Source organism: Pogona vitticeps, chromosome 3 (assembly GCF_051106095.1).
Source record: "Pogona vitticeps strain Pit_001003342236 chromosome 3, PviZW2.1, whole genome shotgun sequence".
In the NCBI taxonomy this organism is placed as follows: Eukaryota; Metazoa; Chordata; class Lepidosauria; order Squamata; family Agamidae; genus Pogona; species Pogona vitticeps.
The window spans coordinates 265655695-265788803 of NC_135785.1; the positions used below are offsets into that span (position 1 = coordinate 265655695).

Sequence of the window (133109 nt, forward strand, 5' to 3'; positions counted from 1 at the left end):
CTTTGATTTCTTGATCTTCTGGAAGGGATTGGTTGTTTTCCTTTTGTTTTGTTTTTCTTCTGTTTCTTTGAACTGCCCATTGTGATAGTTCTCTTTGTCTCTAGGTGATAGTCATTGAGAAGTTGTGTTCAGGATTATGACCCTATTTCTGTCACCTTTTACTTCTTGCCTGGCAAACGTTTAACAATTTAAATTATTTATTCCTGCATCTATCTATCTATCTATCTATCTATCTATCTATCTATCTATCTATCTATCTATCTATCTATCTATCTATCTATCTATCTATCTATCTATCTATCTATCTATCTATCTATCTATCTATCTATCTATCTATCTATCTATCTATCTATCTATCTATCTATCTATCTATCTATCTATCTATCTATCTATCTGTCTGTCTGTCTGTCTGTCTGTCTGTCTGTCTATCTATCTGTTTAAATAACCACGTTTTTAATTGGCTTTTGAAAATACCCAGCGAGGGTGCCAGCCGGATTTCAGTAGGGAAGGTGTTCCACAGCCAAGGGTCCCATTTCCTGAAGGTGGAAATTGTCTTACTATGGTCTGAGGGAGAAGGAAGCCCATGTCGAATGCTCTCCTATGCAAAGCAAGCTACGAAGATATCAGATTTGTGTCCTCCAGATTTGTGTCCTCCACCACCACTATGCCCCTCACCTTTGGAACCGTCTGCCCCCAGAGATCCGTCCGGCTCCCTTGCTGGGTGTTTTTAAGAGCAAACTTAAGAGCTGGCTCTTTAGGCAGGCTTTCCCTCCCGTCACCACTTGAATATTTTTCCCCATCTTGAACAATACTACTGTTGTTGTTGTTGTTGTTGTTGTTGTTGTTGTTGTTGTTGTTGTTGTTGTTGTTGTTGTTGTTGTTGTTGTTGTTGTTGTTGTTGTTGTTGTTGATATGTTTTTTATTATATCCATTATTTTTAGCCACCCAAAGTAGACTTTGGTCTAGATGGGTGGGGTATAAATTTAATAAATTAATTAATAAAATAGGACCAGCAAATGACCACTGAGGGCACCTCAAAATCTAGGTACCTCTTCTAAGAGACTGCCGCCTTGAAAAAAAGGACACGGGGGGGGGTCACAGCACAGGTTGTCCCTCCCTCAGGTCAGGCGATCCAGGCTGAGAGAGGAGACCCTCATTACCTGAACAATCCAGTGTTTCAAATTGGTTGACTCTTATGCATCATGGGTTGAATCCAGGTTGAAATAGCTGAATCGCAGGAACCCTCATGTCCCATTGACCTCAGTAGGGTCTAAGCAGATCTGACACAGGCTGGTTCCAGCCGAGTCTACGACCACACCAGTCCCTCTACCCGGCCCCGGCTTGTTCCCTGAACTGTAGGATCAGGGCTCTTCCTGGAACAGCCTCCTCCACCCGTCAACCTTCCTGGTTTCTCCGCCTTCGTCTTTTTCCCCCTCCCTCATGTGGCTATTTTGTCACCAACGTCAGGGGTCAGGGCAACAGGACCCTGCCCACAGCACGGCGTGCCAAGCACAAGCTCACCCACGGACCCACTAGCCAGGAGAGGGGCAGAAACCGGAACCCCGGGACCGGAACCAGGCCGCGGGAGTGGGAGCCCTGAGCCAGAGAAGGGAGCAGAAAGGCCGGGTCAGGAAGGCGGGAGTTCGGAGCAGGAATGGGAGCGGGCGCACCAGGGCTTCAGAGCAAGCAAGGAAGGACAGGAACACCAGAGGATGGCCAAAGAGGGATGTGGCGGAGGCAGCTTCTGGGAGGGAGAGTCCTTTCCGAAGTAGGCCTTTCCTCAGGGGGGACTCCCAGGGGCAGCTGCTGCCCCAGCAGGGCTTGATCCTGCAAACACTGGGGTTTGCCTGGGACCAAGCTGGCCCCGATCCTGCAGCTGCCAGGGCGGTGGTGCAGGGGAAGCCCTGCCGCTGCCCAGATCCTGACACACAGGGCCCTCTGACCTTGCCGGGTGTGCGCGTTTTGGTCAGTTCCCTGCCTAAAAGAGCCCATAGACTGGAACCAATCCCAACCTGTTATACCATTTAGTCTGAAGGGGGATGGGGAGGGGAGGGACCCCTGAGGACCAGTGGCTAGATCTGTGCCTCTGAGGATCGTGGCCCAGTTCCATGGGCTTCCCCAGATTCCCCGCTTCCCCACGACACCCTCGTTTGATGGGCTCCAAGCCTGGATACTGATGGCCCCCTCCTTGGAAAACGAAACTTTGAAGCACTCCTCGGGGGGGGGGTGATGGGTGACCAGCAGGAACAGCTTCAAGCCAGAGGCATCGAATCCTAACCGAGGGCAGCTTCTTGCTCCCTCCTTCACATCTTTCCTTCTGGCACCAAGGGGTAGCTCAGCCCCAGGCATAGGGCCGTTCTCTGCGTTGTTCTCCCACTCCTCCGCCCAGAATGTAAAAGGGGCTTCCAGTCGTTTGGCTTGATCTCCATAGGAGGAGGATCAAGGAACTGACAGGAGAGAATGGGGTTTCGAAGGGACAGAGAGCCCACTTGCCCCCTCATGACTGGAATGACCTGCTCAGGTAACTGCTGTCTTGCTTCCCCCAAGTTGGCCATGACGCAGGGTGGGGTGGGTGCCAATTGAAAGGAAGGGAGCTTTGACAAAGATGAAGCCTGTTTGGAAAGTGGCAAAGAGGGAGACCCCATAATATCCCTGCCTCCCAGGTTCATAAGTAATGCTTCTGTTGCCATCTCAAATGGGATGGTCGTCCTCCCCTGAGAAAGGACCTGCCTGCCTGGCTGGACTGCGGGAGGAAGCCACAGAGCGAGCTACCTGGCAGCGGTGGCAGCGGCGGGATCAGGGCCCTGCCCAGCATCTCGCCGGCACAGGGAGGGGCAGAGCAGAGAAGGGAGGCAGGCACAAAGTCTCTGCCCTTCATTCGAGGGAACGGACACGAAATGAGCCAATCTCCAAAGCTGACGGTCAGGAGGCGCTCCTGACACAGAGAAGCAGCAGCAGCTCGCTCACTCCACCCGCCCCCCTTCACTCTTTGGTGAAAATCATCCCCAAAACTGCCCGTGGTTACCCCAGGGTCTCAAAACCCACAGACAGGTGGGAGAGGAAAAGGATGCTCTCCCCTAGAGTCCAGGAGGAGACCAAGGCTGCAATCCAACAGGGGAAAAGCTCGCAGGCTTTTAGCCAAAAGCCAAAGGAGGTGGGCTCCTTACCCCTCCCCACTTCCTTTGGTTAGAGGCCAAGGGAAGGACATGGAGCCCTGCACTCTTGCCCCTGAAAGGAAGACCGAGGCAGTGCCAAGGACCCACCCAGGAGGAGGGGGACGCAGAAGTCCCCTCCCTCCCTCCCTCCTGGTATCCAGGCAGTGGTTGGAGCTTGGGGTGGTCTGCTATGCAGGGCATCTGAGGGCTCAAAGCAGAGGCCTTCCTGGCTTGAGTAAAGGAGCACTGAGGCCTCGATAATATCCACCATGCTGACTTTAGTGTGTCAGGTGACCCTACAAGAGGCAAAGGTAAATCTGTGGCTAGGAAGCCCGAGAGTTTGTTAGCTTTTCAACAGCAGCCGCGATATCTCCGTCTGTGTCAATTAACGCCTGCAAATTCTGCTCTGGGTCGTGGTGGCCCATGGCCTGGAGCTGCTCCAGCTGCGCCTGGTAGAGGACAGCCGGGCTCTGCTGCTCCATGGCTTCGTCGTCGTCTCCTTCGGTGTCTCCCTCGTCTGCTTGGGACCTGTCGCTCTCCAGCTCCAAGCTCTCGTTGGCCGAGAGGAGGCTCTCTGTCTCCGAGGACAAGCTGTTGTCGCCCTCGTCCGAGTCTTCCATGCTCTCGGGCTCCACGTCTGGGTCGGTCAAGGCCTGGAGGAAATCAGGCACCTCCCGGGTCAGTGTCAGAAGGCTCGTCTGCATCTGGAGAAGAGCCTGGACAGCCCGTGGGTTGGTCAGCAGCGCGGCGGCCTCTGACTTTGCCAACGGCGGGGGGAGTTGCGGCTCCCACCTGTGTGGCGGAGGAGCCCCATTGCTTGTGGGGAAGGTTTGGTGGCTGAGGAAGGTCTGTGTGGGGCCCTCGGGCTCGGCAAGCGCGCTCGTCATGTTCTGCATGAACTCCAGGTTGTCCGTCAGCTGATGGATCATGTTCTGGATGCTTTCAGACTTGCTCAGTCCCGGCCGAACTCCGGGAGCCAAAGCAAGCAGGATATATCCGGGCTGCCCCGGAGCGTTGCTGGGGTCGTTCCCTTCGGTGGCGTTGTTGAGGCTGTCCCCACTGCTGTTGGGCTGGGGGGCCCACGGGTTCGGCAAGGGCTCTCTGTTTTCCACCTGGGCCAGGGGCCTGATCCCCCCTGAAGAAGGGGGCTTGCTCTCCGAGGGGGCAAACGGGTCCCCCTGGAACTGGGCCTGCACGGCGTTCAGCATAGGGGCCTCGATGTCGTGGTAGAGCTGCTGCAAGGCGCTGTACCCCCCAGGGATGCTCTCCAGGTTGCTCAGGGCCCGGTCGTGGTTGCGGATGATCTCGTCCATCACGGCCGGGCTGGTGGCCACGTCGATCATTTCCCTCAGGAACTCCGAGTTGTTGAGGATGTGGCTGATCTCGGGGTTCTGCTCCGCCAGCTGCTGCATCTGGGGGACAGACATGATCAGCTGCCTCACCTGCTCTGTGTCGCCAAACAGGTTCTGCACCAAGGGGTGCTGCATCACGTCGCTGATCAGCTCCTGCCGGGTCACGTCCTGCTCCTGGCCCTCGCTCACGAGGTCGGACACGTCCGTGGCGTTCAGGCCCAGGACGCTCATGCCCGTGACGCCGACGAGGAAACCCAGGAGGAGGGGGTTGTCGTTCAAGGTGGAGGCGTCCAGCTTCAGAGAGACCGTCTGGAGCAGGAGGTTCTCCAGAGTCTGGGCCACGAGCTCGTGGCAGGAGGCCACCATTTCCTCGGGCTGGCCATTCCACTCGGCCAGGTCCAAGCCGTGCAGCCCGTCTGCCGTCGGCACAGGCAGGAACGTGGCGGGGCCGCACCCCCTTGGGGCGGGGTTCCCCGGAGTTCTCCTTGGGGACTTGATGAAGAGGTGGACTTTGGAACCATCGCCCACCTTATGCTGCGCCAGCGTGTCCTGGTCTTTCAGGATCTCCCCAGCAAAGATGAGCGACAGCTGCTCCGGCGGGGTCTGGAAGCGCTCCGAGATCAGCCTCTTGAAGTCCTGGACCACGGTGCTCTCGGCCACCTCAAAGCGTTCCTTGCGCTTGAGGGTCTTCACGATGACTCTGACGACCCGAAAGGCGGGGGCCACCGCCCTGGGGGGCTTCTTGCTCTCGGACATGGCTGCCCAGAGCCGGCCTGCTGCGATGGGCCCTGGGGACAGGAGAGGAGGAGGCGGCGAGTGCAAATCCTCTTTCCTGGGTGGGCGGCGGTGGTGCTCGCCAGGCGGGAAGGGGCCAGTGCTCTGTCCCTGCTGCCCCCCGTCGTCTCCACCCTAGCCAAGGCCAGAGCGTACATACCAGCGAGATGTTGCCCTTCTCTTGCGCTTGCTCACAGCCCGGCTGGATCCCTCATTTTCCTCTTCTCCCCCCCCCTCCTCCAGGCAGCTGCCCCCCCTGGGCTCTTCCTCCCGGTGGGCCCAGCTGGACTATGACCTCACGGCTGAGCTCACAGAGCAAGGAGAGCCAGACCCCAGGCAGGCAGGCAGGCAGGCAGGCAGGCCGGCTGCTGCCCAGCCCTCCCCACAGCCATTGGCACCCACCCTCCTCCACCCACTGCCCCTTGCGGAAGGCCCTGCCATGCGCCGGGCAGGTCCCTGGGGGAGAGCTCCCCCCCCTCCCCGTGAGGGTGTGCCTTTGGCATCCTTTGGCTCTGGGCCGAGCGGAAGGTTGCAGAGATCACCCGTCACGAGTGTTTCCAGCAGATGTTTGTCCCTGAGAAACCCAACTGGCAAAGACCACCCGGGCAGCCCCCAGAATGGCGGCAGTGGGTGAGCCAAGGAGGAGGCGGGGTGGGGAGATGCAGCCCTCCCTGCCGTGACCATCAGATGTTTTCAGCTGCTAAACACGTTTATTCATAATATTTTTACTGTGCCTCTCTGCCAACTTACACCATTCAAAGGCCATATTTAAAGCAAAAAACAGTATACAAATATTTAAAAGGATCAAACAAATTTTACACTGAAAAAAAGTAAACAAAAACACTACCAAAAACACATTCAAAGCAATAATGCATAACAATCAATGTAAAAAACCACGCACAGGTAGCTAGTTACTGAGGGAAAGCTTGCATGAACAGGAAGTCCTCTCCTGACGATCTTTTTGGCCAGGCTGGATCATCATGGGAGATGCAGTCCTCGAGACAGCTTGGGTCCAGGCCGTTTAGGGCTTTATAGGTTGGACCCAGAACTTTGAATTGTGGCTGGAAATAGATCAGCAATGAAAGGAGCTGCTGTAACAGGTGTGTGTGTTGCGGGGGGGGGGGTGTTATGTGATCCCTGTAACCAGCACCAGTCAGCAATCCAGCTGCCCCATTTTGGACCCATTGACATTTTCAAGCACATTTCAAAGCAAGCCCCCCATGGACCACTTTATAGTAATCATTACCATCTCCACGCAAGAAATGGAGGTTGTTCATGATTTTGTATACCTTGGCTCAATGATCTTGTCTTGTTCTTGCTTATGAAATGCATGCGGGACTTCCTGTTCGCCGATGATGCAGCCATTGTTGCCCACTCTGCTGAAGACCTCCAACAACTCATGAATCGTTTCAGCAAGGCCTGCCAAGACTAACAATCAGCCTGAAGAAAACACAAGTCATGGGCCAGGGTGTGGACTCACCTCCCTCTATTACCATCACCACACAGGAAATGGAGGTTGTTCATGACTTTGTGTACCTTGGCTCAACGATCTCTGACACTCTGTCTCTCTAGATGTCGAGCTGGATAAACGCATTGGCAAAGTAGTTACCATGTTCTCTAGACTCACGAAGAGAGTATGGCTTAATAAGAAGCTGACGACATAGACCAAGATCAAAGTCTATACAGCCTGTGTCCTGAGCACACTCCTGTCCTGCAGCGAGTCCTGGAGCCTTTGTGCACGGCAGGAGAGGAAGCTGAACACGTTCCATAGGCGTTGCCTCCGACGGATTTTTGGTATCACCTGGCAGGACAAAGTCCCAAACAGAGTAGTCCTAGAACGAGCTGGGATTTTTAGCATGAATACATTACTGAAACAGTGGCGTCTACGTTGGCTCAGGCATGTCATGAGAATGGCTGATGATTGGGGGCCGTCCTGAAAGCAGCAAAAACAGGGAGTTGGACAGGGGACAGATTGGATTTGTCTTCAGTGTGGAAGGGATGGTCTCTCTCGAATCAGCCTCCTCAGCCACACTAGACGCTGTTCCAAGTCCTCCATACAGAGCACGTTCCCATAGTCTCTCAAGACTGAAGGATGCCTAATGAATCAAAGCAAGCCCCCCATGGACCACTTTATAGTAATCCCCACATAGAGGGCATTACAGTAATCCAGCTGGGACGTGACTAAGGCATGGGTCACTGTGGCCAGATCAGAATGGATCTCTCCAGGAATGGATGCAGCCGGCAGAACACTTTCCAAAGACAGCCCCACGTAGATAGAGTGTGTTGCGGTAATCCAGCCAGGATGTCACCCTGGCCAGATCAGGCCTCTCAATAAACAGGTGCAGCTGGCACACTAGTTTTAGCTGTTCAAAGGCACTCTTGGGCGCTGCCGAAACTTGGACATCCAGGCTCAGAGATCAATCTGGGAGCACCCCGAAACTGTGGACCTGTGTTTTTTTGGGGGGGAGTGTAACCCCCGTCTACAACAGGCAGCATCCCACTTGTTGGATCTGCACTTTGACTGACCAGGAGCCTCTCTGTCTTGTGTGCATTAAGTTTCAGTTCATTCACCCCCGTCCATGACTGACATCAGGCACTGATCTGGAACCGAGACAGCTTCCTCGGATTAAGAGGGCAAGGGGGGAGAGCGAGAGCTGCATTCGGGTCATCTGCATTCGGGTGACACTGAACTCCAAAACCGCAGGCAGCCTCTCTCAGCGGCTTCATGCAGATGCTGAATAGCATAAGGGACAGAAGAGAACTTGGAGGGGCTCCCCAGTCAAGCAGGAGCCCCCCAGCACCACCTAGAAAGGACTGGGGCGACCACAAAACAGGGCCTCCAAGACCTACCTCAGAGATAAGGCCAAGGGGGTTAGCGCGGTGGATGGTGCTGAAAGCCGCCGAGAGGCCCGGCAGAAGCAACAGGGACACCCTCCCCCTGACTGTGACATGGTGTGTCGGTCATCTGCCCAGGGGCTGCTTCTTGGGGCTGCCACATAGAAAGGGCAAAGCCCCCACCCCCACCCCCAGTCCAAGGAGCAAGCACAGCTTCAGGGAGCTTCCTTCCTTCCTGCCGGCCCGCTGCCTCTTGCTGCTTTGATGCTGCAGCCGACCTTTCAGGACCACCGGGAGGAGGGGGCTCTGGGGGACACAGCGCAGAGGAGAGGCTGGGACTGGCAGGAAAATTGGGGGGGCAAGGTAGCTTCTCTCCACCAAAATCCCCATCTCCGGTATCCCACAAAACCCTGATCCGTGTGACGACGTGTGTGCCCCTCCCAACCCCTGCCACTGCCATCTGACACAGGTGTGGTGGCTCCACATTTTGGGAGGGGGAGTCAAGCACAGAGTCCTTGGGGGGGCACCTGCCAGGACAGACCTCTGCCCCCCTCCCCGCGGCTGGTCTGCCTTCGGCACAAAGGCCCAGATTGTGGAGGCCAAGCCCCTGCTTCCCATCCGCCTTCCAGTTTTGGGGGTGGGCAGGAGGGGAGGCAGAAGCCGGCCGGCCAGAGGGCGCATCATTGTCGAGGAGGGGAGTGTGGCCGTGGGCGTTGGCAGGCACCAGGCCGTGCCAACCAGGGCCAAGGTGGTCGCCTTCTTCTTCTTCTTCAGAGAGGCCTTTGGCATTGAAGAAGAACTGCTGCTGGGCTGGGATGCTGCGCACCGGCTTGTTTCTTCCATTTTTATTTTTAAAAACATGTCTGTTTGTTTGTATACATTTGCAATAAATTGGCCTTCACAAATGCAGAGCTGGGGAAAGTTTCCTCTCCAACGGGCAGCTCCCAGAACCGCTTCAGCCGCCCCGCAGAAGACTTTCCCCCCAACTCTGCTTGAATGCCGCTACGGTGCGTGGCCCCTCGTGCCCATTTTTGTCTTCAGAGGTGGCACCTGCGTGACAAAATGTGGACTGGCAGGACACGTGGGAAGAGTTTGCTCCTTGGGGCTAAGGCTGGGGGGGGGGAGAGGAGGGAGCCGTCCACTGACGCAGCCGGGCACCTGGGGCAAATCTTGCGGATGGTGGGCAGCTGAGGGCCACAGGGAGAGGCCAGGAAGGGGCTGGTGGGACACCCGCCTTCCTCCTTCCGCCACCAGGCCCCCGCCTCCCCCTCCCCCCCAAAGGTGGCCATCACAGCAACGAGGTGAGCTTTTGGCACCCCTGAGTTCTTTCAGTCCAAGATCTCCCTCGGAGGAAGGAGCCGGCGTGGACAAAGAGAGGCAGGCAGGACGCCAAGGGTGGGTTTGCATTTCCTTTATAAAGCTGGAGCCGCGATTCAGGTCCACAGGTGACAGGCGTGCCAGCAGTGCCCCCCCTCCCAGCAGAGCCCCCTGCTTCACCCAGGGGGTCGCTGGGGCTGCCTTGTGCAAGCCCGCCCATCCAGCCAAGTCAGCGAGGGGGGGGGGCTCCTCCATCACTGCCGGTGGCTCCCAGGGTTTCTGGCGGAGCGGAGGGGGGCAACCAAAAGACACCCCCACCCCTCGCCCCAAGAAGAGCAAGGGGCGGGGGGCCCTTACTCCGTAGCAGCGGATCCTCCTTGGCAGGGAGGCTCTCGGGGCCCCGGGGTCCCCCCAGCGGAGTTCCCCAGCCCCCTCAGGCGCAGCATAAACCAGGGGATGAGGACAGGGGCCTCGGCGGCCAGCCCCTGCAGGCCCTGCTCCATCTGCACCCAGGCCTGGATGGCCCGGGGGTTGGCGAGGGCGGCCACCATCTCGGGGCTCTGCATCTGCTCGGAGAAGTGCAGCACCTGCCGGCGGACATGCTCGGGCTGGGCGGCCAGAGCCCCGTCCGAGTCCAGGAGCGCATTCTGCATGAGGGAGAACATCATGCGCTTGGTGTAGGCGTTGCAGAGGTTGACGATCAGCATGGGGATCTCGGCCGCTTCCGGAGCCTGGAGCCCCCCCGCGTTGAAGAGCTCTGTCCCCGGGGCGGGCGCGAGGTCGAGGGCGGACGAGCTTTTGCCAAGAGGACCGGCGAGAGTGTGGAAGGGCCGCCCCTCGTCGTCTCGGCCGTGGGTCCAAATGCTGGTGGAGCTGGGGGTGAGGGGGAGGGCCCCCCTGCCCTCTTGGGTTTCCATGGGGAGGCCTTGGCTGCTCAGGCCAGGGGGCTCCGGGCACGGGCTCCTCGCCAGGGTGGCGAACGGGCTGGAGGGGCCCAAAAGGTCCTGGCCCGCCGGCTCCTGAGCGTCGCTGCTGCTCAGTTGACTCAAAGGGTTGTCCCCGCCGGGGATGTTGCTCTGGAGGCTGATCAAGGACTGGTCGCAGCCCTTCGGCTCCGGCGCCGCCATCTCCGGGTTCTTGGCGAGCTCCATGATCTCCCTCATTTTGTCTAGGATCACCCTCATGATGCCCATGTGGTTCAGGAGCTGGCTGAGGGCGGGGACCTGCTGGGCCAGCCGCTGGACCTCCGGGTTGGCCAGGATCACCCGCCGGACCTTCTGGAGGATCCTCTCCGAGGCGGGCCCCAGCGGCCGCTCGGCACTGGAGGGGCTCCTTTCTTGGGGGGCCCACAAGCCCCGGCTAGTCCTTGGGGAGGCCAGGCTGCCCTCGGACGCGGCGGGGGCACCGGCCGCTTCCCCGGGCCCGTAGGGAGGCCGGGGCGGCTGCTCCTCCTCCTCCTCTCTCTTCAGGGACCGGATCATCAGGTGGACGGTCGTCCCGTCGCCGACGCCGCACTGCCGGAGGGTGTCCGGCTCCTTCAGGATCCGGCCGAAGAACACCAGGACCAGCTGGTGGGGCTCGCAGTGGAAGCGCTTGGAAATCTCCTCTTTGAGCTGGAGGATCGTGCTGGCCTCGGGCAGCACAAACTGGGCACACCCGGTGGGAGACTTGGCCGTGACGCGGATGAAGCTGGGGCTGGAGGCGACGAGGGCTGGAGGGGCCAGCGGGGGGGCCTCCTGGTCGTGGCCCATCACTTCCTCCATGGCGGGCCCTTCGGGAAGACCCTTCAGGGCAGCGCGGGCCCGGCCGGGCCTGACAGGGCAGAGACGGTGGAGGAGGTGGTGGAGGAGGAGGAGGTGGGCGCGGCGAAGGGAAAGAGGTTGGGGGTCACGTCTGTCGGGTCCAGGTTCTTCTCTACCACTGCAGCGTCGGGCCTTTGGGAGAGCCGCCCCCCACGCCCATGCTGGAGTGAAGGGATGGCAGAAGTGCAGGTCGGAGCCCCTTCTTCCCCCTTTCCTTTCCTGTCTTCCCTCCCTCCCTCCCTCCCTCCCTCCCGCTTTTCCCTTTCTGGGCCTGGGCGATGCGCTTCCCAGGGCAAAACCTGGGCAGAGTGGGTGTCACTGTGACGTCACCAGAGATGTCACTGCCAGCAGCACAGTGGGCAGAACTCTGTGTGTGTGTGTGTGTGTGTGTGTGTGTGTGTGTGTGTGTGTGTGTGTGTGTGTGTGTGTGTGTGTGTGTGTGTGTGTGTGTGAGAGAGAGAGAGAGAGAGAGAGAGAGAGAGAGAGAGAGAGAGAATTGTAATTTAGCACACTAGAAGGACAAGACGTTGAAACTGGAGCAGAAGGCAGTACTAAGCTTTGGGGCTGCTCTAAATGGTGTGATTGAAGGGGTACCCCACACAGATGTCCCAGTCAGTCAGCTGATGCTCATGGGATGTAGTGGTGGAGGCAGCGATGTGCTGTTAAGTTGCTTCTGGCTTATGCTGACTCTATGAACGAGTAACCTGCAAAATGCCCTAGCATTAATTGTCTAGCTCTTGCAAACTCAAGGCTGTGACTTGCTTTAGGGAGTCAGCTCATCCTGAAGGAGTCAAATCAGCATATCTATCTATCTATCTATCTATCTATCTATCTATCTATCTATCTATCTATCTATCTATCTATCTATCTATCTGTCTGTCTGTCTGTCTGTCTGTCTGTCTGTCTGTCTGTCTGTCTGTCTGTCTGTCTGTCTGTCTAAATAACTCAGCCTAACTGCTAAATTATAGAAGCAACCCATCTTGCTTCTATAATTTGCTTCGCTACATGAATGTGTAAACCTATTGTGTCAGGGTTTCTGCTTAGCGGAGAAGAAGAGACAAAGGAGGGAGGCTGCCTGAATTGCTTTTACTTGCAACTCACTAGTCTAACTGGCCACATGTCCTTGGTGAGTGGTAAGAGACCAGGGAATCTAACCTCAGGGAACTGGGAGGGACGAGCTCAAACAGCTGCAAACCCTCCTTCTTCTCCTCCTTCTCTCCCCCCCCCCGGCATCCCTTGCCTCCCTCTTCATACAAAAGTATACAATATTCTGCAATGAGTGCAGCCTGCTCTTCTCCGCATGTTTGGCGGGTGAGGTTGCATCTATTATCTTTGCTTCGTTTCAGCTGAAAATAAATATATATATAGGACCTGCTTGTCCCTGGTTAATTGAACATTGTATATCAGAGACAGGTTAATGCCCAGAAATAAGTTCTGGCCCCGTTCAGTCTTGGTCGCGGCCTTCCTCTTTTCCTGCTCGCTCCCACTTCCCCCAGCATCACTGTCTTTTCCAGCGAACCTGGCTTTGGATGGCTGTGCCCTCTGACCCGCTTGGAGGGTGAGCCCCTGCACCCCACAGCTGCTGCCCACCAGGTGATTGTATGAAGCTTGGAAGCAATGGGGGGCCCGATCCAGAGTCTGGTCCTAGGCAGGGAGTGGGGACTGCCCCTGGAGGTGGAGGTTTGATAGCGACCCCCACCTACCCAGAGGGTTGGTAACTGGCGAGCACTCCCGCCACACGCACTGGCACAAAGACACCTCCGGTCCCCTTTCTCCCCCTCGGCATCTGTGTCCCGCCTGGTGGTGATGGCGCCTCTCCTTCCCCGGACGCAAGAGATGGAGGCCTCCAGGGCAGGCAGCCGCCCAGCGTGCAAAGGGATGTGGCCACAAGCCCCCCCTCCCCAGTCCACCCTTCTCCCCACCCATGGTTCCTCCCTGTGGCAGAAGGAGACCCCTCTGGCTGGCAGATCCCCCCCCACTCCGGCAAAACCTCCCCCCCAACTGCCGCCCTTCTGCCTTCCATGGGCTTGGAAGAGAAGGCCGGCAGCATTTGACCTTCCTCCTGCTTTGGGGAGCAGGCAGGGGCCCCAATTCGTGTGGGGAACCCTATAGGCGCAGAGCTGCCCCTTGGCTTCAGGTCTTCCACCCCACAAACCCTGCCATGCAAAGGGGGGGTGGGGGGTGAAGGGTAAAGGACAGAACCCTACCCCACAGGTCCTGGTTGGCACCTTCGCCAGGCTGCCTTTGGCTCAAACTCAAACAAACCCCCCTGGTGCTCACCAGACGCCCAAGAGCAAGGGGGAAGAGGCAGCGGGGAGGGGGGGCAGGCTTTCATTCACAGCGTGGAAGAGGCGTTCTCCTCCTCTTTGTTTTAGAGAACATCATCAGGGGATAAAGCAAAACAAACCTCCTGCCTTTCCAATGCATGTGATGCGACAGGCCTCAAAGCACACACACACACACACACAGAGAGAGAGAGAGACTCGCACCCAAAGCATACAATTGCGAACAGGAGCCTTGGCAGCTGCTCAGTCCAGTCCCAGCTTCTTCCTTCAGCCCCCGAGGGCTCAGAGGTTTCACTTGGAAGAGCCAGTCCCTTTTCTCTCTCAAAAGGTTTCACCTCCCTGCTCGACAATATTGAGGGTCCAGATGTTGTCATCCAGCATTGGATGCCCCCGTTAAATGGGATTTGGAAACTGTACTTCTGTTAATGCAGCCTAAAATACCATTTGGCTTTTTTCTAGCCACATCCAGTGTTGGCCCATATTTAGCTTATGATCTACAACAATTCCAAGCTCCTTCTCGCTCGTACTTTTGCTGAGCCAGGTACCCCCCCCCCCCATCTTGTAACTGTGCAACTGGTTTCTTTTTTCCGAGGTGTAGTCCTTTGCACTTATCCCTGTTGAATTTCATTCTGTTGCTTTCAGCCCGGTGCTCCATCCTATCAAGGTTATTTTGAATTTTGTTTCTGTTTTCTGGGTATTTGCTATTCTGCCCAATTTTCTGTCATCTGCAAATTTGACAAGTATTCCCTGCCCTCCCTCATCCAAGTCATTAAGCAAAATGTAGAAGAGCACCAGGCCCAGGACTGAGCCTTGGGGTACCCCACTTGTTACCTCCTCCCAGATGGAGAAGGAACCATTAATCATCACCCTCTGAGTACAATTCTACTGCCAATTGTGCATAATCTGGACACTTGATCTGGGAGACTATACTTCTGCTAATGTAGCTTAAAACAGCACTTGTCTTTGCTGCAGCCACATCACACAGTTGGCTCAAGGGGCACCTTGTCAAAGGCTTTGCTGAAGTCAAGATGTATTATGTCTACAGCATTCCGACTGTCTACCAGGGAGGTGACCTGATCCAAAAATTAGATAGGATACATCTGGCAGGATTTGTTCTTGACAAATCCATGTTGGCTTCTAGTTATTGCTGCATTATTTTCTAGGTGCTTGCAGGGTGACCTCTTTATAATGTGTTCCAGAATTTTCCCTGGAATTGATGTCAGGCTGGCCAGTCTGTCGTTCCCTAGTACTCCCTTTTTGCCCTTTTCCAAGACAGGGACAGTCTTAGCCCTCCTCCAATCCTCTGGCCCTCCACTCAGGAAGATGATGGAGTGTGGTTCTGCAATCTCTTCGACCAGTTCCTTCCATATCCTTGGATGCAGTTCATCCAGTTCTGGAGATCTTGTTCGAGGTAATAAAGCATCCCTTGACTATTTGTTCATCGGTCTCCAGCTGCAATCCTGCCCCTTCCCTTTGTACTTCACATTTGCCAGGAGGGATCATAGATCATTTCTGATAATGAAGCTCAGAACATTAACTTCTGTGCCATTGGCCAGAATCCTGTTCCATTTTGGCACACATGCCCGGGACCCTCGGCAGCTGCTGCCACCAGGAGCCAACCAGCCGCACACATTCCAGCCACGTAACTGTCGCACAGCACCCTGGCCCTTGTCTTGCCTATCAAACGGAGTGTGTTTGCCCCATGAGGAGACTGACTAGGAGGCGGGAAAAGTCCTGAAAGGCTTCGTCTTTGCCTGGGGGGGGGGATCTCAGTGGACCTTGGTGAATCATCCTCTAAAACGGACTTTCTGGGGAGGAAAGGGCTGCTGTCGCCCTGCCTTTACTTGCAAGGTGACCTCCGGAGAGCCTGCCGTCTCTGTTTCCAGAAGGAGAGCCAACAGAAGGCAAGGAGGCAGACTTTGAAAGATTTAAAGACTTTTATTCAGAAACCACGACCGCCACTCCGTCCGCCTGCTCCCACGTCCACCCCGCAGCCGTAGTGGCAGCAGCAGCGGCAGCAAAAGAGCCGCCCTCCCAGCAGGGGCACCCTGGTCAGACGCCTGCAGTTCACAGCTTATACATCCGCTTCTGCTCCGCTGACGGCTGTGCGGAAGAGCCACGGGGACGGTTGGCGGTTTTGGCCCCAGCCAAGAAGCTGGGGCTGATCAAGGTCTGCAAGGTCTGCAAGACCTGTGGGGCAGAACCCTCCTGGGGCCCTCCGCCCGGGGCTGGGGGGACAGGGTCGCAGAGAGAGGTGATGGAGTGGGCTCTCCGGGCGGGCCGCTCGGATCGGCCTCGCCTCTCTGCCGACGGTGCGTCGGCTGCCAGGGCCTGCAGCCGGTACTGGATCTCCAGCAGCCCCTGGATCTCTTTGGGGCTCCAGCTGGCCAGGAGGAGGTCCGCGCTTTGGAACTGCTGCAGGAGGGCCAGGACGGGAAGGGCCACCGCGTGCTCTCGGGAGGTCCTGGACCCAGTCAGGCTCCTCCAGGTCGTCACTGGGACCCCCGTCTCCGGGGCGGGGCTGGGTCGCTGCCCAGAGGAGTTCCGAGACGGGCTGCCGGCCATGTTCTGCACCAGGTGCTTGATGATCTGGTGGAGGAGGCTCTTGACGGCTGCGGAGGCCAGCTGCCCGGCCTCTCCTCGGAAGGCCGCCTGGCTTCCTTCCTTGCTGGGCTCGTGGCCACCGGCAGCCAGGTTCTGGGGCCCAGGCTTTGGAGACCAGCCTCTGGGAGAAGGCAGGCGCTCTCTGACCCAGCCGGGCTTCTCATCACCGTCCAAGGGGGCCTGGGGGCCACCTGAGGAACTGGACCACAGCGGGGTCCTCGTCCGTTTGGCAACGGCTTTCTCCCCCAGCCCAGGCATCCCTGTGAGAGAATCGGGCAGGGCCCCATTGTTGTCCCCGCTGGGCGCCCTTCCCGGGCATCTGAGGGCCTGGGGTGGGCATCGGATGATTTCTCGCACCGCCGCCGGGTTCTTGGCGAGCTCGACCACCAGCTTCACACCTTCGGGAGAGCTGAAGAAATGGCTGATCTCGGGGGCCCTCTGCATCACCTGGCGCACCTGGGGGTTGTCGGTGACCAGCTCCTTCATCAGGCCAGGGCGTGAGAGCTTGCTCTGAATGAAAGGGTCCTCCAGCAGCTGGAGCATCACCTCCGGGTTGGACATGAGCTGGCTCTGGAACTCCCCAAAGTTGGTCGTGTTGAGGCCCAGGCTGGCCGTCAGCTCCCGGAGCCGGTCGCGGGCAAAAGTGCCGTCCCGGGGAAACGTCTGTTCCGAGCCGGCAGGAGCGGCAGAGGCCTGCTGGGGCCGAGCGTCCCGTGGAGGCCGGATGACCACGTGGACGGTGGCGTCCCTGTCCAGATGGAGCCCGTGCTGGCTGAGGGTCCGGCGGTCCTTCAAGATCCTTCCAGCATACACCAGCTCCACTTGGTCTGGAGAAGAGGAGGAGGAGGAGGAGGAGAAATGGCGGGCGACGTGTTCCTTGAGCTCTCGGACTGAGGTGTCCTTGTGAAGCAGAAACTCTTCTTTCTGCCAGGGGCTCTTCACCAGGATCCGGACCACCTGAGGCTCGGAGGGGGCTCCCAGGTCAACTCCTGGGATCCTCCGGCTTTCCACCATGATGCAGGCCAAGCAGCTTCTTTCTTTGGCGAGGGGGGACCCCAACGGCCCTCCGATGAGAGTTGGCAGAGGCAGGCTGCTCCCTCGCTGTCCCTACGGCCCAGTCGGTCCAGCCTTAAGCGGCCCTGGTTGCCCTACGCCGTCCCCTCAGGAGCCCTGTGGGCTTCCTCTCCTCACCACCCCCTCGCCACCGCCTCCTGATACAGAATCCCTGGTTTGTGACGTCACTGCCGAGGTCACAGCGCCAGCTGCCTTTGCAGCATCCCACTCCATCTGGTCCCCCCCCGCCCCAGCCTAATGGGGGTGGGTCCCATGTGGTAGAAGAGGAAGAACTCAGCAAGCCAATGGGGTTGGGGGGAGCTGCGGGGTGGTGGTGGTGGTGGTGGTGGTCCCCCCCATCAGAGGGCCTTGGATCTCCTTCGCATGTTACTCAGCAGCCCATGAGCCTGGCTTTGCCCCTCGATGGGTGGCCCTCTTTTGTCGCGTAGCCCTCCCACCAGGTGGACGTCTGAGAGGATCCAGATCTTTCCCCTTCTGGGGCGCTCAGAGGCCTTCTGCAAAGCCCCGTCCACACCCCAACGTCAAAAACGCACCCACCTTCCTGCCCTTGTGTGTCGAGGTGCGGCTCAAGCCTCTCCCTCACCCGAAGGCCTCTCCGTGGGAAAGACCCCAGTGCTCAGGGCCAGTCTTTGTGCTTTGAGTAGTTCGGCGCACGCACGCATGTGCGCACGCGCGCACACACACGTGCGCATGCGCATACACACACACGTGCGCGCGCACACACACACACACGTGTGTCACTTCCATCCACCCTGGCCCATAAACATCTCATAGTTCTGCAGATGCTAAATCGGCCAGCTGGTTGCACCTCTGGGGTCCAGGTGACGGGGGTTGCTGGGGCTTGGGCAGCACCCAGAAATATGACTGCTTGACTCACACCCGCCCTCGTCTTGGAGAGGCAAAACGATGCCAGCCAGACGGGCCCCTGCCAGGGTGGAAGTGACCCAGCCGCAGGCGGCAGGAGACCCGAGGCAGCCTGCCCTCAGACGCACCCTGGGTCAGGCCGCCTATGGCGTGCAGGCAGAATAAGCCATCTGGCCGCACCAACTCTGAACCCTGGTAGATCCCCCTGCCAGTCCCAAGAAGGCAGAAGAGCCCAATCCACCCAGCAGGCCTTCACAGAGCTGGAGGGAGAGTTGGGCCCCTGGCGTCGTTCACGTACGAGCAACAGAAATGTCAGCCTGGAGACCCGGCTAGCCCATGTGCCCCAACGTCTGCTCACCCCTGAGGGGTTCTGCTTCCTTGGGGTTCCCGTCAGAAGAAGGGCTTCACCCCCACAGGCAGCCACCCATCAAGGCTCTGGGAGAGCAAGGCAGCCGGGCATTCATTTAAAGCAGCAGGTTCTCCTCGTCTGCAAAAACACGTGGAGGACTCGCTCCCGGATCTGCTTCGTTCTGACGCCGTAGACGATGGGGTTGAGGGCGGGGGGCATGATCACGTAGAGGTTGGCCAGCAGGATGTGGATGCAGCTGGGGATGTTCTGGCCAAAGCGGTGGGTGAGGAAGGAGAAGAAGGCTGGCGCGTAGAAGAGCAGGATGACGCAGAGGTGGGAGCCACAAGTGCGCAGGGCCTTGAGGCGGGCTTCCGTGGACGGCAGCCGGAAGATGGCCCGGAGGATCATGGCGTAGGAGAAAGCGATCAGCACGATGTCTATGCCTGAGGAGAGGAGGTTTGTGGTGAAGCCATACCAGATGTTGACCGTGATGTCCGCGCACGCCAGCCGGGCGATGCCCATGTGCTCGCAGTAGGTGTGGGGCATGGTGCTGTGGCCACAGTAGGGGAGCCTCTTGAGCAGGAAGATGGGTGGGAGCATGATGCAGAGCCCCCGTGCAACGGCTGCCACCACCACCTTCCCGATCACCGAGGGAGTCAGGATGGTCATGTAGCGCAGAGGGTCACAAACGGCAACGTACCGGTCAAACGCCATGGCCAGCAGGATGGTTGACTCTGCAATGAAGCTGAAGTGGGTGAAGAACATCTGGGCGATGCAGCCATCAAAGGAGATCCTCCTGGAACCAAACCAGAAGATGGACAGCATTTTGGGCACCGTAGCTGTGGACAGGATGAGATCGGCTACCGACAGCATGGCCAGGAAGAGACACATGGGTTGGTGGAGGCTGCGGTCTGTCAGGATGAGAAGCAAGAGGAAGGAGTTCCCAAGGAGCGCAATCACGTACATCACGCAAAAGGGGACGGAAATCCAGATGTGCGATTCTTCCATGCCTGGGATGCCCGTCAGGACAAACGTGATGGGATCAAAGCTGCTTTGGTTCAAAGCTGTCATGATGGGAAGACTGATTATCTCAATCAGAGTCTGCTACTCCTGAAGAAGAAGAAAAAGAGAGGGGGGGGAGAGAAAAGAAACCATGAAAATGGAGCCCCCTGGAATGGTCCCAGGCAACCCCTCTGCTGGGATAAGAGAAACCACCTCTGGCTTTGACCATCCCTTGTGGGGGGGGGCAACACAAGTGGAAGAAGGCAAAGTGGCCTGTGGGGGACCGAGGTTGCAGGATCTTCCCTCTGGTCCCCTGTGGTTTCAGCTTCAGTTCTGTGGCCTCCACCCAGCCCTCGACTGCAGCTGAGCCTGCCTCCTTCCCTCCCTCCAATAAGAAGACCAAAGAGGGGTCAGCCTGGGCACAGACCAAGGTCAGGCTCACTCACAACCTCCTGCGCACTGTGGCCCCAGCGAGTACCCCAAGCGGCCCCAAATGCAAGCCATTTCCCTGCCTGATCACCCCCTCCGACCTTGTTTCCTACCACCATGCCCAAAGTAAGGTAAAGGTAAGGTTCCTCTTGACATTTGGTCCAGTTGTGTCCAACTCTAGGGCTCAGTGCTCATCCCCGTTTCTAATCCGTAGAGCCAGTGTTTGTCCATAGACAGTTTCTGTGGTCACATGGCCAGCGCGACTAGACACAGAACGCCATGACCTTCCCACTGAGGTGGTACCTATTTATCTACCCGTATTTGCATGCTTTCGAACTGCTAGGTTGGCAGGAGCTGGGACAAAGTGATGGGAGCTCACTCCATCGCGTGGATTCAATCTTCCCATGGCTGGTCTTCCAACCGTGCAGCACAGAGGCTTCGGCAGTTTAACCCGCAGCGCCACCCACGTCCCTATGTGCCCAAAGAGGACACCGAGAGGACAAGCCAAACAGGAGCCAAGCATCTGATGTGGTAAGCATCAACAGCTGCAGCAAGCGGCGAAAGGGGGTATGCAATGCCAGGCTGCCTCGCTCGGAGACCAGCGTCCCTCTAGACCAAGGGAAGAGAGGGCACCACCCTGCCTTGGCCTTCCTCCGACCACCCCTGGACTCCTCGGCCAGTTCTGGGCAGCGGCGTATCCATGCAGGTGGAGGAAAGCGAGGAGGGAGAGGAGAGACAAGCCCGTGGTCCCTCCAAGCGTGTCTGAGCACAGCCTTGCCGACTTTCCCTCTAAACGGGGGCCTCACCGCTGGGCCTCCGATTGTCCTGCCTTTTCCCGGACCTGGAGATGTTGCCTCCCCCTTTCTTTCTCCACCCCACCCCACCCTTTTTGGAGGGGAGGACTTTCCCCAAGCAAAAAGGCTGGCCAGCAGGCACCAGCATCCGGCTAGCAGCTGCCTCATAACCATGGGGGGAAATTCCTCTCTACCCCAGCCGCTTGGGGGGGGGGCACAGACCCTCCCCGGTTCTTCTTTGCCCCCCCTGACACCAGGGGGCTGCAGCTTCCCCCCCACCTGAGGCCCCTGACGCCTCCTGCCCCCCCCCCCGGAAAGGTCGCCTCCAAGGGCGTCTCCTTGCGGGAGAGAAGGTAGGAGGTCGTCCCCAGGGACTCCTGGCGAAGGCAGAGCTGAACTCCGTTTAAAAATGATTAACGAAAGAAGGAATGGGGCGCCCCAGGCGGTCCTCAGCGCACGTCCCGGAAACGTGTCGCAGGTGCAGGTCCTGAGCTCCCGGGTTACGGAGGAGAAACGCACAGAAGAAAACCCACCAGGAGCACCATCAGCCCGGCCAGCAGGTGGAGGGGGGAGTTGGGGGGAGACCTCAGGCAGTAGCGCCCCCCAACACACACACACCCCACCCTGGAGGCCAAGCCTGCTTTCTGGGGGAAGCCCCCAGATGGCCAGCCACCTCTCGGGCCGGGAAAGCACCGTTCGCGGTCGTATCGCGCATCCTGCATTGGGCCCCAGGGCTGTACCACTGGGTGGTCCCCACGTGAATGCAAGGGGCTCCAAAGTGCAGTGCGGGGTCCCTGGTGTGAACGGGGGGTGGCATGGCAGTGGCCTTTTCTTGGACAGAGGCCGCCTGGGGGATTCCGTTTGGGATCTGAGTCGATAAAGGTAACGTTGCGCTTCAAGTCCTTGTTTAAGGGCTTCCCGAGAGCAGCAAAAAGGTTTTGATGCCTAGAGGTCTCTGTCTTTCTCCCGGCCCTTCTTTCTGTCCCCTCAGCTCCTTCCACGGGAGGGTGGAGGACTTTTCTCCTAGATGCCGCCCCCCAAATTCAGCAGACCGGGAGTCTCCATAAGTCAAGAAGACGCAAAGGGTTTGTTGGGCTGCGCCCAGCCGCCCACGCTGGCTGCCGGCCATCCCAATCCAGGAAGGCTAGGCGGTCAGGCGGCGGCGGCGGCGGCGGCGCGGGGGGGGGGTCTTTCTGTGCTCTCCCCGTCTCCAAGCTGGAGGGAGCGAGCGAGCCAGCGGGCTAGCGGGATTTGAGCCCCACGCCCACCCCGGACTTTTCCCAGCCAGAAGAACAAGGGAGATCTTCCCTGTGTGTCAGAGAAATCACCACTCGGAACGGGGTGGGGGGCACTTTGCCTGGGGGAGGAAAGAGAGGGGAGAGAGTTCTCTTGTGACTCAACATACACCCATTAAAAAGTTCCATTACAGGCATGTCCTCGTGCGGCGGGGCTAGGGAAGCGCCCAACCGTTTCAAGAACTTTTAAAAGTGCCATTTAAAGATGGTTGTTTGTGGGTTTTTCGGGCTCTTTGGCGATATTCTGAAGGTTGTTCTTCCTAACGTTTCGCCATGCCGGCCACAGAGACTAGCGAAACCTTAGGAAGAACAACCTTCAGAACACGGCCAAAGAGCCCACCCACAAACAACCATCTTTGTATTCTTCTTATTTCTTGGCTGCAGTTTGCCTTTGGATTAAAGAATCATGAAATCATGGAATTAAAAAGTCTTTCACCATTTCAGTTGTATAGCTCTTCTGTAGTGATGATTTTAGTCGACTTCATGTTCAGGTACAGTCCTGCTTTGGCACTTTCTTCTTTCACTTTCACTGTCTAAACTGAGAGGGACTCCCAGGGGCGCGGAAGTTCGGGGACCCAGGAGAAGGATCTCCGCTGAGCCAGCTCCCCAGGCCCAGTTCAATGTTTATGATGGTGGTTGTGGGTTTTTCGGGCTCTTTGGCCGTGTTCTGAAGGCTGTTCTTCCTGACGATTCGCCAGCCTCTGCGGCCGGCATCTTCTGAGGACAGGAGTAGGAACTCTGTCCATGCTCTGTTGCTGTTTGTTGGATAGTTGGATAGCATGGACAGAGTTCCTATTCCAGTCCTCAGACGATGCCCATGGCCACAGAGGCTGGCGAAACGTCAGGAAGAACAACCTTCCAGAACACGGCCAAAGAGCCCGAAAAACCCACCATCAGATCCCGCCCGTGAAAGCCTTCGAGAAGACATTGCCATTAAAAAGTTTGAAACAAGGTCCCCGGGCATTTAAAGTAGGATTTCGTGTGGAGGAAGAAGGGAGGAGATGGACTGAGCACGAAGACCCTTCTTTCTCTCCCCCCCCGCCCCCAACTTTTGCGAACTTTCTTTAATTGGGAGTTTATAAAACGAGCAAGCGAACTCACCAGCAGGTCGAACTGGGGGGGGGGGCAAGTCGCCTTCCGGTCACTTTCCAGCCTCGGGCGCAGCCTAATTGGAGTAGCCATTCATTCGTAAAAACAAACCCTCCTCCCTCTGCGTTTGTAAGAGGTGCCTGCGACTGAGAGGCACACCCTCTGTCTTGCACACAAACACACACACACACAGAGGGACAGACGGACAGACACAGAGAGACGCGGGGGGGGGGGCGCGCCTGTCTCGGCCAAGACGAGGCTTCTCGCAGCCTCTCCTGTCACCGGGGTGGTGGTGGTGGTGGTGGTGGTGGGGATGATGCTGAGGGATCGCCGCCCCGGCGGCTCTGTACCTTCCAGGCGGGCACTTAGAGGAGGTGCCGCCCGGGGCCCGACCGCAGAACGAGAGCCTTGCTCAGGATCAGGATCAGGAGGTGCCGGGCGGACCGCCTGGGAGGGCCGGGGAACACTTACCGGGCTGCTGGTAGGTGGCAGGGCTGAGGCGGCAGCTGTGGGATGCCACGAGGCGCCACCTGCTGCAGGCGAGGTCGTCCTGGGGTGTGTGTGTGTGTGTGGCGGGGCGGAGACCCCACCCGGTTCACCTGGTGCGAGAGCAGCCTCAGGGGCAAGGGCGGTCTCTGCTTGAGAGGAGGGGCAGAGGCTTTCCTCCTTGTTGGGGGGGGGGGAGAGAAAGAGCGAGCGAGCGAAGCAGGGAGGGAGGGACTTTGAGGGAACGTGAGCCCTTCCTCCTGGACCTTCCACCGGGGCTCGCTCAGAGGATGCAGGGGCCTCCAGCCCGCAACCTCCTCCACCCACCAAGGGCAACCCGGAGTGGCCAAGGAGCCTGTTAAAGGTTAACCGGCGCCGCTCGGCTCGGCTCGGCTCGGCTGAGCAGCTTCCTTCCTCCTCGCTGGCAGGCCATGGGATGGCTTCTTCCCGTCACCCTAGGAAACCTCGACCCCTTGGCCCTCTGGCGCCGCAGACCGATCCTCGGGGGCCAGCAGGGCGCCCTCAGGGCGGAGGGAAGGACGAGGCGGTCCCCACCGTCAGGGCAAAGCTCCGGCAGGTGAGGGGACCCCAAAGAGGGAGGCAGGTCCTCTTCAGGTCCACAGCGTGGAGACTTCGTGAAGGGAGAACGAGACCAATCCGTGCAAAAGCTGGAGAGGGAGGGTGACGTAGGAGGGGGAAAATATGGGCTTGGAAAAAGGAAGAAGAAAAAAAAAAGAAAGGGAAGGACGAAAGTTTGTGATGCTTTAAAGACGAATGAATAAAAGGATCTCAGCGTCCGCTCCGATGGATCAAACGCCTTGCCTTCTTCAGATACTGTACTCAAACGGTGCCCTCTGCGTATTTCTACTGTGGAGGGAATCATGGAAGTAGGCACCCTTAACTCGCGAAAGGCACTCAACCAGCCGTGGTCCGGGAGGTGGCAGATCTTGGCCACTCGGCCACCTGCGGCAGGCGAGGTCAGTTTGGCTGCCACTGATGGGCTAAGGCCGGAATTCTTCCCAGGATTTGGGGGGTGGGGGTGGCGGGCGGCAGGCTTTGTCAAAGGAGGCAACGGTTTCATACCCATCACAAAGAAACCACCCCCACCACCTCCAGCACCAGCTGTCTGAAAGGAAGGGGCCCCTCCCCTCCGTGGGCTTCAGTCCATTTGCGGGCGGGGGGGGGGGTGTTGGAAGGAGGAGGTTGCCAAGGGCAGGCCACCCTGGGAGAGCGGGCAGGAGTCGGGCTTCTCCTCCTCTTGGCTTCTTCCTAGACGCCGCCGGGAAGGATGCTGCCTCCATCCTCCAGGCTTGGCTTGGCTTGCTCGGGGGAAGGAGGGGAGAGCAGCTCACCCACCCCCATCCCCGTTTTAGAACCGCCCGGCATGAGAGGAAAGGGGGCACGTGGCAAGACAGGGAGGGGCCCGAGCTGGAAACCCCCCCCCCACGGAAGGGGGTCCACCCTTGACGGGGGAGCCCTAGGAGAGTGTCCGGGGCGGGCGCAGGGGGCTTTCTGGGGTCCTGCGAGGGGCCCCTTCCCTTGCGGGCGGGCCCCTTTGAGTTGGCCTTGAGGAGGGGCTGCCTGGGAGGGAAGGATCGGGGGGGCGACCGGAGGGGGGGCTCAGGACCCCCTGGGGACCCCTCGCCAAAGGCAAGCGCGGGAGGAGGGAGCCGGGCTCCGGGCAGACCCTGCGGGAAGGAGGAAAGGGAGGGAGGGACGGACGGACGGGAAGCCCCGGAGCAACTTCGCTCCCCGCGCCGGAGGGGCCGAAAAGGGGGTCCGCCCGGGTCCGAGCTTGCAGCGCTTTGCAAGCGGGGGGGGGTCGTGCCCGTTGGGGCTCTAACTGCCCGGCCGGTGGAGGAGCGGCTCCCCCCGGGGCGAACCACGTCCTGCGCTCAGCCCCGCCGCCCCTCCGGGGGAATCCCCATCGCCGGTCCCGCGCCGTCCCGCTCGCCCGGGACTGGCCCTGCACCTCCGCCCGCCACCGCCGGGGGCGCACGACCACTGCAGTCACCCGAAAGCTCCAGCCTTCGCGGGCGAGGGACTTCCGGCTGCGCCCGGGTTCTCCTGGGAGCTGTAGTTTCCCCGCTGCGCCTCGCCCTCGGGCTCTTCCGCCCCAGCGCGTCTTCTCGCCGTTACTCCCTCGCACCGTCCCCTGATTGGCCGAGCTCGAGCCGGCGTCGGCGCTGATTGGTCGAGCGCTCGGGGCGCCGAGTTTGAAAGCAGCGCCCGCCGCGCCTCGGAGATCCCCTTGCGCGGAGGGGGTGTTGCCGGTAACCGGGGAGGGGGGGAGGGGAGAGGGGGAGGGGGAGGGGCGAGGGCGAGGGGAACGGGGGGAGAGGAGAGGAGGAGGGGGGCAGGGCTCGAAGGCCCTAGTGCCTCTGCCCATGTGCAGAGGGCGCACCCGCCGCGCCGGTCTCCGCGCAAAGGGCGCCTCGAGGGGGAGGGGGGGAGGGGGGAGAGGGGGAGGGGAGCCCCACCACCACACACACACACACACACACACACACACACACACACACACACACACACACACACACACACACACACCCCCTCTCTCCGAGTGGGGGCCGCGGGCAGGCCGACACCGCACCGGTGCAGCAGGGCGGGTGACGGCGGCCTTGCGCCCCTCGGGCTCCTTCCCTTCAGGATCGGGCTGCGCGCCATGGCGCCTTCGCGGAGGAAAGCGTCGAGGATCGGGGCCGGCAAGGGCGCCCTGCGGAGCCAGCTCAGGGGGGAGGCCCTCCTGCGGGACTTCGACCGGGAAGGTGAGGGTCTGGGAGCCCCCCCCCCCGCCTGCCCCGTGAAGGGTGGGGGTGGGGAGGGCTTTTCTGGAGGGAGGGGGCGAAGGGGGCGCTTCCTGGAACCTTTGGGGATCGGGGCCTTCCCCGAGAGGGACCCCCAGCCTAGCCTGTCCTGGGCCAGAAAAGCAGCCCAGCAAGGGGGGGGGGAAGGAGGGAGGGAGGGAGGTTGACCGACTCACCCCCCCCAGAGAGCAATTCTGGGGGAGGGGGCTTGAGGGGATGCGCCCCCTTTCCCCAGCTGGGCTGCCCTGGGGGGTGGGGGGGCTGGTTTATCTATCCCACAGGGAAGGTGAGACCCCCCCAATCGGGATCCCCATCTCCCCCCCCCCCGTCTCCACCTGAACACCCCTCTGCTCCCCTCCCACTCTTGCCATGCCCCCCCATTTCCAAACCCACCCCTTCTGCACAGCCCTGATGCCCCCACCCCACCCCCGGCGGAGGAGGGCAGAGGCCGGCCCAGGGGAGCTGGTCCTGGGCGTCCCCCCTCTTGCCCTCCTTGCCCAGCATGAAGGGCAACCCCCGTCTCAGGGGCACTTTGGGCCCGGCTTGCCCCAAGAGCCTGAAGGAGCTCGGAAGGGACTGGGGGGGGGGAGCCTTCCTCCCTCAGGGGGGCCAAAGGGGAATCTCCCTGAGGAGGCTCAGCCAGGATCCTCCGGGGGGGGCTCTGACTAGGCATTTTTGGGGGGGGGAAGCTGTTCAGCCCACCCAGCTGCCCCCCAGCGGCCTCTGGGCATCGCTTCTAATAAGGTCACCCCTTCCTACGTCAAGCCCCACAAGGGGCGACTAATTGCAGAAATAGTGCGGAAAAGGGCGGGGGGCAGAACCCGCACCATCCTCGGGCCCGTCCGGCTTCCGTGCCAGCCGGCAGCCAGGCTCCTGCCAGGCCCAAAGGGGAGACTCTCGGCGGACACCCCCTCCAAGGGCCTGCCTGCAGAGCATTCAGGAGGGGGAGCAGGGTGTTGGGGGGGGTCAGCCAAGAGAGGGAGCCCGGTGGAGATCGTTCCCCCCTTCACGGCCTATCCCGCACATTTCCTTCTTCACTCCAGGCGGGGGGACCTCGGACGGCTCCCCGGGCCTGCCCGGCCAGCACAGGCGGGGATATCCAGCGGGGTCCTTGGCCGGGCGCTCGGCCTCTGGGGGGGGGCATCGCCTGGGCACCTCCGGCCGAGCCTCTCAGGAGCTTCCTCTTCTCCGCTTGCCTTTCAGTCAAGAAGCGGCTGGAGGAGGTCCGAGTGTCCGGCGAGAACCTCCAGAAGGAGGTCAGCAACCTCTACGACGTGGCGCTCCTCCGCCTGCCGGTGGCCGTGCGGGAGATGAACTGGCTCAGCTACCTGGGTACCCCCCCCCCTTCGGCTTCCCCTCCTCTCTGGGCTCCCCTGGAGGCGCCCCTCCTGCAGACTTTTGGGGCGCCCCTTCGGGGGGGGCGTCTGGCTAATATGTGGCTGGTGTGCTCATTGTGGAGTCCCCGAGCGGGGTCCCTGGGGCAAGGGGGGGGGACTTTCTGAGCTGCCTGGTGTCAGGCACTTCTCGCATAGCCCCCCCTCCGGCTGTCCCCTTGTGCAGAGACTTTTCGTTCAGCCTCCTCTCCCCGATGGAAAGAGGCCTTCCATCTTGTCTTCACCGGCACGCGCTGCTCTGGGGTGGCCCGATTTTCTTATTGTGCGCCGGACGAGAGTAAGAGGCTTGGACTCTTGTGAAAGGGGAGAGGTTGTCTGCTGTCTCCCCGTTGGTTCGGCCGACGGGGTTCGCATCCGGCTCCTCTCCCGTGGCTTTGCGTTGTGCCTTTTCTGATCCGGGCCCTTCGTCTCCCCAGCTCTAGGAGGAAGCGAGAAGGCCCTGGAGAAGGTCGCCTTGGTAGGTCCCCTTCCTTCCTCCCTCTCGGCTCAGGCTGCCCGGCGGGAGGGGAAGGGGGCGGCGGTCCAGCCCTTGGTGGGGGGGAGGCCGCGGCCGGACGGGGCCCGAGGGAGCCTCCCCTCGCTCTCCCACCGGAGCAGGGCCCTCCTCTCATGGGCTCTCCTTCCCTCTCGGTCCCAGGGAGGCTTGGACATTGCGGAGATCACCCAGCTGGCTTCGGCAGCCATCCAGACCCCCATCAAGACGGTCAAGAAAGGTGAGCGGGGGGCCCTGGCGGCACCTCGGGGGGAGCAACGCGTGCTTTCCCCTCCTCCTGAGGCTCTTCTTTGTCTCTCCCAGCCAAGAAGCTCAAGCAGCCGGTGGAGACCATCGAGGAAGAGCCGGAGGGGCCCATCCTGCCCGCAGGGAAGCGGTCCAGGCAGGGGAAGGAGGCGGCGACGACGGCGGCCTCAGAGCCCGACCCAGAGGCATCGCACCAGAAACTGGGCAAGGCAAGGCCTCTGTTGGGCGAAGGGGGGTGGATCGGGGGTTGCCCGCGGGCAGACGTGGCCGGCTCTGCTCCCGGTGGGTGAAGAGGCCTGGCTGAGCACCGGCTCGTCCCCCACCAGCCCCTTACCCTCCGTCAGTGGCCCCTCTGCGAAAGGAGCCCCCCTCGGCTCTCCCGGACGGGCGGGGCATCGAGGCGTCCAGGCGTTGGGGCTGAGGAGCTCCCCTCAACCCGGGCCTTTGGCCTCCGGTTGTTCCTCACCACATGGGGGTCATAGAGGGCAGCCGGAGGACTCCGGGCTGCCTCCCCTCTGGGCGCGGCCGGGTGCCCCTTGCCGAGAAGGGATGCTGCCTCTCCCGCCTGCGGAAGCGGGCAGCCAGCCGGGCAGGCTCTTTGGGCTACTTGGGGAAGGATCCAGCCAACCAAGGCAAGGCGGCCTAAGTGGGTGTGGGTGTCTTCCAGGTGAAGCGATCGAGCAGGCCGCCCCCCTCTTCGAAGAGGACCAGGCCCCCTTCCGCCAGGTCTGCCCGTCTCAGTAAAAGGTAAAGGGGGCTGGGAGGGGGGGAAAGGAGGCGCTTTGGACCCCAGTCCTTGGAGCCACTGCTTCCTGTCTGACGGGCAGACCCCCCCTCGAGAGGACTGTCCGAGCAAAAGGAAGAGAGGTTGCTGGGGGAGCCCTTCCTCGGAGAGAGAGGCCCCCCAACCTGAGTGCCAGAGGTCGGGGGGGTGCCCAGGCTGGCTGGAGGGGATGGGGATCCGGGACGCGTCCGGCCCCGGTGTGGGGCATCCAGCCCAGTCGCTGTCTGGGGGGTCTCCCGGGGGGGGCGAGCTGCCCGTGGAAAAGGCTTCTGCCCTTTGTGTTTCGGCAGGCCCAGCAAAGCCGCCTTCCTCACTCCCGCCGGCCAGGGGGGCCAGGGTCCGGCTACCACGAGGGGCACCACCCCGCTGCTCACTCCCAAGTTTGACTCCAGGTGAGCCCCATCCTCTCCCTGTGCATTCAAAGCCTGTCTGTCCCCGTTGGCGTTGGGCGGGAAGAGGTCCCAGGTTCGAGGCAGGAGCCCATCCGCCCCCCCTTGGGCCATGGCTTGGAGGATGATGGGTCCCCGGGGGCCCCCTTGCCAGCCTCAGGACCCTCCTGCGTCACTGTGGAGGGACAGGGCTCCCCGCTCTGGCCCGAGGCTGAAAGTCTCCCGGGTGGGGTGCAGGAAAGGTCCGACTCACTCACAGGGGGGTGCCCTCCTGCCTTTGTGCCCCCAGCATTTTCAAGACGCCCGGCCTGCGGGCCCCTGCGGCCCACGAGCGCGTGTTCAGCATCTCTGCCAACGGCAGCCCCTTGGCGGAGAGCCGGGAGATTTTCATCACCCTGCCCGTCGGCGGAGGAGAGGTGAGGTGGGGGGGGCAGACCCTCTGGGGCAGCCGCAGACGGGTGCCGAAAGCACCATCGGGGTTTAGTGGGAAGCGAGACCAGGCTGGGGTGGTGATGATGGCGCTGGTGGGCCCCTAATGGGTGGAGAGAGGCCAGAGGACCCTCTCCAAACGGGGTGGCAGAGCCAGCAGGCTGGGGGAAGGGGGGTCGCAGACAAGGCCTGCTTCTGGACACCCCCTCCTTGGGAAAGCCTTGTTTTTTTGCACGTGGGGCTCTGGGGGTCCCTGCGGTGAGCCAGCCGGGGGTGCTCGGGGCGTAACGGCCCCTCCTCTGCTCCCTGCCCTCCAGAGCCTCCGGGTGAGAGCCAGCCAGCTCAAGAGAGAGGACCTCCTGCGCTTGAACCTGGACACCCTTGGGAGCGTGGAGAAGCTGTCCGTAAGTCTCTGCTCGGCCACCCCGGCGGCCGTGTGGCTTTGCTCTTTGGGAAAGCTGGCCTTCCCCCTTCCCTTCCTGGCTTGGCGTGTGTGTGTGTGTCTTTTTGGCCTCATCCTTTGGAGGGGGGCGATTTGGCATCTGGGGTGGGGGCAGCAGAGAGGGACCACCTTCCTCACCAGAGAGGGACTTTCTCAGCCGAAGGGCAACCGGCTTAGAGGGGCAAGTGGCCCCAATGTTGCATTGGCCCAAGCTGGTGCCAGCCATGCCTGGGCTGTCTTTCAGGAGGGAGGGCTGGCTGCTTAGCCCTGCCTTCAGGGGCTTGGAGGGGGGAAGCTGCACAGGGGAGAAGCCCCCCCTTCCACTCCACAGTCACTTCTGGGGAGAAGGTGTGCTGCTTTCCTGAACCGGCTTTCCTCCCTCCCTCCCTCCCTCCCTCTTCCTCTCTTTCTCCAGTCTGAGCTTCTCCATCTCTGCAACAGCGTGAGGGGCCAGGGTGGCCGTGCTGGGCCCTCCCCCCTGGAGCTCCTGCCTTGAGACCCTCTTCTTGCATGGACCCCGAGGCCTCCGCGAAGCTGCCTTCAGATCGAACTGGAAGAGACAGGCAGGGGATTCCGGGGTCAGGGGATGTTTTCAAGAAGCGACGGGGGATCCGGACTGGGGCCTCTTGGCGCCTCTTTCGCTTTGGGCCTCCTTGGGCGCCTCCAAATCCTAGAACCCGCTCGGCAGGAGCGCATTGGAGGGTGGACCGTCCTCAGCGTCTCCGCTCTCTCTCTCTATGGGTGCGCCTGGAGTTCACCTCGTCTGGCTCACTGCGGTTCCTCGTATTGGTTTGCAAGACGTTCAGGCGAGGGTTCCTTGAATGGTATGGCAGCTCCCTGGGGGAGGATGGCCCGTCCTTCCACGCAGAGGGGTGGGAGGGTGGAAGGGGGCATTCCTCCAGCAGGGGGCAGCCGGGTTGCCCAGAGTGGCCGGTGGAGCTGATGTGGGCAGGAGGGATCCGCTCGTGGGGCAGAGGTGTGAAGGCCGGCCAGCAGCTTCCTGGCCAAGCTCCCGGGGGCGGGGGTCGTGTCTCTGGGCAGGTGCCGGGGCTGCTCCGGAAGCCCAAAGCCATTGCCCACCTCCAGCTGGGGGGCCCAGAGCGTCCTTAGGCGGTGTCCGCACCCGGAGCTTGGCTCCCTGGCCTTCGGGGTCCCGGTTTTTTGGACAGACCCAACCCTGAGGCTGCAGCCGTGGACAACCGCCCTGCCCTGCCCAGCCCTGCCGTTCCGGCTTCTCTTCTCGGCCAGACTCCTGCCTGCCTGCCTCGATTCTTCGGTTTGGCCCCTTCTCAATGTTTCCCTGCTCCTGCGTGTAAATATACTTGATTTGGGGGTGCTGTGTTTCACTGTGTTTCGGATATGCTATTCATTAAAAGTTGTGACGTGTTTTGTTTTTCAAAGGTGGATGTGCAGAGAAAAGTGTTGCTGCCTTTATTCCAGTTGGGAGGGGAGGAGAGAGCGTCGGCCCCATGAGAGGCGGAGGGGCCGCTGCTTCCTTTCCCGGGGAGGCCAGCGCCTCCGGGCGGGAGGGATCAACCCCTTCCCGGACCCTTTCCGTGCCTCTGTGGGGCTGAGGGCTCTGCTTTTACTGGGACCTCTGAGGCTGAGGGAGGGGCGGTTAGGTTACGGCGTGGAAGGGCCTGGAGGCTCTGGCTCGTTAGTGAAGGTTAATTTGCGCTTGCTCTGTGCCTTCTGGTCCCGTCCGGCTGATGACGGGCCTACCCATTAAGGGCCCCCGGAAAGACTTGCTCTGGGCCGCCCGGGTCCGTTCTTGCAAGATCAGGGCCCTGGCCTTCCTTCATGGAGTGGGTCCATGTCATGTTTGGCCTTCCTCTTTCCCCGCTGCCTTCCACTCTGTCTCATGTTTGAAAAGGCTAATTCCGTGATGAAAATTGATAGGTTCTTTGTTTGCATCAGCCGCTTTTGCAAAGCGTTTGCGTTGAATTAAAGAAATGTGCGGAGAAGACTTCCTGGATTGTCAGAGAAGTCCTGCGTGTCACAACTGCCTGAATGTTCTTCTGTAAGGGTGAAACTGGAAAAGAGTCGAAGAGCCAAAGCGCAAGAAATCCTGGCGGTTCTCTGGGGGAGAGGAATCGTACCTGAGGGAGGCTGCAGGGCCCACAACCCTCCCTCCCTCTCTCTTGAGGCTTTGAAGGAGCCCCTCCGTGGCTATGCGCAGGTAGCATCCATGCCGAGCAGCGTCATCTGGGCACGTGTGGAGCGCACGTCCCCTACAGCGAAGCGGCCACCTCCTGGTACTCTTGTCGGGCCGGACTCTGCTGGATGCCAAGGCGCTGTGGGGCTGTGCCACGGGTTGAGGGTTTGGCTATTGCCATCCTGCCAGGGGTGGGGTGGGGTGGGGTCCTTGGGGTGGGCGACCTGCCAGGCAGGCCTGGACTTCTGCCTGAGCTTTCTTCTCAGCCCCCGCCCTGGACGACCGCTGAGCAGCTGACACGAGGCTTGCCAGAACCTGCCGCCCCGGGTTTCCTTCCTGCCATCCAAAAGGAGATCTGGACTGCCAGGAGGGACCTGGAGGAAGAGGAGGAGGAGGAGGAGGGGACTTCGGTGTGTGTGTGTTGTGATGGTTCTGTTTTGTTTTGCATACACTCAGGACATGCTTTTAGAGACAGGTCGTGGCAAGGCAGAGGGAGCACAAGAGTGTGAAGCTCCCAATTCCCGCCGGCGGTGCAGCCGCTGCTTTCCTGGGGAGGGTTGCTTCCTGCTGCTTTCCTGGGTCCACGGGGGGGGGGGGGGGGGGAGAGGAAAGCATCTCCTCCTGCCGGCCCTTCCCTTGCCATCCAAGCCGAGAGGCCCAGGAGGACTTTGCTGGAGCTGATGGTTGGTCTGTGGGGAGAACCTCCCTGGCAGTTGAAGAAAGACTTGAGTCCTCGTCGCCCTTGAGCCTGAAGGGCCACGTCCAGCCTCTTCTGACTTGTGGCTAGAGGAGGAGGAGGTGGCAAAGGGGCCTCTGGGAGCTCCATGAAAGCGTGCTCTCTCTGCGTCACTTGACCCTCTTCCCTCACCAGACAGTTGCTTCTGTTTCGGACACAGGCAACTCCCTCCTTCCACTTCTGGCTAGGTCGCTTAAAAGTTTGCAGTCCTCCTCTCTCCCTCTTCCAAGGAAATGGCCTCCGGCACCTGCCTGGGCCAGAGGGTCTTCACCCACACCAGCTTCATAGCAGAGTCCACCATCCTGGTGGCCGTGGCCTTCGACAGGGACGTCGCTGTTTGCCACCCCCTGCGCGATGCCGCAGTGCTCACGCACGTGGCTGCAGGCGAAGGTTGGCTTGGCGGCTCTTGAGGCTCCTGACCGTTTTCCTTCTCAAGCGGCCACCCTCCTGTGGCCTGAGGGTGATGCCTCACTCCAACCGCCGAACACATGGGCATCACCCAGATGGCTTGGGGGGAGGTACAGAGTTGTGCCCCCCCTTGTCTCCCGGCATAGCCTCATTGCCTCCTCCTCCAGGCCGTGTTCAGCCACTCCTCCAAGGAGGCTCACCTCAAGGCACTTGGGACCTGCGGCTCTCACCTCAGCATCATCCTCCTGTTTTACACCCCGGCCTTCCTCTCCTCCTTTGCCCACCGCTTTGGCCAGGACCTCCCCCCATGGCGGGCTCTCCTCCTCCTCCTGGCCAACCTCTACCAGCTTCTTCCGCTGATGCTCAACCCCCTGGTCGATGCAGGGAGGACCAAAGAAATCCGGCAAAGAGGGGCCCAGGCCTTGGGGCATACCCAGGCGTGGTGCTGAGCTCCAGGTGCCCACTTTTTGAAAACAAAAGGAAACAGGGCGGCCTGACAGTGAGCATGAAGGAACACCATGACTTCTTGGCCAGCCGCAGGGAATGTGGGGCGTTCTCGTGGGCTTTGGAACACAGAGGATGCAGGAGCCCAGGCGCTTTCGAAACTGTTCCCCTTGCAGGCTCTGTTTCCCTCCCCTTCCTTCTGTAGGAGGACGGATTGCTCCCCGTGGTTTGGGTCAGTGTTTACCCCTCTGGCTCTGCATGGATGGGTTTAGAAAGGAAAATGTGGACGGGAGGAGAAATGTGGGCAAATGGTAGAAATCAAAGGGAAGGGGGGGGAGCAACTTCCTCAGGTCTGATTTCCTTCAAAGATGCAGGTCAGATATTTTATTATAACTATATGTTTATTTTTTTTAAGTGTATGTTGTAAGCCGCCTAGAATGGTCACAATTGACTAGATAGGCGGGGTATAAATTAAATAAATAAATACAGTAAATAAAACTAGAAAATATCATAGCATAACTAACTGACCCATATTTGACTTTTCACCATTGCATTATATAAATATTTATCTGTACAAACATTTACATTTTTGGAGTGATTGTTTCCTTGTATGTGAAATTTAGGCGAAACAGAAGCCTTTTAAATAGGATCATCTTGGCTGATTCCACTTTCTACTCAGAAATTGTAGCATTACAAGACAGAAGCCTGAGAGAGAGAGAGAGAACTACTTCACTATTAGTTTTAAACCCAGGCAAACACACCTCCTTCTCATCCCTGAGCCTTCGCATGTCAGCCGCCTGCGTGGAAGAGCTCAGGGAGGGGTTAAAGGTGAGTTGGGAGCCTACAGCCTGCCTGACACAGAGGTGAAGAAGGAAATCATCAAGCGGAAGGCATTTGAGGGATGGATGATTAAAGGTTCTGGAAATCAAGTCCCATAGGAAACGGCTGAGAGGTCCAAATATGTTCGGCCTGGAGAAGAGAAGACCTGAGAGGGGAGGCGGCTGCCATCTTGCCAGGTCTGAAGGGCTCTTGCTCTTCGTCTTGAAGATGAAGACAACTTGTCTCCCGGAGTTCCAGAGGGTGGGACCCCAAATGACAGATCGAAAATTGCAAGAAAGGTGTTTTGACTAACTAGGAGGAAGAGGTGTTTGAGAGAAGTTTCCTTGCAGAGCGGTGGCTCTTCACTGGAGGCCAGACGGACGCCTATCTGGGATGCTTTGGCTGGGGGTTTCCCCCCTGAGCAGTGGGGCAGGGCAGTGGTGGGGGGAGGCTGGACTCAAAGAACCCTTAGGACAACTGGCCAAAGCTGCTTGGATCCCCAGGGTGGGGTGGGGTGGGGGTGGGGGAACAACTTCTGAGAGGTTCCTCAGAAATGCCAGCCTCAGAGGACTCCAGAGGGTTTATAGTCCTCTGCCACCACTGATGCCACCCCCAGCAGCAGCTGCAATGACGGACAGACGGACAGACAGGAAGGAAGGAAGGACTGAGAAGAGTCATGGGAGTGGGGGGGCAGGGGGTGCTGTACTTAACATCCCTGCACCAGGCACCAATAAGCCTGGCCAAAGACCAGGAGACGATGTGGGGAGAGGAAAGAGGGGGCAGCTCAGAGACCACTGGAAGAGGTGGTAGGGGGAAGGCAAGCCATGGATCTCTGCTGCCCTTCCCACCCCCAACGCCACCCTCCAGCTATGGGATGGCAGGACATATTTCCAGGCAAGGAGGTGAGGAAGGAAGAGATGTGGACTGGGCACCACAGACGGGCCAAAGCAAAAGCAACCAAGCAAACAAAGAAAATAAGGAAGAAAAAAGCCTTGTGGCACCTTAAAGATCAGCTGTTATTAAGGTGAGCTTTGGTGGACAAGACCACTTATTCTGGACCTCACCGGCTTCTCCTTGGCTGATGGGAGAAGTGCCCGGTTGGTTGGTTGTTTGGTTGGTTGGTTGTTTGGTTGGTTGGTTGTTTGGTTGGTTGGTTGGTTGGTTGGTTGGTTGGTTGGTTGGTTGGTTGGTTGGTTGGTTGGTTTACTGCCCTATTAGTGCAAAAGTACTACAGTATTCTGGTTGCTACAGTGAACTGGTTGGAAAGTGCCTGGCCCGTTTAAATCAGCGGGGTGGTCGTGCTCAACTCCTTTCCCCCTCCCCCCCTTGCGGTCACAGATCAACCTCTCCCTCCCCCCCCCCACAACTACTATGTCTGTACTTCTTCAAAAGAAAAGAAAATACAGTATCCCCCCCCCCGCGCGCGCATCCTCCCGGAGCTCTTACAAAGAAGGGCGGTGCATAAAGGAAATCGAAGGTACTACTGGGTCGTGAATAATAACTGCTCACGCAAGCCGAATCTCTGCCTTCCTTGGCTACCCGCCAAGGAGGGTAAACCGGAAAATCTTGCCCTACTTGATAGGAAATTGTGCAAAGTTTTTATTGAGAAAACCTGGGTGTCCTAATCGCCTGCTGAGCCCCGGAGGGCTCCCCTCCCCCGCGCCCGCCTGCCCGGGGCGCTTGCCTCTGTCCTCGCCCATCCCTCCCTTTACCTGGCAGGAGCGGGACTGGACGCCAGCTTGCCTTGAGGTGGGGACTTTAAAGATTTTGGTCAGTGGCAAACCGACCTAATCGGATGGGGTCCCTTGGCTTTTCCCCCTCCTGTGTTGAGAAGGGGGTGATCCTACCCCCGCCCCACCCTCACACCCGCATCGCCTGCAAAACCCTCCAGCCGCCCTGCCGCGGACAGACCAAGAGGCACCGGGCGTGTTGCACCGGGCAGGGATGCGCAATGGGCAGAGCTCTCCCACGCGCGACGACAGGGTGCCTGGCATCGCCCCACACAAGAAGCAAGAGGCGGCGCCCGTTTCGGAAGGAACAAGGTGTCGGGCCCCCTCCCCGCCGGGCAGCTTTCAGACTCGCCTCTCCAAGGAAAAGTGGGCAGCCATGAGCGTCGGAGGACTGACCCCCGAAAGAAAGGCCACCCCTGAAATCCAGGCAATCGCGGACCAGGTGAGATTCCCCCCCCGCGCGCGGGCGCCCTCCTGCCAGGCCCCCAAATATGTGGGCAAAGGTTCTTCGGCCCCGCCGCCCGCCCGGCTCTCCAGGGCTCTCTCGGGTCCGCCCGGTCCAGTCGAGGCTGCGGGTCCCTCTGTAGTGGGTATGTGGGTGTGTTTGTGTGCGTGCCTGGGAAGGGGCCTGAAGGATTCCCTAGGGTCAGGCTGAAAGGGAGCGGACAGGAGGGTGTCTCCCAGGCCGGGGACCTCTTGCTCCCTCCTTCCCTTCCTGATGGCGGCGGAGGGCTCCCCTCACTGCCTTGACCTTCTCTCTCGCCCCCCCCCCAGATGAAGTCCCAGCTGGAAGGCGAGGTCAACGAGAACTTTGCCATCTTCCAGGCCATCTGCTACCGTTCGCAGGTCGTCGCGGGAGCCAACTTCTTCATCAAGGTCAGGGTCAGGGACCAAGGAGGAGGGAGGTGTCTGGGGGGGGGGAGAGAAGCCTCCTTTTCCGCTCTCGGAAAGCCCGCCCCATCCACAAGGGAGCAGAGCGCCTTCTTGCTCTGCTTGCGCCCACTGAAGTAGCAGCAGCTGAAGAGCGGGAGGGCCTCCCCCCCCCCCGTGTGCTGGGAATGACCCACCTTCTGTCCACCCCACCCGGGAGGAACAGAGGAAGGAGGAATGAAATGCAAGTCCTATTGAGGAGCCCGCCTGTGGAAAAGGCCCCCGGAGCTATCTGCGATCCCTGTGGGATTGCTCCGAGCGAAGGGAAGCGAAGCGAAGCAAAAGGTGAACGGCTCCGCTTTGGCTTGCCTGTCGGCCCTGACCAGCAGGCGACGGGGCTACGCCAAGGGGTCGTTCTGGCCCGCCAGACGGACCTCTCGCTCTCTCTGGCTGGCGGTGCAATTCTGGAGGTCTCTGGGTTTCCTGGGAAGGAGGTTTCCTCTGCTTCCCCCGACCACTGCTACCAGGTCCTGGGGGTAACTCTTCTCTCTCCCACTTGGCCCCCTCCCCCTTGCAGGTCCAGACTGGGCATGGGGTGACTGACTACGTCCACCTGCGCATCTTCCAGGCCCTGCCGGTTTACGGGGGCCAGTGCAAGCTCTCCGGCTACCAAATGCACAAGACCCGGGACGACCCCATCATCTACTTCTAGTCGAGCAGGGGGACTGCCATGGCCAGCCGGCCAGAGGTACCCCCCCCCCAGAGCTTTTCTCTGAGGATATGGCTGCGCCTTTGGTGAAGCAGGCGGCGCTCCGCTGATGCCACAGCGCCACAATTAAAGACTAAACGGTGCACCAAGACTTGTGGTTTTTGCTGCCTAGCATTAGATCTTGAGCTGGTAGAGCTGATCACTAGGCTTTTCCCATAACGGCTGTTCTAAGGAGAGCCTTCGGAAGTCAGGGGATTGACAAAGGTCCAACTGCAGGATTAGTAAGTAAGAGCCACAATTTTTTTAAATTGCCTAAAAGCCCAGCCCAGCCCAGATTGAGCTTCCCCCTTTGGATGTTTGCAGGAGCTGACCCAGCCACGACATCATTGGCCATATGTATTCCTCGCCCAGTCCCTCGCTCCCTTAGGGGGATCCACCTGGAGATCTTCACAGCCTGTTCACCTTCTCACTCTAAGAGATGGTTTGAAGTCATCTGAAAATCTGCCACCAAACATCTCGTTCTTAATTAAAAGCCCCTTATGAGCATCTTTAAAAGGATCAAGCCTAGGGCAGATCTCTGATGACTCCCCCACACACAGAGAGAGAGCTCACACTCCCACCCTGCCAAAGAACTCTTAGCATTTTCTCCATTTTGCTTCGTGCTCTTCTGTTGATCCGTAAAAGCACCTGCCCTCTTATCTGATGACTAGGTAGTTTGCTCAGGAGCCTTTCTGTGGTGAGGGACTTTTCTTACTGCAATGCTGCAGAAAATCTGGATCCCGCCATAGGGCTGAGCACAGGCTCTTTCAGTTGCTGCTAAGAACAGCGATGCAAGTGGGCCGCCTCTGGATTTAGGGTGAGCCCCTGGCATGATCTCCTCTCCCCCCTGTTCTCTCCCACTCCCACCACAAGACTGGGCCTGGAAAGTCCCCATTCTGGCTCCTCAAATCCTTCTTCTGCAGCCCTTATTGTCTGCTTGCATCTCTTTTGGGCAAGGCCCGGGTCACCTTGGTTTTCCTGCTTTTCTAAATGAGGCCTTCTGTTCCCTCACAGCCTTCCAGCTGATGCTTGTAGGCACAAATACTTAAAATACATCCTTCTAACTAATGAAAAGTTACAGGTATTACTGCCATCAAAAAATCTTGCAACTATGAGAAGTTGCAGACATTAGAATAAAAAACTTAAAGTATAAGCAGAAATTAAATCAGGTCAAAATAAAGAAGCTTGTAGCCTAAAAGAGGCAAATATAAAACAAAAGACACAGAATACATCTCTTAAAACATTCAAGTTCTTAAAAGTAAGAATATATAAATTAAAAAGCATTTTGTTGTTTAGTTGTTAAGTCGTGTCCGACTCTTCGTCACCCCATGAAACAGAGCACACCAAGACCCTCATGTCTTCTAATGCCTCCCAGTATCCTTACTTAAAAAGCATGGAAAATATATAAGTTGTGGAAAGTAAAAATATATAAAGTAAAATGCATTACTTAGTCTTAAGAATGTTATGAACATACACAGAAAAATAATACATTTTCTACATTGCTCAACCAACCGTACTAATTAAAGTCTATGGAGGAAAATCCATGTTGATTGTTGTTCTCTGATATCTGGCGTCGAAAGTGGCACAGTGTTGTGACAATGCATTATGTGTCCTTTCTCCAGATACGGCTGGCTAACTGTTTTGAAAAAGGGCAAATTGTTTTGAAAACAGCAAAGTTCAAGCCACACTTTTAATAGTGGACTCAAAAGCAACCCACCCTTACTGCATCTGTGGTCCAACACAAACTGTGCCCAGCATTGTTTCTCCATTTTATTCAGAGACCAGAATTTCTTCTTCTTCTTCTTTACTCGGAACCACCCCCAGCCCAACCCAGAGCTTTGGCCTTCCTGCTACTTCCCTCCAGTCTTGAAGAGAACAAGGGAAGTTTACTTCCTTGGTGAAGGAATTCCTCTCCCTGGGACAGGACAGCTTCCAGAGGCAGGTATTCAGACAGACTCAAAGGATAGGGGCAGGTGACTGCCTGCCTGCACTTCCTACCTGCCCCGCCTGAGTCACCCAAGGGAGCCGAAAGGGAGGACCTATCCTGGCATGCAGAGAAATGTAGGCAATGTCAATGTTTCCCGCAGCCTGACTTGCCCAGGCACATTCTTTGCTCAGAGACAATTCTCAGAAATCCAAGGTGTGTGTGTGTGTGTTGGGGGTGGGAAGTGCATCTGATCAAGATAGCTAACCAGGACTTTATGGGAATGCAAAAGGGGGGGGCAAGCACCCTGAAGCTGGCTGTCTTCCTTTCATTTATTTACTTTATTGTGTAAAAACACATTGAGAACAGAAAAGAAAAGATACCAACAGCCACCAGGGATGACTCCACGCCATGAACTCTATAAGATATAGCTTCCCAATGTCCTGGACAATCGGAAGCAGGCGCTTATCTTTTCATTGTTTTGGCTACAGCAAGGCCATGCAAAAGCCTTCTCCGCAGACCAGAGATTCATGTCCAGGAAATGGGTGAATAGTTTTAAAGTGCGTCAAGTTTCAGAAAATTCACAGATGGCTCCAGTGCAGAAACGGATGTGACTAACAACCAGAAACTGGTTTTGGAAGACCTGTAACATCCAGAACTCCATCAGCAGAGAGGCTCCAGGGGAGATCCTTCACTCCCGAAAGTGCAAGCCAGCTCTATTATGGGGTGGAAGGCAGACAGGCAGAGTTTTGACTTGTTGTTCATCAGAAACCAAACCCCTCTTCCTCCCAGGAATTCCAGAGGGTGTCCATGGTCTCCCCTACTTCCACAACCACAGCAACTCCATTAGGTGCGGCTAGGCTGAGAGATAATAATACTGTAACTCCAGTTTCCTTCATGGCAGAACAGAGACTCTGACCCGACTCTCTGGTCTGACGCTCGGATCATCCATCCTATGCCTCCATCTGTGCAAATTTGTGCCCTGACAGTGGCCAGCCAGGAAGCCCACAAGCCGGAGATGCGACTACATTCCGCCTCTCAGGGTGGAGTGACAACTCATGGAAAAATCATAGCCTCACTGGGCATTGCCATCAAGGGTACAGCAAGACCGAGAAATCTGGGTGGAGGCGCAAAGGAAAGCATAGGGTTCCCCAGCCCTGCCACAGCCATGCCTTAAGTCATCATAGAAATACATACAGGTTCTATGGTATTGACCCAAATCCTGCTGTGTGCTGCCCACCAGTGCAAATGGGGATGTTCTAATCATCAGTGAATTGCCACGGATTAATGACTCGTGGATGCCTGTGACTGCATCGCATTGTCTGCAAACTGTACACACACCAAAACTGCAAAAAGAAGTGTTTAATCAGAAGTCATCTGCTGCTGAGCATGAAAGTATTCCCACTGCACAGGAAGGCAGGGCTGTGCAACAGGATTTTGGCTACCGCTGACGATTATGGGCCTTGTTAAAATAGGGCACTTCTCACATCCATTTTAGAAAGGAATCTAGAAATAAAAGAAAGCAAGCTAGATAATCTGGTAGCTGGAAAGTGGTAGTGAAATTATATTCTCTAAGCATTTTTCTTGTTTTCTGGTGTGGGTGTATGGATGATGTACTATCATCCAGTATGGTTTCCAACGTCCTTGAGACATTTAAGGAGTGGTTTTATCAATGATCATCCCCACCCCACCCCTGTAAGTATCAATGGCTGAGCAGGGATTTGAACACAGGTCTTCTGAATGAATCCTAATCCAGCTCTCTATCCCCTCCATTCCACTCCACTCGGGGAGATCTCCTTGCAGAGTCTACCACTGAACCAGAAGCTCCCTTCAAAGCAGAGGTAGCCAAACAGCATTCTTCTCCCCCACCCCCACCCCAAGGCTCAGCCAAGTGGGAGAGATGGTGCTGTGCACAGAAATGTCTGCTCTGGCCAGGCTGGGCCACTGGAGGGCCAAAAACTGCTGTGGTTTTGTGAGCATCCCTGGTCCCCTGACCAAGGTTGTGGGAGGTCCCTTTCTCAACCGAGATGCAGCCAGACCAACAAAGGGGGGGGCAGCTAGCCACTGCAAGGAGTGGGTCACCACCAGCCCTGGTTTATAGGCAAAATGTGTAGGCAACCTTCAGTCTTGAGAAACGATGCTAACGTGCTTTGAATGGAGGACTTGGAACAGCGTCTAGTGTGGCTGAGAAGGGCCAATTCGAGAGGGACCATCCCTTCCCCACTGCGGACAAATACAATACTGTCCCCTGTCCAGCTCCCTGATTTTCCTGGTTTCGTGACTGCCTTTTTGCCTTGGCCTGCTGGACAAGCAGCTCAGAATGCCAAACCAGTCAAGCAAAGCAGAAAGTACTACCCCTTGAGATACCAATAAACTATATCACTAGCATCACAGCCAGCCCTGGCCTAGGGTGCACACGTAGTAGGTCTCCTTCAGTCTCGAGAGTCTATGGTCACGTGCTCTGAACAGAGGTCTTGGAACAACATCTAGTGTGGCTGAGAAGGCCAATTTGAGAGTGACAATCTCTTCCACACTGGAGACAAATCCAATCTGTCCCCTGTCCGGCTCCCTGGTTTTGTTGCTTTTGTGACTTCCTCTTTGCCTCGGCCTGCTGGACAAGGGTCTCTTCTTCAAATTGGGAGAGGCCGTGATGCACCACCTGCCTCCAGGCTGAACGCTCAGAGGTCCAGATTTCCCATCAGTTGAGGTCCATTCCTAAGGCCTTCGGATCCCACTTGCAGATCTCTTTGTATCGCAGCTGTGGTCTCCCTCTGGGGCGATTTCCCTGCACTGATTCTCCATGTAAAATGAAAACAACAATAAATCAAAAAGACAAAAACATGGTGGCACCTTAAAGATTAACTTCTATATTTTTAAATGTGAGCTTATGTGGAAAACTCCACTTCATTAGACCTAAAGGGTCCTGGTTCAGGCCCTGGGGGGACCCAAGAAAGGGTGGAGCGTCTATCACGGGAGGGCTTCTCTCCCCGAGAGTCTTGGCATTTTAGAGCCATTTCATAATTTGTGTGTCTTTCTTTGTTGTTCACTGCCCAGAGTAGCAATTTTCTAGATGGGCGGTATATACACTGACTAATAAATACATAAAATAAATATTCTTCTCCAAAAGCAATTGGATGAGCCACCTGAAGGGAAGGCAAGCAGGCAGAGACCTCCGTGTAGTTTTGACAAAAGATCAGGAGGATTTCTGCACTCACTCTGCTTCTCTGTCTTTGACACACGCACAAATCAAAAGTCAGTGTTTTCAAACACATAAAGGGTAATATAATAATAATTGCATGTCATCAACTCTGACATACGGTGACGTTTCCCAGGGGTTTTCTAGGCACGAGAGGGCCCAGGGGTGGCTTTCTCTTCCCTTCCTCGAGGGGAGGGGGGCGTCCTGGGACTGTGCGGCTTGCCCAGGGCCAAGATACACTTGGCGAACGCTTTGTTTAAGGCCTTTACGTGCCCATGAATTAATGGATGTACCCCCCCCCCCCTTTTTCTGTGACAGACACATTGGGATCCATAACTAGAGTGTCTGGGAGGCTGAAATGTTCTGAAACCGGCTTCTGTTTTGTGTGCTGCCATTTCTGGTGTCGTGTTTGTGACCTTTTAGTCTCCTGTTCCGAGAATGTCCCGATTAGCATATGCAGAACGAAGGGGGGTGGAGGGGGGGCTGCTGCTTGCCAAGGGTGCGCCAGACCACATTCTCAGCTGAACAAGTGCATAACACCTCAGGCATCGTGGGAGAGGTGATGGGCAGAGGAGACACAGGGATCCAGCTGGCATCTAGGGTGGCAACCAGGCCTCTTTCCTGTCCCTCTGCCCACACGGTAGGCCGGTCATGTGTCTGGCCTTCTTCAGGTGGGGGGGGGACGTACAAACAGGCAGGGAATGGCCAGTGGTGCTTTGATCCAACAAGGTGCCTCTCCCCCCCCCCCCCGGCACAGCTACACGCCTGTTGCATAGATTCCTCGAGGCCCAGGCTCGGTCCGAAAGGACCCACCAGTGCCAGAGGGAAGGGAGTTGCACGTGTGAGGGCAGAGGGGGGGGGGGCAGAGCCTGGGGGCGAGAGATGCCAGAGCCTCTCCAGGGGCCTGCGGTGGCGGGGGGAGGGGGAGACGTTCCCCTCACCTCCCCGAGCAGGTCCCCATGTGACACAGGTGAAATACCTGACAGGCGGCTCCAGGTGACTGACTGACCGGGGTGGTGGGCTCCGATCGGCCCTTGCTCTGCCTCCCACAAAGCGGTTATTAAGGTGCCCCACGGGAGCAGCAATTGCCTGGCAGCTCCCCCAGAACAGAGTGATCAGTGGTCAGGGGTCACTTGGCTCCCCAGGAGGGGGGCTAGCATCCGTTTTGGGGGGGGGCAGCTGCTCAGTTCTGTGAGTTTCCTGAGCCTGCCGTGAGAAGCTAAATGAAGGGGCCTTTGAAAACTTCTCAGCTCCCACAGCCTGGCACCTTCTGGCAGCCGGGGGGGGGGGTCCCACTCTTCCCCTGGAAATGCCCACCTGTCTGGGCAGAGAGGGATGGAGGCAGCTGGCCACCCAAAGGTCCAGCCTGGGCCTTCCCCCCCCCACACCTGAGCCCACCCCACCCCCAAAGCCATCGAACAGGCAAGGGGAGCTTCCCGGGGTCACCAGGCACGCAAGGCAGCCCTGCGCTGGGGCACCGTCCTCCCTCCCCCCCCCCTTTTCCATGCCAGGGACTCCAGGGAGAGGCCACAGAGGGAACCCGAGCAGGTTCCAGCAGGTCTGCAAAAGGGGGGGGGGGGAAGAGAGTGCCAGGCAAACAGGCAGGCCGGGGGAAGTGAGCCATGACAGCCTGGCACCCTCTCAGCGGGAAGGAGTTTCCCAAAGGGAGGGAGACCGAAGGACAGCAAGGTGCCCCCCCCCCCCACACACTGGTCAGTTGGGTCACAGAAGCCGAGGGGGGTGCTAAGAGAGCCCAGAAAAATACAGGGCTCCCCCACAAACAGACACTGCCTTCCTGTGCCGCCCCCCCCTCCCTGTTTTGCCCCGCTGCTCTTCTGGAAGACCCCCTCCCCGCCCGCGAGAGCAGCGCGATGCCCCCTTCCGGATTTCTCTCTGCAGCGGCTCTTTCCTTCCAAGCCCCCCCCCCCGACCCTTTCCATTGTTTTACTCCAGGAGGCCGGCGGAGGGGGGCGGGGGGCTTCCTTCCTTCCTTCCCGCCGCCCCCCCCCGTTCGTGGCAAGGACCACCGAGGACACGGGTTGAGGGACTGAAAGAACTCCCACCCACCACCCCAGCTCGCGTGGAGGGAGTTGGGGAGGGGAGACGGACCCCAGCCCCCCCCCCCAATTTAGCCCGGACCGGGGCAAGGGCTGAGGCCAGAAGCGGTGCCTCGGGAACTCCCTGCCACTGGCCCCCGTCCCACTGCCCACAGCCTTTTCCCGCGAGTTCCGTTCATGCCGGGCGGGGGGCCGGTCGCTGCAACGGAGGGACCCTCTGTCGGGGGGGGGGGGCGGGAAACGAGCGCCTCTTCGCCGGCTTGGGCCTCCCGGGCTCGGCGGAGCTGCCCGCCTGGAGGAGGGCCGAATCCGGTCGCCCCCCCTCCCCGCCGGGCGAACGCCGGCTGCGGGTGGGGTTGGGGGGGTGAGGGCTGCAGGAGGGGGCCCTGCGAGGCGTCTCGGGAGGCGGCGGGGGGGCGCGCACCCGGGTCCCCTCGCGGGGCGGCGCTCGGCACGTGCTCAAGGGCGCCCGGGACCGAGGCAGGCAGGGAGGGAGGCGGGGAGGGAGGGAGGCAGGGAGGAGGGACGGGTCGCCCTGCCCGCCCGCCGCCGCCGCCGCCACCGCTTCCTGTCTGGCCGGAGCGAGCGGAAGTTTGGCGGCCGCGGGGCGCCCCTGCCCTGCCCTGCCCTGGCCGGACCGGACCGGACCCTCGGGGGAAGCAGCCCGCCCGGCGAGCAGAGGAGAAAGCGCAGGTGGGCAGCCGCCGGGAGGGGGGGGGAACGGGCGGGAGGGAGGGGGGGCAAGGAAGGAGGCCCCCGTCTTGCAAACCTCGCCCCTCCTCCGCCGGCGGGCCGGCCGGCCGGTTGCAGCCCACGTGCCGCGCCGGGACCCCCGAGCCCATCCGAGCCCCCACCCCACCCTCGCGTCCTCCCGGGGACGGAACCCGGCGGGGGCGGCCTTGCTTCCCCTCCCCCGAACACGGCTGAGCCTTGGGTGTGTGTGTGTGTGTATGTGTGGGGGGGCCGCGACTCTCCAGACCCCCCCTCCACGGCCGGGGGTGGCCTCCCTGCCTGCCCTGCCCTGCCCCCCCGTGCCCTTCCTCGGCTTGGCGCGTGGGGGGGCGGGGGAGGGGGCAACGGTCGCCCGGGGGGGGGGGTTTCCTTCGGCCACGGGGTGGGGGTGGGGCGGTCCACCGGGCGGCCTGCCTGGCGGGGTCGGGGCGGTGCTGCTCCTGCCCAGGGCTGCTGGGGGAGTCCTCAGGGCTTCCCCCCAGCCGGGGAGGGGGGAGAGAGGGTGACCCTCCCGGACACGGGTTGCCCCGGCCGGGCGCGACCCCCCCCCTTTGCGGGCCCGGGCCCGTCCCCTCTTCGGCTCCCAGCTGCAGGAAGAGGGGGCTCAAGGGGTTGGGGGTCCCGGGGGGGAGGGGAGGGGAGGGGTCCCCGGCCAACCCTGCGAGGAGGCATCCCTCCCCCGCCCCTCTGGCTTGCTCCCCCCGCCCCAAGACTGGAGCCCCCCCCGTCCCGGGGGCCCCCTCCTCCTCCTCTTCCTTCCCTCCCCGACTCCGGCCGTTTCTCGGGTGGGGGGGGGCGGGGGAGGATCCCTACCGGCGCTGCCTGCCCGGGCCAGGAGGGAGGGAGGGGCAGGGCGGGGAGCCGGTGAATCAGCATCCGCGGCGGCGGGGGGGGGGCCGGGAAGAGTCGCTGCCTGCCTCTGCCTGGCAGGTTTCTTGCAGGCGAGGGAGGGAGGAAGGGAGGGAGGGAAGCGGGCTGGTAAGGGGAGGCGAGAGGGTCCGGTCGGAGAGGGTGGGGTGGGGGGGGTGCGCGCGCGGGGCTGGCGGTGTCTTCCTTTTGCCTGCCGGCAGGCGAGGACACCGGGGCTGCAACCTCATTGCGGGCTGGGGGGTCTCATGCACGCTCCCCCCCTCTTTGCTCCAGGTCACCTGCCTTCCTCAAGAGAAGACCCGCCTTGGCCTTCCTGGGGCACCCCCGCCCCTCCTGGCGCGGCTGCCCTCGGATCCAGCCCCGCCGCCTGCTTGGGCATCTCTGCAGCCACCACACCTCCGCCATGCCCCCGGGCCTGGCATGGAGCCCGCCAGCAGCCTCCTGCGGGGCAAGGCCTTCTACTGCCGGGAGTGGGCGCTGGGCCGACTGGCACTCAGCTTGGAGGGGGGCGGGGGCGTCCTGATCACAGGGGGGCCGGGCAGCGGCAAGACGGCCCTCTGCACTGAAGCCCTCTGGCCCACCTCCGAAGTGGGCCGCCGGGTGGAGCTGGGCGAGGCCGCCCTGGCCTGGCACTTCTGCCAGTCCCACGATGCCACCACCTGCTCCCCGTGCGGCTTCCTGCTGCGGCTGGTGGCGCAGATCGAGCACTGCCCGCTGCTGCCCGGGTACCGCGAGCGCCTGAGTCGGTCGGATGCCCGGCGTGCCCTGGAGACGTCCGACTGCAAGAAGGACCCCGACGAAGCGTTCCGGAGGTAAGAAGGGGGGGGCAGACCCTTCCCTCCCCCCCCCCCCGGTTAATTGGCACTCCGTTTCACTCCACTTCCCCCTTCGGAGGAAGTCCTTCTGATTGCTGCCACTCATTGGGCCGGATCCTGCTCAGCCTGAGCCATTGGGGATCGGGCTCACATTTTTCCAACTGTGCGACCAACAACACGGTGCAAACGGCCTGCCCATTAAGAGATCAAGGGGTGGGCACAGCCAGGATCCGAGCCACCGGCCAGATCCCGGGTGGGAAACAAACCCCCAAGAGGGAGAAAAGCCGGAGCTGGGCAAGGAAAGTGGAGTTGGAAGGGGGTGCCTCTTACCCAAAGTCCACCCCCAGCCCCCCCCCAAGGATGCAGGATACTTCAAAGAAAGAGGTCCCTTGCCCAGTATGTCGTTGAACTATGGAACTCACTGCCACAAAATGTAGCTCCACCCACCAATCAACGTGGCTTATAAACAAAGTTGGGAGGAGGAGGAAAGGGGGGGCGCTGACAGTCTTGACAGTACCCCGGGTGGGGTCCTTCTGAGGACCAGCTGGGTGGGTGGGTGACCTGGAGGGGGGAGCGTACTTTTGTGTGCTCACATCTTTGGTGCTTAATTTTGTTTGGGCATCCGGTTGGCCAGCGAGACCCAGCATCAGGCCCCCTCTCGTCGTTTGGGAGGGGGCTCCGAAGAGCAGCCCGGCAGGTTCCCTGCAGGGGGGGCTCAGTTTGTAAGCGATGTCCTGCCCCACCTTCTTCATCAAGCACCTGGGAGTGTCTCAGCCGGAGTTCCTGCCCTCCTGGAGGCCTGCAGCCAGAAAGAGAGGACTCTGGAGGAAAACGAGGTTGGGAGGGAGGAGGAAAAAAGCAGCCTCGATGGGCCCTGGATCCCTCCGTCCGGTGCTCTGCAGACAGACCGTCAGCCGGGTGGCCGGGCCACTGCGACTACCTGGGGGGGTGGGGAGGCCATGGCTTTCTGGGATGGCAGTTGGTCCTTCTGGGGGGAGAGGGGGCTCTCTCTCTGGGAGTGCCGAGGAGGGGGCTCGAGAGGCCAATTCACCTTGTCTCCATCTCCCTCCCTCCCCACCCCACCCCCCAGAGCGGTGCTGCTTCCTTTGCTGGACCTGCCCCCTCCTCCCAAGCCCCTGCTGATGGTGGTGGACGCGCTGGACGCGGGCAAGAGCAACCGTGGAGAGGATCGGGCCCCTCCGCCTGGGCCCAGCCAGACCATCGCCCAGCTCCTGGGGAGCCACCTCCAGCTGTTGCCCCCCTGGCTGCTCCTGGTCTGCACCGCCCGCTCCCACAGCAAGGGGGTGCTGGGCCTCTTTCCTGGTGAGGAGGAGGAGGATGAAGAGGCCCCCTGGGGTGGAGGGTGGGTGGGGGGTCGCGAGCCTGGAGGCACCAAGGGTGGGATTGCAAGGGGGTCTCTCTCCATTCCTCAGCATGCTCTGGTGGGCGGGGCGGGCCCCTTGGCCGAGCGAGCCTTCGGGTTGCTGGGTGGGCGAGGACCGCCCGCCTCGGGCCAGGGGCACGCCTGGGGATTGCGCAGCCCCGTTCCCAAAAGGCGGTTTCATGGGCCTTGGTGGCACATCGGCTCGCATCCTCAGAGCCAAACCCTAATTGCCAAACCCTCTACCTGGATAGCCCAGGCTTCCTCTTGCTGGGATGTCAGGGCACACTTTGGGGGCGGGGGGGCGGGGCAGGCGGAGGACCCTAATTCTTTCCCTGTTTCTGTCGAGGGGTGGCCTGTTCAAACTTCTCCACCCTTCCTCTTCTCCCTCCCTCCCTCCCTCCCCCTTTGCAGGATTCCAGCGACTGTGTCTGGACGATCTTCGTCGGGAGCCAGTGGTGTGCGATGTGCAGCAGTACATTTTGGCGCGGCTGGATCGTGAGGAGGCGCTCCGGCGGCACCTGACCCGCGACACGGCGGAGGCCTTGAGCCAGCTGCACATCAAGAGCAATGGCTGCCTGCTGTACCTGGAGCGGGTGCTGGACGGCGTGGCGGGGGAGCTGGTCACCCTGCGCGAGGTGCGCCACATCCCGGGCACGCTTTACGGCCTCTACCTCTGGCTGTGCCAGCGCCTCTTCCCCGGGCGCGAGTTTGACCGTGTCCGGCCCCTGCTGGAGGCCCTCCTGGCGGCCCCCCGCCCGCTGCCTCCGGAGCAGCTCCACGCCGCGCTCTGGACCCGCCAGCCGGTCTCGTGGGCGGCCTTTGAGGACCTGCTGTCTGCCTTGGGGGCCCTGCTCCAGAAGGGCCCCGGGGGCGCCTGCCTCCTCTTCCACGCCAGCTTTGCCGAATGGCTCTGTGACGTCAAGCACTGCACCCAGAAGTACCTCTGCCGCCCGTCCCGCGGGCACGCCTTGCTCGCCATGAGTGCCTCTTGCCGGGCCCCCAGCTTGAGCCCCGAGGAGGTTCACGAGCTGGCCCGCCACCTCCTCTCGGCCGAGCTGGGCATGGAGCCGTGGCAGCTGGCCCTGTGGCTGGTCTGGTGCGGGGCGCCCGTCGAGCGCTGCCTGGAGTCCGACGAGACGCCGCTGCCGGTGGAGCCGCCGGTGCTGGAGCTGCTGCTGCTGGCGGGGGCCCGCATCGGCCACCAGGGGCCCGGGCCTTCCTTGCGCCACGCCCTGGAGCACGAGGACTCCGTCCGGCTGCTGCTGGAGAACGGGGCCAGCGTCAACCAGCGGGACACAAACGGGAGGACTTTGCTGGCCAGCGCCGCCCACAGCGGCAACCACGAGGTGGTGGCCTTGCTGCTGGCCCGCAGGGCCAAAACGGAGCTTCCTGATCGCCACGGACAGACGCCCCTGACGCTGGCTGCCCGCCAGGGTCACACCAAGGTCCTCCTGTGCCTGCTGGCCCACGGGGCCAACGTGGACCGCCCGGATCGTGAGGGCTGGACAGGGTTGCGCGCTGCTGCCTGGGGGGGCCACAGTGAAGCCGTGGGTGTCCTGCTGCGAGCTGGCGCCAACGTGGACGGTGCTGATGCGGAGGGGAGGACGGCGCTGAGAGCGGCTGCCTGGGGCGGCCACGAGGACATTGTCGCCACGCTGCTGGAGCACGGGGCAGATGTCAACCGGGCTGACACAGAGGGGCGCACGGCACTCATTGCTGCTGCTTACATGGGGCATCGCGAAATCGTGGCCCTGCTTTTAGCCCACGGGGCTCACGTGGACCACACTGACGTGGATGGACGCACTGCCCTTTCGGTGGCTGCCTTGTGCGTCCCCGCTAGCCGTGGCTATGCCAAAGTGGTGGAGTTGCTCTTGGACTATGGAGCCTCCCCGGGACACGCTGACCGGGACGGCATGACCCCCTTGCTCGTTGCGGCCTACGAAGGCCACGTGGACGTGGTTGAACTGCTGCTGGACGCCGGCGCCGACGTGGATGAGGCTGACGGCACTGGATGCACCTCCCTTTTGGCCGCCGCCTCCATGGGCCACCGGGCAGTGGTGGACACGCTGCTGCTCTGGGGGGCGTCCATCGACGTGCTGGACAGCGAAGGGCGGACGGCTCTTGGGGTGGCCGCCGGGCAGGGCAGCGAAGCCGTAGTCAGGGCCTTGCTGGAGCGGGGCCTGGACGAGAACCACCGGGACGGGTTGGGCTGGACCCCCCTGCACCTGGCGGCCTGGCAGGGCCACACAAGGACCTGTGCCACACTTCTTGAGGCGGGGGCCCGCGTGGTTGAGACCAACCGTGACGGGCGGGTCCCAATGATGTTGGCAGCCCAGGAAGGGCACACGGACGTGGTGCGGCTCCTATGCGAGCGGGGCTCCCCCCTCGACCACCAGGGCTACGACGGGCTCTCGGCCCTCTCCTTGGCCACGCTGGGCAACCACCGGCCCACGGCGGAGCTGCTTCTGCGCCAGGGGGCGGAGGTGAACCTGTGCGACGCAGAGGGCCGCCCGCTGCTCTACCTGCTGCTGCTAGAAGGACGCACAGAGATGGCGGAGCTGCTGCTGGAGGCGGGGGCCAGCCTGGAAGGGCGGGACTCCCAAGGCCGGACGGCACTCCACGTCACCTGCTGGCAGGGCCAGGTGGAGGCCACGCGGCTGCTCTTGAGCTACGGGGCCGATGTGGACAGTCCGGACCGGGAGGGCCGCTCGCCCTTGCACTTGGCCGCCTGGCAGGGTGACCCCCGGATCGCCAACCTCTTGCTGGAGAGGGGGGCCCGCTCGGACCACACCTGCCACCAGGGGGCCACCGCCCTGGCTGTGGCCGCCCAGGAGGGCCAGACCGAGGTGGTGAGGGTTTTGCTGGAGCATGGGGCCAACCCCAACGTGTTGGACCGGGCGGGGCGCACCCCCATGCGCATGGCGGCCAGGCAGGGCCACCAGGCCGTGCTGAGGCTGCTGGAGGGTTTTGGAGCCCCCTCGCCCGCCTCCCCGCCGCGGGGCTCGGCCAGCAGCTCGGCCAGCAGCCCGGTGACCCCTGGCAAGCAGGGCAGCTCCCCCTCGGCCTCCCTGGACTCGGTCGGGGGTGAGCGCTGCAAATCCCAGGTGTCGTCCCACTGCTCCTCCTCGGGCGCCACCTCTTCCACGTTCCACTCGCTGGCCACGGCCCAGACGGTGCCCATCGACAGCCTCAGCTTTGCCCAGCAAATCCAGCAGCACTCACTGCCCCGCCGGCGCCAGGCCGCCCTGGCCACCGGCCACCCCTCGGCCGCTCAGGAGAAGCTCTGCGCCGGACCGGGCCCCCCACCAGCCCCCTCCCTCGACCTGCTGGACCCCCACCTGCACCTCAAGGCCGCCATCAAGCTGCAGTTCGAAGGCCCGACCTGTGGCTACGAGTATAAGCAGGAGACGCCCCTCTGAGAAGCTTCCCTGGGGCAGGCGGGTACCTTGGCCCGGGCTCCTGTGGGCCCACCCTGGATGTGTGTCCCCCCTGCCACTGCCGCCGGCACAGCAAGGGTGCTCATGTCTCCTCTTTGCCTGGAGTGCCTGCAGGCCGGGCGGTCTCCATCCATCTCGTCAGCCATGGAGGATGGGGGGGGGGGGCTCGGCTGCAGCCGGAGAGGCTGCCCGTCGGGTGGGGCCCTGATTCGTGGGGCATCCAAAGCTTCCCCCACCGAGGCTAGTCTGGGACTGCCCTGCGCTTGGCTAAGACTTGAATTCCCAGGAGGTCTGAGTGGGGGGGAAGGAGCCAGGGGCCTGCCGGCCTGCCTGCCTGAGTGGGGGCCCCTCCATCCAAGAACTGGGGCCGGCGGGGGGCAAGGGGGAGAGAGACGGTCTGGCCTGGGCTCTGTCGAGGGTCCTCGGCCAGGGTTCGCCTGCCCACAGGGTGCTGAGTTAGCTTTAGGCACGCCCGGCACCCACGCCTAGTCTCTCCCTCTCTCCAAGCCCCCTGCCAGACCGGGGGGTGGGGGGGGCAGCGGCTGCTCTGGAAGCCCATCTTTCCCTGTGGGGCAGCTGGTGCCCACTTGGCTCCTTGCAAGGAGCTCCAGATTCTTACCCTTCTGGCGGCTGCTGCTGCAGTTGCTTTTTGCCCATGGCCGGGGTGGGGTGGGGTGGGGTGGGGAGCGGAGGGAGGGAGGGAGGGAAGGAGTGTGCCTGTGCTCATGGTTCAAGCCCTGCCTCGTGGGGAGCCTGGAGGGCTTGGGGCTGACCAGCTGGCCCCCACCCGCACCCCGGTGCTGTGACCACTGACCATGGCTGCCTTGCTTCCTTTGTGTCTTAATCGCAGGCTGAGTCGCTGCAAGGGCTTTGGGAAACTCTTGATACCAAAAATGGCAAGTGGGGCAGGACAGGGGGCCCTTCTCCCTCCTCGGAGAGGGGCTCCTGCCCCACACGCCTGCCTCACTGCTCCCTTCCCCGGTCATTCCACATTGGGGCCACCCGGCTTCCCTGGCCGTCATGGCTGCTGGAGAGGAGGGAGGGGGAGGGCTATGGATGATGATGATGATGATGATGCCGTGGGGCTGTGAGGGGTTTGCAAAGTTTCTGTCCTCAATAAAGGTCCAACTTGCACTCAGCTCTTCTCCTGGCATCTCTTGGGCATGGGTGGGGAGCATGCCAAACAATGGGGGGGAGCAAGGAGGAGCCTCGTGGGGTCTCAGAAAGCCCCTCCCCCACCCTTTTCTTTCCTCAGGACCAAGCTGTGAACAGGATCCCTAGAAGGATGTCCCCTCGGAAGTTGAATCTGTGCCCCCTCCCTCCACGCATGCACACGCATGCATGCAGTGCTCGAGAGACCCTCCTCGCCCTCTGCAGCCTCTTTTTTTGGGGGGGGGGAGGAGGAGGCACTGCTGGAGAGCCCCATGGTTGAGGAGGTCTCCAGGCTGCAGAGCCAGAGGTTCGGAGTTCGGTTCCCGGCTGCGCTTGCTTGACAAGGTCCGGGCAGAATGATCCAGGGAAGTCCCCTCCCGGCTCTGCAGTTCTCAAGCGTCTTGGCCCCCTCGAGGTGCCTGGGCCTTCCTCTCAAGGAACGGCACGTGGACCAAGAGGTTCTGTGGGCAGTCGAGGTGGTGGGCCCCTGGGGGGGGGGCTCTGTGGCACATGCAGCCACCTCTCCCTCCCCCCCCCGAAACGAGGCAGGGGCAGAGGAGCTGCTCCCCAAAGATGCCCTGGTGGAGGGCAGGGTGCCGGGGGTGGGGTGGGGAGGAGAAGGGAGGGCAGGTGAATGGGGCAGGTGAGTGGATGTGGGTGGGTGGGTGCGTTCATGGTCCTGCATGGATAGGTGCCTACGCAGGCGTCAAAGAGAAAAGGCTCCCCCCAGAGATTGATCTAAAGAGAGACACAAAAAAAAATAGGAGCGTTTTGTTACCTGCTTGTAGGCCAGGAGTGGATTTGAGATTTGGGGCTGAGATCCAGCCTCTTCCTTGTATTTTACTAACATGGGCCAGTTATTACGCCTTCCACAGCACCCACTTTTGAATGGTGACCGAATAGCCCTGGCAGAGGTGCCTCCCTCCCAGCCTGCCTCTGATCATGGGGTGCTGGTGCAGAAGAGCTCCCCGGGGTGGGCTGGTCTGGTCTGGTCTGGTCTGGCTGGACCCTTGCCCTGTCTCCTGCCATGCAGCTAAGACACTGCCCTATAGCAGGCTCACTACATCCCCCCACACACACACACACACCGGAGGCAATCCGTGCGTGTCCTTTCTGGTCCAGCAGTGGGGCACTTAGGTGACTGTTGGGGGGGGGGAGAGAAGCTTCACACCCCCTGCTACCCTGGTGCTTTGGGGCCATCTGGAACTGATCCTGTGGGGTCACACAAGAGGGTTCGCTGTCTGGGAGTCCCAGGAACAGGGCAGGAAGGAGGCCCCAATCACCTCCACGTTCTCTCCTCCTCCACGGAGGCAAACTTTGCTCTCTCCCCCCTCCTCTCCCCCCCCCCCCCCGCCCAGGACCATGTCTTCCTAGTCAGGTTAGCATCCTCATTTTATCCTCTCCCAATCAGAGACGCTTCCAACAATTGGAAGGGATCAACCAGGCATCAAGTGTCTCAGAAAAGCCAGGATTTTATTGTTGTTGTTGTTTTGGTGTTGTTTCTTTTTTCTTTTCTTTTTGAGCCCAACATGTTCTGGTCCTGTGCTCCTTTCATCGCCTTCATTGGAGGCCAAAATGAAATAACTAAAACACATTTAACATGTAGCTAAAACATCAAGCCACCTTAAAATACATTGTTTTGGGGGGTAAAGCCATAAACATAAAGAGTAATTGAAAGATAAAGTACTTAAACACACAGAGAAAAAGTACAGTATGTTTGTGTATGTGTACACATACACACACACACACACACATGTGCGCGCACGCACATGTGCACACAAACCCAGAGTAGCTGACAGGCAGAGGTTCCTCTTCCCTGGCAAACTCGTGCTGGCCCTGGCGTTTCTTCCTCCATCCGTGGAGAAGCTGCCTCGTCAAAGTCTCCTCGTTGGTTCAGATGCTATTATTACCTTATGGGCAAAAATAGTGTCCCCTGCGTCATGAGAACTGGCGTTATTTTTAACTGGTGCAGCCCTCCCCACCCCACCCCCACCCCGCATGCTCTGGGCCAGAAGGGTAAACACTTTTAGCGGTTCCCTTTCTTGTGAGCACTGGTGGCCACCCAAAAGCAGAAAGGGGCCCAGGCCACCGTGTGTGCCCGGAGCACTCTGACCGTCCCCCACAGGGCAGAGGTGAGGGGTGGGCTGCCGGGGACAGGGTCGGCAGCACATTGCCGTGGGCCTCAGAAGGGGGGGGGGGTCAGGTCTCCCGTTCAAATTCTGGCTTGGCTTGAGGATCCTTCGCATGGCACACCCACTCTGCCATCCTTCCAGTTTTGTTCAGGAAGGTAAAATCATCTGCCCTGCACAGAAGTGGGGGCAAGGGGGCCTTCCGAGGCTGAGAATAGAATTTCTGCCCCGCCCCCCCCCAGTGTGCTTGCACAGAGTTGTGCACGTTCCGACCAACCCTGTCAAAGATCCCGTGCATGCAAACTAGCGCTCTGGTTTCAGGTCAGTTGCCCAGAACTGGGGAGGGCTGTGCCCGTCCCCACCTCTCACCTCTGCTCCGCATGGAATAGGAGGAAGAAAGGAAAGAGACAGGCAGCTCCACACTGCGCCCGGAAGGAAGGAAGGAAGGAAGGAAGGAAGGAAGGAAGGAAGGAAGGAAGGAAGGAAGGAAGGAAGGAAGGAAGGAAGGAAGGAAGGAAGGAGGGAGGGAGGGAGGGAGGGAGGGAGGGAGGGAGGGAGGAAGGAAGGAAGGAAGGAAGGAAGGAAGGAAGGAAGGAAGGAAGGAAGGAAGGAAGGAAGGAAGGAAGGAAGGAAGGAAGGAAGGAAGGAGGAAGGAAGGAAGGAAGGAAGGAAGGAAGGAAGGAAGGAGGAAGGAAGGAAGGAAGGAAGGAAGGAAGGAAGTGTGACAAACCCAGACCTACTGGGATCTGCCACACGTTAACTAAGCTGCCACCAACCATTCCCTGTAAGAAGTCACACAGACCAGGGATGGATTTTCAACAAATAAAAGAATAAGGTTTATTTAAAACAACACACAGGGAAAATAAAATGATCAGGTGAATAAGATATAGTAACGTGGCTTAGTCTCATTCATACATGCATACAGTTTGGTTCACACAGAACCCTTAACTTGAAGCACAGACCCTGAACCTATCAGTTCTGGCTAACCATTCAGACACCTGAACCTATCAGGTTGGTACTCTGACACACAGTAGTACCCTGTCTGACACACAGACTCCCACACCAGCTTCTTCTTCCCAGCTGCTGCTTCTTCACATCCCAGCGTCTCCACTTCTCCACACACGCATCACATATATATACAGTACAGCCCCTCCTCCTGATGTCCCGCCTTCCACTCTCCATAGGATGGAACTTTCCCTCCAAACCCATGACAGACAGGTAACATCAGTGCTGTATGTAACACCTCCCCTCTTTATAAGTTGTTTTGTAGGGGGAAAGCTAAGGTGCTTTTTCCCAAAAAACAACCTGGATAAAACACACAACAACAGTTATACATACCATATCATACTTACTTATACTTACATTCTAAGTTAACCATAGCAATTAGGCATTTAAACATTTACCATATACATTACATCAATTTACCTTTATTCATACAAACCAAGTTCAAAAAACAGGTACATTTAACTTTTTGTCATCAATATATATACATAGTCCATGTTCTTTCGCCGTCTTCATTCTTCAGGTCTTCTTGACAAGGCGTCAGCAACACAGTTCACTGACCCTCTGACCACTTTCACTTCAAAGTCATAGTCCTGTAGGTTTAAAGCCCACCTCATAAGTTTGCTATTGTGGGGTTTTCATTGTCTTTAACCATTGCAGTGGTGAATGGTCAGTGCACAGAACAAAATGTCTTCCCCAGATGTAAGGCTTGGCCTTCTGGATCGCGTAGACTATGGCCAAACACTCCTTCTCCACGGTTGCCAAATGTCTCTCACCTTTTTGAAGTTTCCTACTCAGGTAGGACACTGGATGCTGGTCACCATTCTCATCCTCCTGGCACAGAACTGCTCCTACCCCGCTGTTAGACGCATCGGTGTAGATGATGAACTCCCGGTCGAAGTCTGGAGCACGCAGCACTGGATAGTTGATGAGCGCCTGCTTCAACCTCTGGAACGCCTCCTCACAGTCGCTGGTCCACGGGATGCGGTCATCAGCCGTCTTCCTCGTCAGATCGGTCAGCGGAGCCGCAATCTCGCTAAACCTCGGGATGAACTTTCTGTAGTAGCCCACCAACCCAAGAAATGATTTGACCTTTTTCTTGGTGTTGGGTCTGGGCCAATCACGAACAGCTTCTATTTTGGCCTCCAGGGGTTTTATCACTCCTCCCCCTACCATGTGACCCAAATAGTTTATTTCTGGGCTACCCAGCTGCAGTTTGTTCTCTTTGCAGAGCCTAGGCCAAAGCACTCCCTCCCCTGGGTTAAAGTGCCTCTCCCTGCCTTCCTGGTCATCCCAATCTTTCTTTCTGACCTTTTGAGCTTGCAGGGTCTCTGCTGCTAGCTCTAGGTTTCTCTTTAGGTCTTTCCTTAAAGAGTCTATATATGTCACAACGTCTTGTGGGTCATCCTGGGTGATCTGCTCCCAATTTTGTTTGATCAAATCAAGGGGCCCTTTCACCCTTCTCCCAAATAAAAGTTCAAATGGACTGAACCCGGTACTGGCTTGTGGCACTGATCGATAAGCAAACAAAAGGGAATTGCAGCTTCTGGTCCCAATTGTTTGGATTCTCTGCCAAGTAAGCCCTAATCATGCGCATTAGAGTCCCATTGAACTTCTCAGTTAACCCATTACTTTCAGGATGATAGGCAGTGGTTTCCTTGTGCTTAATTCCACAGATTTGCCATAAGCGTTTCATGAGCTTTGATGTGAACGATGCGCCCAAATCTGTGATTATTTCTGAGGCAAATCCCATCTTGGACATATACCCCACCAAGGCATCTGCCACTGTGTTAGTTTCAATGTTAGTCAAGGGAATGGCTTCAGGGTACCTCGTGGCATGGTCCACAATGGTGAGAATGAACCTGTTCCCCCTCTTTGTGGCCTTGGGCAAAGGTCCCACAATATCCACCCCTATGCATTTGAACGGAGTGTCAATCACAGGCAAAGGGCACAACTTTGCTTTTGTCCTGTCGCGGCTATTCCCCTGCCTTTGACACACATCACATTGTTTACAGAACTCCCTGATCTGCTTCCCTATGTCAGGCCAGTAAAAATTCTGTGTGATTCTCTGCTGTGTTTTGTTCACCCCTAAGTGTGCAGCAAACATGTCAGAGTGCCCCCTTTGTAAGATCATGGGGCGATACTTTTCAGGTACCACCAGCTGACTTCTGATCCCATCTCCCCCTTTTGAGATATTCCTCAGGGTCTCTCTATACAAAATCCCCTTTTTCTCCAGAAATCTCACTGGGGTTTCAGGTGTTAGCTGGGCGTCAGTCACCTGTTCAAAACACTTCTGGAGAGTGGCGTCTGCCTTTTGCTCTTGTCCAAATCTGCTGTCTGTGGTTAAGGTTTCCACCACAGCTTCTGAACTCCCCTCTGCTTCCGTCTCTGGCTCATCATTACCCCCTTGAACTGTCCCCGTGGTGGCTTGTGAACGTGTAATCACTAGCACCCGTTTCACATGTTCAGCCAGGTCATTTCCCACGAGCACGGCTGCTGGCAGAGTCGATGAAATTGCTAGCCGCCAAACTCCCCTCCAGCCTTGAAAGTTGACAGGTACTTCCGCGACTGGCAGTGAGATTACCTGCCCCTCAATCCCTGCCACCTTCATGCTCTCATTTGGGATTACATATTCCCTAGGAATAATATCTGGATGGCACAGGGTCACCTGGGAACAAGTGTCCCGCAGCCCCCGATACTGACGGTCAAGTATTCCTACGTCCACCCCTGCTGTCTCAAACAACTGAGAATCTGTTCTCACCAGTAGGCAGCGCCTGACCTCTACAAGAGGACCATTTTCCTCAGCCTGATCAGCAGATGTAGCTGTTCCAGATTGAGTAGCCATGGCAACAGGCTCCCTCAGTGACAATGAGCCTTGCTCTTTCTGGACACAGAACACAGCTTTTGGCTTGGTTCCACTCGAATCCTGAGGCACCATTCCTTTTAGCTGCTTTAATTTCTCACACTCTGAGATTAGATGGCCCTTTCCCTGACAGAAATAACATTTTCTGGTGTATTTTGAGTCTTTCTCCTCTTGTTTTGGTTTTCCCTCCAAAATCTGAGGTCTTGGTTTTATGTCTGAGGGCTTCCCTTCACCATGGGCCCCTCCCCCTTGCTGGCTTTTCCCTGGTCCCTGAGAGTACTTGCTGTAGGTTTCTTTAGGTTTCCTACAGATTTCTCCTCACCTAAGGGCTTTCTTATCTGGTAAATAAAATCTGCGATCTCTGCTGCTTCGGCCACAGATCTAGGTTTCCTTTCCCTCACCTGGAATTTCAGTTCCCCATGCAGGACTGAATAGAACTGTTCCAGCGCTATCAAATCTTTAAGCTGCTGAAAGGTCTCTGTCCCCTCCTGAGATAGCCATTTCTCTAGCAGCCTCACCAATTGAGCCCCCACTTGGGTAAAAGTCTGCTCTGGTTTCTTTGTGAGGGACCTGAATCTTTGCCTCAGCTGTTCCGCATTTATCCCATGTCTTGCAAACACCAGTTTTTTAAACTCTGCAAAATCTCTCATCAGTTCCTGTGGCATCTCTGAATAAACCTCAGCCAGGCTACCACTGATTAAAGATCGCATGATGGTCATCTTCTCAGTTTCCCTCACTGAGAAGTCCACAAACGCTCTTTCCACTAAGGAAAAGAACACCTCAGGACAATCTCCCTTGTGGTACACAGGGAATTTCTTCAGGTCAGCCTTAGACAATTGGCCTCCCTCAGAATCCCTATTGTTATTATTGTTCTGGTTCATCATTTCCAATTTTTTTAATTCAAACGCCATTTTCTCTCTCTGCAATTCCAATTCAATTCTCTGTCTCTCTATTTCAAATTGCCTTTGTTTCTCTCTTTCCCTTCCTCCCTTCTTTCTCTCTCTAATCTTTCCTCCACTTCAAATTGCCTCATCCTCAGTTCATGCTGTTGGGCTATGAGCAATTTTCTGAGTTCTGGGTTCTGTTCTCCCGTGCTGTCACCTTGCACTGAGCCAAATTCATCCTCAGAACCTTGGTCTACCTGGGGGTCTTTCACTTCACCCATTTCTGCCATTTGGCTTCGAGTCAAGGGCATAATCCCCCCCCCCCAGAACAGGCTGCTTTAAAAAGTCAAGCCTCAAAATAAAACGACCACTTTTTTTTTCCCTTTTGCCTCAGAACCAGCTTTCCCTATAGATTGCTGCTGTCCTTCAGCACTACTTGCAACTGTAGCGAGTTAGAGTCTACCCCCCTCTGCTGGGCCTCTCAGCAGGCAGGCTAGATCACTGCTGTTTCACAGTTTTGCCTCAGCTTTTTCCCGCCAAAACAGGCTGCCTCAGAGCACCCTAATCTAGTCTCCCCAGTTGGCACGTTCTTCTACTAGCGCACCTCCCCGTGAGGTACACCTAGAAGATTACCTACGCGCCTCAGATTGTCCCTGACTAGACCCCCCTTGCTCTGGGCACACTTGCCAAGGCTTTGCTGGACCACTGGACAACTGGACCAGTCGTATCCCACACGCTGGACACCAATCAATGTGACAAACCCAGACCTACTGGGATCTGCCACACGTTACACTAAGCTGCCACCAACCATTCCCTGTAAGATGTCACACAGACCAGGGATGGATTTTCAACAAATAAAAGAATAAGGTTTATTTAAAACAACACACAGGGAAAATAAAATGATCAGGTGAATAAGATATAGTAACGTGGCTTAGTCTCATTCATACATGCATACAGTTTGGTTCACACAGAACCCTTAACTTGAAGCACAGACCCTGAACCTATCAGTTCTGGCTAACCATTCAGACACCTGAACCTATCAGGTTGGTACTCTGACACACAGTAGTACCCTGTCTGACACACAGACTCCCACACCAGCTTCTTCTTCCCAGCTGCTGCTTCTTCACATCCCAGCGTCTCCACTTCTCCACACACGCATCACATATATATACAGTACAGCCCCTCCTCCTGATGTCCCGCCTTCCACTCTCCATAGGATGGAACTTTCCCTCCAAACCCATGACAGACAGGTAACATCAGTGCTGTATGTAACAGGAAGGAAGGAAGGAAGGAAGGAAGGAAGGAAGGAAGGAAGGAAGGAAGGAAGGAAGGAAGGAAGGAAGGAAGGAAGGAAGGAAGGAAGGAAGGAAGGAAGGAAGGAAGGAGGGAGGGAGGGAGGAAGGAAGGAAGGAAGGAAGGAAGGAAGGAGGGAGGAAGGGAGGAAGGGAGGAAGGAAGGAAGGAAGGAAGGAAGGAAGGAGGGAGGGAGGAAGGAAGGAAGGAAGGAAGGAAGGAAGGAAGGAAGGAAGGAAGGAAGGAAGGAAGGAGGGAGGGAGGGAGGGAAGGAGGGAAGGAAGGAAGGAAGGAAGGAAGGAAGGAAGGAAGGAAGGAAGGAAGGAAGGAAGGAAGGAAGGAAGGAAGGAAGGAAGGAAGGAAGGAAGGAAGGAAGGAGGGAGGGAGGGAGGAAGGAAGGAAGGAAGGAAGGAAGGAAGGAAGGAGGGAGGAAGGGAGGAAGGGAGGAAGGAAGGAAGGAAGGAAGGAAGGAAGGAGGGAGGGAGGAAGGAAGGAAGGAAGGAAGGAAGGAAGGAAGGAAGGAAGGAAGGAAGGAAGGAAGGAAGGAAGGAGGGAGGGAGGGAGGGAAGGAGGGAAGGAAGGAAGGAAGGAAGGAAGGAAGGAAGGAGGGAGGGAGGGAAGGAGGGAGGGAGGAAGGAAGGAAGGAAGGAAGGAAGGAAGGAAGGAAGGAAGGAAGGAAGGAAGGAAGGAAGGAAGGAAGGAAGGAAGGAAGGAAGGAAGGAAGGAAGGAAGGAGGGAGGGAGGGAGGGAAGGAGGGAAGGAAGGAAGGAAGGAAGGAAGGAAGGAAGGAAGGAAGGAAGGAAGGAAGGAAGGAAGGAAGGAGGGAGGGAGGGAGGGAGGAAGGAAGGAAGGAAGGAAGGAAGGAAGGAAGGAAGGAGGGAGGAAGGGAGGAAGGAAGGAAGGAAGGAAGGAGGGAGGGAGGGAGGGAGGGAGGAAGGAAGGAAGGAAGGAAGGAAGGAAGGAAGGAAGGAAGGAAGGAAGGAAGGAAGGAAGGAAGGAAGGAAGGAAGGAAGGAAGGCTGGCTGGCTGCTGCTTCTTCCACTGTGACACTGAAGAGACCCAGAAGACAGCCATGGCTGGAGGAGGAGGAGGAGGAGAGCCGTATGGGGGGGGGCGGGCTGGGGGGGGAAGAGGCCTTGGTGCTCCAGCCGGCTTCCTCTGGGGCTGGAAGGGCAGCCGGTCGCCTGGGTCAGGGGGAGCTGCCCTTTGTGACCTCACAGCCCAGCTCTTGACCCTCCCCCTGCTGTGGCTGCTGCTGCTGCTGCTGTTGTGGCGACGGCCCCCCAAGACAGGGGGGAGATGGGAGAGCTTCTGCCCCCACTTGCTGTCTCTGCCTCCACCCACGCCCATGCCTGCCCCCGGCACCCACCCTCCGGGACCCCTGAAGGCCATAAGTGCGGGGCTGCACTTAAGATGGAGGGAGGCAGGACCCCAGTGCTGGCGATCGGGGAGGCTGACGCCAACTGGGAGCTGATCCGAGACAAGGCAAGTGGGGAGCCCAGGGCCCCCCTCCCCCCTCCCCTCCCCTCCCCTCCCCACGTGGCAGCTCTTGCAGGAGGGGGTGGCTACACCATGGCCCGGAGGGAACCCCAGACCAAGTCCAGTTCCTCCCATTTACACTTTTCTAGGCTGATATTGGGCAGAGAAGCCGCAACCCCTCCCCCTCCCCCCTCCCCCCCCCCCCCCCAATACAGCCTCTCTGCTCCAGCTTGATTTGCACCCAGAAAGGTCCAAAGGAACTCCCCAGGATGATTCAGGAAAGACTCCTCTGAGGTGTCCTGTCCATCGGTTACGGAGAGAGTCCATGGCTCTCCCCCCCCCACCCCAGTCCTTGGAGGAATAGGAGACCAAACAGGGGTGTGGGACCAGGCAGCGGCCCACGCTCTGCAGCACGTGGTGGCTCTAGCACGTGGCCATCAGCCACAGCCGGGCCCTCCCCGAGGGGGAAAGGGGAAGGCCTACAGGAATGCCCCCCACCCCAGCCCCAGTCTTGACTGTCTGAGGCCTGCAGGGCAGCCAATGGGGTGGACAAAGGGCACCCAAGCCCTAGAGACCTGAAAAGGGGGGGGGGGAGGAAGTGGCTTTCTCTGACTGGACAGCTTTGGTGTGTGGCGACCAGCAAATGGCGCGCCCTCGGCCTGGACATTGCCGTCCCTCGGCTTCTGCCCTTCCTCGCTCGCCTTGATTCCAGCACAGCCGCTGGGGTTCTGGCCGGCCTTCCTGTCTCAGGAACCAGGCGGGAGTGACCCTGGAAATCATGGCTACAACCCCTCCTCCTGCCGGACAGCAGCGGGAGCCCCAGGCGAGCCGGTCTTGGGGCTCCAGACGCTGATGGGTCTTCTCACACTGCTTGACCTTCAGCAGCCCAGCCGCTCTGCCCTTGAGACCCCTGCCCGCTGGCACCGGTGGCTGGGGAAGCAGGAGCGTGGAGGGGGAGGGCCTTGCACACAGACCGTGATGCCTCCTTCCTTCCTTCCTCCCCCACGGGGGGGGGGTGTTCTGTTCCATCAGGTCATTGAGGAGCGCTTTGGGCCCACGGTGGTGCCCGTGCCCTTCCTGGAGGACGCCTCCTCCTACGACCTGCTGACCGTTCTGATCAAGAAGCCACAACTGGGGCAACACCTCCTGCGGCGGCCACGCTGCCTGGTGCCCGTTGGGCCGCTGGAAAGCCTCCTGCCAGGGGGGGCGCCCGCCCGGGAAGTGGGCCACTCCACGCGTGAGTACCATGCCCGGGTGCGCGGAGAGTCGCGCTACGAGGAGACCCGGCTGGTGGACGGCAACCTGCGGAGCATCCGCCTGGCCATGGGCGGGGTCCACAAGAAAGTGGCCTTCCTGGCGCTGCGGCCGGGCACGGTGGCCCTGCGCCCAGACCTGCCGTGGCTGCATGCCCAGAGCAGCATCTACGTGGTCTACGAGGTCTTCTACTGCAGCAGCCTGGTGCTGAGCGTCACCCAGGGGGACCAGCACCGCAGCTTCCACCAGGACCAGCCCATCCCCGTGGCCTTCTCCTGCCTGAAGTTTGCCCTCAGCAGCAAGGGGGTGCTGGGCTCTCAGAAGCCCATGGGCCACCGCCTGCCGGCAAAAGCCGCCTGGGTGAGGATGGCTGTGCTCGAGCCCCCTCCTCCAAAGATGCCGCCGGAGCCCCCTCTGCCCGCCGAGAGAGCCGCGACCCGGCGGAAGCGGTGGAGATCCCTGGGCAGGCCTTCCCGGGCCCTGGCAGGTGAGGAGGTTGGAACCCGTGGCCAGAGGAAGACCAGCCACTGCCATCTGCAGACCCTTCCCCATCCAGAGGGGTGGGTGAGGGTCCCTCGGGGCCACCCGCAGGCCGGCAGGGCAGCACGAGCGCTGGGGGGGGGGTCCTGCCTTCCTTTGTGCCGGTGATGAGACCTGGCAGGCGTCTCCCTCTCAAACAAGGGGCCTTGGGAAGTCCTTGGGAGGGGGGCAAGCCTGCAGAGGGCCAGGGTGTGTGTGGGGGGGTTGGCCTTGTGAGAGGAGCCCCATCACAGGCCAGTCCCCTCAAGCCCTTTCTCAGAGGAGACCCTTGCCGGTGCCCTCACAAGCCCAGAAAGAGCTGCGGCTTTCATTCCCTGAGGCCTGAAGGCAACTGAGAGCCGACAAGGCAGGGGTGCCCATGGAGGGAGGGAGGAAGGGCGGTGGGCTTCCAGGCCCTTTACTGCTGCACACACACACCTGGCTGGCAAACCTACCCCGCCCCGAGGGAGCCTCTTTGGGGAGGTGCCATTTATTCCCCCCCCCCCAAGGGCCACACAGCTCCGCTCCGGCCACGTGCAGCCCTTCCCTGGGCAGGGTTCCTCTCTGTTCTGTGGGTGCCTCACACGGGACCCCCTGGAGGGGGGTCTGGCCCGGCGCAAGAAGGGGGTCCCAGCCCATCTGCCCTTTGCTTGTAGGAGGGGGGGCAGCCAAGCCAGGCCTCCCCTTCCTAGGGGAGGAGGTCTCCCCAATGGCTCTGGGTGGGGGCATGGAGTAGTGGGGGAGCAGAGGAAGGGGGGGCAGGCTCCTCAAACAGGACTTGGCTTGCTCACTACGTTCCTCCCTCCACATGTGCCTGTTTCCCCCCCCCCCCCGCCCCAAACACACACGTTCCTGGGAGGACAGCTCTGGGCTTTGAACCCGGGGTTTGGTCTCTTTCCCACGCTGCAGCCCCACAAGAACCTCTGTGGGAAAGGCATAGGGGTGCTAATCAAGCCGCCCCCGCCATGGGAGGGGGAGAACCATAGGTGGGGCTTTTGGGGTGGGGTAACTCCACCTGCGGGACCACACAGCCTCCCCCACCTCCCAGGAAACTTTCAGACACTTGTTAACACCGCAACCCAACCCTGTTTTCTGCCTGTCCAGGGAAATGGCCATTCAAGCGGCACCCTCCCAGGATCGGGGCCTCCAGCGCCAACTTGGCCGACCCAGAGAGGCACTCCATGTCGCTGCCCCTCCTGGAGAGCGTCGGGGCCGAGAGCGACACGGAGGAGTGAGCAGCGTCCCAGACGGCCACGAGCAATAAAAGCCTTTGTGCGCGCACACACACACCGCCCTCTGGTTGCCCCCAGCTCAGAAAGTGAGGGTGGGGTGGGGCGGGGTGGGGCGGAAAGCCGGCCATGGGGTGGGCAGGCAAAGGGCTGGAAGCAGGGTCCTGGGGGGGGCAGGAGAGGAGCCAGCCCCCAGGCCCCCAAAGCAGCAGCAGCAGCAGGAGAAAGAGGAAGCCCGAGGTGGCGGTCCAGAAGGGATGGACGGGGCGGCTGCCTTCAGGGGGCTCTGCAGCCCATCCTGCCTGCCGGGCAGCTGGTCGGCTCCTTGCATGCCAAGGTCACGGTTGGCCCCGGCTGGCCTGTGAAGCCCTGGGCTCTGAGGGTCCCCAAGGCCTCTGCCCCAGCCTCATCCCCCTCCCCACCTTGCCCCCCTTCTCATCATCCACACCAGGCCCCTGGTTTACTCCGCTGCAGGGAGGGGGCACCGATCCGGACCGAAAACCTGGCTCTGCCACTGGAACCAATGGCAGCAAACATGCAGGTCTCTGGAGGGGAGAGAGAGAGAGAGATGAAGGGGGGGGGGGTCTGCTCTGACTCAATGGGGAACATGGACCCTGCGGTTGACGGAGGCGAGGGACTGAGCCCCACTCTGGACCCCACCAGATCACTCATGTTGTTGGAGCCCTGGGTCCCAATGCCGCTCGCCCAGGAAGGGAAACCGCCCCCCCCCATTCCACCACCACAGGAGGGTGGCTTCCCAGCCTCCAGGTCTAAACCTCCCCCCCCAGCACCCCCCAGGAAGGCAGGTCTCCCACCCTCCCAGGCAGCCCATTCCATGGCCAAGAAAGCTGGGGCTTCATCATCCTTGGCATGGGCCCTCTCCGCTCTGAAGCGGTTTCCACAGGGCAAATATTGGGAGGCTGCCGTCAGGTCACCCCCTCCGCCTTCTCCCTTCCAGAGAGGTTCGTTTCCAAACCCTTCATCCTCCTGGGGTGGGGGTGGGGGGGCGGGCCATCACTGGGCATTTGCCAGCCTTTTGGCCAAAAAGAGCCGGGTTGTTAAAAATGCCAACCTTTCCTGCAGAGACGCGCGGATCATCTCTCACAGACCCGGAACACCGAATTTTGGACTCTCGTGGACAGTGTTTCTTCCTCCCGTCCACGAGGGAGGTGTGCTTAGCTGGAGGAGACGGATTTCTCCCACAAAGGCTTGCTATTGGTTTGCTTCTTTCGTGGTCCAATAAAGGGTATCGCCCGCTCCTGCATTACTCAAAACGGTAGGGACCGAAACTGGCGAGGCCTGACCAAAGCTTCCGGATATTTGCCTTTCTGGCTGCTGCATCCCATTGAATGTTTAGCTTGTGGTCTCCCGAGAGCTCGGGATCATTTGCTTATCTCTCGTTGATGGCCGGAGAGATCAGGGGTTGAGGTCTCTCTGGCTGCGAGATCCAGAGGTTGGGGGTTCGATCCCCCCCAGGGTGCACCTTCAGAGAGAAGAGCCAGCCTGGGTGGCCTTGGGGCCAGTTGCAAAGGGGGGGGGTTGTCCCAGGGCAAACCCCCAAAAGAAGGGAAGGGGAAGCTCCTTCTCCGTCACTGCCCGATACCTGGGAAACCACGGAAAGGGCGGCCTGAACTCGGAGCCGACTTGTCGTCTCTCGGTGCCTTCGTTTTCTTCCTGCCTGGCCTGTGGAACTCCTTTCCACCCCCCTCAGTCTGAGGGGAACTGTCGCCCACGTGGGAAAGGACCCCCTGGGGGAACCCCTCCAGCACTCTGCCATGGGCGGGTTGTGAGGTGCGGGAAAGGAGGGTGTGCAAAACCCCAAAGCCCCCCCCCCAAGGCTTTAGTGGACCGAAACAATCCAGGCTTTCCAAGACACTCGACTGGGGAGAACAGGGATGGGCTGCGAGGCGATCCTCAGACCCCCCCCCCCGAGGCTCTGACATCCTCCAGAGGAGCAGGATCTTACCCCCACCCCCACCCCCACCCCAAAAGGACACACAGTCCAAGAGAGAGAACGCTTTTATACATATTGCAACGGCTTTCCAGAAAAAAAAACATTCATTCCCAATAAATTAAAAAGGTCCATGTCCTGGTACGGAGTTTTAAAAAGAGCCCCCCTCCAGCCCCGCCCCGGTGCCCCCCCCATCCTCCCTCATTAGTGCAGGCCTGGCAGTGCCAAGCTGAGGAGCGGGGGAGGCGGGGGGGAGGGTGCCTGTGTTTCCAGTTGAAAGTCCTGTGTGTGTGTATGTGTGTGTGAGGGGGGGCCTGGGAGGGGCAGGACTGTGTGGGTCACTCCTCCGGGGGGGTCTCCAGCAGGAAGGGGGAGGTCACGGCGTGGGCCTGGGCGATGGCCGCCAGCTCCTTCAGGAACTCGGTGAAGATGACGGCGCTGTAGACGGCGTTCTTGACCCGAAGGGCCTCGTTCTGCTTCTCGGCGGAACTGCGGAAAAGGGGGGCCCCCGAGAGGGCGTGCATCACCTGGCCCTCGCGCATGTGCTGCAGGGCCAGCTGGGCCGCCTGGCGCGCCCGGGTCGGGCTGTTGGTGTGGCGCAGGATCAGCTCCCCCAGGGACGGCTTCCGGCTCTTCACTGGGGGGGGGGGGAACAGAGAGGGCGTGGGGTCAAGCCGACGGGGCCAGCCAGGCTCCGCAAGGGGAGTCGGGATCCGGGCTGGGGGGACCTCCCTCCCCGGGCATCCCCTCCCCCATGCTCCAGGCCCCCCCCCCACGAAAACTGGGTCTCTTGTTTTTTTCCAGAGAGGGCAGGAGTCACCCTGACAAGCAGAGGCCCCCTTTCCGCTTCCCGGTGGAAACCACCGCTCCCCTTCCTGCCCTTGGGAACTCATGGGGACGCCGGGCTCTCCAAGGGCAGCCCCTGAGGACTCGAACCCGCTCCCTTTCCTGCCCAGCCTTCTCAGAAGGCTTCCCTCCAGCCCCTCCCTCTTTCCATCCCTGCCTTGCGGCTTGGAGACCAGGGACTGCCATGGGGAGCCCCCGCCTCTCTCTCACACACACACACACACACACACGCTGAGCGCCCTTGGAGTCCTCTTCCCTCTCCAAGGGCTGACATGCTGCCTCGTGGACCAGTCTGCCCCCACCCACCCACGCCTCTCCCACCCGCCCCCCCTCCCACCCTGCAGCGGCTTCTCACCGAGGGTCTCCGACCGGCGCAGGGACGGGGTGGCGTTCTGGGCGTCGGACCAGTCCAGCTTGCCCCGGGCGATCAGGTACTTCTTGGCCTTGAAGAGCAAGGAGGGGAAGTCCTCCTGGCCGGCCGCAAAGGTCTCGATCTTGTTCTTCACCAAGCCCAGGACCTGCACGGGGTGGGGGGGGGCACAAGGGGAAAAGGTGTGTGTCTGAGCCACGAGGGGAGGGAGGGGAGGGGAGGGGGTCCCGTGGGGGGTCTCGAGGGCCTCTCAGCCTACCTGGATGAGGGACTTGACGCTGGGCTGGAAGACCATGTTGGTGTTCAGCAGGAAGGAGCGCAGCAGGGGCTGCGGGTGGCAGGCCAGCTGGGCCAGCAGCCCCGTCAGCAGGAAGTTCACGTAGAGGGAGTTCTGCAGCATGTTCTCCAGCTTGGCCAGGAGGACGGCCACAAAGGGTCCTGCCCGGGGGTGGGAGAGGGGGACATGGGGGTGTCAGGGATGATGACAGCAGCAGAAAGAAACTAGCAAGGGGTGCGTGTGTGTGTGTGGGAAGCAAAGAAGAGCAATGCCACCCCCAACACACACCTGGCCTGGGCTCCTTCCTCCCCCCTACTGAGAGGGAGGGACTTGGGCTCAGGGGCACAGCTCCTGACTTCTCCAGGCAGTTGCCCTGGGGCTGCCCTTGGTGGCAGTTCCTCGCCCCCAGTGCCCCAACCCAAACGAAAGGGGTCTAACCCCCCCCATGCCCCACAATCCGCCTCTGCAGACAACACCCCGTGGCCTGGGGCCCCTTGACCTAGTGAGCCAGCTGGTGTTCAGGAAGTGGCCACCAGCTGGACAGGCCGGCGTGGGTCAAAGGGGGGGGGGGTTGGGAGGCAACGGGGAGAGGGCAGAGGTGGCGTTGGGAGAGCTCGGCGGAAGGGGCCTCAGGGACCCTCCCCCAACAAAGGCCAGAGACGCGGCCAAGGGAGGCTCACCAGTGAATGGCTGGCTGGGGGGCTGCCCAGGGGTCCGTGCGGGGCTGCTGATGACCTGGGCAAGGGGGTCAGCTGGCCTCGGCTGCCCTGGACCATCCGGCTGGGAGGAGAACCTCCAATAGGCCTCCTCCTCCTCAGGGGAGAGCGGGTCACGCTCCAACGGGACGCCAGGGGCAGGGGCAGGCTCCTCTCCTCCTCCGCCACCGTTCTCCACCTCTCTTTCGAGCCGGCTGAGCTCCGCCGTGAACTTCTCCACCGTCGAGGCGGCCCCGTTCTCCACGGGCGCCTGAGCCAGGAGCTCCTCCAGCAGTGGGTCCGAGGCGGGCGAAGGCTGCCAGCCAGGGGAAGGGCTCGGGGTGGAGGGGGCGGTGCCGTTCTCAACCAGGGCCCCCCCTTGGAGGCACCAGCGGACCTTCTTGACGCCGCCAGAGTCCGCGTGGGGGCCCCCATTGAGCAAGGCCTCAGAGTCCGTGGGGAGGGGAGAGGCGGGGGCGCTGGTCTCCGTGCCCAGAGGGGGCCCCTCCGGGCTGGCCGCCGCATCCTCCGCCGGCAGGCCCCGCTTTTTAGTCCGAGGGGAGGAGGGTGCGGGTGCCGGGGCCCCGCCTGGAGGGACGGAGGGGCAGCCAAAGTAGTCGCTGCTGATGGGCAGGGTGGAGGTGTCCGGGGGGGGCGCCAGGCTGGTGGCGCTGGGCACCTCCCCGTCATAGGGGGCAGACCAGACGCGGCAGGCCCAGACGCAGCGGTCGATGTTGAGCCGGGCGTCCCGCAGGTATTCCAGGTAGTTCCCCTCCAGTTCGGAGACCTCCTCCCACCGGCTGGGACGGTGGCCGGGGCTGCCCGCTGGGGGCGTCCCTGGCGAGCGGGGCGTGGGGCTGGCGGTGGCCTCGGCGCTGAAGCTCGACTGGCGCATGAAGAAGGAGAGGCGGGAGGGGGTGGAGGGCCTGGGGACGGTCACCACGGAGGAGGTGTCCACACTGGGGCTGCCTTGGCCTGGGGGGAACAGAAAGGGGGGGGTCTCAAACAGACAGCCTGCAGCAGGAACCACCAGCGCACCGGGCAAACAGAGACCAGCTAGCAGGACCCACCGGGATCCCCCCGCATGAGGAGGGAGATGGGGGAGCACGCAGGCGGGGAAGAGGATTCTTCCAGGAAGTCCCCCCATTCAGAGGAACTGGCCCGTACGTTCCTTCGTCCGGAAGGCAAGGGGAAGAGGCTCCCCAGCCCAGCCCTGCCCAGCCCAGCCCAGCCCAGCCCAGCTCACCCACCACTCAGGAGCCAGGCGGCCCAGATGGCCCTGCAGCGCATGCGTGAGGGCCAGGTGATGCACGCCCTCTCAGCCCCCCCCCTTTTCCGCAGTTCCTCCCAGACCTGCACACCACCCCTGCTTCCTGCTCCTCCAGGCTCAACCCCCCCTCCAACCTCAAAGGGCCCTTCTGACCTGAGGCCGTCGGGGTGGGGGCTTCACAGAAAGCATCCCAAGGGGAGGGAGGGGTGGCCCTGGTTGGTCACACCTCCCGCCTGGGCCCGGGGACCCTCTCCCCCTTTCGCTGCACGGCTCAGGAGGCCGGCTTGGAGTTGGGCTGGGTGGAGAGTGCGGTCCTGCAGAGCTCCCCGGCCGCACGGCTGAGGCCGGTCCCAGTTCTCTCTGACCCCCCCAGGCCCCGTCCCTCGCTCACCCTTGGACCAAGTGGCGTGCTCTTCTTCGCGCTCGGGCGCAGGCAGGCTCTCGGCGCGGCAGCAGCGCGGGATGAGCGAGAGGAACTTGCCGGCCGCTTTGCCGTAAAGGTCCAGCTCCTTTACCGCCCTCTTCTGGCTCAGCATGACGTGGCTGCAGGGGACGAGGTACCTGCAAAGCGGGGGCCGTGGGGAGAGGGAGCAGGGGCTGAGCATGGGGTCACGGGGGGGCAGGACAGCCCCCATCCCCTCGCAGCCCCACCAGGAGGAGAACCATGGCCAGGGAGGGCTCCCAGCTGGAGGGAGGGGGGTGAGAGCCAGGGAGCAAAACCGGCCAGGGGTGCTTCCCCCCACCCCACCCATTCCCGCTGCCATCATGTCCTGCCCCCCCCCCAAAGAACCAGGAAGGGGAGGCTGCAGCTTCTCCCTTCCCTTGAAGGCTTCCCTCAATGCCCGGTGAGCGGCTAACCCGGGCCCACCAAAGCTAGCCACCCCACCCCTCAGACGGCCAGGACTGCCCCAGAACCAGGAGCGGGGGGGGGGGGGGAGCCAAGGAGGGACTCCTCCCCACCACAACCTGTGGAATTCCCTGCCACCAGCGGGGGCCGGCTGGCTGCTGTTTGGCCCCTGGATTGGAGGCAGCTGCCTCTGCGCCTGGGTTGCCAGAGAACGGGACTCAGCCCCAGCCGAAGCGCTTCCGGCGCAGGCTTCCATTCGATGTGGTGGGGGCGGAATGTGGGACAGACCCACCCCACGGCTGCCCCTCCATCCCTACCCTCGGCTGGACCGTGGGCCTGTCCTGAACACTTCTGAGCAGGGCACAGCAAGCCGAAATGCATGTGCTTTGCCCCAAGTGGTGCCTCATTGAGAGGTCTCCAGCCAGACTCACTGGGGGGGGGGGTCCTCTTTCCTGGCACATCTTTGTGGTCCAGGTCCAGCAGCCACTCGGGTGGGAGAGTCCTGGGCAGCCCGACCCCCCCCAGCTCTGCTGCCAGGCTCGTTCTGTACTAAGGGCCAACGCCTTCCCCCCCTCCAGCCTCACTCAGCCGGGGGCCCCCGCAAGGCCAAAAGGGTGGGCGCAGGACCCCTCCAAGGTCAGTGGGTGGGCGGGCAGGCAGGGCCCCTCCCGCCAGGGGCCTCTTTCCACCCCACCAGTCAAGAGTACCTGAGCACCAGCTGCAGCAGGACGTCTTCACAGTGGAGGCTGAGCAGAGTCCGGAAGAGACTGAGCGACACCATGCAGAGCTGGGTGGGGAGAGAAGGGCCCCCCCCCTTGGTGTGAAGGTGGGGCAGGGCAAGCGGGGACCCTACAGGATCCTGCCCACAGAGCCCAGGCCCCTGCTCTCCAGCCAGCACCTGGAGGGTGGGTTTTTCCACCCGGCTCCCCCTATGGGGGCCCAGCCTGTTAAGCTAAGGCCAACCCTCTGCGCACTCCCCCCCCCCCGGCATCCCCACAGGAGGCAGACCCAGGCAGGGGCTAAACCCCGACGAGAAGGGCAACCGGAGGGGCTCAAGGTCTCCCTGCCATGCAGGCTGGGGTGTGTGCGTGAGTGCGTGGAGTGTGGAGCTTTCAGGGGCCAGGGGCTCTGCCCCCCACAGCAGGCACAGCACTCGGACCTGGGAGAGGGCAGAGACCCCCTCCCGGCCCCAAAAACCCTTCTCTCGCAGGGAGCCCCGGCCAGACTGTGCAAAGCCGCAGGGAAATCCCCAACCCCCTCCCCCCAAAGCAGAAGGGGCACTCTGGACACCCACCCGCCCAGCCTGCAAGGGTGGTCCGGCCGGAGGAGCACAGCTGGCCCTTCCCACACTGGAGCGAGCGCCCGGCCTCCCCCCGCGCAGCCCTACAGCCTTGGGGGGCCTGGGCTCAGCCGCCTCACCCGGGAGTTGCTGGCGATGCGGCCCACCAGCGTGTCCAGGATGGAGTTGGCGTCGTGGCGGTGGAGCAGCAGGAAGCGCAGGAAGGTCTTCAGGAGGGGCGTCTCGCTGATGCTGCGCAGAAAGAGGTCCAGGTAGGCGGTGCTGGCAATCATCTCTTCCACCGAGCTCTGGGCAGGGGGCAGGCAGGCAGAAGGACCTCAGCCGGGGGAGGGGGCTCCCCGAGCAGAAGCCCGCTCCCCCCCCACTCCGCCCCACTCTCCCCCCCACCAGCCCACCGTCCGCAGGCCAGGGCCCGTCCTGCCCCTCCCTCCTCAGAGCTGGGGGCCTCCTGGCTCTGATCCTGCCACGTCCTGCCCCATTGCCCTCGCCCCCAGAGAATCAGGAGAGGGCGGGCCTTTGGACTGTGGAAGAGGAAAACCAACACCCCCCTTGTGTTGCCCAGAGAAGCAGGACATGCACAAAGAACAGGGGAGTGGAAACCGGACCCGAAGCCCTGGGGCTCCCCCCCAGACCCCCTCCTCCCATCTGCCCAAAGTGCCCCCTCCTGCCCTCAATACAGCAGAGGAGCAGCAAGGAGCACATGAGGAGGGGAGGGGCAGGCAAGCGGGGACACACACACACCCCGTCCTCCCTCTTTCTCTGCAAGATGGGATGGGGTGCGTTCCCTGCCAGAAGGGCCACCCGGGTCTTACCTTGTGCAAGGCAGGCCCCATGACTGGCACCAGGAACCCATTATGGATATAATCCACCAGCTGCTTCTGAACCAAGGGGTGGGCCACCTGTAAGCCGGGGGTGGGGGTGGGGGTGGGGGAAAGCCAGCTTCAGGAAAGGATGCTCCACCCCAGGGTGCCAGAGGGCGGCCAAGGGTGGGAGGAAGCCTGTAGTGTCCGTCCAGGTGGGGGAGCAGCCGCCCAGCTTCACCCAAACACCCCACAGGCAGGAGGTGCCCCCCACGTTCCCAGGGCAGAGGGGAGGGGGCTCCCTGCCCTCTCCAGGGGTCCATGGCAGGCTCACCACCAGGCCAGCCAACCCCACCCCTGGGAGGCGGCCGTTGCTGTTCCCAACAGAGCGGTCCTGAGCACGGGGCGCCCACCTCCTCTCGACGCCCTCCCTGCGCTCGCCCCTCCTAGCCCCTGGCCCGGGCTCAGCCCCATCCCAGGCCCCTCTGGGGTATCCCTCCTGAGCCCACCTGGATGACCGCGTTGCAGAATTCCAAGGAGCTCATGAAGAGGGCCAGGGAGGGGACCCCGATCCAGTCCTCCCGGCGCAAGAAGTGCCAGTCATCCCCACGGACCTCCAGCTTGCGGGGCAGAGAGGAGTAAAGGGCGCTCAGGCCTGTGGCTAAGACCTGCGGAAGAGGAACGGGGGGGGGAGGCGGGAAGGGGAGGGGTAGAAGACACCCCTCAGCCAAGGCCGCCTCCCACAGGGGAGGAGACCCTTGTTTCACATGTTTCCTTTCTTGATCGTAATCCAACTAAAACCCAAGGGGCTAGTCCTCATGGCTGCAAGGAAAGAGCCAGAAAGACGACAGGTGGCCCCTTCACCTTCCAGTGAATCCTAGATCGGACACTGGGGCGCTTGCAATGCTTTTCAGGGAGCCTGCCCCCTCCGGCCGGGGGAGGCACACCCCCTTTAGGGAAAGGCCACGATGGGAGACACGGGCACTCGGCATCCATCACGTGCCCTCAGCACCGTCGCCATGGATTTCAGATCCCAGCACATCCCGCCACGCCCCCCTCCCCTTCCTGTCTCTCCCAAGGGATCAAGGCGCGCCTGCCCCCCCCGCGCCCCCCCCAGGCCTTACCGGGCAGAAGTAGGAGTGGTCAGTGATATAGCGAGCGACGGTGTGGCTCCCGGCAGAGATGGCCATGAGCAGGAGGAGGGCGTCGCGCGCCTGCTGGCCCACCACCCCCTCGTGGTGGACGAAGGGGACCAGGAGGGAGAAGAGGAGCAGGTCGGGGGGGCCCTGCTCCGTGGGGCTGTGGAAGAAGAGCTCCAGCAGCGGGGGCTCCCTGGCCACCGAGACGCACAGCTGGTTGAGGAGGAGCACCAGGCTGCTCTCCAGGCCGGGGGAGGCCGGCCCCGCGCACCGCCGCAGCAGCCGCAGCAGGGGCCCCACCACCGGCTTGTGGCGCAGGAGGGGCTGCCGGGCCTGGCTGATCAGCGACTCGTAGAGCTTCAGCAGCTCCACCTTGCGCTCCTCGGGGACCTCCCACCGCAGGTGCCAGCCCATCAGCCGCTCCAGCACGTTCTCGGACACCACAAACTCCAGGATGGGGCCCATGGCCACCCCGGCCGCCGGCGGCTCCCCCCGGGGGCGCTCCTCCACCAGCAGCGTCATCATCTGGTAGGTGTTGTTGCGCACGGCGCTCAGGTCGTCTGCGGCCCCCGGAGCGCCCCGCGAGGAGGAGGAGGAGGAGGAGGAGAAGCTGCGCTGCTCCAGGATCCGCACCACCTAGGAGGAGGGGGGGTGCTCAGTCCACCGACGGGCTCTGCGCCTCTCTCAAGGCGAACCCTTCTCCACCAAGCCCCCACCCCCCTCCCAGCACCTGCTGTTCCCACCACCACCACCACCACCTTTCCCCAGCCCCGTACCTGAGCCCAGTGGTTCTGGAAGACCATGAGGCAGGTCTCCGGGTCAGCCATGACCGGGCTCTGCAGGCCAGCCGCCCGGCTCGCCCGATGCCCGGCTCCCGCCCGGGGATTCAGTTTGGTCAGCCAGCTCATCTTCTCCATCGGGAAGGGCCACGCGGCACGAGGGGACCGCCGGGAGGGGACGGGAAGGGGCAGAGTCTGTGGGCCGGTCAAAGGTCACAGAAGGCCACCCGCCTGGCTGGTGCTGCTCCTGAGGCCGGGCAGCCCTGGACGGGCAATGGGGAGCCGCGGACCCACCCCTCGGAGGGGGGCTCCATTCTGCTCTGGAGGGGCCGCCGAGCTGGAGAAAGAAAAGACGGAGAGGGAGGGAGAGAGTCAGCGGAGCCGGGACCACCAGGCCTCCCTGTGCTTCCCGCAAGGCAGATTTGAAATCAAAAGGTCGTTAGTGCAGGGGGTGCCCCCCCCCAAGAAAAGATTCCTAGCACCAAAGGGCGGCCCTCATCCCAGCCACAGCGAGAGCCAGAACCAAAACGATCCACCTAAACCACAGGAGCTATTGACGAGCAACAGGTAGTGACGGGGGGGGGGGAGGACAGGACAGGAGACACACACGCTCCCCCTCGCACCAAGGACAGGGTTCCTCCCCCCCACCCGCCGTTCCTGCAGATTGTCTCCTAGAACTCAGTGGGCCTCGAGACCCCTACCCAAATAGCTCAAGGGACCCCAGGACCAAGAAACCATGGGCCATCCTTCAGGTTGGGGTTTATGGACTCATCCTGCGGGTGCCAGGCCTGCATTAACCAGGAGGGGCCAAGGGACTCCTCGAAGAAAGCAGGATCCAAGCATTTCCAATCCCCCGGCCTCCATCTCCGCCTGCCCTCTGAAGGCAAACCAGGTTTTCCTGCCTCTTATCCACAGAAGGCGACAACGAGGTCCTGCAGCAGGAGGCTGGAGGGAAATCTCCCGAGGGAAATTCGGCCCTCAGGAGCGAGAGAGGAGCTGCTTCCGTCCTGGGGCGGGGTGGCCAGGAGAGCAGGGGCCATCCTCTCGCCCGCCGCGCCAGGTCAGGCTGCAGCACCACAAGCAGCGTGCAGGGCGAGAGGAGGCCCAGCGCCCCCAGACGAGGTCCCTGCCTCTGGATACGGAGCAGGCCCTGGCAGCTCATGATGCAGCGGTGAAGCCTTCCTGTAAATAAGTTCGGTCTGCAGTCCATGTCAGCTGGCAGAAGAAGGGAAAGGAAGGTTAAACCCCTTCCGAGTCTGAGATACCTAGAGAAACCCTCGGAGGGTTGGCGCACATCAGAATCGGCAGCATCATATTATGATCTCGGCCAATATTTTTTACATGCAGGTTCGCAGCCTGTTTCAGGAGACGGCGTGTCTGCTCTGGCTCCAACGGGCCGCAGCATGTTCTTCGCCCGAGCGGGCTGCCGTGTGGGCAGATTGTGCAACAGGATGAACCCGCTCCTGGCAGCTTTTGGAGGTCACGCCCAGCAGGGCTCACAGCCGCTCCCTCTGAGTCTGAGCCACCGGGGCCAGTCCTCCATGGCGGAATACGAGCTCTCCCCAATCATCCCACACCACCACCACCAGCACCAGCACCGAACACGGAGAAAGGAAAGCCCATGGGCCCAAAGATCTCGTGCACATGCACACACCATGAGTGAGAAAACAGGCCAGCATCCTGAACATGGTGGGGAACATCCAGGTCCTACTCAAGGCCCCCATCAAAATCTGGGTCTCACAGGAGAAACACCCCCCCCAAAGTAGCTCCTCTCTCTGGCCCCTACCATGGCCCAATTCCTACCTGCTTTTGCTGCCCCTGGGCACAGCAAAGCGGAGTGCGTGGGGGGGGCACCTGACCCAAGGAGAAGATGGACGTGTGACTCTAGCTGGAAGGGAGAGAGATTTTCCCCATCCACCCCACCCCACCCTTGGGCTGCATTCGAAGGCACCAGAGATTTTCCCAGCACCAGACCCTCAGCCACCTGCCACGGCTGCTTCCACACCTGAGAAAGATCCACTCCAGACTTAAGAGAGCCCCCAAGTCTCTATGACCTGTTCGGAATATTCATAACATTGAAAAAAAACAGGAGAACCTATTTTTGTGTGAGCCACGCAGTGCATATGTTCTCTCCCAAGCAAAACACTCCAGATGGGTACAGGCTGTGCTACCTAAAGCCTAAGCACACGTATTTCAGTTTCTGTCACCTCGGGAGTAGAGAAAATGAAAGCGGAAGCCACACATTTTGCAACAAGCAGAGTGAAATATCTTAATTGGACAAGAACGGTCTTGCTCCTCTGTCCAAACTGTCTTCACTAAATGAGAACCAAGGCTGCCCGGGGAAGCTGCCCTTTGCAAGCAATGTCACTCTCCACCCCCTGCTAACTTGTGAATTTAACTGCATCCATTGGGCACAGAAACGTATCTTGGATCTGCACAGGAATCGACTGTCCTCTAATTCTGTAGACTCTCATTATCTAGAATTAGGCCAGGAAGCCAAAAGAGTAAGGAAAGAAAACTCTGGTTGGATGACGGAAGAAACAGCTTGAATTGCCACAGTGAAAGGTGAGAATTCTGAAAGCAAGTTTTCAGCAACTATCACAAAGAGAACAAAAAAAACCCCCACCTCTATTACAATCATCTGTGCAAAGAAGTAGAAGAGAAGAATACAAGAGGAAAAGTGGGAGATCTCTTCCAAAGAAAGGAAAGGGAATTTTAAGCCTGGATTAGGGATGCTGAGAGACCAACGTGGGAACCCCTTGCCTGATTCTCTGGCCATTCCTTGTCTCCGGCAGGCCTCAGGCAGTCCTGTTAAGGCCATTAAAGCAAGGCCCCTCCTTTACAAGCCCCCCTCCAGCTGCCGCATCTACTTCTAAGAGGAGGGGGGCTGCTCCACTGGCTGGGGATGGAAGGACTTCCTCCTGCTGGCCCATCCACCACAGCAGGGAAGGCTGGCAGCAGTGGCAGAGCGGGGAGGAGGTTGTTGGGGGATGGGAAAAATGACTGGTTGATTGGATTCCCCCAGGAGGTGGCTCACACCAAGGTCAACATCAATATATAAGAAACCCCATTACAGAGAAGCAAAAAGTTGCTGATTACTTGGAAAGCTTACAAAATGCAGTTACACCATTATCTCTTAAAATAGCGTTACTCTAAAAGCCATGGGGAAAGGGGCCTGTTTAGACAAAGCACAGGTTCACTTAGATCTCTTCCCAGCCTGTCGACCACCAAAATCCTCCTGGGCTTAAAAAAGCACCTGCCCACTTGGAAAGGGAGTTCCATAGCCTTGGAGTGGCCGCTAAGAAGGCCCTTCTCGGTTGTCCTCACCAAGGGCGTCTGGGAAGGGGGTGGGACGGAAGGAAAGACCCCCTCCGAGAACCTGAAGGCCCCGGCAGGCTCAGAGATAGGCCAATCATGGGACCAAGCCAGACAGAACGCTCCGGGTCCCACACCGTGCTGCGGAACAGACGCCACAGTGGCCAGTGAAATCCAAGGCTGACGCAGTGGGCTTCTCTTCTTGCTATGACAGACGGCTCCTGTCAACAGCCTGTCTGCTGGAGACTCCAAACACTCTCCAAAGGCAGCCCCACGTAGAGCGTGCTACAGTAGCCCACTGCGGCATCAAACACCACGGGGCAGGGGGAAATCACCAAAGAAACGGAAAGCAAGGGTCTTCTCGTCTGACCCATGGCAGGAATACAGTAGTGGTAAAACACCGAGAGACCCCACAGGCCAGTGACCAAGGACTCCTACAGCTACCTCTGAGGTAGCATGTCCAGGAAGAAACTGAATCAAGGTACCTCCAGGTCTCCTCTGAGAAGGATGCCCTGGTCAACGGCCCTGAAAGTTGCCCAAGAGGCCTGCAGAAGCCACACGGGCACAGGTCCCCTCCAGCTCCTGGCCCAGGGTAGGTCATTCCCCCGAGGGCATCCAAGCGCTCTCCGTCCCAACACCAGGCCTGCCGGATGCCGTGCGAAGACAAATCATAGAATCCTACAATAATGGAGCTGGAAGGGGCCTCTTAAGGCCATCAAGTCCAACCCCCTGCTCAGGGCAGGAATCCAAGCAGATCAGACCAGGTGGTTGCCTACGCCTTGTCTATGATGAGCCAGGGGGTTGTCTCTCGAGGTCATGGGTTCTACCGTCGTACTGCTCAAACAGTTAAGACGTTTTTCCTGATATTCAACCGGAATCTGGCTTCCTGTAACGTCAGGCAGGACCAAGGGAGCTCAAGAGGCCACCAGGCACGTGAGCACCCGGCCCGAGACTGCTGAAGATGATGGGCCTGTCCTAATCAGTCAGGACACGGGCGGCTTTCCTGCCTCTTCCCTGCCCTCCCTCCACAAAGTGTCTGTGTGAACCTGAGGATTCCACCGGAAACTGAGAACACGACACCCCAGTCGTCAGCCCAACCTCCTGCTCTTCCGCTAAGTCTCGGTGTCTCAAGCAACAGCGAGGCCAAGCGGTCAAGGAAAGCGAAAAGGCCAGCCCCAAGAGAGTCGGCCCGAGAGGTGCTCTTCCTTCGCGGGAATCAGGCTGCCCACCCGCGGACAGGAAACTGGGTGGCCCTGGGTGGGACGTTTCCCACTTCTTCCTTCCCCTGCTTCTCTGGAGGCGGCATCTGATTCAAGGAACCTCCGCCTTGCAGAGCAATCAAACCAGCCTCCCTGGCCGAACCAAGAAGGCACCCGCTGGACAGTCCTGCCGCACTGGGACCGGCCAGGAGCGAGAAAGCAGAGCCGGCTCGGCCTGATCGGGATCAATCCGGCCGCCTCGTTACCAGGAAAGGGAGAGCAGAACCTTTGCTGGGAGTGTCCTGAGTAAAGGGCCAAGGCGAGGGCCAAGGCTGCCCCCCCGCCTGAAGCCCCCGGACGGCTGCACGTGAATTGATCTGGGGAGGCAGGCAATGGGGGAGCTCTGGGGCTCCCCGAAACCTCAAGGACCCCATGGCTGGCAGCCACCCTTTCCCCCCAGCCTGAAGAAAGCCTGGCATAGCAACTGCCCCCCCTCCCTCCCTCCCTCCCTCCCTCCCTCCCTCCCTCTCTCCTCCAGGAATGGCAGCCAGGTGGTCATTTCCATGTCCAGGCATAGGGTCTGCAAGAGTGTAGGTGGAAGGAACACCTATGGAACGGCACCCCAAGGGAGTGAGGGCCGATCCTGCACAATGGCACAACCCTTCTCCCCATGGGGGCAGCCCAGCCCCCGGCCCTCTGATACGGACACCCCCCCCCCCGCTCTGCACACCCTCCCTGGAGCCGGCCGGCCCTTTCCCCACTCACCTGTCGCCTCCGTCAGAGCGGGAGCGGCTGGACGGGAAGGAGGAAGAAAGCGCAGGACCGCTCGCCCTTCCCCGACTCTGGACTTTGGCCTTCCTCCCTCCAGAGGGAAGGGTGGGGCCCGGAGCCCTGCGTGGGCTGGGCACACCGGGAGCCACCCTCCTGGCAAGGCCCTTCTGGGCGCCCAGTGGAACCAAAGCCATGATATCCTGCCAGGGCCGGGAGTGGGGGGCAGCCCCACATGTCATGGCAGGAGGCAGAACGGGTGGCCCCGGCTTGCTAGAGCCCAGCGCCTGTCACCCAGGGTGGTGTCGGGGCTTCTCCCCCAATGGGCAGCACCAGGCCATCTCTGATGCTGCCTGGCACCCGCCCCATAGAGTCCTTTCACAGCCCTGTTGGGGGGGGGTTGAGGGAGGAGGCAGCCCCCCCCATGACAGCTCCGGAAGAGAAGGGAGGGAGGGAGGTCTCGGCTGGCCTGGGGCTGCCATGAGGGTCAGGGAGCTCTTCCCTGCTGGGGAAATGGGGCCACCACCAACATTGCAGCAGTGGGACTGACATGGGGGGGGGGAGGCTGCCTTCTCCCTCCTCCCCAGGGGGGGCAGTCTTTTCCGGTTCTTGAGGCAGCCCACCTCCCTGCCCTCACTCTCATGCTGGAATTCTTGCACCTCTGGGAGGAAGAGCAGGAGGACAAGGGTCCCCCCAGCCCCTCCCTATGCAAGAAAGCAAGCCTTGACCCCAAAACCCCTCCCCCTCCCAACAACAACAGAAGGCCGTTCAGGGACCTGCTCTGTCCAGATGGGTAACACCCCCCTCCACAAGTCCGGTCCTCAATCAGGACCAACCCCCCCCCCTCCACACACATAGAGGAGAGGGCAAGCCTACATCTGCAAGGAGTGGGAACAGTTGATAGACCACCTACCCAGAGACAGCCAAGACTGGACAGGGCCCTGGAAGAGAAGCAGGAAGCTGCTCAGCCCAGTGGAGGATGGGAGTTGGAGTGGAACAGCCTACCCAGGCCTCAGGGAAGCAACAAAATAAAGGTAAGATTATAAAATGTACAATTAGCTTTTCTTTAATTTGTTCTAAAAAGCTACAGAACAACTCGATCAATCCTCAGATATGAAACCAGATGACAAAGGAATGGCAGAAGTGCTCAGTTATGACTTCAGCTCGATCTTTTCTCCAAGGACAGACCGCCCTGCCCCGCCCCCCCCAGAGAAATGTGAAGTGCAAGTGGAAGGGACAGGATTGCAGGTGGAGATGGAAAAACAAATAGCCAAGGAATATCTTATTACCTTGAACAAGTTCAAATCTCCAGGGCCAGAGGAACTGCATCCAAGAGCATTGAGGGAACTGGCTGGTAGAATCGCTCTCTATTGCTTTCTTGAAATCACGTAGGGTAGGTGAAGTGCCAGATGACTGGAGGAGAGCTAACGTTGCCCCTGTCTTCGAAAAGGGCAAGAAAGGAGGAACCTGGGAACTAGAGACCAGTCATCCTGACATCAATCCCAGGGAAAATTCTGGAACAGAATATAAAACGGTAACGATGCAAGCATCTTGAAAAGAATGCAGTAATAACTAGAAGCCAACATGGATTTGTCAAGAACAAACCCTGCCAGACTAATCTTATTTAATTTTTTTTAACCGGTCACCTCCCTGGTAGACAATGGGAATGCTATAGACATAGTATATCTTGACTTCAGCAAAGCCTTGGTCAAAATGCCCCATGATGTTCTGATTAGCAAGCTAATTCGCTGTGGGTTGGATGGAACAAAGTGTCAGGTGGTTACGAAATTGTACTCGGAGAGTGTTTACTCATGGCTCCTTCTCCAACTCAGAGAAGGTCACAAGTGGGGGTACACCAAGGCGCAGTCCTGGGCCTGGTGCTCTTCAACATTTTTATTAATGACTGGGATGAGGGAGGGCAGGGAATACCTATCAAATCTGCAGATGACGCAATATTGGGTGGAAGAGCAAATACCCTGGAAGACAGAAACAAAATTCAAAAAGATCTTGAGAGGTTTGGGCACTGGACTGAAAAGGATAACCAGGAATTTAGCAGGGATAAATGCACAGTTCTACTCCTAGGCGGAAAACCCCAAATGCAGTTACAAGATGGGGGATACTTGGCTCAGTAATATTATGAGTGAGAAGGCTCTTGGAATGGTTGTAGGTCACTTATGAGTCAACCGTGTGAGGCGGCAGCAAATAAGGCATATGCCGTTTTAAGGGTGCATTAACAGAAGGATAGTCTCCAGATCCCTTGAGGTACCAACCCCCCTCTATTCGGCACTGGTTAGGGCCTCCCCTTGAGTCTGGCGCCCAGTTCTGGACACCGGACTTCAAGAAGCGATGCCAACAAACTGGAACAAGTGCAGAGGGAGGGCGGCGAGGGTGTGGACCAGGGGGCTGGAAACCAAGCCCTTTGAGAAAAGGCTGAAAGAACTGGGCATCTTTAGCCTTGAGAAAAGAAGGCTGAAGGGAGAGAGGAGAGCCCTTGTCAAAGACCTGAAAGGCTGTCACACAGAGGTGCAGGATCTCGTCTCGATGATCCCAGAGTGCAGAGCATATACTAATGGGCTCAAGTGACAGGAAGCCAGACTTAGCCAGAATATCAGGAGAACCTTCTTAATTGTTAGAGCAGTAGGACAATGGGACCCATGACCGCAGAGGGAGGAGGTGTTGTGCGCTCTCCAACGCTGGAGGCCTTCAAGAGAAAAATAGACAACCCTCTGTCAGGTAGGCTTTGATTTGGATTCCTGAAGCAGGGGTGGGACTTGATGGATGTTAGTGGTCCCTCTTCCAATGCCATGGTTCTGAGATTCTATGAACTGCCAGCTGCTCTCCAACCACTCGCGCTTCCTGCAAAGGCCGCAGGTGTTCATGTCTGCCCAGATCCAGGGAGCGCCCAGCCTCGGGGCAACCTCTCCAACCCCAGAACTCGGAGCGAGGCAGCAGTCAGATCAGGCCAAAGACCTCCTCCCCCCCCCCCGCCCAACAGCCAGGCTCCATGGGTCCCAAGGGCTCTGACAGGGAGCCCTATCGACATTGGGGGACACGAGGCAGCAACCCCACGCCGGCCAGAGGCGTCGAGTCAAAGGCGGCCGAGGGCACTTGGCCAGGGGAGGGCGCTTTCAGCCGGCTCCTTTTTTCGCTTCCTTTCTGGGAGGTGTGCAGTTGGGGTCAAGGCAGAGTGAAGCACAAGGCAGGGGGGAGGGGGAAAGGAAAGCCCCCCCCACCCCCACCCCCCAGGAGGCTCAGGGGTGGGTCAGCAAGTGATGCCAGATAGCTTGCAAGGGCAAAAGCAATGGCGGCGGGGGGGGCGTCCGCAGGGGGCCCCACGGCAGGCTGGCCCTCACGGAGGAAGCCCGTCGGAGAAGGCAGGTGTTCCCCCCCACCCCTCCTCTGCCGCCGACGTCTTAAATCGCCGAGAGCAAAGCACCCTCACGGAGAACTCCACCTCCACCAAAGGGAACCGCTGCCCCTGCTCCCGAGCAAGACGCGCTCCCACAAACGGAGCAGGCCCTCCCCTTGAGAACTGGCAGGGCTGGGGCATCCCCGCCAGGAAAAGTGTGCGGACCCCATTCACGGCCGGCCTGTCCAAGAGGTGTTTATTCCACCCGCAGGGCAGCCGGACTCCTGATGAAAACAGACCGAGCAGCCAGTGGTCTGGAAGCGCAAAGGCAGGCGCCCAAGCCCGCCCCGGAGGGGGCAGCCCCTCTGCCCCAGCCTGGCCGGCCCACCTGCACCAAAAGGCAGACGCCGGCCAGGCCAGCTCAGGTTGGCCCAGAGGCCTCTTCCCTGGAGCCTCGGTGTGGGAGGCCAAATGGCTACGAAAAGCCATCATCAGAGCCCTGAGCTGGGGCACAAGGTGGCCGGGAGAGAACAGAGAGGGCGGCTGCCTGAAGCCAGGCCTGCCCCAGTTTCGCAGGCTCAGCTCAAGGGGTGAAGGACTGAGGTCTGTGTTCTAGTCTCACTCCGCACCTGGATTGTCCACCAAAAGGAGGCTAAGCCAGCAAAGGGTGCACAGTGTGGGCGGGCGGGCAGGCAGGCATGGCACTGGGAAGTGCACCCTGGATGCGTCCGGAGGAGGGCAGCCTTGCCCCCACCCCCTCCACAGGCTGAGGCCCTGGATCTCCATCAGGAGAACCCCCAACAAACAGAACGCCATTCAGCCCTCGCCCAGCCAGAAACCCATCCTGGGAACGTTGCTGACCCCCCTGCAACCAGAGAGAGAATCTGGAAACCAGGAGCCCACCGAGGGAGAAAGTGCCGGCCACGCCTCCGGAGAACCTCCTGTAGCCGGTCCCCGGGGGGGGGGGATGGCGTTCCACAGGAGAGGGCACTCCAGGCAGCCTGTGGCACTTCCAGGGATCCATTGCAATTTGGCCCGAGGCCCGCTCTGACGGGAGGAGCAGCCGTCTGGGCGGGCAGCCCTGTTGCCTCCGCCAAAGAGCTCAGCTGAGGGGCCGCTGGGACCTGCGGGCAGCAAGGACGGCTGTGCCCCCCCCCACACAAACACACCGGTGCTCGCCTCAGCCCCCTGGGACTTTGGCCAAAACACGCTTGAAAGAGAAACCTGCAAAAATCAAAAACGGCGTCTTTCTGGGGCATCTTCCAGGGATGAGAGCGGGGGGGGGGGGGATGGAATTTCCCTCGTTAGGGATGTACCAGACCGGGCAAGTGCATAACGTGATGTGGGCTTGCTCTCGCGCGTGTTCTTGCCCCTCTCTCTCTTTCACCGCCCCATTTTGCTGCGATGCAAAAACGGGGGGGGGGGAGGAGAGGCTGAAGAAGGGAGTGCTGAGGTCTGCCCGGCTCTTCCGCTCCTGACCTCCTGCCAAGGATGCTGAGGGCACCAAGAGGAATGAAGCAGGACCGAAAGGCTGAGGGTCCAGGACTACAACTCCCACGTGGTGCTATCCGGAAAGGAAACCATTCCCCCCTGCCCTTGACAGCACTGAGGTGGGCGGGCAAGAGATTGCCACGGGGGGGGGGGAGGTGGCTGGGCATCCTGCCAGGCACAGGACCCCAAGGCCCCTCAGGGCCCAAACGGATGGGTTGCAGAAAGGGGTCCCTCAGCAGAGGCTCCAACACCAGGGGCCTCCCAGAGCCCCCCCAGCAGTGAAGCCCCCAGGGGAGGAAGCAAAGCGAGCCCCTGGCCCTGGAGGGCATCCCAACGCCCCCAAGGAAAACGGGTGGCGAGTCCGGCAGTCCCCGCCAGAGCGCCAACAGGGAGGGGGCACATCAGGCGGAGCCTCTGCTGAGGGACCCCCTTTCCGGGCAGGAAGGCCAGGCAGACCCCGGCCAAGAAAGGGGAGCCTCTCCGGCAGGACCCGAAGCAGGCAGGCCAGCCGGCCGGCCGGCGGGGAGGGTGGAGGTGGAGGCAGCAGCGGCCCGTAGGCAGATTCACCGCCTGCCCTGTTTACTCAAGAGCAGCCCCTGCCCGTGAATCGAAACCATCCGGGCCCCGGCCCAGGGACACGGTCTCCAGCCTGGCGGGAAAGAGAACCAAGTCTAACACACACACACACACACACACACACACACACACACACACAATCACACACAATCACACACACACACACACACACACACACACACACACACACACACACCCTCTCCAAGGAAAGCAGCCCAGGAGGAACTGCTCTCCCCTTCAGGGCAAGCCTGCGCTCTCCACCCCCTCCCCCAAATAAAGAGGGAGGGGAGGGGGTGCTTTGAAAAGGGGGTCGGTTTCTCAAGGCAGGCTTCGACACAGGAGCACAAGAGGAGGATCGGGGCCTCCTGGCATCTTTTTGTTGTTGTTGTTTTAAAACAACTTTGGACAGAAGCTCGCCCTTGGCGGCCCAAGGAGAACCTCCCGGTCCTTCTGCCAAGCTCGTCCATATTTCTTGCGCAATGGGGAGGGAATGGGGTGTGTGTGTGTGTGTGTGTGTGTGTGTGTGTGTGTGTGTGTGTGTGTGTGTGTGTGTGTGTGTGTGTGTGTGTGTGTGTGTGTTTCCCCTCTGGGGAAGGGGAGGGGGAGCTGGCGGTTGTTTTCCTTCTGGAGGTGAAGCTCTGAACCAGGTCACAGGACATGGAGCCTCTTCTCCCCCCCCCCTCAGCACACCCTCTCCCTCTCCCCACGGAAGGCAGCGAGGATGGGGGTAAAGAGGGAGGGACTCTGAAGCCCCCTCCTCACCCAGCCCTGCTCCTCCCCTCCCCTCCCCCACGCCATCACGCCTTTGAACTTTAAAATGTGATCTGATCCTGCCTCGCCCTGTCCGGGACCCTGGGCTAAAAAGGGAAGCAGGATGGCTATGAATAGTCCCAGGGAGCAGGCGGGCAGGCGGGCAAGGCAGGCGGGCAGGGTAGGCCTCTTCCTCCTCCCCCCCACCCCATCCGCCCATCCGCCCTGGAGCAGGGCAGGATCTCACCCACCTTACGCTCAGCAGTGGGGCAAGGAGGGAGGTGTCTGTGCTCCAAGGAGCGGGGGGGGGCAGGCCGGGGCAGCCCAAGCAGTTTGCAGCGGCTGACCCCGCCTGGGCCTCCGCCTGGACTGCCCGCCCGCCCGCCAGGAATTCCAGCACATTCCACAAGCGCTCCCTCGCTTGGGCTGGGGGCCAAGCCTGGAGAAGGACCAGCCAAGGAGGCCTAGCAAGGAGGAGGAGGAGGAGGAGGAGGAGGAGGAGGAGGAGGCGGCCCCGGAGCCATCCGTCGGCCCAGGGAGACCCAGGAGGAGGCTTCTACCCAGCGGCCCCGGAGCCTGGCCCCTGAACCCTGGGAAGCAAGCAGGCGGGCGGGTGGGGCTCGGGCCGGCACAGAGGAGGGACGCTTTTGCCCACATCTGGTAGGGGCTGGACTCCCCAGGAAGGAGCTTTTCCTGAGCTTTTCCCTTGGAGCCTGGCTGCCCAGAGAACATGCCGCCCTGAGCCTCTGCTCCCCCCCACCCTGCCACTTCCCACCGGGCAGGATGGGGCCCTACCCCATTTGCAAAAGAGCTGGGTCAACCCTGCAGCAAGGGACAGCTCCTTTGGGTCAGGGTCCCTCTCCCCCTCGAAACAAAACGCCCCCCTTGCCCTGCCCACACCCCCACAGCCCCCTGCACCTGGAGCACAGCAGGGTCGCTGACCGCCAGGAGGGGCTGGTGGAAAGGACCGGCCGGGGGGGTGGCCCGTGGGCCCTTGCTGGCAGGGAGGGAACCTCCAGCACAGAGAAGGAACCCCAGCGCAGTCCTCCGGGGCCTGATCCCCTCCTGAGGGCAGGAGCAGAGACCCTGGCGCGCATCCTCTCTCCCCCGACGCCATCATCCACACGGGGTGCGCTGGAAGCCACAGAAGCCAAGCAGAAGGGCTCAGTGAGCGCCGAAAACCCGACCCACAACCGAGGCCCACAAGGGGATCCCAAAGGCTTGTCTGGGGAGATCTTTTCCCACCAGACACACACACACACACACACACACACACACACACACACACACACACACACACACACACACACACACACACCCCTCCTTGTCTGAGCTGGCAGGACGGCGGGGGGGGGAGTGACTGTAACTGGACCGCAATTAGACCCACTAATTGCACGCTTTGTTGCTCTGGAAACCCAGCGGTTCAAGGACACCCAAGACAAGAGCAGAGTCTGAACAACAGCCATGGGGTGGGGTGTGGGGGGGCAGAGAGACTGGCAAGAGTCACAACGACCGCCCCCCCCATCCCCAGGAGCAGACAGGCTGGGCCTGGTGGGTCAAAGCTGCAAACCCGGATTCAAGGCCCCCCCTTGGAGGGAGGGAGGGAGGGAGGGAAGGAGTCCTCAGGATCCGTCTCCCACGGGCCTGGAGAGGAGCTTCCACCTTGGCCCACGGAGGCGAAGGAACCGCACACAAGCCACCAGTTCCACGTGGGAAACGTGACCGCCTGCCGAGAGCTCCTCCTCTCCCCCCCCCGCCACCACCGTGAGTCAGCGCCTGCTCGCCCGCCCGCCGCCTGCCGTTCCCCTTTCGCCTAAGCTCCAGGAAGCCAGAAATAACCTTCTGCAAAAGCCAAAGAGGCAGCAGTGGGGCGAGGGGGGGGCTCAGGGACTCCCCAAGCCCCCCTTGCCCTCCCCCCACCCCCCAGGACCAGTGGCCTCCTCCTTTCCAGGGGCAAGAGGGCCGGAGGCGCCAGGAAGCCCGACTTGCAAAGGAGGGACAAATCTCCTTTGCACTGGGGGGGGGGGAGAACTCAGTCCCAGGCCTGCCAGAGAGGAGAGAGAGAATGAAGGGGGGGGGGTGTTACTAGCATGGCTTGGCAGCGCCCAGTCGTCCCCCTCCCCAGGGCAGCCTCAGCGCCTGTGGGCAACGAGGAGACTGGCAGGAGGAGCCCATCGTGCCCAGAACGGGTGACCCTAAAGGGCAGCCAAGCCGTGGCCCGATCAAAGCCCGGTTAAATCTATCCCTGGGTGACCGTCCCTGCTGGGATGAGTGCCCAGCGACGGAGCGGCCAAGGCAGGCCGGAGCAAGCCAGGCCAGGCGGTCTGCCCACTCGGGCTCCCTCTGCCCGGGAAAAGAGAGTGTCCCTGGGCTAATCCCTGATTTTCTGAAGATATCCCCCCCCTTCCTGGGAAATAGGTTGATTCCATAGGCAGCAAATCTCTCCTAGCCCCTGGGAAGAGGGGGCTACCAGCCACCACCCAAGTATAGCTGATGGGGGGGGCGGCAGCAACCAGGGCACATTCAGTGGGGGGGGCGCGAATGCCGGGCGCTGGGGAACAGAAGGACGTTGTTGCTGCCCCGGAACAAGCAAGGAGGTAGAGGAAGGACAGATCCTGAGGGTGGGTGGCAAGAGGGAAAAGGAAGGAGGGGTTTGGGTGGGCTGGGGGCCTTTTCATCCAGGGGTTTCCTAAAACCGCTTAAAAGGGGGTGAAATTGGGAGACCAGGGGGGAGGTGCTTAAGTGCCCCGAGGGCCCCCCTTGCCCAGGGGCTCAGAGGCCATCCCCCCCACACACAGAACCAGGGGGTGCAAAGTCTGCCCGGGCTCTCCATCAAAGCTGCTGCTCCGGGAAGGGATCCGGCCGGCCAGAACCTGGGGTTTCCTCTCGCTTCGCTTTGCAGGGAGACCCACTCACCCACCTTTCTCCCTAAGCCCAGAGCCGCCGCCGCTGCCCCCCCCCCACTCACAGGTGGTGCCTGTTCCATCTCGCCTTAGAGCCCTGACCCTCAGTCCCAACACTCCCGCTGTTGGACAGAAGGAACGGTACTCTGCACATGTTCAGAGACCCCAAACCCAAAACCTGGGCCCGCACGAGATGGGGAGCAGAGAGTAGCATCAGCCACGCAGGGAGGATGTGGCAGCCACCGTGCGCCCCCCGGCCCTCTCCTCTATCCAGCCAGTGCATGTTGCAGAGTCCCAAAGGGAACCTGGAGATTGGCTGGCCGGAGGGGGGGGGAACGGAAGCAGGAAATACACACACCCCCATCGAGAGACGGGGGGGTGGACCAGAACAACGCCCAGCCATCCTTGGCAAGCCGAGTGGTGGGGGCTCTGCCTAGCCCAGCCCAGGGACAAGGGGGTGTGTGTTGTTGGAGCCCCCTCCCTCTCCACAAAAGCAGACAAATATCCCCCGGCCAGGGCAGAACCCCCCGCGAACTTGGCTGCAGAAAAGACCGGTGGGCCAAGGCAGGGGAGATGGGTCTCCACCCCCACCCCCGCCAGCCAGCCAGCCAGGGTGGGGGCACCAAGGACTGGCTGCCATGGGAATGCACCGACCGGCCTGGCCACCGGCTGCTGCTCTTGGGCACCTGGCAGCCGAAAGGGAGGGAGGCCAGGCGGGCACCATGCCCCCATTCCCAACCACCCACGGGGAGGGGCCCCGCAAAGCAAAGCAGCTGCCCCCCCCGACCCAATGCTTTTGTGGGAAGGGGAAGGAGGCCAAGAGGACACAGCCACAATGGTCAAGGTGGGGGGGGTACTGTGGACCACTCCCCCCCCCTCAAACCCTGCCTTCCTGGGCATCTCCCTCAGACGAGGCCTCGGTCTGGAAAACGGAGGGGTGCCCCTTTGGCTGCAGGGCAATCCCAAGACATGGGCATCCCCTACGTGCCCATCCTTCTTGCCAGAGAAAGTGCCACAGCCTCACCCACGTCCGGGATGTACGTGGCGGGGCAGCCATCACCCCAAAGCCTCCCACATGCTGGGTGGGCCCCGTTGCCCTAGAGGTGGCGCCAGAAACGGGACCGCTGCCCCCCTGAGGTGTGGCTGAGGGGACGGGCACATGCAAACACCCAAAGCCCCTCCTCACTCAAGCCCCTGCATAACCCCCCCCCCCGGTCGTCCAGTCAGTCAGGGCAGCTGACAACAGAAGTCCCCCCCACCCCACCCCAGCAGTGGGGCAGCGCCCGTTCTTCGTGAAACCTTCCCACATTTAGCCCTCTCCCCTGTCATGGCATAGCTCTGCCCACCATTGGGGGGGGGTGGAATCTGGCATGAAGAAGGAGGCTTTGTTCACAGGCTTTTGCACACGCAGGGTCCCCTTAACCTCCCTCCCCCCCCCACCAGGAAGCACAGCATGAAACGGGCAGCCCGGCAGCCCACGGACTCTCTCGCCCTGCCTGACAGCTGGAGGCACAGGAATGCCCCCACCCCGTCCCTCTGGGCGCCATGGGGCCTGGCTTCAGAACCCATGGCACCCCAGCAGGGGCACGGGTGGACATCCCCTGCCCCCTAGCACGATGCACGGCGGGGGGGGGGAATAGCCCTACTTGGGCCCCACTCCATGCCCCCATCACCTGCCCTGGCCACGGCCTCAGGCAGCGGTATTGGAAGAGGGGGCGGCAGCTGTGAGAAGCGGGCCTTGCCCAAGGCACCAGGGCTATTCCCCAAACTGGAGGCCAAGGCAGAGAAGGGGGGGCTGAGCCACACCAGAGGAAGCCCAACCGAATGCCCCCCCCGCCCCATAACCCCCCCCCCCGCAATCAGTCCCTCCAAGCCCGCCCCAACCCCCCCACAGCCAAGCGGCCCAGAGATGCTAGAGAGGGGAGGAGGTACAGCCCCCCCCGGGGGCCACGCCAAGCCCCTTGGCCGGCTTTGAGGGCGGGGTGGGGTCTGATCCTTCGGGGGGGGTGCCCGCTAAGGTGGGTCGCTCTCGCCCACTCCCCCGACCCAAGAGGCGGGAGGGCCTTTGGCAGGGGAGGGTCGTTCGCCCCCCCTCCTCGCGGCCCTCCCCGCTCGCCCCCCCCGACCCGTCCTCCTCCTCCCCCTCCTCACCTTGGACCCAGGTCGCAGGAGGAGGAAGAGGAGGAAGGAGAGGCGCTCCCGTCCCGTCCCGTCCCGTCCGCGCAACAGCCGCCGCCGCAGCGAAAGCCGAAGCTAAAGGCGGGGAGGCGGCGGGCCGGGAAGGAAGGAAGGAAGGAGGCAGGCAGGCAGGCAGGCAGGCAGGCAGGCAGGCAGGCAGGCGCCCGTCAGGAGGAGAGCCGCTCGCCCCCTCCGCCCCGCCCGGGCCAAAAGGGGAGGGGGGACACAGGCCCCTGCGCGCAAGGCCCGGCGCCCCGATCCTAAGGCCGAGCGCCCCCCCTTTCCCGGCGAGGAGCGCGCGCGGCCCCGAGGCACCCTCTCCCTGGGGGGGTGAGGAGAGGGGGCAGAGCAGGGGGCGCGGGGGGGTCGCTCTCGGGGGGGAGGGAGGGAGGGTCTCCGGGCAAGCCCACCCCCCCTCCAAGGAATCCCAGGGAGGGAGGCGGCACGGGGGGGGGGCGAACCTGCGCCCCGCTCTCCGCTCGGGCCCCCTCCCTGCCAGGTGGAGGGGGGGCCGAGGAGGAGAAGAGGCTCCCCTCCCCGCAGGTGCAAGGCGAGGCGGGGGGGGGGCACGGGAAGAAGGAAGGGGGCAGGGAGAGGGCCCGATCCCGGCGTGGCCCTCGCCCTTTTTTCGGGCCCGGGGGGGCGCCCTCCTCCCGGGGATGCTCCTCGCCCCGCCCCGCCCGTTCGCCCGCCCGCCCGCGAAGGTACCTGGTCGTCTCCGCCGAGGCCGCCATTTTCCCTCCGCTGCCTGCGCCGGCCCCGCCCGCCACGAGGCGTGGCCTCCCCGCCGCAGTCTCCGCCCCCGCCCCGCCCACACCTGCAGGCCCCGCCTCCTCCTCGCTCGCCGCCCCTCCCGGAGGCCCTCGCGGGGGTGGGGGGGAGGCGGGACGGCTGGACCGCGCTTCTAAACCCCTGGCTATTTAAGCCAACCTTCCCTGAACAAACGACAGTGTCTGATAATACAGCGCCCTTAACACCCCCCCGTGCTTCGCGTCTTTTCTGTTTTTATGCTTTTAATTGTAATCACTTTATGATACCGGTACGATTTGTTGCACCTCTTAATGTATTGAGGTTGTGTCGCTTTGTTACTTTGTTGCTTTGTCTCTTTGTTGTAAGCCGCCCAGAGCGGCCTTGGCTGCCAGATGGGGGTGTGTGTGTGCAAGTACAGTAAGTAAGTAAGTAAGTAAGTAAGTAAGTAAGTAAGTAAGTAAGTGTGGCTGAAGAAAAAGGCAAATGCTATTTTAAGCTGCATCAACAGAAGCGGAGCCTCCCAAATCCTGCGGGGTGCTAGCCCCCCTCTATTCAAAGCCAAGCCAAGCAAAGTGTGCTGCTTATATGCCGCCCCCCATAGCGCTTCAATCACTCTCTGGGCGGTTTACAAGTTAATCATGAAGGATACACATTCCCCCCCCCCCCCCCCCCCGGCAGCGAGCTGGGTACTCATTTGACCGACCTCGGAAGGAGAGAAGGCTGAGTCAACCTTGAGCCGGCTACTTGGGATTGAACCCCAGGTCGTGAGCACAGTTTTGGCTGCAGGACAGCGTTTTTAAGCACTGTGCCACGAGGCACAGTGGACTGATTAGGCCTCATCTGAAGTTCCATGTCCAGTTCTGGATACTGCACTTTAAGAAAGATGCCTTCAAGCTGGAGCAAGTTGGGAGGAGGGCAACAAGGATGATAAGGGGGCTGGAAACCCAGCCCTAGGAGGAAACACTGAAGGAACGGGGGGGATGTTTAGCCTTGAGCGGGGGGGGGGAGAAGAGGGGAGATAGGGTGACACTCTTCAATTTCTTGGAAGGTCATCCTACAGAGGAGGGCCAGGATCTGTCCTCAATCATCCCAGAGTGCAGGACATGCAACAACGGGCTCTGGGTCCAGGAAGCCAGATTTAGGCTGAATACTAGCGAAAACGTCTTAACTGTTAGAGCAGTACGACAGAGCAATCCTTGCCCTCCAGAAGGAGGTGAGCGCTCCAAAACTGGAGGCATTCAGGAGGAAGTCTGTCACTTTCTCCTGAATGATCTCCTCTCTGATCTGCCTGGAGCAGGGGGGGGGTTAAAACTCGATTCCCTCAGAGATCCCTCCCAACCCCAGGATTCTGTGGTTCTCTGAGTGGGGAGGAGAGCCAGGAAGGCCTCTGTGGGCCCCCCTCCCCACATACACACACACACCTGTTTCCACTTGAAAGGACCAGCAGCTCTCCCTTCACCCAGGGAAGGCCTGAAGGGGGGGGGGATGAGGGGGGTGAGGCCTCCTCTATCCGGCCACCAGGCTGTCTCTGCTCAGAACCTCAGGGGGGTGAGGGACTTTCTTGGTTGCACTGCAGCGCAGGATCCAGGCCCCGCAGCCAGCCTGCGCACAGGCTCTTTCAGGTGGGCCACCTGTGGATTGGGAGTCGGCCCCTGACGGGACCTCTTCCTGCTCCCTCTCCCCCTGCCTGGGGAGGGCATCCTTCCAGCCACCTGAACCCGGGAAGGAGGGCGCGCGCCTCGTGACAGGCACACCCAACCCCGGATACCACACTGATGCCCTCACCCTCCCATCAGGCATCCTGGGCACCGTCGCTCAACAAGGGCCACTGAGGTGCTCCCCTCGTGAAAGGGACCAAGGGCAATGTTTTTTTGGGGGGGGGGTCCCTGGCTAGGAGGGAGCCTTTGCCCTTTGCTCCATGGGAGACCCGCGTAATGTCTTGTAAAAGGCCCAGAGTGGTGTTTTGGCACTAATGAAGAGCGGTATACAAACCAATGTTGGGTTTGCTGCCTCCCCTTTCCCCAGGGAGGCAGGAAGCTGGGTCTCTCCCCCCAACCCCCAGTGTGGATGCCAGCTGCATGCCATAGCCAGCCCCAAAGAAGAAGGTGAAGAAGAGTCATCCAGGGGAATGGGGGCATGTGCACAGGGCGGGGCGGGGCGGGGTGGGGGGGCACCTGTGGCTATTCCAGAAGAGGTGCCAGCTGCAAAGCGGCCCAAGGGCCTGCCCCCCCCAGCTCAGCTCCCTGCTTGCAGCAGCTCCTTCCTTAACCGAGGCCTCCCCAAGGCCTTCATCAGCCGGTCCCCGGCACCCCTGCCTCCCTGATTGGGCCCTTTAGAGCGGCACCTCCTGACTCAGGTGTGCGGCGAAGCCCCCAGGGGAGGCTCTGTTGCTACGCGGATGCTCCCGGTCGCAGGCAGCAGGAGCCTGGCGGTGCTCTGTTGTGGGCAGCGGGGGGGTGGGCGGGCATCCAAGATGAACGGGCTTCCACGGGCCTTCGGGCCACGGGCCAAAAAGGAAGGGAAGGCACAACTCATCCTAACAAGAAGAAGCAGTCCTGGAGCTGCCCCCAAGCCACGGTGAGTGGGTACCTGGGGGTGGGGGGGAACCTGCGGTCGGATCCTGGGAGGAGAGAGGAGAGCTGTGGAGAGGACAGACCCCCCCCTTGCCCCCCCCTCACAGGCAGGCTGGCGGGGGCACAGATCATGGATCAGGCATGGGCCAAGGGGAGAGAAATGTCCTAGGAGGTGAGAGGGCAGGATGCAAGAGGAGAGAGGAGAGACGGATCAGAGGCTGCCCAAGAGGTGGTCTGTGTGTGTGTGGGGGGGGAGGCAGGCCGGCCACCCAGAGGCCACCCAGCAATATGTGCAGCACAGGGGGGATTTGGGGTCCCCCCATGGCAGCCCCTTGCCCCATGCAGGTTCCCCACACAGGACAGCAGGTAGAGAAGGTCCCCCCAAGGATGCACAGAGTCCCTCTTACCCCCCTGGTTCAGGCGGCCCTGGTCCAGACCCTCCCTGGCCCTTTCCCATAGCCGTGGCATCACACACACACACACACACCCCAGTCCACGGAGCAGGGAGGGCACAGGGAGAGCCCCTTTGGCCACGTCTGGGCGCCAAGGGCCCCTCTCTCTCTCTTTCCCTCGGCTCTCCCAAATGCCTCTGGCAGGACCTTCTCTACATGACAAGGTCAGGCAGGCATCCAATGGGGGCAGGAGGGAACCTGGCAAATTTGTGTGTGTGTGTGTGTGTCCGTCCCACCAGTGTATCCTGGTGACCCCAGGCCTGTCTGTGCAGTCCTGTGTGCCCACGTTGACACCCCACCCAGCGTCCTCCTCCTCTGCCCCCTGTCCCAGCCCCCAGAGGCACCTCCCCCCGGCATTCATGTGCAGCACAACATCTGTCCTGCAGGAGAGTCAAAGGGAGAGCCCCCCCAGCCCCCCTCCAGCTCTGCCCTTTCTAGAGCCTGGCCTTTCGGGGGGGGGGACAATGGGATCTGCCAGGCTTAAAGCCGGGAGACGCTTAGGAAAGGCTCAGCTGTTGGAGGGTAAGTGTGTGTGTTGGTTTTGAGATAAAAATTCAGTTGGGGGGGGGAAGACCCAACACCACGTGGGAAAAACACCCAGGAGCCATGGAGCTCCCCCATTTTCCACCTGAGCCCTCACGCCCTCTCAAGCCTGACCCCCACAGCGGCCGGCATGAATGAAGCCACGCTCCCACCCCGAGCTGGAGAGAGATTTAGGGCTTGGATGGCAGAGGTGGGGCTGGCGTTTCGGGACAAAGAGGGCATGCCCGGGTCCTCCTTTCCAGCAGGAGGCACCTAGCCAGAGGGGGCACGCCATGGCCACGGCCATTATTATCCTGTGGTGCCCTCATGCCCGCCCCTGGCTTAGCCGGGATCTGCATGAGCGGCCTGCACGTCTCCTGGCCATTCCTCAAGGCAGCACGGTGGTGCTGGACAGCCACCCTTGGGACAGGCTTAGCTTAGCTGCCGGCCAGCCAGTCGGCACCCCTCAATATAGGACGGCAGGTGCCTGGCGCCCAGTCCTTGGATGCCCACGCCCGCCAGTGCTCTGCCCGGAGGACGTGCCGTAAGCGTCAACCAGTGGAATGTGAGAGGAGCTTCCAACTCCACACCTCTGCCTCTCTCCAGCATCTGCTCACTTTGAGGGAGGGAGGGTAGCGTGAGTCCCGTAGGGCGCATGGTTGTGGGCATTGGCTGGTGAACTGGGAGGTGCCACCTGTGAGGCTTGATTTGGCCAGGCCTGCCCAGGTGGGAGTGGCTGGGCTCTGGTGGGGCCTCCTCTTCCCTTTCAGGGATGCTGGCCTGTGTCTCTCCCCCCCCCCCAGCCCCCTGCCCTTCATTCCTTGAGGTGGGTGGCTTTGGTCCACGGGCACCGTCTTCCAGATTCCTGGCACCCTTGCGGAACAGCATCCTCCCCCCACTGCACTGCTGGTTGGGATTCATCGAGTCCAACCTCCCCCTTCCCCCCCCCCGACAGCCAATGCATCCCTGAGAAACGGCTGCCCAGACTGGGTTTTGAAACGCCAACCCAGGCAAGTCCACCACCTCCCAGGTGAGACCACTCTGCAGCCCGGCCAGTCTGACCCTCTGGAGGAAGCTGTACGTGGAAGCTCCCTTCCTGTTATTTGAGGCCTCTGGCTCGGGTCCGATCTCTGGAGCGGCCGGAAACAAACTTGATCCCCGCGTGTCTTTCTTTTCCTCCTGCACCGCTTGGTTGACCCTGGGCAAGGGGGAATACAAAACAGGCGGCGAGGCATGGCATCGTGTCCATGGGCAGAACTCTGTTCAGGGAAAACCTGCAGAGCAGAAGGGCTTCTGGGCCGGGGCAGCCGCTGCTCCCCCCCCCCGGATGGGGGCACTTGATGTCCCTGGTCATTTCTAGGCGATGCCTTCTCAGGGCGCTTCTGCTTTCTTTTCCACAGCACTAGCTGTGGCCAACGGAATGGCCTGATCCTGGACCCATCGGGCGACTATTACTACTGGTGGCTCATGGTTATGGTAGCCCCCATCATGTACAACTGGATCATCCTTATCTGCAGGTGATGGGGCCGATCAGCTCCTGGGGGCGGGGGGGCAGGGAGCCAAGGAGGTTAGGGGAGCTCTGGAGACGCCCCCCCCAAACACTGCAGGCCAGGAGCAAGGAAGCAGCAAAGTCTTCCCCTCCCCGCCCCCCCTAGGCATGCCTAAGCTTATCTGAGAATGCCTGGAGGGGGGGGGAGAGAAGGGAGGAAGGAGGAGGACCAGAGGAGGAGGATCCTGCCCAAAAGACAGGCAGGCCAAGGGTCTGACTCCGCCTAGTTGCCGAGGCTTTTGTGGCCTGCGCAGGGATGGTGTGCCGTGGTATCCCACCGTCCACGTTCAGGGCGTGGGGGTGGCGGGGCCTGCCTGTCTCTTTCCTGCACCAAAAAGGCAGGTGCCATGAAAGAGCTGTTTGCCCTTCTTCGGTGAGCTGCAGAGCAGGGAGGGGGAGGAGGGCCTTCCTGGGAACTGGGTGGGTGGGATAGTGGAGCCACCACCGAGGAGGACCTTGAGGGCAAAAACCCTGTGGGGAGGGACAGGGAGGGGGCTGTGGGCTGGGAGCGAAGGAGGGCAAGGCTCAGGGGAGAGGAGGCCGTTCAGCCTCCCAGCGCTTTGCGTGAAGAGGCCGGCGGCAAAGGGTGCCCTTCATCTCCTTGCTGAGCCTTTAAAGGGCGATGACCCTTTTGGAAGGCAGGTCTCTTTCCTCTCTCCCTCTCAGGTCCTGCTTTCAGGAGCTGCAGCAGAAGTACCTGTGGGTGTGGCTGGCCCTGGACTGCCTCTGCGACCTGCTGTACCTGCTGGACATGGTGGTGCACTTCCACACAGGTAGGCTGTTTCTCCCCCTCTGGAGATCCAACCTCCTGGCCTCCTCAGCTTCCCAGGGTCATTTCCCTCCTATTCAAAAGCAAGGAATGCTTTATGCAAAAGGCCTCCCTCTCAACCAGACCCACATCCTGTTTTCTATTGGAGAAACTGGTTAATTCCTTTTATAGTTAGCAGAGTGTCAGATACAAACAACAACTGCACATAGAAAGCTTGAAAGAATAGCTTAAGTTTCACTAGCCCACCCCTTTTCACACTAACACTTCATGTGTTAAAAATCACTCTGGAAGCATTTTCAGTAAGGAAAAAAGCATCTTTACTTACAGTTGCTGTTTATAGTTACAGTCAGTAGAAAAATGGGAAAAATTAAGTCTCCACATGTGGGAGAGATGCCTCCATGCTTCCTGCATGTTCAGAGGTCAGGAAAGGAGAAAGAGAGAGACTAACAAAGAAAGAAAACAAAGCAAACCAGCAGATAGAGGAGAGGGTCAAGCTGGGTGGGGGAAGGATTTTTATCAATGGCTTAGTAGGAAAGGAGAGAATCCCTTGAGGTGCTAAAAGTGCCCCCACCCCCGGGTCCCATTGCTACCTAGTATTAGAAAGCATGCAAGATTGTTCTGAACTGGTTTCTGTAGGGTCCATTCCTGGGCGAGACCATTTGCCTGGGACTGCTTTGGCACGTGGCGGTCTCAGGGCTGCCCACTGGATGGCAGCAGCTGCCCAGCTTTAGTGCCCTGGTGGGCCGGATGGGGAAGGAAGCGCTGCCTCCAGAGGGTGTGTGTGTGTGTCGAACACTGGGAGGGTGTGTGTGTGTCAAACACTGGGCGGCTGGGCAAGGGAGGGATGCTCCATATTCTGGCCCTTCTGCCATCCCTTCAGCTGCTCCTGGGCTTCTGTCAAGGGCTCTGCAGTCAACCAGTGAAGTAGGTCTCAGACACACACACACACACACACACACACAAAGAGAGAGAGAGAGAGAGAGAGAGAGAGAGAGGTGTGCCCCTTCCTCTCTTTGGAAGGTGGTTGGCTCAGTGGCTCCTGTTCAAAAGGGGTGGCAAAGGGAGGCAGGGGTTGCGACAGGCAGCTATTGTGGGCCCCCTGGCCCCCTGAGAGGGTTGCAGGAAATCCTGTTGGGGGGCCGGGGGCTATGCCAGCACAAAGTCAGCCAAGACCCCTACCCTGGCCCCTAATGTCTTGCCACGTTTCATAAGAGGGGCTGCATTTCACACAAGGCCAAGCTAGGTGTGTGTGTGTGTGTGGGGGGGGACCAGCCTTGCCATTTCACTGCAGAAAGCAAAAGCAAAAAAAGCAAGGCGTGCTGCTTAGATACCACCCCATAATGCTTCAAGCAGTTTACAAGTTAATTACGCAGGCTACACCTTGCCCCCCCCCCCCCCCGCGAGTTGGGTCCTCATTTTACTGACCTCGGAAGGATAGAAGGCTGAGCCCTGGGAAGAGTCTGGCTCGCCATGAGTGGTGGCAGTGGGGGGTGGGAGTGGGGGGAGGAGGTGCTCTGTTGTTGTGCTGCAGAGAAGCAGGCCCTGGCCAAGAGGCATCTTTTTCCATGGGCGCCTGGCTCAGCTGACCCTTCTTGCGAGGAGAAGCCCTCTAGCTGGGCCAATTCCTCAACCACCTCTGGGATGGCTCTCATCCCCCCCGCCCTCCCCCAAGGGCCAAGCGGGAGGGAAAGCCTGCTGGGGACATGTGCGCGTGCCTTCTGAGTCCAAGACCCCCTTCCCAAAGGCCTTTCCCCATCACCCATCTGGACTGTCTTCCTCCCCCCCCCACGTGCCCCGACTCCCAGGATTCCTGGACCAAGGGATCCTGATCCAGGACCGGGCAGAGATCTCCCGCCGCTACCGGCGCTCGGCCCCCTTCCTGTGGGACCTGGCCTCCTTGCTGCCCACGGAGGTGCTCTACCTGCTGGTGGGGACCGGCCGGCCGGCGGTGCGGGCCAACCGCTTCCTGCGGACCCCTCGGCTGTTTGAGGCCTTCGACCGGATCGAGACGCGCACGGCCCACCCCTACGCCTTCCGCATCTCCAAGCTGATGCTTTACGTCTTCGTCACCATCCACTGGAACAGCTGCCTCTACTTTGCCCTCTCGGGGCTCATCGGCTACGGGGCGGACGAGTGGGTGTACCCCAACGTCAGCACGCCGGGCTTTGGCCGGCTCCGGCGCCAGTACCTCTACAGCTTCTACTTCTCCACACTGATCCTGACCACCGTGGGCGACACGCCGATGCCCCAGCACCAGGAGGAGTTCCTGTTCATGGCGGCGGACTTCCTGCTGGCCGTCCTGGGCTTCGCCACCATCATGGGCAGCGTGACCTCCGTGGTCTCCAACCTGAACGAGGCGGACGCCGCCTTCTACCCCAACCAGGACCTGGTGAAGGGCTACCTGCGCACCCGCCGCGTGGACTGCCGCCTCCAGCGCCGCGTGGTCGCCTGGTACCAGCACCTCCAGATGAACCAGAAGCTGACCGACGAGCGGGGGATCCTGCAGCACCTGCCGGGGCGCCTGCGGGCCCAGGTGGCCGTCAGCGTCCACCTCCCCGCCCTGCGCAAAGTCCAGATCTTCCAGAACTGCGAGCAGAGCCTGCTGGAGGAGCTGGTGCTGAAGCTGCAGCCGCAGGTCTACAGCCCCGGGGAGTTTGTCTGCCGGAAGGGCGACATCGGGCGGGAGATGTACTTCATCCGCGAGGGCCAGCTGGCCGTGGTGGCCGACGACGGCCTCACCCAGTACGCGGTCCTGGGGGAAGGCCTGTACTTTGGGGAGATCAGCATCATCAACATCAAAGGTAGGCGGGAGAGAGGGCCACGGTCTTGCCCCTGCCCTCTGGCCCCCTCCTCAGACAGCTGCTGAAGAGGGGGTCCCGCTCCCTCCTGGGGAGGAGCCCATGCCCTTCTGGGCCCTCAGCCACCTGGCCGGAGAGCCTTCCGGGCCCTGCAGTGGTTTTAAGAGACACCTGCCGAGATTATTAGGATCCCAGAATGCGGGGGGGGGGAGGGAGGAGGGGATCCCCAAGGGCCATCTGGTCGAGCCCCCCTGGCCCTCTTCCTCTGAGCTGCTGAAGGACAAGGAATTTTTCATTCACTGGTATTTATGGACAATGCTGTGAGGACCTGCTGAAGACCCAGAGAAGTGGGTTGAAAATCTGTAATCAGTAAATCATTGTTAGAGATTAGTAAAGGCACCACACGGGCAATAAGACGGGTCTGTTCTCCACTGCAAGGGGGGATTCCCAGGGTGGCGGAGTAGTGGGCTGAGTGACAGCCTAGGACTGTGGAGAACAGGGTTTGAATCCCCACTTGGCCATGGAAACTGACTGGGAGAGTGAAACTGGTAAAACCACTCCTTAAATTTCTCACTCATTTATGCTGTCAAGTCATAACCACTTTATGGTGACCCCAAGAGGCCTTTCAAGGTAAGTGAGATATTTAAGGAGTGGCTTCATCCCTTCCACACATACAACCTGGTGAGTCTCTGTGGCTGAGCCAGGATTCAAACCCTGTTCTTCAAAGCCCTGGTTGGTCACTCGATCCACTAGATCACCCTGGGAATCCCTATCCCTGTAAGTTGGTTCAAACTGGACAGCACAGAACCTGCACCCGTCCCATGCAGTGTGGCGGACAGAGTGATGGTCTGGGACTCAGGAGGCCTTGAGTTCGAGTCCCCACTTGGCCACCCACCCCCCGCTCACCCACCCACCCACCCCCGCCCTGGCCAAGGCTTCCTCCTCTTCTCTTCTCCCTCCGCATCCCAGGAAACAAGTCCGGGAACCGGCGTACAGCCAACATCAAGAGCATCGGCTTCTCGGACCTCTTCTGCCTCTCCAAGGAGGACCTGGCGGAGGTGCTGTCTGAGTTCCCTGACGCCAAAGCCGTGCTGGAAGCCAAGGGCCGCGAGATCCTGCTCAAGATGGACAAGCTGGACCTGAACGCTGAGGCGGCGGAAATTGCGCGCCAGCAGGAGGAGGAGCGCCGGACGGCAGCCCTCGAGGAAGGCCTGGATGCGCTGCAGACAAAGCTGGCCCGCATCCTGGCGGGGCTGGAGGCCGGCGCTTTCAAGATGGCCTTGCGTCTGGAGCGGCTGGAGTGGGAGTTGCGGGCCTGGGGGGACGGGGAAGAGGTGGAGGAAGCGGGAGGAAGGGAGCCGGCCACAGAGCCTTAACCCAGACCCTTGCCCCCAAGCGCCTACACACACCTCCCTCGCTGTGGAAAGAAGCCTCCTGTGCTCCCCACAGCCCCTGAGCACCACAGCCCCTGAGAGGGAAGGGTTGGGGGGCTCGCCTTCTGAGAAGAGGCCCTCCTGGCCGGGACTCAGCCACTTCACAGGGCAGGTGGGGCTACGTACCCCGGTCCCTTCCTGCCTCCTGGCCACCACACTGGCACAATCAATTCCAGAGTGTTAAGATACCCAGGGAAAAATAAAAACAAAACATAAAAACATTTGTGTATTTATTTTTTATTTAAAATCTTTTTGCCCGCATTTCTCGTTAAAAAGGACTCAAGGTAACTTACACTATTAAAATACAGTAGATTTACATTAGGCATCCTTCAGTCTCGTAACGTGCTCTGTATGAAGGTCTTGGAACAGCGTCTCGTGTGGCTGAGAAGGCCAATTGGAGAGCAACCGTCCCTTCCACACTGAAGACGCTAAAATACAGTATTTAAAGCTAAAAACAACAAGTACACAAATATTAAAAAGGATCAAACAAAAGCCACACTAGAAAAATGGTAAATGAAAGTGAACTGACCATGTACACGAGAGCACTGCATGGAACGTGCAGGAAGAGCACACGTTTGATCAGATCCCATGGAATGCAGTTTGGAAGGATAAAACACAGCCAGCGATCCACGTCTATGTATGTCCATGGTTTTTTGTTCCCTCCGAGAGTCTCTGTAAAGGGATACGGCTGGCCACGTTTCCTTCACCAGGGCAGGTTATCTCGCCTTCCACTCTAGACTGGAGAGAAGCCAACAGAGGCAGCACAGCTGGGTTTTGTCTCTCTTCCCCCAGGCGACTAGCAGGAGCTAATCTTATGCAAAATGAACTCGGGAACCTGGGCGGTCTCACTGCACAAGACCTTTTTCCTATACAAACAACATTATTTCCTTCTCACCCTGGAAGTCTCCTTTTCACCCAACCTTCTAACCTCTTTTGCAAGATAATAAATTGCTTTCTTGTCAGAACAATACAACAATGTAACCATGTATTTCCATAATTGCTGTCTATAGGCCCTGTTGTAAAATCCTATCCCTTCTGTGATTACCACTCAGATAAAGTTTTGATTCCTTTGTAATCCCATCCCTTCTGCCAATAGGTCACGAACCACCCATTTCTCCTCCCTTGTGTAACCACAAGGTCTTCCTCTGCATGACATGGTTTGTTCTTGTCTGCACTTGGAGGCATGACTTCCATCACGCCTTTTATTTAGCTAAATAAAACAGCAACCATTTGAAATATCGCGCGTGTCAAGGTTATTGGCATTAAAGCTTGGACTTGCTATCCCGGAGACTAGCTCCAGGTTTCAACTAAAGGAACACCAGAAGATGTTCAAAGCAGTGATGCACAACCATCCGTTTTATTTTTTAAAAAAGCCACTTAGGCAGCCAGTCATTCATTCAAGGAATGCCAGCCTGAAGAGAAAGGTCTTTTATCTTTTTGCAGAAGAACAGCCATGATGGGACCACCCTGGCCTCCAATGGGAGGGAGTCCCACAGTCTGCATGCAGGGACAGAGAAGGCCCTCATCTATGTCCCCAGCAGGACCAAGAGAAGGGCCTCTCCTGATGATCTTAACAGCCAGGCAGGCTCAGACATGGGAATGTGGTCCTTGAGATTGCTTGGACCCAAGCCACTTAGGGGCACCTTATAGGCTAAATACTAAATGTTGCATTTCAATGTGAATTCTTGAATACACACATTTCTTAAGAGTGCAAAGAGCCAGTCTCCACCCCCACCCCAGCCCGGTCTAAGGCTACCTTAAGCAGAACTTCCAGGTGTAAATGCCTGCAGTCAAACATCAGTGCTTTAACAGGGGGTGGGATAGCTGCCAAGGTTGAAAGCGGAAGAGATCCTGCAACCTGGCTCTCTCCGGAAGGGAAAGGAAGGGCTGCTGCAGGTGCCTGAGGGACACAGGAGCGACCAGACTCTCTTGGGCAGGCAATCCTGGGGCGGGATCTTTAAAAAGGCGGGCGGGGCGGCCAAAGAAGGGATGTTGGGGCCCTGAATCAGGAGCAATCACCCCCTCACTCCTGCAATGGCAACAGGAAACGGGGGGGGGGGAGTCCAAGTTCATTGTTCCAGAAAATCCACTCAGCAGAAGACAGAATGGAGTCTCGTCCTGAGCACAGAAGCCCCTCGTGGGCCCTGGGCTGCTGGACGCTGCGATGACCCAGAGGGCAAAGGGCAGAGGGAGGAGGGAGGAAAGTTGCTCTGGGCAAAGGAAAACAGGCGATGCCAGGTCCAGGTCCCATATCTCTCTCTCTCTCTCTCTCTCTCTCTCAACCTTCGCCCCGGTTGGATCCCTCATTTTTTTCAGGAATCTCTGGAGAACTCATGCGGTGACTGCACCACCCCACCCCACTCCCACCCCCATATATTTGAGGTCCAGCTTGTATACATGTTGGCAGTTGGGGGCAGGGAAGCTTTAGACTGCCGGGAAAGGTTGGGGGTGGCCTGGATCCAGGAAAACCACATCCTGGCTTAGCCTGGAGGCTTCCTGCCCTTCCATCATGTGGAGCTCACAGGTAGCAAGGGGAGAAGGGGAGAGGCGCATCCTCCCAGCCCGGGCTCCTGGCAGTCTGGACTTCATTGGCCCCGTGACCCCACCCTGAGGGCGAAGGCAGGCCAGGCGGGAAGGGGCTTTCCAATGAGTGTCCATGAGCAGCTCCCGCTGTGGGAGCCCTTCTCACCTGGCCCTCCCATGGCATGCCTGGCACATCCTTGGCGTGCCCAGCATCCCAGTGCCAGAAGCCTTCCCCTTTCAGTTCCACGCCAGCCAGAGGGGGTCATCGGCCCACCCTCCCGTCCACAGCAGTTCTGCTCTTTGGGGGCACGAGTCCCCCTCGTCCCTGTTCTTGTCTTCTTCTGGGTTTTGACATAAATTATTCTGTCTTGAAATCTTTGCTGGCGGCTGCCTTGAGGGCTTATCTCTCAGCCAGAAGGCAGGATGAAAGCAGGCAGAGAGAAGACGTAAAAGCTTCAGAATCCTTGGCTTCTGAATCACGTCTGGTTGATCAAAGCAGGCGTCTTGATCTGCCTGGAATCAAACGTGCCCAGAAGCGAAGGCAGAGGGAAGCGCTGGCTGACCCTCCAGTCACGGTGGACGAAGAGTCTCAGGGGACCCTGACCAGTGGCCAGAGATGATGGGCGGGTGTAGTCCCAAACCTCTGGGGTGCCAAAGGAGTTGGGACCCCCTCCCATGTTAGAGAACAAGCCCCCAGCAGTAAAGGAACAACATTAGTTTGTGGGTTCAGCCTTTTTTGAAACCTGGAATAGTGACCTGAGCACAATTCCCCTGGTGTAAAGGAATCACACCCGCACTTCTTGCCAAGAAAACAAGTTTTCATTTATTTAGAGAAACACACTTGTGTTAGGAGAAGTCTTGCTTTTAGCCAACGAAGCTGGAGATGTCGGGAGCCCTGGTTGCCCCTTTGACTTCCAGAGACCAAAGGCAGGAATGACTCCTCCTTGGAGGAACGGAAATGGTGTAAGAAGGAAGGGAGTGAAAAGAGCACCCCTGAAAAGAACCATCTAAGGCGGAAGGAAGGCTGGCACAGGTTGCAGGAGGTACAGGAACACCTAAGAACCTGGAGGAATTCCGGTTTCCTCCTCTCCTCTTCCCCAGGTGGAAACATGCATCTCCTTGAGTGCAAGCAGAATTGTACTCCGTCAGGTACACACACACACACACACACACACACACACACACACACATTAATATCTCTAATCTCCAATGGGGCTTGTAAAGTGGCATTGGCTAGTTAGGAAGGAAATATAGCTGGGAATTACAGCAGATACAGCACAATTATGGCAGAGTTTTACATTTGATAATGGCCTAAGTAGCGTTGGCTAATACTGAGTCCCTTGAGATGGGTTTTATACATATTTATGTATTTTATTTCTCTCTCTCCCCACCCCCTCTCCCTCCCTCCCTCCCTCCCTCCCTCCCTCTCTCTCTCTCTCTTTGGATTCTTGTCCCTTCCTTCCACCCACCACCAGCTCCTTCCTTCCTTCCTTCATTCATTCCTTCCTTCCTTCCTTCCTTCCTTCCTTCCTTCCTTCCTTCCTTCCTTCCTTCCTTCCTTCCTTCCTTCCTTCCTTCCTTCCTTCCTTCCACTTCTATGCTGCTTTCAAGTAGAGGTTGAATGATCACCTGGCAGGGAGGGTTTAGCCATGGATTTCCCTCTTCCGGCCGGCCCACATGCCCCATTGTGCCTTTCTGGGTCCGGAAGAGGTCAGAAGGACAGGCCCAGGTCCCCACAGCTGGGCCAGAGAGCCTTTACCAGGGACTGGCCTTGACTCAGGAGCGGCCGCCTGAGGAAGGCCTGGCTGCTGTTTTTCTGCCAGCTTTCTCCAGCTAGCAGGATGGTGGGCTTGGGAAGCTCTTTCTTGGCCACGATGAACAGTGTTTAGGTGACGTGGCAGAGCAGGTGGCAAACAGGGAGACGTGACAAAGGTGGGCTTGCACGGGGGGGGGGGAACAGCATCAGCAGGCCAAGCACTTGAAGTGTCCATTGTGGCCAAGGCAGGGCAGTCCAAGCGGTGTGGGGGGGGGGGGAGTTGCGGCTTGTGGCCTTGTCTTCTCCAAATCCTGGGTGGGTCCAGATGTGCAGCTGGCCCTCCTCTTGGACACACTTTTGGGTCGCAAGGAGCCCCCCCCAACTGCCCCCATACGTGGCAGCACAGAGGGTGCCTTGCCATGGCTCCACTGTTCAAAAATGTTTTGCATCCACTTATGACTAACGGAGATTGTTATTTATAGCCCTGTTAATGTCTGTACTAATGAAAACAACAAACTCTGGTGGCACCATAGGAACAGATTTATGGCTCCTGCCGGAATACATTTGTATGCCTTCAAGGTGCTCCGTGCTCTTTGTTTTTTTTGGGGGGGGGCAATTTAAAGATGGGCCTTAAAACCAAAGCTGGAAGCAGGAGAAGAGGGTGCAGCCCAAAAGGGGAAGAGGTGAGGCACCATCAGAGTAAGCGAAGATGAGTGCCCTCAGCTTCTGTCCCCAGGAAAAGGGGAGGGGACGGGAGGGGAGGGGGCGCAACCCAGGGTCCCTTTCGGTGCCCCTCTGAAGGCCCCGTGGGGCTGGCAGAGACGTTGGTCTGTCCTCCCACCAAGGACCAGCCAGCTGGCCACCTCAGTTCCTAGCCCCAAGGGTGGCTAGCAAAAACCGTTCCGACAGCTTGCCAGGGCTTGTCACTCACAAGTCTCTCTCTCTCTCTCTCTCTGTTTCTCTGTCTCTCTGTCTCTCCCTCTCTCTCACTCACTCACACACACACACACACACATCTGGCCTGAGGGTGTTCTGCTTCACAGGAAGGATCTGGCCCTCCAGCCCCCCTGTGGCTGACAGTGGCTTCCGTACCCTGTTGCGTGGTGCCAACATCACAATTGCTGGTCAAGTTTCGGAGGGGTGGGGGGGAGGGCTGTCTGTTGCTGGTGATAGAGGGGTGCTGTTTTTAAGGCCAGGGGAGGAAGAAGGAGAGAAGTGTGTGGGGAGGGGGTCTCCCGATGTGCAACCAGGACCCCATGTCACAGGATGCTGAAGGCAGCAGGGCTGAGAACGGCCGCTCAACTCCTCTTTCCTGGCGGATTCCAACCACCAGCACCCGGAGCCGAGGAGAGGGGAGTGCAAAGGTCCCGAATCTGCCTTCCAGGCCAGTGGCACTGCAGACCCCATTGTCCCTAGCTGGCAGGACCATTGTTGAAAACCTTTTTGGTTTAAAGAATCCAGCAAACACCCTTGGCGCTCCACGTGTCGATAGGGGCCAGGGACGGTATTGGGATCTTGCTGGGCTACCGTGCTCCCCGCGACCCAGCCATTTCCCTACCGGAGCTGGTGGACTTTGTCTCCGCGGCACTGTTGGTCTCCCCGAAGCTGTTGGTTTTGGGGGACTTCAACGTGCATGCAGAGGCAGAGACTTCCGGACCAGCTCTTGAGTTCTTGGAGACCATGGCCTTCTTGAACATGTCCCAACATGTTATTGGCCCCACCCATGTGGGAGGCCATACACTTGACCTGGTTTTTTCCTCCAGTTGGAGCGAGAGTGTTCCGATGGTGACTGACCTAGAGTCGTTCCCTCTGTCATGGTCGGACCACCACCTAATAAAATGCAACCTCAACATGGCCCTCCCCCCTCGCAGGGAGCAGGGACCTATTGTTATGGTCCGCCCTCGAAGGCTACTGGATCCGAATGGATTCCAGGATGCCATGAGAGGTGTTCCGACTGACGTGCCTGGCGCTCCTGTCGAGGCTCTGACCGTCAGCTGGTTCGCCGCTGCGGCTAGGGCTGTAGACATGATCGCACCTAAGCGCCCTCGCCAATGCAGAGCCCGCCCGGTGCCTTGGTTTAACCGGGACCTCCGGGCGTTGAAGCGGATTAGGAGACGGCTAGAGCGCAAATGGAGAAAGGACCCGATGGATCACAATTGGATAGCTGTTAAGGTCACCACTAACCTTTACCTGGCTAAGGTAAAGGCTGCCAGTCGAGCATACTTCGCTAACCGGATAACCGAAGCGTCCAACCAGCAGGTGGAATTATTCCGTATAGTGCGAGACCTATCCGGAATTGGCCCGGGTGATGGGCCTCCCCCTAGTTTTTCACCGGACCAATTTGCAGCATTTTTAAAATCTAAAGTGGAGGCCATCCGCCGGGACCTCTCTCCTTTTTTAATACAGTGAGTCGAGCTGAGATGTCCAGCGCTCCGTCTTGTCCGGTGACTTTTGATTCCTTTCAGCCAGTCATGCCTGACACTGTGGCCAGGGCGCTTGATTGCTGTCGGGCCACCACCTCCTCCCTTGACCCTTGCCCGGCCTGGCTAATCAAAGCAGCCAGGCCTACAACAACGGAATGGGCCACTGTAATAATTAATGGGTCTCTCCTGGAGGGCAGATTTCCATCTGCCCTCAAGGAGACACTCATTAGGCCCATTAGGAAGAAACCAAGTTTGGCGGCGGATGAGATTGGCAACTATAGGCCCGTCGCCAATGTTTCTTTCCTAAGCAAGGTGGTTGAGAGGGTGGTGGCCGACCAGCTTCAGGCGCACCTGGATGAAACAGATGCCCTGGATCCATTTCAGTCGGGCTTCAGGCATTGGTCGCCCTGTGTGATGACCTACTGAGGGAGGCCGACAGGGGAAAAGTGTCCCTGCTGGTCCTCCTCGACATCTCAGCGGCCTTCAATACCATTGACCATGGTATCCTCCTGGGGAGGCTCTCTGAGCTGGGAATTGGTGGTCTGGCACTGGCCTGGCTCCATTCCTTCTTGGAGGACCGTCCCCAGAGAGTGCAGCTTGGGGAGAGCGTCTCGGCCCCGTGGAATCTCAATTGCGGGGTTCCGCAGGGGTCGATCATCTCCCCAATGCTGTTTAACATCTATATGAGGCCGCTGGGTGGGGTCATCAGGGGATGTGGAGCTCGGTGTCATCAGTATGCTGATGATACTCAGCTATACATCTCCTTTCCACCTACCACAGGAGAAGCTGTTCTGTCCCTTCAGCGCTGCCTGGGGACCGTACTGCAATGGATGCAGGAGAACGGGCTTAGGCTGAACCCGGACAAGACGGAGGTACCGAGGGTGGGCGCCCCCACAGTCGGGGGCTTGGAAAACTCCCTCACTTTCGGGGGGGGTGACCCTCCCCACCAAGGATGGGGTCCGCAGCCTGGGGATCCATCTGGACCCGGCGCTCACCATGGAATCCCAGGTGGCATTGGTTGTTCGAACTGCCTTTTACCATCTTAGGCGGATAGCCCAGCTGCGGCCCTGTCTCAAGGTGGGAGTGCTCACTACGTTGGTGCATGCGCTCATAATCTCAAGATTAGACCACTGTAATTGTCATGAGTGCTTCCGAAGATCTGGACCCAGCTACCTCCGCACCGACCCTTTGACTGTGCTATTAATTTGGTGTCGGGGACACCCCTTCCTGTGGCACGGATCTATCCCATGTCAGAACCTGAACTCGTAGCTTTGAGGGCCTTTCTGGATAAAAACCTGAAAAGGGGGTTCATCCGGCCATCCACGTCACCTCTGTCTGCTCCTGTCATCTTTGTCAAAAAGAAGGGTGGGGAGCTTCGCCCCTGCAATGACTACAGGGCGTTGAATAAGATAACTGTCAGAGATCGCTACCCTCTGTCCTTGATCGGTGAGCTTCTGGATCGTCTTAAAAGGGCCCAAGTCTATACCAAGTTGGATCTTCGTGGCGCCTATAATTTGGTACGAATTTGTGATGGTGACGAGTGAAAGACGGCTTTTGGAACACATTATGGTCAATATGAATATCTAGTCATGCCTTTCGGATTAACTAATGCGCCAGCGGTGTTCCAACGATTTATGAATGTCATCTTTCGGGACTTGCTTGATCGCTTTGTAATTGTTTACCTGGACGACATTTTGATTTATTCCAGAGACCCCGCTCAGCATAAGGGACATGTTCGCCAGGTTTTACAGCGATTACGTGAACATCGGCTCTACACTAAGTTGGAGAAATGTGAATTTAACCTGCATGAAGTCGAGTTCCTGGGTCACATTGTGTCTCCCCAAGGAGTCCAGATGGACCCAAAGAAGATCGAGACGGTATTAAACTGGCAGCGACCTCGGCACCGTAAAGATGTGCAACGGTTTCTTGGCTTTGCAAATTACTATCATCAGTTTATACCAGGTTATGCGGATGTAACCACGCCATTGTCCCGTCTCCTCCGGCCCAAGGAGCCGTTCCTGTGAACTCCGGAGGCAGATCATGCCTTTGCCACCCTAAAGACCCGCTTTACTACTGAGCCCATCCTACGTTATCCGGATCCCCGGCTTCCGTTTACAGTGGAAACTGATGCCTCTAGTGTTGCCCTGGGGGCAATACTGTCCCAGCAGGAGGACCCTTCACAGCCACTACGACCCTGTGCATTCTACTCCCGGCAGTTCACGCCCCCGGAGCGTAACTACACCATTTGGGAGCGAGAACTTTTGGCCATCAAAACGGCGTTCGAGGTTTGAAGGCATTACCTCGAAGGGGCCCGTCACCCAGTCCAGGTTTTGACGGATCATCGAAACCTGGAACGCTTACAGACAGCCCGATGCCTCAACCAACGCCAAATCCGATGGAGTCTCTTTTTCGCCCGGTTCGACTTCCGTATCACGTATGTCCCGCATACCCAGAATCGGAAAGCTGACGCCTTGTCCCGCAAACCAGAATACGCTGTTCCGGCTTCTGAAGAAACCCCAATTTAACCGATCCTGCCTCCCTCGGTCTTTGCAGCCATAACCACTCGCTCCTTGGCCGACGAGATTCGAGCTAGCCAAGCTCAAGATTCCTGGGCCAAGCAACGCCTGCAGGAACTGCAAGAGGGCTCGGATAGTGACTTTACCAACCGCCAGGGCCTCCTACTACATCGTGGACGCGTATATATCCCTCCGGGACCCCTCCGAGCTCAGGTCCTCCATCTGACCCATGACTCCCCTCTTGCAGGACATTTTGGTCAATATAAAACCCTGCACTTGCTCACATGAGAGTTCTGGTGGCCCCAGGTTCGAGCTGATGTCGCCCGGTATGTTGGATCCTGTGAGGTTTGCCGTTGAGCCAAGGACATACCAGCTAAACCTGCAGGTCTGTTGCAACCTTTACCCGTACCAGCCGGCCCTTGGGACACAGTCTCCTTGGACTTCATCACAGATCTCCCGTGGTCACAAGGGTATACCTGTATCCTAGTGATTGTAGATCTGTTTACCAAGATGGCTCATTTTGTCCCATGTTCCAAACCTCCCACAGCTCCTGAAACCGCTCAATTATATCTCCAGCATGTTTTCCGTTTACATGGTCTCCCGATGCACCTCGTCTCTGATCGTGGTTCCCAGTTCACTTCCCGGTTCTGGAAAGCCTTGCACTCCAGTTTGGGCACCCAGGTGCACTTGTCATCCGCCTATCATCCGCAAACAGACCGAGCGTACAAATGCCACCCTGGAACAGTATCTTCATTGTTACACGTGTTACCAGCAAGACAATTGGGCTACCCTGTTACTGCTGGTGGAATTCGCTTACAACAATGCAAAACATACATCCACTGAACAGACACCCTTCGAAGCCAACTATGGGTACCATCCTCGCTTTTTCCCGGCTACTCTACCCTCGACTATGGTTCCTGCTGCAGATGCCCACATACGAGAGTTGCAGGCTATTCAAGATTTGCTCCGAGAACAGCTTCGGCAGGCTAAAGAAGCCTATAAAACAGCAGCTGACCGGAAGCGACAAGACGGGCCACCTCTCAAACCAGGAGACCAGGTCTGGCTTTCTACCCGTCATCTTCGCCGACCTGGCCGAACCCGTAAGTTAGACCCTCGATTTATAGGACCCTATGAGATAACAGAATAAATCAACCCTGTTGCTTTCCGGCTACAACTTCCAGATACTCTCCGTGTCCACCCGGTCTTCAATCGATCCCTCCTTGTTCCTGTCTCAGCTCCAGACCCTGCTCGACCTTCGCCCCCGGCTCCACCTCCACCTGTCTTGGTCGATGGCAAGGAAGAATATGAGGTACATCAGGTGCTAGACTCCTGAATCCACCGAGGGGGCCTACAGTATTTTGTGGATTGGAAGGGTTATGGTCCTGAGGATCGATCGTGGAACCAGCCAGTAATTTACACGCTCCTGATTTAGTGCAGCAGTTCCATGCTACCTACCCCGATCGTCCTGGCCCATCTGAAGGGGGGAGTCCTGGAGAGGGGGATAGTGTCATGAGTGCTTCCGAAGATCTGGACCCAGAAGGGTTAACTGTGGCTGAGGAGAATGTGGAGAGATCGGAAACAGCTGAGCAGCCTCCAGGTTCTTCCTCCACAGCAGACAGGCTTCGGGGGAGGCTTCGGAAAAGACTCAGGGCAAGAAGAGCAGAGGATCACTCTAAGGCTTTCCACAGGAACCTGCGTTCACCTAGCCCTGAGTACTAGCAGAATATAGAGCTTTCCAACAGCTCAAGGAGCTGCTTTAGGATAAAACAAGCTTCAGCGAAGCCAGAAACGTCGTGGAAGCAAGGAGTCAACATCTTGGCTGGCATCCACGTCTCTTGTTCCTTAACTTTGGACCTTGGCCCTGGACTACGTACTCTGAACTCTGGACTCTGACTGTGTATCTGACCCTGGACTTTGACTTTGGACTGCACTCTGTAAGTTTGTTTCGGAACTCTGGTTTGCATTCTTGGTATCTCTGACCTTGGACTGGTTTATCGGACTTCGGCTATTGTAGCTCCCGGGAACGTGACAGTAATGCGCTCTACTTGGGGCTGCCTTTGAGGCTGTTGCGGAAACTACAGGTGGTGCAGAATGCGGTGGCCAGACTTCTTAGTGGTGTGAAAAAATACCAACACATTTCACCCACTCTGGCCGCATTGCATTGGCTGCCCATCAGATTCCGCATTGACTTCAAAGTGTTGATGCTTACATATAAAGCCCTAAACGGCTTAGGGCCTCGATACTTGGCGGAACGCCTTCTCCCGCCAAGATCTACCCATGTCACTCGCGCGAGCCAGGAGGAGGTGAGGCTGAGGAGCCTGACGCCGAGGGAGGCCCGGAAGGAGAAGACGAGAAATCGGGCCTTCTCGGCGGTGGCTCCTTGCGTCTGGAATAACCTCCCTCCTAATATTCGCGCGGCTCCCTCGCTGGGCATTTTTAAAAAACAACTAAAAACATTGATGTATCGTCAGGCCTTCCCCTTTGTCAGTTCCTGATCCTCCTTTCCTTCCACTCCCTAGTTCTGTCCCATCTTGCTGCAACTTTTCCTTTGTAAAATTGTTTTAACTATATTGTTGTTGTTTTATTGTTGTCAGCTGCCTAGAGTAATCTTAATTGATTAGATAGGCGGGAAATAAATAAATAAATAAATAAATAAATAAATAAATAAATAAATTCCTGGAGGGTTCCCGCCCCCGCCCCCACCCCCACTTTGATTTCAAGGCTCAGTCGACCCACCTCTTACCACCCACCCACCCACCCCGGTGCTCTCAGCTGGCCCAGCCGTCAGCAAGGCCTTGTTGGGTGCCCGGACCTGCGGGCAGAGGTGGCGAGGCCTCTAGAGTCTATGCTGAACAGCTGCCAGTCTTACTACTGGTGAGCCTGCTGGTGATCTGCTGGTGGAAAGCCTTGTCCCTCAGGCTGGGCATTGAGGGAAACTGGAGCTCAGACGGCTCCCTCCTCAGAGGCTTGGCTTGGCTTTCAAGGCGGGAAGGAGTGGAATGGAGGCGGCGTTCCCATCGTGGGCATTTGACCCTCCAGGAATGGCACAAACCCGCTGCGGTTTTGTGGCATGTTGGGGACTAAATCAGGTGCAAACAGGACTCTCTCTCTCTCTCTCTCTCTCTCTCTCTCTCTCTCTCTCTCTGTGTGTGTGTGTGTGTGTGTGTGTGTCCAGTTTCACTCAGCCCTTTGGGTCTGGAACTCAGGAGCAGGGACTGAGGACCAAATCTTGAACCACAGGATCGCCGATCATCATGACAGACCCTTACAAGTCCAACACTGGAGGGAGACGGATCAGGCCCTGTCGACAAACGAGGAGCCAGTCGTTTGTCTAATAGTGAGCGGCTCTTCATGACCCATCCAAGACCCACCTCCTGCCAGCACTATTATAGTTAGGCAGGAATGGTGTCAGATTGTTAACGAACTTTTGAAATGCTTAGCAAGCACTAGAGAGGAGGTGGGGTTCTGCTAGGTGGCCTCAGGATTTAGCAATCCTGGATAGCGGTTTAGGGGTAACAGAAATAATGATCACGTGCCATCAAGCCAATTCTGACTTCTGGCCATGCTTTTCAGAGTTCTGAGGCTAGAGAGGAACTCAGAAGTCATTTCACATTCCCTTCCTGTAGGGCAGTTCTGGGCCCACCGTTCAGCTGGCCCAAGGCCACCCAGGCTGGCTCTTCTCCCTAAGGAGGCCCAATGGGGGAATCGAACTCCCAACCCTCTGGCTCCACAGCCAGCCAGAGACCTCAACCCCTGAGCTCTCCAGCCAGCCTGTTCAGGGTTGGGGTTAAATCGCCACAAGTGCCTCCAAGTAGCTGAAAACCAAATCTCCTGCTTAATCTCTTTTAAGTAGTGCACTCTCTGTGTGTGTGTGTGTGTCTGTCTGTCTGTCTGTCTTTCTGACTGTCCGTTTCTGTGTGTTTGCATGAAAAATCTGGTGCTTGAAGGACTTCTGAAGAGCTCTATAGACCTTTTTAAGCCTTTAGGACAAAGCAAGAGCCTGTGTTCACCACCACTGGCATTTATCCCCGAAAGGGTTAATTCCCAAATAAAATCAGAAAATCTTTTCCAATAATATTTATTATTATTATTTATTTATTTATTTAATTTATACTCCACCTATCTGGACTACCAGACCACTCTAGGCGGCTTCCAATACAAAATCAAACAATAAAACACAAACATGAACATGATAATTCAGTAACAATTACAATAAAATAAAAAAAAATAGGGAAAAAGTAAGAAGAGAAATCAAGAGTATTGAAATTCATCTGGATAACAAGGCAAAATAAGTTGCTCCCGTGTTGCAAGAATTCAAGGCAACATCTACACTGATTCTATGGATAAAAATCCAAGTGTTAATGTGTGTGTGTTTAGTCGTTTAGTCGTGTCCGACTCTTCGTGACCCCATGGACCAGAGCACGCCAGGCCCTCCTATCTTCCACCGCCTCCCGGAGTTGTGTCAAATTCATGTCGGTTGCTTCAGTGACACTGTCCAACCATCTCGTCCTCCGTCGTCCCCTTCTCCTCTTGCCGTCACACCTTCCTAACATCAAGGTTTTTTCCAAGGACTCTTTTCTTCTCATGAGATGGCCAAAGTCTTGGAGCCTCAGCTTTAGGATCTGTCCTTCCAGTGAGCACTCAGGGTTGATTTCCTTTAGAACTGATAGGTTTGTTCTCCTTGGAATCCAGGGGACTCTCAAGAGCCTCCTCCAGCACCACAATTCAAAGGCATCAATTCTCCGGCTGTCTGCTTTCTTTATGGTCCAGCTCTCACTTCCATACACCAAGTGTTAATATGAATATGTAAAGTCTCAGATGATGGTTGTAAAAGGAGGCCTTGTGAATCAAATCCCATTTTCTCATTAGTCCCAGTGTTAAAATGGGGGTTAGGTCCGGTAGACTAGCGGTTCCCAACCTTGATTCACCCCAGCGGTCTTGGACTGCAATTCCCAGAAGCCTTCACCACCGGCTGTGCTGCCTGGGGTTTCTGAGAATTGCAGTCCAAGAACGCCAGGGTGATCCAAGGTTGGGAAACACGGTTGTAGACTTTTTGTGAATTGATAAGCGGAGCCTCCGCTGCCCTCTCTCTGGGCCCTCTGATCCCCTCTCTCTTGCTTCCTTGCTGGACACGCTCCCTGCTCTTCCTACTTCTACTTACTTACTATCTCACTTTGTGATGTAAACACTGCCATTCAGATGAGCTTTGGGTGCTGGGAGTGGGATGAGCAACTATTGGTCTGTAAAAGCAGGGGGTTCTAAAGTAAGCCCTTGTTATGGACATTGCCTTTGGCGATTCATCTTCAAGTTCTAAAGTTGGAAATAGTCAGGTCCATGCCTGGAAGTTCCAGCCTAAAAACACGGGTGGGCAAGAGAGAAGAAAGTTGGGACACAGGGAAGGAGGGAGGGAGGCTGGCTCATGTGGGTAGACGTGGCTGTTGCAGGGCCTCCAGATGACTCCAGAGAAGGGCAGGGCTCAGAAAGTTAATCCTGCAGCCATGGTTCTCTCTCACCAAAAGAGGACCCCAGACATGGGGAGCCAGATCGGCTGGGAGTTCTTGCTGTATCCAGGAACTCTCAGACAGGAAGATGCCAGAGATGCACAAAGAGATAGGATTGTCGGGCAGGCAGAGACCTTGGATGTTTGGGTCCCCCAGCCTTTCCCTTCAGCACCAGATGGAAATAGCTTTCTCTTCCATTTGGCACTGAGCCTGCAAAGCACATGGGAGGATATGCTGGATAAGATGCGCACGGGGCCCCTTTGAAATGCCCTCCCCTTGGAGGTCCGATTGGTATCAGCATTGCCTTTATTTTGGTGCCTGGGTAAAACCTGGGAAGCACATTACCAGGAGTTACTACGTTTTCGTCATTCTCTGTTCCCTCTATATGGAGCTAAAAAAGGCTGAGGTTCAAGCTGGATTTTGAAAAGGAAGAGGCGCTTGAGATCATATTGCAAATATCTGCTGGCTACTGGAGTGCAGCAAAGAAGTTCAGAAGATCAGTCAGTGCTTTACAGACTACAGCAAAGCCATTGACTCTGTGGATCATGGGGTTGTTCTGCAAGCAATGGGTGTGCATCAGTACTCAGTTGTCCTGCGGCATCACCTGTATTGTGGACAAAAAGCTACTGTTAGGACAGAATATGGGGGGAACAGAATGGTTTCCTACAGGCAAAGGTGTGTGTCTTATCTCTCTATCTATTCATTATACTGGCAGAACTTTTCATATGGAAAACTGGATTAGATTAAGTCGAAGGAGGAGGGAAAACTGGTGGAAAAAACATCAATAATTTAAGATATACAAATGACACCATCTTACTGGCAGAAAGCAGCAAAGACTTCAAACAACTTTTGATGAAAGTTGTTTCACCAGCTGACCATGAAGAAGACCAAAATCATGGCTACGGAAGAAGTGTAGCCAGCTTCAACGTTGACAACAAAGACTTTGAAATAGCAAAAGGTTTTGTATACCTTGGTTCCATCACTGATCCAAAGGGAGTCTGCAGCCAAGAAATCAGAAGGAGGCTGAAAGTTGGAAGGGCAGCCACAAAGGCATTAGAAAAGATAATTAAATGCAAGGATGTGTTCCTGGAGACCAACATCAAAATCACCCACATTCTTGTATTTCCAATCACCAGGTACAGGTGTGAAAGCTGGACAGTAAAGAAAGTGGACAGGAAACAAATATGCTTGTTTGAAACGTGGTGCCGGTTGAGAGCTTTGTGAATAACCTGGCCTTCCAGAAAGAGAAACAAGTAGTTCCTGGAGCAAATGTAAGTCTCAAATCTGCCTAGAAGCAAGAGTCGCTTTCCTGCAGATGGCGTGCTTTGGGCAAGGCAGGACTCACTGGAAAAGCAAACACCGCTGGGCAAACTGGAAGGCAGCAGGAAAGAAGGAAGACCAAAAGCAAGAGGGGTTGACACTGAAAGGGTTCTCATGGCCACCATTAGCTTGCAAGAGCTGAGCTGAGCTGTTGAGGACAGGCCTTTGGGAAGGCTGTGAGTCCATGGGTCAAAATGGTTTGACAGCACATAGGAATGAATGAATGAATGAAGGAAGGAAGGAAGGAAGGAAGGAAGGAAGGAAGGAAGGAAGGAAGGAAGGAAGGAAGGAAGGAAGGAAGGAAGGAAGGAAGGAAGGAAGGAAGGAAGGAAGGAAGGAAGGAAGGAAGGAAGGAAGGAAGGAAGGAACTGATGGTGGAATCGAGGGAGGGAGGGAGGGAGGGAGGGAGGAAGACTAATCATGATAAAATAGGTTTAAGGGAGGAGGGAGGAGGGAGGAGAGGCCAGGAAATCCACAGGGCTGGCCTATCACCGGCTTCTCTGCTCTCAAAGCCCTGACAGGGTGTTTGGTGCTAAAAGCTGGTTCCTGGAGGACACTGGCTGATGCTCAGCACAGAGGGCTTGCTGCTGGTCAAGATCAGTGCCTCCCTTATGAAGAGGGAAGGGGTCTGTGCTGGCCCTAACAGCTCTGTGGGCTTGAGCAAAAGAAACAGGGAAAGGCACTCTGCACATCCCGCACGGCACTCCCCCCTTTTACGAATTTCTCAAAACCTCGCATCAAAAGCAGGTTTTGGAGGCAAAAACCTTGGGGAGGGGAGGGGGCTCTGCCTTCACCTCGTCAGGAGGGGAATCACTGTCAGGTGAGGAGGGGACACCACTGAGCATCCCCCCAGCACAGAACCCCCGTAATGCAATGGAGCAAGAGGCTGGAAACATGCCCCCCACGCCCGCCCAGGACAGCGGCAAGAGAGGGCAAGGAGATGCCTGCACCCATGTATTTGGGGTGCTTGCAGGCTGAACAAAGTTGCAGGGGTCAGGGTATCCCCTGCATGCTCAGAGGGCATTGGGCAGGGGCCCAATTCTGTGCGCTGTTGTGGGTGGCACCAGCTCTGTGGAGGTGTCTCTCCTGCAGCCCTGTCAGAGAGACAAGCTGGAGACATGACCGAGGGACAGGATGTGGGCGCATGGGCGCATTCTTCCAGAACAAGAAGAGGCAGCCAGGCCAGCTGGTGGCCGGCCAGCTTGGGGGGGGTCGTTTTCGGGCTGAGTGGGAGGGTCACCCAAATGTTCAGCTCTAAAGCCTTGTCCTGTGCAGGATGGCGGCTTGGTTTGGCGTTGCTTCCTCCCCCCCCTCCCCGGCCACCATCTTCCCTCTGCACTGGAACAAAGTGCTCCCTGGAGGCCTGTCCCGCCCCCCCACCCCCACCCCACCTTCACCCCTTTCCCTTAAGCTGACTCGTTTTGCTACAGTTGTTTGGATCAAGTGGCTGCTGTCGGCTCATTTCTTTTTTATTTGTTTCTAATTGGTGTGTTTTATGTTCATCTGTTTTTTATGGAGACCTCGCTGCTTTGCGCCTGCTCTTTAGTGGGAAGGAGGGATTGAAATATGATGGGCCAGTCTTGAGGTGCATATTGCCATCTGCCACTTGCCACCTTGTGCCTGTTGGGGGGGGGGCTCAGGGCCTCCCATCTGAAGCCCCCATGGCTGGAATCAGAGTTGCCTGCCGTGGCGGTCTAAGGAAGCACCAGCCCCCCCCCCCCCACACACACACGGCCTCCAGAGGCTGCCTCCTTCCCCCCCCCCCCCCAGTTCGTGGGATAACCCCACGGCCACTTGCAGGCTTCTCACACTGCCTGCTGTGGGGTTGTGGCAGCTGCTGGGGGTCCCTGAAACCCCATGTGTGTCTCCCCACCCCCAGCCCCCAGCAGACGTAGGATGGCCCAGAGCAGAGCATCTTTTGCCACAGTTTCGATGGAGCGTAACTGATATGATGCCAAAGACCCAAGAGAGAAGCTGCCTCTGCAGAAATGACCCCCCCCCCTCTGTCAAACAAAGCCAGGCTTCAGCGTCTCTGGCATCGGCTTGTGGGTGCTGTGCAGAACAGAGCCAAAGGGCAGCCAGCTGCTCCAGAGGGAGGAGGCAGCTGCCTCCATGAGGCCAGGCAGGAGTCGCCAGCCAGCTTCTTCTGCTGCCCCATCAGCCATTAGCCACCAGCAGAAATTGAGGGAGGAGGAGAGTGGGCAGGTCTCCCTTGTTCTCACCTGCCCCCACCTTTTGGAAACGGCCCTCAGCAGGCTGGGTCAGAGAGGCCAAGACAGTGGACTCTGCTGCTGTTCAGGTTCCCACAAAGACACACATGTGCGTGCACATACACACACACACACACACACAGAGAGAGAGAGGCTGCAGCAGTAGGAAGGCAGATGTTTCAGGGCTGGGGTGTGTGTGGAATGAAGAAAAACCATTGGCCCAAGCCACTTCACAAGAAATGGTTTGCACCTCACAAGGACTGGGACGAATGTGTTTGGCCACAGCATGAAGAACCTCATCAGGAGGGCTTTGAACTGAATTGGAAGGAGAAGGGAGACGCAAGCCCAGAGTTAAAGATAGATGAAGCCATACGGACAATAAGAAGAATGGACAGAATGCTTCTAATCGGGGGTCAATGATAGCATTAACATTAGTAGTACAGTATTCGCAAAAAGCTGTAATGGGATACAATCTCAAAAATGATAGAATGATGTCAATACGAATCCAAGGCAGACCTTTCAACATCACAATAATCCAAGTTTATGCACCAACCACCACTGCTGAGGAGACTGAAATTGAACAGTTTTATGAAGATTTACAACACCTTCTAGAACTGACACCAAAGAAAGATGTTCTTCTCATTCTAGGGGACTGGAATGCTAAAGTAGGGAGCCAAGAGATAAAGGGTATAACAGGGAAGTTTGGCCTTGGAGTTCAGAACGAAGCAGGACAAAGGCTAATAGAGTTTTGTCAAGAGAATAAGCTGGTCATCACAAACACTCTCTTCCAGCAACACAAGAGGCGACTCTACACATGGAAATCACCAGATGGGCAATATCGAAATCAGATTGATTATATTCTCTGCAGCCAAAGATGGAGAAGCTCTATACAGTCAGCAAAAACAAGACCTGGAGCTGACTGCGGCTCTGATCATCAGCTTCTCATAGCAAAATTCAAGCTTAGACTGAAGAGAGTAGAAAAAACCACTGGGCCACTCAGGTATAATCTAAACCAAATCCCTTACAAGTACACAGTAGAAGTGAAGAACAGATTTAAGGAACTAGATTTGGTGGACAGAGAGCCTGAAGAACTTTGGATAGAGGTTCATCACATTGTACAGGAGGCAGCAACAAAAACCATCCCAAAGAAAAGGAAATGCAAGAAAGCAAAGTGGCTGTCCAACGAGGCCTTACAAATAGCAGAAAAGAGAAGGGAAACAAAATGCAGGGGAGATAGGGAAAGTTACAGAAAATTGAATGCAGACTTCCAAAGAATAGCAAGGAGAGACAAGAGGGCCTTCTTAAATGAACAATGCAAAGACATAGAGGAAAATAACAGAAAAGGAAAAACCAGAGATCTGTTCAGGAAAATTGGAGATATTAGAGGAACATTTTGTGCAAAGATGGACATGATAAAAGACAAAAATGGAAGGGACCTCACAGAAGCAGAAGACATCAAGAAGAGGTGGCAAGAATACACAAAGGAATTATATCAGAAAGTTTTGGATATCCCGGACAACCCAGACAATATAGTTGCTGACCTAGAGCCAGACATCCTGGAGAGTGAGGTCAAGTGGGCCTTAGAAAGCCTGGCTAACAACAAGGCCAGTGGAGGTGATGGCATTCCAGTTGAACTATTTAAAATCTTAAAGGATGATGCTGTTAAGGTGCTACATTCAATATGCCAACAAGTTTGGAAAACTCAACAGTGGCCAGAGGACTGGAAAAGATCAGTCTACGTCCCAATACCAAAGAAGGGCAGTGCCAAAGAATGCTCCAACTACCGGACAATTGCACTCATCTCACACGCCAGCAAGGTTATCATACAAGGAAGGCTTCAGCAGTATGTGGACTGAGAACTCCCAGAAGTACAAGCGGGATTCCGAAGAGGCAGAGGAACTCGAGACCAAATTACCAACATGCGCTGGATTATGGAGAAAGCCAGAGAGTTCCAGAAAAACATCTACTTCTGCTTCATTGACTATGCAAAAGCCTTTGACTGTGTGGACCACAGCAAACTATGGCAAGTCCTAAAAGAAATGGGCGTGCCTGACCACCTTATCCATCTCCTGAGAAACCTATATGTGGGACAGGAAGCAACAGTTAGAACTGGATATGGAACAACGGATTGGTTCAAAATTGGGAAAGGAGTACGACAAGGCTGTATATTGTCACCCTGCTTATTTAACTTGTATGCAGAATACATCATGCGGAAGGCTGGAGGAATCCCAAGCCGGAATTAAGACTGCCGGAAGAAATATCAACAACCTCCAATATGCAGATGACACCACTCTGATGGCAGAAAGTGAGGAGGAATTAAAGAACCTTGTAATGAGGGTGAAAGAAGAGAGTGCAAAAAATGGTCTGAAACTCAACATCAAAAAAACTAAGATCATGGCCACTGGTCCCATCACCTCTTGGGAAATAGAAGGGGAAAATATGGAGGCAGTGACAGATTTTATTTTCCTGGGCTCCATGACCACTGCAGATGGAGACAGCAGCCACGAAATTAAAAGACGCCTGCTTCTTGGGAGGAAAGCGATGACAAATCTTGACAGCATGTTAAAAAGCAGAGACATCACCTTGCCAACAAAAGTCCAAATAGTCAAAGCTATGGTTTTTCCTGTCATGATGTATGGAAGTGAGAGCTGGACCATAAAGAAAGCAGACCGCCGAAGAATTGATGCCTTTGAATTGTGATGCTGGAGGAGACTCTTGAGAATCCCCTGGACTGCAAGGAGAACAAACCTATCAATTCTAAAGGAAATCAACCCTGAGTGCTCACTGGAAGGACAGATCCTGAAGCTGAGGCTCCAGTACTTTGGCCATCTAATGAGAAGAAAAGACTCCCTGGAAAAGACCCTGATGTTGGGAAAGTGTGATGGCAAGAGGAGAAGGGGACGACAGAGGATGAGATGGCTGGACAGTGTCTGCGAAGCAACCAACATGAATTTGACACAACTCCGGGAGGCAGTAGAAGATAGGAGGGCCTGGCGTGCTCTGGTCCATGGGGTCACGAAGAGTCGGACACGACTAAACGACTAAACGACTAAACGACGACGATTCGCAAAAAGGTACAAAGACAAACAGGACGCAAATCACACAATCTCCCATGTCACATACTGTACAAATGCCAGGAGTATGGGAAACAATACTTTTTTAGCATGCATACATTACTGAAGCAGCGACGTCTATATTGGCTCAGGCATGTCATGAGAATGGCTGAATGGTATGGAGAATGAGTGCATGGAGCTGGACAGGGGACAGATAAATACAATCAAGTCTTCAGTGTGGAAGGGATGGCCACTCCCAAACGGCCTTCTCAGTCACACTAGTCGTTGTTCCAAGACCTCCATTCAGAGCACTGATCTTTTCTAGGGTTAGTCGGCTATTACAGACGGTTTATACCCAGATTTAGTGAAATAGCTGCTCCTTTATCTGACCTAACACACAAGAAGAATGCAGAAAGTATCCAGTGGACCAGCAGCTGCGAGGAGGCGTTCGCGAAGCTTAAGGGGGCGTTGATGACCAACCCAGTCTTAAGAGCTCCAGATTTCCAGCGCGAGTTCACCATCTTCACCGATGCATCCAACACAGGGTTAGGAGCCATGCTGAGCCAGAAGGACAAAAAGCTACAGGCGAGCGAAAGACATCTTTCTACCATTGAAAAAGAGTGTCTTGCAATAGCGTGTGCTCTTCAGAAACTCAAGCCATATATATGGGGTAGACATTTCGTTCTGTGTACTGACCATTCACCATTATTATGGTTGAGAACCATAAAAGCAAACAACAGCAAATTGATGAGATGGGCCTTGATTCTTCAGGACTTTGATTTCGAGGTACATGTAATTAAAGGGACTGAAAATGGTGCTGCAGATGCCCTTTCAAGAAGACCCGAAGACTGAATAAGAAATAAAAGGACTTTGGTAAAATGGCAAATGCTATAGAATGTTTAATGGCACCTAGTTAAATGTTGTATTCTGTATGTTATATGAAAAAAGAAATTATATGTAAGTATTTTAAGTGTTATGTCATGCTGTTGAGTAAGCACCGGTAGAGGCGATTGAAGTGGTGAGTAATGTAGTTCAACTTGTAACGGAATTCCAAGTAATGGTAATGTATAGCATGCAAATAAGATGTTGAATTATTGCTTATGTTCAAATGTGGTAAGTGTGATTGCAATGTTGTGTAATGGATAATTTAATACTGTAAAGCTCCTCGTTGTTCATGAGGGTAAAGCACTATAGCTTTTACCCTATGAAGCAACTTTTTAAGGGGGGAGGTATGTAGCATACAGCCCTGCCCTCACCTGTCCGTCACAGCTGAGCAGTGGAAAAGAAGCCAATAAGTGGACGGAAGGCAGTGCCAAGGGAGAAGGGGTGTGGATATAAAGGCAGGTGTATGGAGTATGAGGGGGGGTTGAGTGAAAGAGTTCATGGAGTGAGGGAGATTCTGTGTTTGAGAGAGATTATGGCATTGAGAGACTGTGTGAAACTTAAGAGTGATCTAAGAGTGAGTGAGAGATCTGAGAGGACGCTGCTTCAGATTCAAGTGATTATCAACCTGAGATTTACCTACTGCATATTAATCAGATGTTACCCTCCCTGATAAAATAAATAAGTTAAGTTTCAAAGTTACACATGTCTCCTTGAGTGATTGGCATTGAGACAGCAATACCTGGTGGCAGTGAAGAAAGAAGAAGAGCAAGAACCTCCTGGAGGCCTGAGAGAATAAGGGCTTCAGAGAGGACGCTACAAGCACATTACCATCATCTCTTGAGACTGAAGGATGCCTACAGGGAAACAAACAAGAAGAACTTGACATTTTCATTCAGGAGGGCAAATATGACTTGATAGGAATAACTGAAACTTGGTGGGATGATTCCCGTGACTGGAATATAGCAACTAAAGGATATAAATTGTTTGAAAAGAACACAAAGGAGGAGTTTCAGTACATGTCAAAAATACACATTCTTGCACAGAAATACAGGGGGAGGAGATCCGCCTAGTTCAGGCAAAAAGCAAAAGGAGCATGGCAGTTGGAGTCTACTACCAGCCACCCCATCAAGGAGAGCTAACATATGGAACTTTTGAAAACAAACTGCAATCATTTGAAAGAGACACAATGCTGTTAGTGATGGGAGATTTCAATTATCCTGATATCTGTTGGGAGGCAAATTCTGCCAAGTATGGTCCTTCCAAGAAATTCCTGGCTTGTATGGCTGATTATCTTCTCCTGCAAAAGGTGGATGAAGAAACTGGAGGACTACCATAGCTATCCTTGACTTGATTCTAACCAATAGAGATGACTTAGTGGAGGAAGTGGCAGTAGGGGGAACTCTGGGCAAGAGTGACCATGTTCTACTAGAATTCTTGATTTCAAAAGAAACCCAGCAGATGATAAAGAAAAGGCAGAAGTGCTCAATTCCTATTTTAGCCTAGTCTTTTCCCAAAGGACAATGTCCCTCCAGACAACTGTGAAATGCAGGGGGGGGGGGAGAGACAGGATTGCAGCTGGAGATTGATAAACCAATCATCAAGGAATATCTTATCACCTTGAACAAGTTCAAATCTCCAGGGCTAGATGAGCTGCATCCGAGAGTACTAAAGGCATGGGCTGAAGAACTCTCAGAGAACCACTATCCATTATTTTTAAAAAAAAAAAATCATGGGGAACGGGTGAGATAATTGGAGGAGATGAATGTTGCCCCTGTCTTCAAAAAAGCAAAAAGGAGGAACCTGGGAACTACAGACCAGTCAGCCTGACATCAATCCCAGGGAAAAGTCTGGAAGAGATTATAAAGCAGTCATTATGCAAGCACCTAGAAAACAAAGCAGTAGTAATCCTGCCAAACTAATTTGATTCATTTTTTGATCAGGTTACCTCCATGATAGACAGAAGGAATGCTGTAGATGTAGTATATCTTGACTTCCGCAAAGCTTTTGACAAAGTGCCCCATGATATTCTTAGCAAGCTAACTAGGACTGGATAGAACAACTGTCAGGTGGATACAGAGTTGGCTACAGAATCATACTCAGAAGGTGATGATTAGTGGCTGATGATTAACATAACAATGGACTCAAGCTACAGGAAGGCTGAATATTGGGAAAACTTAACTGTTAGAGCAGTACAACAGTGGAACCCATGACCTCAGCGGGAGGTGATGAGCTGGAGGCATTCTAGAGAAATTCAGACAGCCACCTGGCAGGTGTGCTTTGGTTTATTTTCCGGCACTGAGCAAGGGGTTGGACTCGATGGCCTTATAGGGCCCTTTCCAATTTCACTATTTTGTGATGCTACGATTCCTCCTCTCTCCTTCCATCTTCCCCTTTGGCAGTAGAGCCCAGCCCCTGAGGTTGTGGGGACTGGGGTCTCCCAGAGTACCCCACCACCACCACCACCACCACCCACCACGCCAGCTCAGCACTCTGGCCTCTGCCCCTCCCTCCATATAGCCACAAACAGCGGGGGGGGGGTGAAATTTGGCCTTGACTGAAGGAGGTGTTTCTGAGCGCTTACCTGTAACTGCTGGGGCACCTCTGAAGAAGGAAAGGCCTAAGTCCTGCAGAGTAAGTTTTAAAAGCTGCCCCAGGCAATCCTCATTTGTTGGAGAAATGCATTTGCCTGGCTTAGTTTTTGCTCCTGCCTTCCTGTCTCATCGAAGGGCATCTGCAATTAGCAAGGCGTATATAAGCGTTTCAGATGTGAGCTTGCATAAATTTCATTCAAGAGTAAAACCCCAGGGAATCCTCATCCCACTCCCGACACTCACTCTGTTTCACTGCCATCAAGGCCTCCGAAAGACCAGATCTGGGTCAGGGGTGGGGAGTTCTCTTCTGTGGGGATTGAAGCAGTGCTTGTTCGCGAGGCACTGGAAACTGTGGAAGGAAGGGAGTGGGGGGGGGAGACACAGCAGCTCTGCCCCCTGGCTGCTTTGATTGGGGCTGAACCGCCTGCCTGCCGGTGCTGGTATGGGGCATCCCTGTATTCACAAAGGCCCCGTAGCACGCAGCCGGCAGACCTTTAGAAGCCCCTTCCCCTCAACTAGGTTGGAATCCTAGAAATTCCCCCACCCACCCCCCACTTGCCACAGACTGTTGGCAACCTGCGGCCCCCAGGTAAGGGAAACAGGTCTTCTCTGTTCCCCACGGTCCCCGAGGGGCAGTGCCATAAGCGGGGGAGGGCCCTGGGACCGGGGCTTTGACCCCTGGGACAAGGCGACACAAAGGGTGCCAATGGGGAGAATCTCTCTCTAGGCCCCCACCCAGCTCCCCGAGCGTGTGGCCCACCTTCAGCTGCTCCTCCTGGGGCAGAAGGAGGCACAAGAAAGTGTGGGGGCCAGCCCCATGTGCTTCTCCATCCTAATGACTGAATGGGAGGGTGTCCAAGCCTCCAGCAGCAAATGGGAAAGCCAGGCCAGGGCAAAAGCCGAAGCAGTTCCTTAAAACGAATTCCACCCAACCACACCCCCAACTGGAAGTCTTGGCGTTGTGCACATCCTCGGGTGGGGAGGAGGACCCTCTCTTCACAGGTGGTAGTGGCCGGGCCCTCGGAAGATCAGAGAGACCTCACACACACACACACACACACACACACACACATGCACTCCTGCTTGCCAGACGGGAAAACCTCCTTCCTTCCAGAGGAGAGCAATGGTCCGGGGCAGGAGAGGTGGAGGTGGCCTCCTGCAGCCTCCTTCGCATCATCCAGCCAAGCAGAGGTGCGCTTGGGGGCACAGCAGACTAGGGAAGAGGAGAGATAAGAACCTAAGAAGACGCACCCTGCTGGATCAGGCCTAGGGCCCCTCTAGTCCAGCTCCCTGTCTCTCCCAGTGGCCCCCACCAGATGCCTCCGGAAGCCCACAAGAGACCTGTCTGCATCTGGCCTTTGCAGGTACCTTCCTTTGAAGCCCGGAGATTGTACTACATCCCCATCATGGCTTGTCACCTGCAATGGATTTTTTTCTCCAGGAATCTGTCCCATCCCCTTTCAAAGACCTCTAGATGCCAGATGCCATCATCCCATCTTGTGGCAAGGGGTTCCACAGACTAACAACACGCTGGGTCAAGAACTATTTTCTTTGGTCCTTTCTCTCTCTCCCAGCACTCCATTGGAGTGGAGGTCCCCTCAGGGTTCTGGTCTTGCATGAGAGGGGAAAGAGCTTCCCTCTTTGTGCGGCGGCAGGCCCTCTTCTTTGGGGGAGAGGGTTTAAGGCAGAGGTCGCTTCCATTGGGCTGGAGCTGGTTGTGGTCCTTCTGAAGGACCAGAAGACCATTGAGGGCCGCTCTAGGGCCAGCATCATGTCCTCAAAGGCATGGGGGAGGTCTCATGGTTTGGGGGGGGTCATAGGCAGCCTTGCAATGGCAAGGATTCACACAGGGAGCCACCCCTCAATCCCACGGCGATTCTGGCCTTAGGAGGTGTTTTAGAAACTTTAGATTGTGCCGAACTGGGGCAGCCGGGCTGCTTTCTGACCGCTCGGGAGGGCCACCGCATGTCAGGGTCTTGTCTGCTGCACTGGCGGTCAGCTGGTGTTTGTTTCTGGGCCTGCCTCCAAAAGCCGGTTGTCATCCTTAAAGCCCTTAACAGCCAGGCGGCTGGAGGAGCACCTAGAGAGACTCTCAGGCCATCATCTGCCCCCACCTGCCCCCACCAGATGATAGGCGATGGGTGCCCTCGGGCCTCTCCTGCTCCTCCAGACTTATCGGCCTCAGGGGGTCCCTGTGGGAACACAATCAGGGGCAGGACAGCCCCGTGTGCCGCCGCCCCCCAGCTCCTGGGAGGAAGAGGGGGCCGGGAATGGCCTGAATAAACAGATAAATGGGGGGAGGCAGGCAGAGAGCGGGGTTTCCAATCATGAAGCACACCCCATCTTTGGAATGTTCTTCCCCCACCCCACCCCCATCACCCACCCTGGTCCCCAGAGGCTTGTTCAGACCTGGGGGGGGGGACTTTCTCTGGAGTGCTTTCTGGTTGCAACACCCTTTTGATCTTCCTGCTGCTTTATTGCTTCTGGCATCCTTAGGAGTTGCATTCTCTCTCCCTCCCCCACTTGGTTTTCTCATGTACTGCTGGGTTGTCATTGTTTTGTTTAATGTATATAATTCATCCAGAGAACTTTGTTTACTAAATTGTCCGCAGCATAATAAATAGCAGAACATAAAATAAAGGAGCCCATGAAAGGGGAGGTGTTGGTTTTGGTATAATTTGCCTAATGGCTCAACCCTTTAAAAAGTCTGATGGTTTTTGGCTTTCCAGTCTTTTTAATTTTGCACTTCCATGGAGTCGTAGTCCCTTTAATAACAAGCCACACCAATGAGTGTGTGGTCTTGGCATAGGGTGTCCAAGATAAGGACCCATCCAGGGCTTAGCACAATGGGTTAACCATGAATTCACAGGGAGCTCCCTTGCTTGGGGAGGCCAGCTGGCCCAGGAAATTCTCCATGTTGGCAGGACTCTGGCTCTGAAGAGTTACGGAGGGAAAGGCCGTTCCTTTTGCTTTGAACCAAGAATCCCCTTCTCACCAAAGGCAGGCTTAGCCAGGCCATTGAGTCCATTGAGGGCTCACCACCTCCCAAAGTCATGGGTTCCATTGTCGTACTGCTCTAACAGTTGGGAAGTTTCTCCTGATGCAGGATTCAGCCTAAATCTGTCTTCCTGTAACTTGAGCCCCTTATTGCAGGTCCTGCATGCTCCTGAATCAGCAATCTTGAGGCGAGTCTAAACACAAGAGAGACTTTCATCAAACCAACTTGCTTGTTTGTTTGTTTTCATTACGGATCAATTAGGTGGCGAGAAGAAACCCCCTCCTCTCCCTCCCTCTTGCTGGACACGCTTTTATTGCTCTTTACTTGCTAAAGAGCAATAAAATCTTTCCAAAATGCCCGGAGGGAAGGCTACAGGTTAAGGCAGTTCTGCAATATGGAGATTTCTCAGGGCACAGGGACCAAACAAATCCACCTCTTCCTACCCTTTAACCTTATTTTCCCTTCTCGTAACTACTGATCCTTTATGAAGCCTAAAGGATAGTTGAGTAAAATATTTTAACCTAAAGATAGCCTCCTAAGGGGTGGGTCAGTAAAGGGTGAATTTTAGCTAATTCTGACTCTAATTAGCGGAGCTTCTGTTGTGTATTTTTTAAAAAATTCCTACAACTCTGAACACTGCACTCTGGGATGATCAAGAACAAATCCTGCCCCTCCTCTGTAGGACAATCGTTCAAGTACTGTATTTGAAAAGTACTATCCCATTTCCCTTCAGTCTTCTTTTTTTCAAGATTAGGTAAAGGTAAAGGTTCCCCTTGACAGTTTTTGTCCAGTCGTGTTCGACTCTAGGGGGCGGTGCTCATCCCCATTTTCCAAGCCATAGAGCCAGCGTTTTGTCCGAAGACAATCTTCCGTGGTCACATGGCCAGTGCGACTTAGACACGGAACGCTGTTACCTTCCCACCGAAGTGGTCCCTATTTATCTACTTGCATTTGCATGCTTTCGAACCGCTAGGTTGGCGGGAGCTGGGACAAGCGGTGGGCGCTCACTCCGTCGTGTGGATTCGATCTTACGACTGCTGGTCTTCTGAACCTGCAGCACAGGCTT

The 133109-nt window shown here is 58.2% G+C and overlaps 10 protein-coding genes and 3 long non-coding RNA genes across 19 annotated transcripts; 5 read left to right on the plus strand and 8 right to left on the minus strand.

The window, feature by feature from the left end:
• Nucleotides 1–3446: 3446 nt before the first annotated feature.
• On the minus strand, nt 3447–5263 carry LOC110078148 (ubiquilin-1). The gene has a single exon (XM_020791941.3). The coding sequence runs from the start codon at nt 5261–5263 to the stop codon at nt 3479–3481; it is 1785 nt and encodes a 594-aa protein (XP_020647600.3). The 3' UTR covers nt 3447–3478.
• A 4097-nt stretch (nt 5264–9360) lies between these two features.
• Nucleotides 9361–11469, minus strand: LOC110078151 (ubiquilin-1-like). Its single transcript, XM_020791944.3, has one exon. The coding sequence runs from the start codon at nt 11194–11196 to the stop codon at nt 9787–9789; it is 1410 nt and encodes a 469-aa protein (XP_020647603.3). The 5' UTR covers nt 11197–11469; the 3' UTR covers nt 9361–9786.
• A 3975-nt stretch (nt 11470–15444) lies between these two features.
• On the minus strand, nt 15445–17881 carry LOC110078078 (ubiquilin-2-like). Its single transcript, XM_020791837.3, has one exon. The coding sequence runs from the start codon at nt 17136–17138 to the stop codon at nt 15588–15590; it is 1551 nt and encodes a 516-aa protein (XP_020647496.3). The 5' UTR covers nt 17139–17881; the 3' UTR covers nt 15445–15587.
• Nucleotides 17882–17922: 41 nt separating this feature from the next.
• LOC110078079 (olfactory receptor 52B2) lies at nt 17923–24780 on the minus strand. The gene is made up of 2 exons (XM_020791838.3): nt 23492–24780; nt 17923–19521 (listed from the first exon to the last, which is right to left on the minus strand). The coding sequence occupies exon 2, from the start codon at nt 19480–19482 to the stop codon at nt 18523–18525; it is 960 nt and encodes a 319-aa protein (XP_020647497.3). The 5' UTR covers nt 19483–19521; nt 23492–24780; the 3' UTR covers nt 17923–18522.
• Nucleotides 24781–25483: 703 nt separating this feature from the next.
• Nucleotides 25484–31894, plus strand: LOC110078164 (borealin). Of its 2 annotated transcripts, none has more exons than XM_078390247.1 (11): nt 25484–25779; nt 26156–26274; nt 27517–27645; nt 28124–28164; nt 28345–28420; nt 28504–28655; nt 29114–29172; nt 29521–29622; nt 29909–30035; nt 30366–30452; nt 30906–31894. In XM_078390247.1, the coding sequence occupies exons 2-11, from the start codon at nt 26172–26174 to the stop codon at nt 30984–30986; spliced, it is 957 nt and encodes a 318-aa protein (XP_078246373.1). In that variant the 5' UTR covers nt 25484–25779; nt 26156–26171; the 3' UTR covers nt 30987–31894. The 2 variants fall into 2 exon arrangements, with proteins under 2 accessions (XP_078246373.1, XP_072849433.2); XM_072993332.2 differs by having other exon boundaries at nt 25506–25779; nt 29114–29193.
• Nucleotides 31895–36517: 4623 nt separating this feature from the next.
• Nucleotides 36518–38504, plus strand: LOC110078138 (leukocyte cysteine proteinase inhibitor 1). The gene is made up of 3 exons (XM_020791931.3): nt 36518–37224; nt 37557–37658; nt 38230–38504. The coding sequence occupies exons 1-3, from the start codon at nt 36997–36999 to the stop codon at nt 38362–38364; spliced, it is 465 nt and encodes a 154-aa protein (XP_020647590.2). The 5' UTR covers nt 36518–36996; the 3' UTR covers nt 38365–38504.
• Nucleotides 38505–39635: 1131 nt separating this feature from the next.
• On the minus strand, nt 39636–44966 carry LOC140705557 (uncharacterized). Its single transcript, XR_012084940.2, has 2 exons — nt 42984–44966; nt 39636–41830 (listed from the first exon to the last, which is right to left on the minus strand). It is a non-coding gene; the product is annotated as an uncharacterized LOC140705557 (long non-coding RNA).
• A 1160-nt stretch (nt 44967–46126) lies between these two features.
• Nucleotides 46127–53953, plus strand: LOC110078101 (uncharacterized). The gene is made up of 4 exons (XM_072993329.2): nt 46127–46270; nt 47453–47991; nt 49085–49317; nt 49790–53953. The coding sequence occupies exons 2-4, from the start codon at nt 47600–47602 to the stop codon at nt 52795–52797; spliced, it is 3633 nt and encodes a 1210-aa protein (XP_072849430.2). The 5' UTR covers nt 46127–46270; nt 47453–47599; the 3' UTR covers nt 52798–53953.
• A 9483-nt stretch (nt 53954–63436) lies between these two features.
• C3H11orf42 (chromosome 3 C11orf42 homolog) lies at nt 63437–66658 on the plus strand. The gene is made up of 3 exons (XM_078390281.1): nt 63437–63626; nt 64329–65357; nt 66494–66658. Exons 1-3 carry the CDS (start codon nt 63437–63439, stop codon nt 66622–66624), a joined length of 1350 nt encoding a protein of 449 aa, XP_078246407.1. The 3' UTR covers nt 66625–66658.
• Nucleotides 66659–68622: 1964 nt separating this feature from the next.
• Nucleotides 68623–94224, minus strand: FHIP1B (FHF complex subunit HOOK interacting protein 1B). Of its 5 annotated transcripts, XM_072993325.2 has the most exons (14): nt 94130–94224; nt 83464–83688; nt 83088–83185; nt 76890–77229; nt 76099–76749; nt 75484–75642; nt 74987–75073; nt 74294–74461; nt 73582–73661; nt 72419–72588; nt 70743–71732; nt 70045–70223; nt 69771–69933; nt 68623–69206 (listed from the first exon to the last, which is right to left on the minus strand). In XM_072993325.2, exons 4-14 carry the CDS (start codon nt 77028–77030, stop codon nt 68908–68910), a joined length of 3087 nt encoding a protein of 1028 aa, XP_072849426.2. In that variant the 5' UTR covers nt 77031–77229; nt 83088–83185; nt 83464–83688; nt 94130–94224; the 3' UTR covers nt 68623–68907. The 5 variants fall into 5 exon arrangements, with proteins under 5 accessions (XP_072849426.2, XP_072849429.2, XP_072849425.2 ...); XM_072993328.2 differs by lacking the exon at nt 83088–83185 and having other exon boundaries at nt 75484–75594; XM_072993324.2 differs by lacking the exon at nt 83088–83185.
• A 2385-nt stretch (nt 94225–96609) lies between these two features.
• On the plus strand, nt 96610–104486 carry CNGA4 (cyclic nucleotide gated channel subunit alpha 4). Of its 2 annotated transcripts, XM_020791869.3 has the most exons (5): nt 96610–96748; nt 99119–99235; nt 99934–100040; nt 101842–102837; nt 103804–104486. In XM_020791869.3, exons 1-5 carry the CDS (start codon nt 96645–96647, stop codon nt 104208–104210), a joined length of 1731 nt encoding a protein of 576 aa, XP_020647528.3. In that variant the 5' UTR covers nt 96610–96644; the 3' UTR covers nt 104211–104486. The 2 variants fall into 2 exon arrangements, with proteins under 2 accessions (XP_020647528.3, XP_072849424.2); XM_072993323.2 differs by lacking the exons at nt 96610–96748; nt 99119–99235 and adding an exon at nt 99259–99640.
• Nucleotides 104487–104488: 2 nt separating this feature from the next.
• Nucleotides 104489–105474, minus strand: LOC140705556 (uncharacterized). The gene is made up of 2 exons (XR_012084939.2): nt 104797–105474; nt 104489–104715 (listed from the first exon to the last, which is right to left on the minus strand). It is a non-coding gene; the product is annotated as an uncharacterized LOC140705556 (long non-coding RNA).
• A 12075-nt stretch (nt 105475–117549) lies between these two features.
• LOC140705380 (uncharacterized) lies at nt 117550–130237 on the minus strand. The gene is made up of 4 exons (XR_012084760.2): nt 130117–130237; nt 129289–129394; nt 129036–129185; nt 117550–119590 (listed from the first exon to the last, which is right to left on the minus strand). It is a non-coding gene; the product is annotated as an uncharacterized LOC140705380 (long non-coding RNA).
• Nucleotides 130238–133109: the final 2872 nt, after the last annotated feature.

What these genes read in the sequence shown, in the direction of transcription:
- LOC110078148 (XM_020791941.3), bottom strand. Translation starts at nt 5,263, where the DNA reads ATGTCCGAGAGCAAGAAGCCCCCCAGGGCGGTGGCCCCCGCCTTTCGG.
- LOC110078151 (XM_020791944.3), bottom strand. Translation starts at nt 11,196, where the DNA reads ATGGAGGAAGTGATGGGCCACGACCAGGAGGCCCCCCCGCTGGCCCCT.
- LOC110078078 (XM_020791837.3), bottom strand. Translation starts at nt 17,138, where the DNA reads ATGGTGGAAAGCCGGAGGATCCCAGGAGTTGACCTGGGAGCCCCCTCC.
- LOC110078079 (XM_020791838.3), bottom strand. Translation starts at nt 19,482, where the DNA reads ATGACAGCTTTGAACCAAAGCAGCTTTGATCCCATCACGTTTGTCCTG.
- LOC110078164 (XM_072993332.2), top strand. Translation starts at nt 26,172, where the DNA reads ATGGCGCCTTCGCGGAGGAAAGCGTCGAGGATCGGGGCCGGCAAGGGC. An exon ending in GCGGGACTTCGACCGGGAAG is followed by an intron (nt 26,275 to 27,516) that starts GTGAGGGTCTGG and finishes CTTGCCTTTCAG; the next exon opens with TCAAGAAGCGGCTGGAGGAG. An exon ending in GGAGCGTGGAGAAGCTGTCC is followed by an intron (nt 30,453 to 30,905) that starts GTAAGTCTCTGC and finishes CTCTTTCTCCAG; the next exon opens with TCTGAGCTTCTCCATCTCTG.
- LOC110078138 (XM_020791931.3), top strand. Translation starts at nt 36,997, where the DNA reads ATGCGCAATGGGCAGAGCTCTCCCACGCGCGACGACAGGGTGCCTGGC. An exon ending in TCCAGGCAATCGCGGACCAG is followed by an intron (nt 37,225 to 37,556) that starts GTGAGATTCCCC and finishes CCCCCCCCCCAG; the next exon opens with ATGAAGTCCCAGCTGGAAGG. An exon ending in GAGCCAACTTCTTCATCAAG is followed by an intron (nt 37,659 to 38,229) that starts GTCAGGGTCAGG and finishes TCCCCCTTGCAG; the next exon opens with GTCCAGACTGGGCATGGGGT.
- LOC110078101 (XM_072993329.2), top strand. Translation starts at nt 47,600, where the DNA reads ATGGAGCCCGCCAGCAGCCTCCTGCGGGGCAAGGCCTTCTACTGCCGG. An exon ending in CCCGACGAAGCGTTCCGGAG is followed by an intron (nt 47,992 to 49,084) that starts GTAAGAAGGGGG and finishes CCCACCCCCCAG; the next exon opens with AGCGGTGCTGCTTCCTTTGC. An exon ending in GGTGCTGGGCCTCTTTCCTG is followed by an intron (nt 49,318 to 49,789) that starts GTGAGGAGGAGG and finishes CCCCCTTTGCAG; the next exon opens with GATTCCAGCGACTGTGTCTG.
- C3H11orf42 (XM_078390281.1), top strand. Translation starts at nt 63,437, where the DNA reads ATGGGAGAGCTTCTGCCCCCACTTGCTGTCTCTGCCTCCACCCACGCC. An exon ending in GCTGATCCGAGACAAGGCAA is followed by an intron (nt 63,627 to 64,328) that starts GTGGGGAGCCCA and finishes CCTTGATTCCAG; the next exon opens with CACAGCCGCTGGGGTTCTGG. An exon ending in GCCTTCCCGGGCCCTGGCAG is followed by an intron (nt 65,358 to 66,493) that starts GTGAGGAGGTTG and finishes CTGCCTGTCCAG; the next exon opens with GGAAATGGCCATTCAAGCGG.
- FHIP1B (XM_072993324.2), bottom strand. Translation starts at nt 77,030, where the DNA reads ATGGAGAAGATGAGCTGGCTGACCAAACTGAATCCCCGGGCGGGAGCC. An exon ending in TCCAGAACCACTGGGCTCAG is followed by an intron (nt 76,750 to 76,889) that starts GTACGGGGCTGG and finishes CCCTCCTCCTAG; the next exon opens with GTGGTGCGGATCCTGGAGCA. An exon ending in GCATCGCCAGCAACTCCCGG is followed by an intron (nt 73,662 to 74,293) that starts GTGAGGCGGCTG and finishes CTCCCCACCCAG; the next exon opens with CTCTGCATGGTGTCGCTCAG.
- CNGA4 (XM_020791869.3), top strand. Translation starts at nt 96,645, where the DNA reads ATGAACGGGCTTCCACGGGCCTTCGGGCCACGGGCCAAAAAGGAAGGG. An exon ending in TGGATCATCCTTATCTGCAG is followed by an intron (nt 99,236 to 99,933) that starts GTGATGGGGCCG and finishes TCTCCCTCTCAG; the next exon opens with GTCCTGCTTTCAGGAGCTGC. An exon ending in CAGCATCATCAACATCAAAG is followed by an intron (nt 102,838 to 103,803) that starts GTAGGCGGGAGA and finishes TCCGCATCCCAG; the next exon opens with GAAACAAGTCCGGGAACCGG.